General features: G+C 36.8%; 5 protein-coding genes across 12 annotated transcripts; 3 read left to right on the forward strand and 2 right to left on the reverse strand.

Moving 5' to 3' along the window:
- The first annotated feature begins 45,415 nt into the window (after positions 1-45,415).
- Positions 45,416-54,845, forward strand: LOC126976602 (tRNA-dihydrouridine(16/17) synthase [NAD(P)(+)]-like). Of its 6 annotated transcripts, XM_050825018.1 has the most exons (9): positions 45,771-45,826; positions 45,926-46,019; positions 46,235-46,507; positions 46,583-46,742; positions 47,117-47,312; positions 49,738-49,986; positions 51,576-51,837; positions 52,827-52,997; positions 54,592-54,845. In XM_050825018.1, exons 3-9 carry the CDS (start codon positions 46,292-46,294, stop codon positions 54,757-54,759), a joined length of 1,422 nt encoding a protein of 473 aa, XP_050680975.1. In that variant the 5' UTR covers positions 45,771-45,826; positions 45,926-46,019; positions 46,235-46,291; the 3' UTR covers positions 54,760-54,845. The 6 variants fall into 6 exon arrangements, with proteins under 6 accessions (XP_050680974.1, XP_050680973.1, XP_050680975.1 ...); XM_050825017.1 differs by lacking the exons at positions 45,771-45,826; positions 45,926-46,019 and adding an exon at positions 45,416-45,663; XM_050825016.1 differs by lacking the exon at positions 45,926-46,019 and having other exon boundaries at positions 45,695-45,826.
- A 1,905-nt stretch (positions 54,846-56,750) lies between these two features.
- Positions 56,751-58,516, forward strand: LOC126976631 (palmitoyltransferase ZDHHC1). The gene has a single exon (XM_050825111.1). The coding sequence runs from the start codon at positions 56,762-56,764 to the stop codon at positions 57,755-57,757; it is 996 nt and encodes a 331-aa protein (XP_050681068.1). The 5' UTR covers positions 56,751-56,761; the 3' UTR covers positions 57,758-58,516.
- Positions 58,517-59,192: 676 nt separating this feature from the next.
- Positions 59,193-62,612, reverse strand: LOC126976638 (probable Bax inhibitor 1). The gene is made up of 5 exons (XM_050825124.1): positions 62,332-62,612; positions 61,865-62,091; positions 60,824-61,050; positions 59,718-59,888; positions 59,193-59,364 (listed from the first exon to the last, which is right to left on the reverse strand). Exons 1-5 carry the CDS (start codon positions 62,376-62,378, stop codon positions 59,332-59,334), a joined length of 705 nt encoding a protein of 234 aa, XP_050681081.1. The 5' UTR covers positions 62,379-62,612; the 3' UTR covers positions 59,193-59,331.
- A 3,879-nt stretch (positions 62,613-66,491) lies between these two features.
- On the forward strand, positions 66,492-106,741 carry LOC126976588 (mitochondrial Rho GTPase). 2 transcript variants are annotated; one of them, XM_050824985.1, is made up of 11 exons: positions 66,492-66,884; positions 66,961-67,169; positions 69,151-69,303; positions 70,008-70,139; positions 88,348-88,544; positions 89,771-89,960; positions 91,929-92,064; positions 93,394-93,524; positions 94,964-95,191; positions 97,452-97,645; positions 100,818-100,893. In XM_050824985.1, exons 1-11 carry the CDS (start codon positions 66,692-66,694, stop codon positions 100,876-100,878), a joined length of 1,824 nt encoding a protein of 607 aa, XP_050680942.1. In that variant the 5' UTR covers positions 66,492-66,691; the 3' UTR covers positions 100,879-100,893. The 2 variants fall into 2 exon arrangements, with proteins under 2 accessions (XP_050680942.1, XP_050680941.1); XM_050824984.1 differs by lacking the exon at positions 100,818-100,893 and adding an exon at positions 106,445-106,741 and having other exon boundaries at positions 66,493-66,884.
- Positions 106,742-124,163: 17,422 nt separating this feature from the next.
- LOC126976605 (RNA-binding protein cabeza-like) lies at positions 124,164-131,088 on the reverse strand. 2 transcript variants are annotated; one of them, XM_050825024.1, is made up of 7 exons: positions 130,881-131,088; positions 130,620-130,787; positions 130,159-130,528; positions 128,143-128,174; positions 125,816-125,961; positions 124,802-125,421; positions 124,164-124,479 (listed from the first exon to the last, which is right to left on the reverse strand). In XM_050825024.1, exons 1-7 carry the CDS (start codon positions 130,888-130,890, stop codon positions 124,452-124,454), a joined length of 1,374 nt encoding a protein of 457 aa, XP_050680981.1. In that variant the 5' UTR covers positions 130,891-131,088; the 3' UTR covers positions 124,164-124,451. The 2 variants fall into 2 exon arrangements, with proteins under 2 accessions (XP_050680981.1, XP_050680982.1); XM_050825025.1 differs by lacking the exons at positions 128,143-128,174; positions 130,620-130,787; positions 130,881-131,088 and having other exon boundaries at positions 130,159-130,440.
- Positions 131,089-144,179: the final 13,091 nt, after the last annotated feature.

Below are 144,179 nucleotides of genomic sequence, written 5' to 3' on the forward strand. Positions count from 1 at the left end.
TGCACAGAACGTTTTTTTGATCATTTTTGAAATCCAAGATGGCCGCCGCTCAAAATTATGATAACTACATTATGATTATCGTATCCGAGGTTCTCGAGATGGCAGAGAACGATTTTGTGATCATTTTTCAAATCCAAGATGGCCGTGGCTCAAAAGTATGATAACTACATTATGGGTATCGTATTAGAGGTTCTCGAGGGTGCTGAGAACGATTTTGTGTTCATTTTTCAAATCCAAGATGGCCGCCACACAAAATTATGATTTCAGCAATATGGATATCGTGGCCTAGATTCTCGAGGGTGCAGAGAACGATTTGGTGATCATTTTTCAAATCCAAGATGGCCACCGCACAAAATTATGATTTTAGCAATATGGATATCGTGTCCGAGGTTCTCGAGGGTGCAGAGAACAATTCTGTAATCATTTTTGAAATCCAAGAGAACTGCCGCAAACAATAATAATTTCAGCAATATGGTTATCGTGTCCGAGGTTCTCGAGGGTGCAGAGAACAATTCTGTGATCATTTTTGAAATGCAAGATGGCTGCCACACACAATAATGTTTTTAGCAATTTGGATATCGTGTCCGAGGTTCTCGAGGGTGCAGAGAACAATTCTGTGATCATTTTTGAAATCCAAGATGACTGCCACACACAATTATGTTATGAGCAATATGGATATCGTGGCCTAGATTCTCGAGGGTGCAGAGAACGATTTGGTGATCATTTTTCAAATCCAAGATGGCCACCGCACAAAATTATGATTTTAGCAATATGGATATCGTGTCCGAGGTTCTCGAGGGTGCAGAGAACAATTCTGTAATCATTTTTGAAATCCAAGAGAACTGCCGCAAACAATAATAATTTCAGCAATATGGTTATCGTGTCCGAGGTTCTCGAGGGTGCAGAGAACAATTCTGTGATCATTTTTGAAATGCAAGATGGCTGCCACACACAATAATGTTTTTAGCAATATGGATATCGTGTCCGAGGTTCTCGATGGTGCAGAGAACGATTTTGGTATCATTGTTGTAAACTAAGTTGGCCACCGCACAAAATTGTGATAACAACATTATGGGTATCGTATCCGAGGTTCACGAGGGTGCAGAGAACGACTTTGTGATCATATTTGAAATCCAAGATGGCCGCCGCTTTAAATTATGATTTCAGCAATATGGATGTCGTACCCGAGGTTTGTGAGGGTGTAGAGAAAGATTTTGTGATCATTTTTCAAATCCAAGATGGCCGCCGCACAAAATTATGATTTCTGCAATATGGATATCGTGTCCGAGGTTCTCGAGGGTGCAGAGAACAATTCTGTGATAATTTTTGAATTCCAAGAGGGCTGCCGCAAACAATTATGATTTCAGCAATATGGAAATCGTGTCCGAGTTTCTCATGGGTGCAGAGAACGATTTTATGATCATATTTGATATCCAAGATGGCCGCCGCACAAAAATATGATTTCAGCAATAAGGATATCGTGTCCGAGGTTCTCGAGGGTGCAGAGAACGATTTTGTGATCATATTTGAAACCCAAGATGGCCGCCGCACAAAATTATGATTTCAGCAATATGGATATCGTGTCCAAGGTTCTCAAGGGTGCAGAGAACGATTTTGTGATCATATTTGATATCCAAGATGGCCGCCGCACAAAATTATGTTTTCAGCAATATGGATATCGTGTCCGAGGTTCTCGAGGGTGAAGAGACCAATTCTGTGATCATTTTTAAAATCCAAGAGGGCTGCCGCAAACAATTATGATTTTAGCAATATGGAAATCGTGTCCGAGGTTCTCATGGGTGCAGAGAACGATTTTGTGATCATATTTGATATCCAAGATGGCCGCCGCACAAAGTTATGCTTTCAGCAATATGGATATCGTGTCCAAGGTTCTCGAGGGTGCAGAGAACAATTCTGTGATCATTTTTGAAATCCAAGATCGCTGCCATACACAATTATGTTATGAGCAATATGGATATCGTGTCCGAGGTTCTCGAGTGTGCAGAGATCGATTTTGGGATCATTTTTGAAAACTAAGTTGGCCACCGCACAAAATTATGATAACAACATTATGTGTTTCGTATCCGAGGTTCTCGAGGGTGCAAAGAACGATTTTGTGATCATTTTTAGAATCCAAGATGGCCGCCGCACAAAATTATGATGACAACATTAAAGATATCGTACCCGAGGTTCTCGAGGGTGCAGAGAACGATTTGGTGAACATTTTTCAAACCCAAGCTGACCGCCGCACGAAATTATGATGACAACATTATGGATATCATGTCCGAGGTTCTCAAGGGTGCAGAGAAAAATTTAGTGATCATATTTGATATCCAAGATGGCCGCCGCACAAAATTATGATTTCAGCAATATGGATATCGTGTTCGAGGTTGTTGAGGGTGCAGAGATCAATTATGTGATCATTTTTGAAATCCAAGATGGCTGCCACACACAATTATGTTTTCAGCAATATGGAAATCGTGTCCGAGATTCTCATGGGTGCAGAGAACGATTTTGTGATCATATTTGATATCCAAGATGGCCGCCGCACAAAGTTATGCTTTCAGCAATATGGATATCGTGTCCAAGGTTCTCGAGGGTGCAGAGAACAATTCTGTGATCATTTTTGAAATCCAAGATCGCTGCCATACACAATTATGTTATGAGCAATATGGATATCGTGTCCGAGGTTCTCGAGTGTGCAGAGATCGATTTTGGGATCATTTTTGAAAACTAAGTTGGCCACCGCACAAAATTATGATAACAACATTATGGGTATCGTATCCGAGGTTCTCAAGAGTGCACAGAACGTTTTTTTGATCATTTTTGAAATCCAAGATGGCCGCCGCTCAAAATTATGATAACTACATTATGGGTATCTTATCCGAGGTTCTCATGGGTGCAGAGAACGATTTTGTGATCATATTTGATATCCAAGATGGCCGCCACACAAAGTTATGCTTTCAGCAATATGGATATCGTGTCCAAGGTTCTCGAGGGTGCAGAGAACAATTCTGTGATCATTTGTGAAATCCAAGATCGCTGCCACACACAATTATGTTTTCAGCAATATGTATATCGTGTCCGAGGTTCTCGAGGGTGCAGAGAACGATTTGGTGATCATTTTTCAAATCCAAGATGGCCACCGCACAAAATTATGATTTTAGCAATATGGATATCGTGTCCGAGGTTCTCGAGGGTGCAGAGAACAATTCTGTGATCATTTTTGAAATCCAAGAGAACCGCCGCAAACAATAATAATTTCAGCAATATGGATATCGTGTCCGAGGTTCTCGAGGGTGCAGAGAACAATTCTGTGATCATTTTTGAAATCCAAGATGGCTGCCACACACAATAATGTTTTTAGCAATTTGGATATCGTGTCCGAGGTTCTCGAGGGTGCAGAGAACAATTCTGTGATCACTTTTGAAATCCAAGATGACTGCCACACACAATTATGTTTTCAGCAATATGGATATCGTGTCCGAGGTTCTCGAGGGTGCAGAGAACGACTTTGTGATCATTTTTCAAATCCAAGATGGCCGCCGCACAAAATTATGATTTCAGCAATATGGATATCGTGTCCGAGGTTCTCGAGGGTGCAGAGAACGACTTTGTGATCATATTTGAAATCCAATATGGCCGCCGCGCAAAATTTTCATGACAACATTATGAGTATCGTATTCGATGTTCTAGAGGGTGCAGAGAACGATTTTGTGATCCAAGAGGCCGCCGCAAAAATAATGATTTCAGCAATATGGATATCGTGTCCGAGGTTCTCAAGGGTGCAAAGAAAGATTTTGTGATCATATTTGATATCCAAGATGGCCGCCGCACAAAATTATGATTTCAGCAATATGGATATCGTGTCCGAGGTTCTCGAGGGTGCAGAGAACAATTCTGTGATCATTTTTGAAATCCAAGACGGCTGTCGCAAACAATTATGATTTCAGCAATATGGAAATCATGTCCGAGTTTCTCATGGGTGCACAGAACGATTTTGTGATCATATTTGATATCCAAGATGGCCGCCGCACAAAATTGTGATTTCAGCAATAAGGATATCGTGTCCGAGGTTCTCGAGGGTGCAGAGAACAATTCTGTGATCATTTTTGAAATCCAAGACGGCTGCCGCAAACAATTATGATTTCAGCAATATGGAAATCATGTCCGAGTTTCTCATGGGTGCACAGAACGATTTTGTGATCATATTTGATATCCATGATGGCCGCCGCACAAAATTGTGATTTCAGCAATAAGGATATCGTGGCCGAGGTTCTCGAGGGTGCAGAGAACGATTTTGGTATAATTAGAAAAATAAGTTGGCCACCGCACAAATTTGTGATTATAACATTATGGGTATCGTATCCGAGGTTCTCGAGGGCATAGAGAAAGATTTGGTGATCATTTTTCAAATCAAAGATGGCCGCCGCACAAAATTATGATTTTAGCAATATGGATATCTTGTCCGAGATTCTCGAGGATGTAGAGAACAATTCTGTGATCATTTTTAAAATCCTAGAGGGCTGCCGCAAACAATTATGATTTCAGCAATATGGAAATCGTGTCCGAGGTTCTCATGGGTGCAGAGAACGATTTTGTGATCATATTTGATATCCTTGATGGCCGCCGCACTAAATTATGAATTCAGCAATATGGATATCGTGTCCGAGGTTCTCGAGGGTGCAGAGAACAATTCTGTGATCATTTTTGAAATCCAAGATCGCTGCCACGCACAATTATGTTATGAACAATATGGATATCGTGTCCGAGGTTCTCGAGTGTGCAGAGATCGATTTTGGGATCATTTTTGAAAACTAAGTTGGCCACCGCCAAAATTATGATAACAACATTATGTGTATCGTATCCGAGGTTCTCGAGGGTGCATAGAACGATTTTGTGATTTAGAAACCAAGATGGCCGCCGCACAAAATTATGATGACAACATTAAAGATATCGTACCCGAGGTTCTCGAGGGTGCAGAGAACGATTTGGTGAACATTTTTCAAACCCAAGCTGACTGCCGCACGAAATTATGATGACAACATTATGGATATCGTGTCCGAGGTTCTCAAGGGTGCAGAGAAAAATTTTGTGATCATATTTGATATCCAAGATGGCCGCCGCACAAAATTATGATTTCAGCATTATGGATATCGTGTCCGAGGTTGTCGAGGTTGCAGAGAACGATTTTGTGATCATATTTGATATCCAAGATGGCCGCCGCACAAAATTGTGATTTCAGCAATATGGATATCGTGTCCGAGGTTCTCGAGGGTGCAGAGAACAATTCTGTGATCATTTTTGAAATCAAAGACGGCTGCCGCAAACAATTATGATTTCAGCAATATGGAAATCATGTCCGAGTTTCTCATGGGTGCACAGAACGATTTTGTGATCATATTTGATATCCAAGATGGCCGCCGCACAAAATTGTGATTTCAGAAATAATGATATCGTATCCGAGGTTCTCGAGGGTGCAGAGAACAATTCTGTGATCATTTTTGAAATCCAAGACGGCTGCCGCAAACAATTATGATTTCAGCAATATGGAAATCATGTCCGAGTTTCTCATGGGTGCACAGAACGATTTTGTGATCATTTTTCATATTGAAGATGGCCGCCACTCAAAATTATGATAACAACATTATGGGTATCGTATCCGAGGTTCTCAAGAGTGCACAGAACGTTTTTTTGATCATTTTTGAAATCCAAGATGGCCGCCGCTCAAAATTATGATAACTACATTATGGGTATCGTATCCGAGGTTCTCGAGATGGCAGAGAACGATTTTGTGATCATTTTTCAAACCCAAGATGGCCGTGGCTCAAAAGTATGATTACTACATTATGGGTATCGTATCAGAGGTTCTCGAGGGTGCTGAGAACGATTTGGTGATCATTTTTCAAATCCAAGATGGCCACCGCACAAAATTATGATTTTAGCAATATGGATATCGTGTCCGAGGTTCTCGAGGGTGCAGAGAACAATTCTGTAATCATTTTTGAAATCCAAGAGAACTGCCGCAAACAATAATAATTTCAGCAATATGGTTATCGTGTCCGAGGTTCTCGAGGGTGCAGAGAACAATTCTGTGATCATTTTTGAAATGCAAGATGGCTGCCACACACAATAATGTTTTTAGCAATTTGGATATCGTGTCCGAGGTTCTCGAGGGTGCAGAGAACAATTCTGTGATCACTTTTGAAATCCAAGATGACTGCCACACACAATTATGTTATGAGCAATATGGATATCGTGGCCTAGATTCTCGAGGGTGCAGAGAACGATTTGGTGATCATTTTTCAAATCCAAGATGGCCACCGCACAAAATTATGATTTTAGCAATATGGATATCGTGTCCGATGTTCTCGAGGGTGCAGAGAACAATTCTGTAATCATTTTTGAAATCCAAGAGAACTGCCGCAAACAATAATAATTTCAGCAATATGGTTATCGTGTCCGAGGTTCTCGAGGGTGCAGAGAACAATTCTGTAATCATTTTTGAAATGCAAGATGGCTGCCACACACAATAATGTTTTTAGCAATATGGATATCGTGTCCGAAGTTCTCGAGGGTGCAGAGAACGATTTTGGTATCATTTTTGTAAACTAAGTTGGCCACCGCACAAAATTGTGATAACAACATTATGGGTATCGTATCCGAGGTTCTCGAGGGTGCAGAGAACGACTTTGTGATCATATTTGAAATCCAAGATGGCCGCCGCTTTAAATTATGATTTCAGCAATATGGATGCCGTACCCGAGGTTTTCGAGGGTGTAGAGAAAGATTTTGTGATCATTTTTCAAATCCAAGATGGCCGCCGCACAAAATTATGATTTCAGCAATATGGATATCGTGTCCGAGGTTCTCGAGGGTGCAGAGAACAATTCTGTGATCATTTTTGAAATCCAAGACGGCTGCCGCAAACAATTATGATTTCAGCAACATGGAGATCGTGTCCGAGTTTCTCATGGGTGCAGAGAACGATTTTATGATCATATTTGACATCCAAGATGGCCGCCGCACAAAATTATGATTTCAGCAATAAGGATATCGTGTCCGAGGTTCTCGAGGGTGCAGAGAACGATTTTGGGATAATTAGAAAAATAAGTTGGCCACCGCACAAATTTGTGATTATAACATTATGGGTATCGTATCCGAGGTTCTCGTGGGCGTAGAGAAAGATTTGGTGATCATTTTTCAAATCCAAGATGGCCGCTGCACAAAATTATGATTTTAGCAATATGGATATCTTGTCCGAGATTCTCGAGGGTGTAGAGAACAATTCTGTGATCATTTTTGAAATCCAATATGGCCGCCGCGCAAAATTATCTTGACAAGATTATAGGTATCGTATTCGATGTTCTCGAGGGTGCAGAGAACGATTTTGTGATCATATTTGATATCCAAGATGGCCGCCGCACAAAATTGTGATTTCAGCAATAAGGATATCGTGTCCGAGGTTCTCGAGGGTGCAGAGAACGATTTTGGGATAATTAGAAAAATAAGTTGGCCACCGCACAAATTTGTGATTATAACATTATGGGTATCGTATCCGAGGTTCTCGAGGGCGTAGAAAAAGATTTGGTGATCATTTTTCAAATCAAAGATGGCCGCCGCACAAAATTATGATTTTAGCAATATGGATATCGTGTCCGAGGTTCTCGAGGGTGCAGAGAACAATTCTGTAATCATTTTTGAAATCCAAGAGAACTGCCGCAAACAATAATAATTTCAGCAATATGGTTATCGTGTCCGAGGTTCTCGAGGGTGCAGAGAACAATTCTGTGATCATTTTTGAAATGCAAGATGGCTGCCACACACAATAATGTTTTTAGCAATTTGGATATCGTGTCCGAGGTTCTCGAGGGTGCAGAGAACAATTCTGTGATCATTTTTGAAATGCAAGATGGCTGCAACACACAATAATGTTTTTAGCAATTTGGATATCGTGTCCGAGGTTCTCGAGGGTGCAGAGAACAATTCTGTGATCACTTTTGAAATCCAAGATGACTGCCACACACAATTATGTTATGAGCAATATGGATATCGTGGCCTAGATTCTCGAGGGTGCAGAGAACGATTTGGTGATCATTTTTCAAATCCAAGATGGCCACCGCACAAAATTATGATTTAAGCAATATGGATATCGTGTCCGATGTTCTCGAGGGTGCAGAGAACAATTCTGTAATCATTTTTGAAATCCAAGAGAACTGCCGCAAACAATAATAATTTCAGCAATATGGTTATCGTGTCCGAGGTTCTCGAGGGTGCAGAGAACAATTCTGTAATCATTTTTGAAATGCAAGATGGCTGCCACACACAATAATGTTTTTAGCAATATGGATATCGTGTCCGAAGTTCTCGAGGGTGCAGAGAACGATTTTGGTATCATTTTTGTAAACTAAGTTGGCCACCGCACAAAATTGTGATAACAACATTATGGGTATCGTATCCGAGGTTCTCGAGGGTGCAGAGAACGACTTTGTGATCATATTTGAAATCCAAGATGGCCGCCGCTTAAAATTAAAATTTCAGCAATATGGATGCCGTACCCGAGGTTTTCGAGGGTGTAGAGAAAGATTTTGTGATCATTTTTCAAATCCAAGATGGCCGCCGCACAAAATTATGATTTCAGCAATATGGATATCGTGTCCGAGGTTCTCGAGGGTGCAGAGAACAATTCTGTGATCATTTTTGAAATCCAAGACGGCTGCCGCAAACAATTATGATTTCAGCAACATGGAGATCGTGTCCGAGTTTCTCATGGGTGCAGAGAACGATTTTATGATCATATTTGATATCCAAGATGGCCGCCGCACAAAATTATGATTTCAGCAATAAGGATATCGTGTCCGAGGTTCTCGAGGGTGCAGAGAACGATTTTGGGATAATTAGAAAAATAAGTTGGCCACCGCACAAATTTGTGATTATAACATTATGGGTATCGTATCCGAGGTTCTCGTGGGCGTAGAGAAAGATTTGGTGATCATTTTTCAAATCCAAGATGGCCGCTGCACAAAATTATGATTTTAGCAATATGGATATCTTGTCCGAGATTCTCGAGGGTGTAGAGAACAATTCTGTGATCATTTTTGAAATCCAATATGGCCGCCGCGCAAAATTATCTTGACAAGATTATAGGTATCGTATTCGATGTTCTCGAGGGTGCAGAGAACGATTTTGTGATCATATTTGATATCCAAGATGGCCGCCGCACAAAATTGTGATTTCAGCAATAAGGATATCGTGTCCGAGGTTCTCGAGGGTGCAGAGAACGATTTTGGGATAATTAGAAAAATAAGTTTGCCACCGCACAAATTTGTGATTATAACATTATGGGTATCGTATCCGAGGTTCTCGAGGGCGTAGAAAAAGATTTGGTGATCATTTTTCAAATCAAAGATGGCCGCCGCACAAAATTATGATTTTAGCAATATGGATATCTTGTCCGAGATTCTCGAGGATGTAGAGAACAATTCTGTGATCATTTTTAAAATCCTAGAGGGCTGCCGCAAACAATTATGATTTCAGCAATATGGAAATCGTGTCCGAGGTTCTCATGTGTGCAGAGAACGATTTTGTGATCATATTTGATATCCTAGATGGCCGCCGCACAAAATTATGAATTCAGCAATATGGATATCGTGTCCGAGGTTCTCGAGGGTGCAGAGAACAATTCTGTGATCATTTTTGAAATCCAAGATCGCTGCCACGCACAATTATGTTATGAGCAATATGGATATCGTGTCCGAGGTTCTCGAGTGTGCAGAGATCGATTTTGGGATCATTTTTGAAAACTAAGTTGGCCACCGCACAAAATTATGATAACAACATTATGTGTATCGTATCCGAGGTTCTCGAGTGTGCATAGAACGATTTTGTGATCATTTTTAGAAACCAAGATGGCCGCCGCACAAAATTATGATGACAACATTAAAGATATCGTACCCGAGGTTCTCGAGGGTGCAGAGAACGATTTGGTGAACATTTTTCAAACCCAAGCTGACTGCCGCACGAAATTATGATGACAACATTATGGATATCGTGTCCGAGGTTCTCAAGGGTGCAGAGAAAAATTTTGTGATCATATTTGATATCCAAGATGGCCGCCGCACAAAATTATGATTTCAGCAATATGGATATCGTGTCCGAGGTTCTCGAGGGTGCACAGAACGATTTTGTTATCATATTTGATATCCAAGATGGCCGCCGCACAAAATTGTGATTTCAGCAATATGGATATCGTGTCCGAGGTTCTCGAGGGTGCAGAGAACAATTCTGTGATCATTTTTGAAATCAAAGACGGCTGCCGCAAACAATTATGATTTCAGCAATATGGAAATCATGTCCGAGTTTCTCATGGGTGCACAGAACGATTTTGTGATCATATTTGATATCCAAGATGGCCGCCGCACAAAATTGTGATTTCAGCAATATGGATATCGTATCCGAGGTTCTCGAGGGTGCAGAGAACAATTCTGTGATCATTTTTGAAATCCAAGACGGCTGCCGAAAACAATTATGATTTCAGCAATATGGAAATCATGTCCGAGTTCCTCATGGGTGCACAGAACGATTTTGTGATCATATTTGATATCCAAGATGGCCGCCGCACAAAATTGTGATTTCAGCAATATGGATATCGTATCCGAGGTTCTCAAGAGTGCACAGAACGTTTTTTTGATCATTTTTGAAATCCAAGATGGCCGCCGCTCAAAATTATGATAACTACATTATGATTATCGTATCCGAGGTTCTCGAGATGGCAGAGAACGATTTTGTGATCATTTTTCAAATCCAAGATGGCCGTGGCTCAAAAGTATGATAACTACATTATGGGTATCGTATCAGAGGTTCTCGAGGGTGCTGAGAACGATTTTGTGTTCATTTTTCAAATCCAAGGTGGCCGCCGCACAAAATTATGATTTCAGCAATATGGATTTCGTGGCCTAGATTCTCGAGGGTGCAGAGAATGATTTGGTGATCATTTTTCAAATCCAAGATGGCCACCGCACAAAATTATGATTTTAGCAATATGGATATCGTGTCCGAGGTTCTCGAGGGTGCAGAGAACAATTCTGTAATCATTTTTGAAATCCAAGAGAACTGCCGCAAACAATAATAATTTCAGCAATATGGTTATCGTGTCCGAGGTTCTCGAGGGTGCAGAGAACAATTCTGTGATCATTTTTGAAATGCAAGATGGCTGCCACACACAATAATGTTTTTAGCAATTTGGATATCGTGTCCGAGGTTCTCGAGGGTGCAGAGACCAATTCTGTGATCACTTTTGAAATCCAAGATGACTGCCACACACAATTATGTTATGAGCAATATGGATATCGTGGCCTAGATTCTCGAGGGTGCAGAGAACGATTTGGTGATCATTTTTCAAATCCAAGATGGCCACCGCACAAAATTATTATTTTAGCAATATGGATATCGTGTCCGATGTTCTCGAGGGTGCAGAGAACAATTCTGTAATCATTTTTGAAATCCAAGAGAACTGCCGTATACAATAATAATTTCAGCAATATGGTTATCGTGTCCGAGGTTCTCGAGGGTGCAGAGAACAATTCTGTAATCATTTTTGAAATGCAAGATGGCTGCCATACACAATAATGTTTTTAGCAATATGGATATCGTGTCCGAAGTTCTCGAGGGTGCAGAGAACGATTTTGGTATCATTTTTGTAAACTAAGTTGGCCACCGCACAAAATTGTGATAACAACATTATGGGTATCGTATCCGAGGTTCTCGAGGGTGCAGAGAACGACTTTGTGATCATATTTGAAATCCAAGATGGCCGCCGCTTTAAATTATGATTTCAGCAATATGGATGTCGTACCCGAGGTTTTCGAGGGTGTAGAGAAAGATTTTGTGATCATTTTTCAAATCCAAGATGGCCGCCGCACAAAATTATGATTTCAGCAATATGGATATCGTGTCCGAGGTTCTCGAGGGTGCAGAGAACAATTCTGTGATAATTTTTGAATTCCAAGAGGGCTGCCGCAAACAATTATGATTTCAGCAACATGGAGATCGTGTCCGAGTTTCTCATGGGTGCAGAGAACGATTTTATGATCATATTTGATATCCAAGATGGCCGCCGCACAAAATTATGATTTCAGCAATAAGGATATCGTGTCCGAGGTTCTCGAGGGTGCAGAGAACGATTTTGGGATAATTAGAAAAATAAGTTGGCCACCGCACAAATTTGTGATTATAACATTATGGGTATCGTATCCGAGGTTCTCGTGGGCGTAGAGAAAGATTTGGTGATCATTTTTCAAATCCAAGATGGCCGCTGCACAAAATTATGATTTTAGCAATATGGATATCTTGTCCGAGATTCTCGAGGGTGTAGAGAACAATTCTGTGATCATTTTTGAAATCCAATATGGCCGCCGCGCAAAATTATCTTGACAAGATTATAGGTATCGTATTCGATGTTCTCGAGGGTGCAGAGAACGATTTTGTGATCATATTTGATATCCAAGATGGCCGCCGCACAAAATTGTGATTTCAGCAATAAGGATATCGTGTCCGAGGTTCTCGAGGGTGCAGAGAACGATTTTGGGATAATTAGAAAAATAAGTTGGCCACCGCACAAATTTGTGATTATAACATTATGGGTATCGTATCCGAGGTTCTCGAGGGCGTAGAAAAAGATTTGGTGATCATTTTTCAAATCAAAGATGGCCGCCGCACAAAATTATGATTTTAGCAATATGGATATCTTGTCCGAGATTCTCGAGGATGTAGAGAACAATTCTGTGATCATTTTTAAAATCCTAGAGGGCTGCCGCAAACAATTATGATTTCAGCAATATGGAAATCGTGTCCGAGGTTCTCATGGGTGCAGAGAACGATTTTGTGATCATATTTGATATCCTAGATGGCCGCCGCACAAAATTATGAATTCAGCAATATGGATATCGTGTCCGAGGTTCTCGAGGGTGCAGAGAACAATTCTGTGATCATTTTTGAAATCCAAGATCGCTGCCACGCACAATTATGTTATGAGCAATATGGATATCGTGTCCGAGGTTCTCGAGTGTGCAGAGATCGATTTTGGGATCATTTTTGAAAACTAAGTTGGCCACCGCACAAAATTATGATAACAACATTATGTGTATCGTATCCGAGGTTCTCGAGTGTGCATAGAACGATTTTGTGATCATTTTTAGAAACCAAGATGGCCGCCGCACAAAATTATGATGACAACATTAAAGATATCGTACCCGAGGTTCTCGAGGGTGCAGAGAACGATTTGGTGAACATTTTTCAAACCCAAGCTGACTGCCGCACGAAATTATGATGACAACATTATGGATATCGTGTCCGAGGTTCTCAAGGGTGCAGAGAAAAATTTTGTGATCATATTTGATATCCAAGATGGCCGCCGCACAAAATTATGATTTCAGCAATATGGATATCGTGTCCGAGGTTCTCGAGGGTGCACAGAACGATTTTGTTATCATATTTGATATCCAAGATGGCCGCCGCACAAAATTGTGATTTCAGCAATATGGATATCGTGTCCGAGGTTCTCGAGGGTGCAGAGAACAATTCTGTGATCATTTTTGAAATCAAAGACGGCTGCCGCAAACAATTATGATTTCAGCAATATGGAAATCATGTCCGAGTTTCTCATGGGTGCACAGAACGATTTTGTGATCATATTTGATATCCAAGATGGCCACCGCACAAAATTATGATTTTAGCAATATGGATATCGTGTCCGAGGTTCTCGAGGGTGCAGAGAACAATTCTGTGATCATTTTTGAAATCCAAGACGGCTGCCGAAAACAATTATGATTTCAGCAATATGGAAATCATGTCCGAGTTCCTCATGGGTGCACAGAACGATTTTGTGATCATATTTGATATCCAAGATGGCCGCCGCACAAAATTGTGATTTCAGCAATATGGATATCGTATCCGAGGTTCTCAAGAGTGCACAGAACGTTTTTTTGATCATTTTTGAAATCCAAGATGGCCGCCGCTCAAAATTATGATAACTACATTATGGGTATCGTATCAGAGGTTCTCGAGGGTGCTGAGAACGATTTTGTGTTCATTTTTCAAATCCAAGGTGGCCGCCGCACAAAATTATGATTTCAGCAATATGGATTTCGTGGCCTAGATTCTCGAGGGTGCAGAGAACGATTTGGTGATCATTTTTCAAATCCAAGATGGCCACCGCACAAAATTATGATTTTAGCAATATGGATATCGTGTCCGAGGTTCTCGAGGGTGCAGAGAACAATTCTGTAATCATTTTTGAAATCCAAGAGAACTGCCGCAAACAATAATAATTTCAGCAATATGGTTATCGTGTCCGAGGTTCTCGAGGGTGCAGAGAACAATTCTGTGATCATTTTTGAAATGCAAGATGGCTGCCACACACAATAATGTTTTTAGCAATATGGATATCGTGTCCGAGGTTCTCGAGGGTGCAGAGAACGATTTTGGTATCATTTTTGTAAACTAAGTTGGCCACCGCACAAAATTGTGATAACAACATTATGGGTATCGTATCCGAGGTTCACGAGGGTGCAGAGAACGACTTTGTGATCATATTTGAAATCCAAGATGGCCGCCGCTTTAAATTATCAGCAATATGGATGTCGTACCCGAGGTTTTCGAGGGTGTAGAGAAAGATTTTGTGATAATTTTTCAAATACAAGATGGCCGCCGCACAAAATTATGATTTCAGCAATATGGATATCGTGTCCGAGGTTCTCGAGGGTGCAGAGAACAATTCTGTGATAATTTTTGAATTCCAAGAGGGCTGCCGCAAACAATTATGATTTCAGCAATATGGAAATCGTGTCCGAGTTTCTCATGGGTGCAGAGAACGATTTTATGATCATATTTGATATCCAAGATGGCCGCCGCACAAAAATATGATTTCAGCAATAAGGATATCGTGTCCGAGGTTCTCGAGGGTGCAGAGAACGATTTTGGGATAATTAGAAAAATAAGTTGGCCACCGCCCAAATTTGTGATTATAACATTATGGGTATCGTATCCGAGGTTCTCGTGGGCGTAGAGAAAGATTTGGTGATCATTTTTCAAATCCAAGATGGCCGCCGCACAAAATTATGATTTTAGCAATATGGATATCTTGTCCGAGATTCTCGAGGGTGTAGAGAATAATTCTGTGATCATTTTTGAAATCCAATATAGCCGCCGCGCAAAATTATCTTGACAACATTATAGGTATCGTATTCGATGTTCTCGAGGGTGCAGAGAACGATTTTGTGATCATATTTGAAACCCAAGATGGCCGCCGCACAAAATTATGATTTCAGCAATATGGATATCGTGTCCGAGGTTCTCAAGGGTGCAGAGAACAATTTTGTGATCATATTTGATATCCAAGATGGCCGCCGCACAAAATTATGTTTTCAGCAATATGGATATCGTGTCCGAGGTTCTCGAGGGTGCAGAGACCAATTCTGTGATCATTTTTAAAATCCAAGAGGGCTGCCGCAAACAATTATGATTTCAGCAATATGGAAATCGTGTCCGAGGTTCTCATGGGTGCAGAGAACGATTTTGTGATCATATTTGATATCCAAGATGGCCGCCGCACAAAATTATGATTTTAGCAATATGTATATCATGTTCGAGGTTCTCGAGGGTGCAGAGAACAATTCTGAGATCATTTTTGAAATGCAAGATGGCTGCCACACACAATTATATTTTCAGCAATATGGATATCGTGACCGAGGTTCTCGAGGGTGCAGTGAACAATTCTGTGATCATATTTGAAATCCAAGATGGCCGCCGCATAAAATTATGATTTCAGCAATATGTATATCGTGTCCGAGGTTCTCAAGGGTGCAGAGAACGATTTTGTGATCATTTTTGAAATCCAATATGGCCGACGCACAAAATTATGATTTTAGCAATATGGATATCTTGGCCGAGATTCTCGAGGGTGTAGAGAACAATTCTGTAATCATTTTAAAAATCCTAGAGGGCTGCCGCAAACAATTATTATTTCAGCAATATGGAAATCGTGTCCGAGGTTCTCGTGGGTGCAGAGAACGATTTTGTGATCATATTTGATATCCTAGATGGCCGCCGCACAAAATTATGAATTCAGCAATATGGATATCGTGTCCGAGGTTCTCGAGGGTGCAGAGAACAATTCTGTGATCATTTTTGAAATCCAAGATCGCTGCCACGCACAATTATGTTATGAGCAATATGGATATCGTGTCCGAGGTTCTCGAGTGTGCAGAGATCGATTTTGGGATCATTTTTGAAAACTAATTTGGCCACCGCACAAAATTATGATAACATCATTATGTGTATCGTATCCGAGGTTCTCGAGGGTGCATAGAACGATTTTGTGATCATTTTTAGAATCCAAGATGGCCACCGCACAAAATTATGATGACAGCATTATAGATATCGTGTCCGAGGTTCTCAAAGTTGCAGAGAACGATTTTGTGATCATATTTGATATCCAAGATGGCCGCCGCACAAAATTATGATTTTAGCAATATGTATATCATGTTTGAGGTTCTCGAGGGTGCAGAGAACAATTCTGAGATCATTTTTGAAATGCAAGATGGCTGCCACACACAATTATGTTTTCAGCAATATGGATATCGTGACCGAGGTTCTCGAGGGTGCAGTGAACAATTCTGTGATCATATTTGAAATCCAAGATGGCCGCCGCATAAAATTATGATTTCAGCAATATGTATATCGTGTCCGAGGTTCTCAAGGGTGCAGAGAACGATTTTGTGATCATTTTTGAAATCCAATATGGCCGCCGCGCAAAATTATCATGACAACATTATGGGTATCGTATTCGATGTTCTCGAGGGTGCAGATAACGATTTTGTGATCATATTTGAAATCCAAGATGGCTGCCGCACAAAATTATGATTTCAGCTATATGGATATCGTGTCCGAGGTTTTGAAGGGTGCAGAGAACGATTTTGGGATAATTAGAAATATAAGTTGGCCACCGCACAAATTTGTGATTATAACATTATGGGTATCGTATCCGAGGTTCTCGAGGGTGTAGAGAAAGATTTGGTGATCATTTTTCAAATCCAAGATGGCCGCCACACAAAATTATGATTTTAGCAATATGGATATCTTGTCCGAGGTTCTCGAGGGTGTAGTGAACAATTCTGTGATCATTTTTGAAATCCAATATGGCCGCCGCGCAAAATTATCATGACAACATTATGGGTATCGTATTCGAGGTTCTCGAGGGTGCAGAGATCGATTTTGGGATCATTTTTGAAAACTAAGTTGGCCACCGCACAAAATTATGATAACATCATTATGTGTATCGTATCCGAGGTTCTCGAGGGTGCATAGAACGATTTTGTGATCATTTTTAGAATCCAAGATGGCCACCGCACAAAATTATGATGACAGCATTATAGATATCGTGTCCGAGGTTCTCAAGGTTGCAGAGAAGGATTTTGTGATCATATTTGATATCCAAGATGGCCGCCGCACAATATTATGATTTTAGCAATATGTATATCATGTTCGAGGTTCTCGAGGGTGCAGAGAACAATTCTGAGATCATTTTTGAAATGCAAGATGGCTGCCACACACAATTATGTTTTCAGCAATATGGATATCGTGACCGAGGTTCTCGAGGGTGCAGTGAACAATTCTGTGATCATATTTGAAATCCAAGATGGCCGCCGCATAAAATTATGATTTCAGCAATATGTATATCGTGTCCGAGGTTCTCAAGGGTGCAGAGAACGATTTTGTGATCATTTTTGAAATCCAATATGGCCGACGCACAAAATTATGATTTTAGCAATATGGATATCTTGGCCGAGATTCTCGAGGGTGTAGAGAACAATTCTGTAATCATTTTAAAAATCCTAGAGGGCTGCCGCAAACAATTATTATTTCAGCAATATGGAAATCGTGTCCGAGGTTCTCGTGGGTGCAGAGAACGATTTTGTGATCATATTTGATATCCTAGATGGCCGCCGCACAAAATTATGAATTCAGCAATATGGATATCGTGTCCGAGGTTCTCGAGGGTGCAGAGAACAATTCTGTGATCATTTTTGAAATCCAAGATCGCTGCCACGCACAATTATGTTATGAGCAATATGGATATCGTGTCCGAGGTTCTCGAGTGTGCAGAGATCGATTTTGGGATCATTTTTGAAAACTAATTTGGCCACCGCACAAAATTATGATAACATCATTATGTGTATCGTATCCGAGGTTCTCGAGGGTGCATAGAACGATTTTGTGATCATTTTTAGAATCCAAGATGGCCACCGCACAAAATTATGATGACAGCATTATAGATATCGTGTCCGAGGTTCTCAAAGTTGCAGAGAACGATTTTGTGATCATATTTGATATCCAAGATGGCCGCCGCAAAAAATTATGATTTTAGCAATATGTATATCATGTTTGAGGTTCTCGAGGGTGCAGAGAACAATTCTGAGATCATTTTTGAAATGCAAGAGGGCTGCCACACACAATTATGTTTTCAGCAATATGGATATCGTGACCGAGGTTCTCGAGGGTGCAGTGAACAATTCTGTGATCATATTTGAAATCCAAGATGGCCGCCGCATAAAATTATGATTTCAGCAATATGTATATCGTGTCCGAGGTTCTCAAGGGTGCAGAGAACGATTTTGTGATCATTTTTGAAATCCAATATGGCCGCCGCGCAAAATTATCATGACAACATTATGGGTATCGTATTCGATGTTCTCGAGGGTGCAGATAACGATTTTGTGATCATATTTGAAATCCAAGATGGCTGCCGCACAAAATTATGATTTCAGCTATATGGATATCGTGTCCGAGGTTTTGAAGGGTGCAGAGAACGATTTTGGGATAATTAGAAATATAAGTTGGCCACCGCACAAATTTGTGATTATAACATTATGGGTATCGTATCCGAGGTTCTCGAGGGTGTAGAGAAAGATTTGGTGATCATTTTTCAAATCCAAGATGGCCGCCACACAAAATTATGATTTAAGCAATATGGATATCTTGTCCGAGGTTCTCGAGGGTGTAGTGAACAATTCTGTGATCATTTTTGAAATCCAATATGGCCGCCGCGCAAAATTATCATGACAACATTATGGGTATCGTATTCGATGTTCTCGAGGGTGCAGAGAACGATTTTGTGATCATATTTGAAATCCAAGATGGCCGTGGCTCAAAAGTATGATAACTACATTATGGGTATCGTATCAGAGGTTCTCGAGGGTGCTGAGAACGATTTTGTGTTCATTTTTCAAATCCAAGATAGCCGCCGCACAAAATTATGATTTCAGCAATATGGATATCGTGGCCTAGATTCTCGAGGGTGCAGAGAACGATTTGGTGATCATTTTTCAAATCCTAGATGGCCACCGCACAAAATTATGATTTTAGCAATATGGATATCGTGTCCGAGGTTCTCGAGGGTGCAGAGAACAATTCTGTGATCATTTTTGAAATCCAAGAGAACTGCCGCAAACAATAATAATTTTAGCAATTTGGATGTCGTGTCCGAGGTTCTCGAGGGTGCAGAGAACAATTCTGTGATCATTTTTGAAATCCAAGATGGCTGCCACACACAATAATGTTTTTAGCAATTCGGATATCGTGTCCGAGGTTCTCGAGGGTGCAGAGAACAATTCTATGATCACTTTTGAAATCCAAGATGACTGCCACACACAATTATGTTTTCAGCAATATGGATATCATGTCCGAGGTTCTCGAGGGTGCAGAGAACAATTCTGTGATCATTTTTGAAATCCAAGATGGCTGCCACACACAATAATGTTTTTAGCAATTCGGATATCGTGTCCGAGGTTCTCGAGGGTGCAGAGAACAATTCTGTGATCACTTTTGAAATCCAAGATGACTGCCACACACAATTATGTTTTCAGCAATATGGATATCATGTCCGAGGTTCTCGAGGGTGCAGAGAACGATTTTGGTATCATTTTTGTAAACTAAGTTGGCCACCGCACAAAATTTTGATAACAACATTATGGGTATCGTATCCGAGGTTCTCGAGGGTGCAGAGAACGACTTTGTGATCATATTTGAAATCCAAGATGGCCGCCGCTTTAAATTATGATTTCAGCAATATGGATATCGTACCCGAGGTTTTCGAGGGTGTAGAGAAAGATTTTGTGATCATTTTTCAAATCGAAGATGGCCGCCGCAAACAATTATGATTTCAGCAATATGAAAATCGTGTCCGAGTTTCTCATGGGTGCAGAGAACGATTTTGTGATCATATTTGATATCCAAGATGGCCGCCGCACAAAATTATGATTTCAGCAATATGGAAATCGTGTCCGAGGTTCTCATGGGTGCAGAGAACGGTTTTGTGATCATATTTGATATCCAAGATGGCCGCCGCACAAAATTATGATTTTAGCAATATGTATATCATGTTCGAGGTTCTCGAGGGTGCAGAGAACAATTCTGAGATCATTTTTGAAATGCAAGATGGCTGCCACACACAATTATATTTTCAGCAATATGGATATCGTGACCGAGGTTCTCGAGGGTGCAGTGAACAATTCTGTGATCATATTTGAAATCCAAGATGGCCGCCGCATAAAATTATGATTTCAGCAATATGTATATCGTGTCCGAGGTTCTCAAGGGTGCAGAGAACGATTTTGTGATCATTTTTGAAATCCAATATGGCCGACGCACAAAATTATGATTTTAGCAATATGGATATCTTGGCCGAGATTCTCGAGGGTGTAGAGAACAATTCTGTAATCATTTTAAAAATCCTAGAGGGCTGCCGCAAACAATTATTATTTCAGCAATATGGAAATCGTGTCCGAGGTTCTCGTGGGTGCAGAGAACGATTTTGTGATCATATTTGATATCCTAGATGGCCGCCGCACAAAATTATGAATTCAGCAATATGGATATCGTGTCCGAGGTTCTCGAGCGTGCAGAGAACAATTCTGTGATCATTTTTGAAATCCAAGATCGCTGCCACGCACAATTATGTTATGAGCAATATGGATATCGTGTCCGAGGTTCTCGAGTGTGCAGAGATCGATTTTGGGATCATTTTTGAAAACTAATTTGGCCACCGCACAAAATTATGATAACATCATTATGTGTATCGTATCCGAGGTTCTCGAGGGTGCATAGAACGATTTTGTGATCATTTTTAGAATCCAAGATGGCCACCGCACAAAATTATGATGACAGCATTATAGATATCGTGTCCGAGGTTCTCAAAGTTGCAGAGAACGATTTTGTGATCATATTTGATATCCAAGATGGCCGCCGCACAAAATTATGATTTTAGCAATATGTATATCATGTTTGAGGTTCTCGAGGGTGCAGAGAACAATTCTGAGATCATTTTTGAAATGCAAGATGGCTGCCACACACAATTATGTTTTCAGCAATATGGATATCGTGACCGAGGTTCTCGAGGGTGCAGTGAACAATTCTGTGATCATATTTGAAATCCAAGATGGCCGCCGCATAAAATTATGATTTCAGCAATATGTATATCGTGTCCGAGGTTCTCAAGGGTGCAGAGAACGATTTTGTGATCATTTTTGAAATCCAATATGGCCGCCGCGCAAAATTATCATGACAACATTATGGGTATCGTATTCGATGTTCTCGAGGGTGCAGATAACGATTTTGTGATCATATTTGAAATCCAAGATGGCTGCCGCACAAAATTATGATTTCAGCTATATGGATATCGTGTCCGAGGTTTTGAAGGGTGCAGAGAACGATTTTGGGATAATTAGAAATATAAGTTGGCCACCGCACAAATTTGTGATTATAACATTATGGGTATCGTATCCGAGGTTCTCGAGGGTGTAGAGAAAGATTTGGTGATCATTTTTCAAATCCAAGATGGCCGCCACACAAAATTATGATTTTAGCAATATGGATATCTTGTCCGAGGTTCTCGAGGGTGTAGTGAACAATTCTGTGATCATTTTTGAAATCCAATATGGCCGCCGCGCAAAATTATCATGACAACATTATGGGTATCGTATTCGAGGTTCTCGAGGGTGCAGAGATCGATTTTGGGATCATTTTTGAAAACTAAGTTGGCCACCGCACAAAATTATGATAACATCATTATGTGTATCGTATCCGAGGTTCTCGAGGGTGCATAGAACGATTTTGTGATCATTTTTAGAATCCAAGATGGCCACCGCACAAAATTATGATGACAGCATTATAGATATCGTGTCCGAGGTTCTCAAGGTTGCAGAGAAGGATTTTGTTATCATATTTGATATCCAAGATGGCCGCCGCACAATATTATGATTTTAGCAATATGTATATCATGTTCGAGGTTCTCGAGGGTGCAGAGAACAATTCTGAGATCATTTTTGAAATGCAAGATGGCTGCCACACACAATTATGTTTTCAGCAATATGGATATCGTGACCGAGGTTCTCGAGGGTGCAGTGAACAATTCTGTGATCATATTTGAAATCCAAGATGGCCGCCGCATAAAATTATGATTTCAGCAATATGTATATCGTGTCCGAGGTTCTCAAGGGTGCAGAGAACGATTTTGTGATCATTTTTGAAATCCAATATGGCCGACGCACAAAATTATGATTTTAGCAATATGGATATCTTGGCCGAGATTCTCGAGGGTGTAGAGAACAATTCTGTAATCATTTTAAAAATCCTAGAGGGCTGCCGCAAACAATTATTATTTCAGCAATATGGAAATCGTGTCCGAGGTTCTCGTGGGTGCAGAGAACGATTTTGTGATCATATTTGATATCCTAGATGGCCGCCGCACAAAATTATGAATTCAGCAATATGGATATCGTGTCCGAGGTTCTCGAGGGTGCAGAGAACAATTCTGTGATCATTTTTGAAATCCAAGATCGCTGCCACGCACAATTATGTTATGAGCAATATGGATATCGTGTCCGAGGTTCTCGAGTGTGCAGAGATCGATTTTGGGATCATTTTTGAAAACTAATTTGGCCACCGCACAAAATTATGATAACATCATTATGTGTATCGTATCCGAGGTTCTCGAGGGTGCATAGAACGATTTTGTGATCATTTTTAGAATCCAAGATGGCCACCGCACAAAATTATGATGACAGCATTATAGATATCGTGTCCGAGGTTCTCAAAGTTGCAGAGAACGATTTTGTGATCATATTTGATATCCAAGATGGCCGCCGCACAAAATTATGATTTTAGCAATATGTATATCATGTTTGAGGTTCTCGAGGGTGCAGAGAACAATTCTGAGATCATTTTTGAAATGCAAGAGGGCTGCCACACACAATTATGTTTTCAGCAATATGGATATCGTGACCGAGGTTCTCGAGGGTGCAGTGAACAAATCTGTGATCATATTTGAAATCCAAGATGGCCGCCGCATAAAATTATGATTTCAGCAATATTTATATCGTGTCCGAGGTTCTCAAGGGTGCAGAGAACGATTTTGTGATCATTTTTGAAATCCAATATGGCCGCCGCGCAAAATTATCATGACAACATTATGGGTATCGTATTCGATGTTCTCGAGGGTGCAGATAACGATTTTGTGATCATATTTGAAATCCAAGATGGCTGCCGCACAAAATTATGATTTCAGCTATATGGATATCGTGTCCGAGGTTTTGAAGGGTGCAGAGAACGATTTTGGGATAATTAGAAATATAAGTTGGCCACCGCACAAATTTGTGATTATAACATTATGGGTATCGTATCCGAGGTTCTCGAGGGTGTAGAGAAAGATTTGGTGATCATTTTTCAAATCCAAGATGGCCGCCACACAAAATTATGATTTAAGCAATATGGATATCTTGTCCGAGGTTCTCGAGGGTGTAGTGAACAATTCTGTGATCATTTTTGAAATCCAATATGGCCGCCGCGCAAAATTATCATGACAACATTATGGGTATCGTATTCGATGTTCTCGAGGGTGCAGAGAACGATTTTGTGATCATATTTGAAATCCAAGATGGCCGTGGCTCAAAAGTATGATAACTACATTATGGGTATCGTATCAGAGGTTCTCGAGGGTGCTGAGAACGATTTTGTGTTCATTTTTCAAATCCAAGATAGCCGCCGCACAAAATTATGATTTCAGCAATATGGATATCGTGGCCTAGATTCTCGAGGGTGCAGAGAACGATTTGGTGATCATTTTTCAAATCCTAGATGGCCACCGCACAAAATTATGATTTTAGCAATATGGATATCGTGTCCGAGGTTCTCGAGGGTGCAGAGAACAATTCTGTGATCATTTTTGAAATCCAAGAGAACTGCCGCAAACAATAATAATTTTAGCAATTTGGATGTCGTGTCGAGGTTCTCGAGGGTGCAGAGAACAATTCTGTGATCATTTTTGAAATCCAAGATGGCTGCCACACACAATAATGTTTTTAGCAATTCGGATATCGTGTCCGAGGTTCTCGAGGGTGCAGAGAACAATTCTGTGATCACTTTTGAAATCCAAGATGACTGCCACACACAATTATGTTTTCAGCAATATGGATATCATGTCCGAGGTTCTCGAGGGTGCAGAGAACGATTTTGGTATCATTTTTGTAAACTAAGTTGGCCACCGCACAAAATTTTGATAACAACATTATGGGTATCGTATCCGAGGTTCTCGAGGGTGCAGAGAACGACTTTGTGATCATATTTGAAATCCAAGATGGCCGCCGCTTTAAATTATGATTTCAGCAATATGGATATCGTACCCGAGGTTTTCGAGGGTGTAGAGAAAGATTTTGTGATCATTTTTCAAATCGAAGATGGCCGCCGCAAACAATTATGATTTCAGCAATATGAAAATCGTGTCCGAGTTTCTCATGGGTGCAGAGAACGATTTTGTGATCATATTTGATATCCAAGATGGCCGCCGCACAAAATTATGCTTTCAGCAATATGGATATCGTGTCCGAGGTTCTCGAGGGTGCAGAGAACAATTCTGTGATCATTTTTGAAATCAAACATCGCTGCCACACACAATTATGTTTTCAGCAATATGGATATCTTGTCCGAGGTTCTCGAGGGTGCAGAGATCGATTTTGGGATCATTTTTGAAAACTAAGTTGGCCACTGCACAAAATTATGATAACATCATTATGTGTATCGTATCCGAGGTTCTCGAGGGTGCATAGAACGATTTTGTGATCATTTTTAGAATCCAAGATGGCCACCGCACAAAATTATGATGACAGCATTATAGATATCGTGTCCGAGGTTCTCAAGGTTGCAGAGAACGATTTTGTGATCATATTTGATATCCAAGATGGCCGCCGAACAAAATTATGATTTTAGCAATATGTATATCATGTTCGAGGTTCTCGAGGGTGCAGAGAACGACTTTGTGATCATATTTGAAATCCAAGATGGCCGCCGCTTTAAATTATGATTTCAGCAATATGGATATCGTACCCGAGGTTTTCGAGGGTGTAGAGAAAGATTTTGTGATCATTTTTCAAATGCAAGATGGCCGCCGCACAAAATTATGATTTCAGCAATATGGATATCGTGTCCGAGGTTCTCGAGGGTGCAGAGAACAATTCTGTGATAATTTTTGAAATCCAAGAGGGCTGCCGCAAACAATTATGATTTCAGCAATATGGAAATCGTGTCCGAGTTTCTCATGGGTGCAGAGAACGATTTTGTGATCATATTTGATATCCAAGATGGCCGCCGCACAAAATTATGATTTCAGCAATAAGGATATCGTGTCCGAGGTTCTCGAGGGTGCAGAGAACGATTTTGGGATAATTAGAAAAATAAGTTGGCCACCGCACAAATTTGTGATTATAACATTATGGGTATCGTATCCGAGGTTCTCGTGGGCGTAGAGAAAGATTTGGTGATCATTTTTCAAATTCAAGATGGCCGCCGCACAAAATTATGATTTTAGCAATATGGATATCTTGTCCGATATTCTCGAGGGTGTAGAGAACAATTCTGTGATCATTTTTGAAATCCAATATGGCCGCCGCGCAAAATTATCTTGACAACATTATAGGTATCGTATTCGATGTTCTCGAGGGTGCAGAGAACGATTTTGTGATCATATTTGATATCCAAGATGGCCGCCGCACAAAATAATGATTTCAGCAATATGGATATCGTGTCCGAGGTTCTCGAGGGTACAGAGACCAATTCTGTGATCATTTTTAAAATCCAAGAGGGCTGCCGCAAACAATTATGATTTCAGCAATATGGAAATCGTGTCCGAGGTTCTCATGGGTGCAGAGAACGATTTTGTGATCATATTTGATATCCAAGATGGCCGCCGCACAAAATTATGATGACAACATTAAAGATATCGTACCCGAGGTTCTCGAGGGTGCAGAGAACGATTTGGTGAACATTTTTCAAACCCAAGCTGACCGCCGCACGAAATTATGATGACAACATTATGGATATCGTGTCCGACGTTCTCAAGGGTGCAGAGAAAAATTTTGTGATCATATTTGATATCCAAGATGGCCGCCGCACAAAATTATGATTTCAGCAATATGGATATCGTGTTCGAGGTTGTTGAGTGTGCAGAGATCAATTATGTGATCATTTTTGAAATCCAAGATGGCTGCCACACACAATTATGTTTTCAGCAATATGGATATCGTGTCCGAGGTTCTCGAGGGTGCAGAGAACAATTCTGTGATCATATTTGATATCCAAGATGGCCGCCGCACAAAATTATGATTTCAGCAATATGGATATCATGTCCGAGGTTCTCGAGGGTGCAGAGAACAATTCTGTGATCATTTTTGAAATCCAAGATCGCTGCCACACACAATTATGTTTTCAGCAATATGGATATCGTGTCCGAGGTTCTCGAGGGTGCAGAGAACGATTTTGGGATCATTTTTGAAAACTTAGTTGGCCACCGCACAAAATTATGATAACAACATTATGGGTATCGTATCCGAGGTTCTCAAGAGTGCACAGAACGTTTTTTTGATCATTTTTGAAATCCAAGATGGCCGCCGCTCAAAATTATGATAACTACATTATGGGTATCGTATCCGAGGTTCTCGAGATGGCAGAGAACGATTTTTTGATCATTTTTCAAATCGAAGATGGCTGCCGCTCAAAATTATGATAACAACATTATGGGTATCGTATACGAGGTTCTCAAGAGTGCACAGAACGTTTTTTTGATCATTTTTGAAATCCAAGATGGCCGCCGCTCAAAATTATGATAACTACATTTTGGGTATCTTATCAGAGGTTCTCGAGGGTGCTGAGAACGATTTTGTGTTCGCTTTTCAAATCCAAGATGGCTGCCGCACAAAATTATGATTTCAGCAATATGGATATTGTGGCCTAGATTCTCGAGGGTGCAGAGAACGATTTGGTAATCATTTTTCAAATCCAAGATGGCCACCGCACAAAATTATGATTTAAGCAATATGGATATCGTGTCCGAGGTTCTCGAGGGTGCAGAGAACAATTCTGTGATCATTTTTGAAATCCAAGAGAACTGCCGCAAACAATAATAATTTCAGCAATATGGATATCGTGTCCGAGGTTCTCGAGGGTGCAGAGAACAATTCTGTGATGATTTTTGAAATCCAAGATGGCTGCCACACACAATAATGTTTTTAGCAATTTGGATATCGTGTCCGAGGTTCTCGAGGGTGCAGAGAACAATTCTGTGATCACTTTTAAAATCCAAGAGGGCTGCAGCAAACAATTTTGATTTCAGCAATATGGAAATCGTGTCCGAGGTTCTCATGGGTGCAGAGAACGATTTTGTGATCATATTTGATATCCAAGATGGCCGCCGCACAAAGTTATGCTTTCAGCAATATGGATATCGTGTCCGAGGTTCTCGAGTGTGCAGAGATCGATTTTGGGATCATTTTTGAAAACTAAGTTGGCCACCGCACAAAATTATGATAACAACATTATGTGTATCGTATCCGAGGTTCTCGAGGGTGCATAGAACGATTTTGTGATCATTTTTAGAATCCAAGATGGCTGCCGCACAAAATTATGATGACAACATTAAAGATATCGTACCCGAGGTTCTCGAGGGTGCAGAGAACGATTTGGTGAACATTTTTCAAACCCAAGCTGACCGCCGCACGAAATTATGATGACAACATTATGGATATCGTGTCCGAGGTTCTGAAGGGTGCAGAGAAAAATTTTGTGATCATATTTGATATCCAAGATGGCCGCCGCACAAAATTATGATTTCAGCAATATGGATATCGTGTCCGAGGTTCTCGAGGGTGCAGAGAACAATTCTGTGATCATTTTTGAAATCCAAGAGAACTGCCGCAAACAATAATAATTTCAGCAATATGGATATCGTGTCCGAGGTTCTCGAGGGTGCAGAGAACAATTCTGTGATGATTTTTGAAATCCAAGATGGCTGCCACACACAATAATGTTTTTAGCAATTTGGATATCGTGTCCGAGGTTCTCGAGGGTGCAGAGAACGATTTTGGGATAATTTTTGAAAACTTAGTTGGCCACCGCACAAAATTATGATAACAACATTATGGGTATCGTATCCGAGGTTCTCAAGAGTGCACAGAACGTTTTTTTGATCATCTTTGAAATCCAAGATGGCCGCCGCACAAAGTTATGCTTTCAGCAATATGGATATCGTGTCCGAGGTTCTCGAGTGTGCAGAGATCGATTTTGGGATCATTTTTGAAAACTTAGTTGGCCACCGCACAAAATTATGATAACAACATTATGGGTATCGTATCCGAGGTTCTCAAGAGTGCACAGAACGTTTTTTTGATCATCTTTGAAATCCAAGATGGCCGCCGCTCAAAATTATGATAACTACATTATGGGTATCGTATCCGAGGTTCTCGAGATGGCAGAGAACGATTTTTTGATCATTTTTCAAATCGAAGATGGCCGCCGCTCAAAATTATGATAACAACATTATGGGTATCGTATCCGAGGTTCTCAAGAGTGCACAGAACGTTTTTTTGATCATTTTTGAAATCCAAGATGGCCGCCGCTCAAAATTATGATAACTACATTATGGGTATCGTATCAGAGGTTCTCGAGGGTGCTGAGAACGATTTTGTGTTCCTTTTTCAAATTCAAGATGGCCGCCGCACAAAATTATGGTTTCAGCAATATGGATATCGTGGCCTAGATTCTCGAGGGTGCAGAGAACGATTTGGTGATCATTTTTCAAATCCAAGATGGCCACCGCACAAAATTATGATTTCAGCAATATGGATATCGTGTCCGAGGTTCTCGAGGGTGCAGAGAACAATTCTGTGATCATTTTTGAAATCCAAGAGAACTGCCGCAAACAATAATAATTTCAGCAATATGGATATCGTGTCCGAGGTTCTCGAGGGTGCAGAGAACAATTCTGTGATCATTTTTGAAATCCAAGATGGCTGCCACACACAATAATGTTTTTAGCAATTTGGATATCGTGTCCGAGGTTCTCGAGGGTGCAGAGAACAATTCTGTGATCACTTTTGAAATCCAAGATGACTGCCACACACAATTATGTTTTCAGCAATATGGATATCGTGTCCGAGGTTCTCGAGGGTGCAGAGAACGATTTTGGTATCATTTTTGTAAACTAAGTTGGCCACCGCACAAAATTGTGATAACAACATTATGGGTATCGTATCCGAGGTTCTCGAGGGTGCAGAGAACGACTTTGTGATCATATTTGAAATCCAAGATGGCCGCCGCTTTAAATTATGAGTTCAGCAATATGGATATCGTACCCGAGGTTTTCGAGGGTGTAAAGAAAGATTTTGTGATCATTTTTCAAATCCAAGATGGCCGCCGCACAAAATTATGATTTCAGCAATATGGATATCGTGTCCGAGGTTCTCGAGGGTGCAGAGAACAATTCTGTGATAATTTTTGAATTCCAAGAGGGCTGCCGCAAACAATTATGATTTCAGCAATATGGAAATCGTGTCCGAGTTTCTCATGGGTGCAGAGAACGATTTTGTGATCATATTTGATATCCAAGATGGCCGCCGCACAAAATTATGATTTCAGCAATAAGGATATCTTGACCGAGGTTCTCGAGGGTGCAGAGAACGATTTTGGGATAATTAGAAAAATAAGTTGGCCACTGCACAAATTTGTGATTATAACATTATGGGTATCGTATCCGAGGTTCTCGTGGGCGTAGAGAAAGATTTGGTGATCATTTTTCAAATCCAAGATGGCCGCCGCACAAAATTATGATTTTAGCAATATGGATATCTTGTCCGAGATTCTCGAGGGTTTAGAGAACAATTCTGTGATCATTTTTGAAATCCAATATGGCCGCCGCGCAAAATTATCTTGACAACATTATAGGTATCGTATTCGATGTTCTCGAGGGTGCAGAGAACGATTTTGTGATCATATTTGAAACCCAAGATGGCCGCCGCACAAAATTATGATTTCAGCAATATGGATATCGTGTCCGAGGTTCTCAAGGGTGCAGAGAACGATTTTGTGATCATATTTGATATCCAAGATGGCCGCCGCACAAAATTATGATTTCATTAATATGGATATCGTGTCCGAGGTTCTCGAAGGTGCAGAGACCAATTCTGTGATCATTTTTAAAACCCAAGAGGGCTGCCGCAAACAATTATGATTTCAGCAATATGGAAATCGTGTCCGAGGTTCTCATGGGTGCAGAGAACGATTTTGTGATCATATTTGATATCCAAGATGGCCGCCGCACAAAGTTATGCTTTCAGCAATATGGATATCGTGTCCAAGGTTCTCGAGGGTGCAGAGAACAATTCTGTGATCATTTGTGAAATCCAAGATCGCTGCCACACACAATTATGTTTTCAGCAATATGTATATCGTGTCCGAGGTTCTCGAGGGTGCAGAGATCGATTTTGGGATCATTTTTGAAAACTAAGTTGGCCACCGCACAAAATTATGATAACAACATTATGTGTATCGTATCCTAGGTTCTCGAGGGTGCATAGAACGATTTTCGACACGATTGGATACGAATCACAAGCATTAGATGACAGCCACGACAAAACCACCGTTGAATCAGTCCAGTGAAAGGAAGAAACAATTTTACATTTAAGAGCATTCATTACCTTGGCACTTAGGCGAGCTGGAAGTAATGCTCCACATAGCTCAAGACGTGGTATTGTTATGGGCTTTAAGGGAGCGACCTTCGTTTTGCCGCAGAGTAATTTGACCTGAATATCACCTGAGCTATTAATACATCGGAGATAAATAGCAGCAGCATATGGTACCTGCGAAGAATCTGAGAATGAGTGTAATTCAATTACAATGGGGTGACTTATCAAAGTAAACCTAGGAATTTCAATTTTTGATAATGTATATAAATTATTAACAAAGTTTTGCCATTCTGATTTAAGATTAGAATCTACAGGATCATCCCACTCTAGCTTAGACAACCATAATCTTTGTAATATTATTTTTGGCATTATAGTACATGGGCTAAGCAAACCCAAAGGGTCAAATAACTTAGCAGAGTTAGACAAGATTGTTCGTTTTGTGATATTATCATTAAATACAATATTTTCAACTGGAAATTGAAGAACATCGTTTGCGGGATTCCACCTTAATCCCAAAATATTAGACGCAGACGAAAAATTTAGGACTTCTGGTAATGAGGTGTTTGACTCGTGCTGGAATATAGATGGATTATTTGTGCGCCATTTCCTTAACGAAAGACATGCTGAACGTAAAATTTCATTGAAAGAATAAGCTATATGGCGTAAATCTTCAGTATTATCAGCGCCTGATAAAAAATCGTCGACGAAGAAGATTTCCCTAATCAGGTTTGACATTCTGTCATCCTTACAGTCTAATGCAAGCTGTAAAATACATCTAGTACTCAAAAACTATGCCGATGCCGTGCCGTAAGTAACCGTATTTAACCGAAATACCTTAATCGGTTGCGATGGATCATGGCGCCATAATATTAATTGAAGCAATCGTTGTTCGGGCTTAACTAAAATCCCGCGATACATTTTCTCAACGTCTGCTGAAACTACATATTTGTGCTGTCTGTACCTCAATAAAATTGAAAACAAGTCGTCCTGCACTACCGGTCCGACATGTTGGATATCATTAAATGATATTCCACTAGAAGTTTTTGCCGAGGCATCAAAAACAACACGCAATTTGGTTGTTTCACTTGTCTCTTTTAAAATAGCATGATGTGGAAGATAACAGCCAAATGCAGGTTTAGATATTTCAGCCATATGTCCCAAACGCTCATACTCATGAATAAAATTATGATAATCTTTCTTAAGAATAGGGTTGCGATTTAATTTTCTTCCAAGTTGTATTAATCTTTTTTCAGCAATGCTATATGACTCACCCAGAACGTCTAAACTCTCTTTAGGGGGAATTTGGAAGCAAAACCTACCATCATCTTTGCGATGAGTAGTCTCATTAAATAATTTCTCGCAATAGTTGTCGTTGAAGGTTTCTGTCCTAGACGGAATTTCCTCTAATTTCCAGAACTTAGCCAATTGCTTACTCATTTCCTTTGAGAAGTGACAATGTATTTTAGAATTAAAATTATTATAATAACCTCCCCTCATTCGGCCAGCTATCACCCACCCTAAGTGTGTTTCCTGTAAGATAGGCCTTTGAGGTCCTATGTTAAATTTATTTGGCTTAAGAAGGTCCCAAAAGATATCAGCACCTAATAATAAATCAATTTCAGAAGATTCATAAAACTTAGGGTCAGCAAGTTGGACATAGTTAGGAATGCCCGCACCGTAGCATGAGGCAAGTTATCCGTAATATTTGGTATGATAAGGCAATGTATACGCGTATTAAATTTGTTGTATAATGAATGTATATGTATGTCACAATGTTCTTTTATATTTAGTACCATGTTGCCTAAGCCAGACACATACTGATGGCAATTTTTTGATTTGTAGATTCCAATTCTGTTTTGAGCTTTATTACTTATAAAGCACGATTGGCTGCCACAGTCTAGCAAAGCCCTCAGAATAAATGTTTGATCATTGTTTGTCACCTTGACCAATGCCGTGGAAAGAAGGGCTTGATTGGTGGAGACAGCAGACATACCAACTGAAGTGGAGGGGCCAGATACCGTGGTGTCGACTAAAGGATTATTTGAGTTTGATTGTTTACCCATATTTAAATTATTGTTAATACTTGTTTCTATTTTTTCATTTGTATTTTGGTCTATCATGTGTTGTGAACTTGGGTGTTTTTGTAACAGAGTGTTATGTCGCTTGTGACATACCTTGCAACCACTTAGCCTGCACTGATAGGGCTGATGACCGCCGCGAAGGCAATTACTACATAATTTGAAAGAAGACACCTTTGCTATTCGGTCTTCTATAGGTAACGATTTAAACTTAGAACACTCATATAGTTTATGTTCTTGTTTGCAGATTAAACACCGTTTAATTGGTGAAACATCATGTGAGGACGCAACGAATGACTTATTATTAATTTTTGGAACACTATGGCGTTTATTAGTGGTTTAAAAAGATCTACCAGTGTTCATTGTTTCTAAAATTGTAGCGCGCTGGCAAAGAAAGGAATAAAACTCTTCCAATGTAGGCGAGTCTTTATTGCTCCTAAATTCTTCCCATTTCCTTGAGGTCACGGTGTCTAATTTTGACGATGCCATGTAGATAATAAGAGTGTCCCACTTGTCGGTGGGTTCACCCAGAGAATTCAAAGCACTTAAATTTTTTGTTAATGTATCAATAATATACCGGATACCTGTGTCTGTGTCCCTTTATTGTGATTCAATAGAAAATAGGCATTTTAAATGTTCATTTACTAGCAATCGTTTATTATCATATCACACAATAAATTCCAAGCAATTGGATAATTGTTTGCTGAGGGGGTCACAGAATTAAGTACACAAGAAGCTGTGCCCTCTAAGAACGACTTAAGGTAGTGAAACTTGCTAACATCATCAATGGTATCGTTGTTATGAATTAAAGATAAATATGTGTCTCTAAACGAGAGCCACTTGCTTTGTTCACCATTAAAGGGTGAAATTATTAATGGTGGCAACTGAAAATTGTTTTTGTTGCTTGATTTGCACAATGAATCAGTCTTTAATGAATTCTGAAAATATTCCAATATTGATTCAGCATGCGCAATTAATTTAAAATAATTATTTTCAGTTGACTCGCGTTCCTGCATTTGTTTATCAAGATCTTCGTCTAGTAATTCTATTTGGGACTGAATCTCTTCGAAACTACAAGACCAATCACGCATTTTATTTAACCTAATGCTTAGCTCATTTATAATTAAACTGCTTGTATTCTTGCAGTCCATTAGAGGTATTAGATATTTTTCAAACAGAGTTAATCGAGCTCTCAAATTCCCCCTTTGTCTGATTAGTTCCTTTAAAGTTAAGTTTTAAGTTACAAAATAAAAGCAAACAATGAATAAATAACTTACAGTTATTCCAGTGAGCACAATACTGGTGATTCCCGATAACGAACCGGTTTGGCGGCGACTCGACAACACGTGCTCGTATGCAAATCGGTTGATGGTGCTTCAGTTATTATTATTCTCAACAGCTTACTTCCACCGTTATACCCTGGAATTGGTCGGCACTTGTGCTTAAATACTTGTATTATTATTGTTTAATAAATAGGGAACACTAAAGAAACGTGGTTGAAGTTGGTCTTTACATACCTAAAATTTGTAACTTAATTATTATGAACTTTTATATGAGTACTAGATACGCTATATAATTAATGACCTTTGATTGATTTATATGAAATAACACTAAGTTTATATTTGATAAGAAATAGAATTAGAAGTGGGAGAGTCACGCAGCCGTCTTTTGACGTCAGCACAATCGGGCCAGACTCGTCCGGGTTAATTACCACACTCGCACAGAATAGCGGTGTGAAGTAGCGGCCTAGTGCCGCTATGTTTCGCATAGGTTAGTGTCGAGGACCGGAGGCCATTCCCCCCCCCCCCCCAACCCCAACAAAGATTATGAAAGCGGTCCCTTAAGAGATAGTACCCCAGGAGGGTACCGGCTCTACCAGAGTCGGAGAATCCCTCCCCGAGCACTCTAGCTCGGGCTGCCCTTCGTATTCTGGGGAGGGCACAGTACCGCGCATAACCAAGGACAAACGAGGCAGTAACACCACGGCACCCCGCTCCACACTCAACGTGGACTTTTGCAATATCAGGGGAATTCACTCCAACTTAAACGCCGTCCACCACCACCTTGAGACGGCGAAGCCGGCCTTGTGTTTCCTTACTGAGACGCAGATATCTCGACCTAGTGATACGTCATATTTAAAGTACCCCGGGTACAAAATTGAGCACAATTTTTTGCCTCATGCCGGGGTATGTGTGTACGTTAGGGAGGATATCTGCTGTCGCCGTCTCGGCAATTTTGAGGGTAGGGACCTGTCCACTCTCTGGCTCCGCGTAGATTTAGAGGACCGCGTCCGCATCTATGCGTGTGTCTACAGGTCCCATAGTGGTAACGCAGAAACCGATCATCTCATGGGCTGCGTTCAAGCGGCAATTGACGACGTGCTTGCACAGATCCCCTCCGCTGAAATCGTAGTCTTGGGTGATTTCAACGGGCACAATGCCGAATGGCTTGGATCACGTACCACAGACTACGCAGGGCGATCTGTGCATAATTTTGCATTGGCGTACGATCTGTCCAAATTGGTTGAGTCGCCAACGCGGCTCCCGGATGTGAATAGCCACATGCCGTCCTTATTAGATCTTCTGCTGACTACACATCCCGATGGTTACCAGGTCATTGTCGATGCTCCTCTCGGAACGTCCGACAATTGCCTGGTCAGGAGTGTAGTGCCTATACGACGCCTACGTCGCAGACCACCAGCTACCCGCCGCGTTTGGCACTACAAGTCAGCAGATTGGGATAGGATGCGTTCCTTTTTTGCATCCTAACCTTGGAGCAGGGTTTGTTTCCCTTCGGATGATCCTAGTGCCTGCGCCGTTGCAGTAGCTGATGTGATACTACAGGGCATGGATATTTTTATACCAAGCTCTGTAGTACCGATCGGTGGCAGATCACAGCCCTGGTTCGATGCGTCAGTTAAAGCAGCATCTGACTGCAAAAAACAGGCGTATCGAACTTGGGTTGCGGCGCTGGGCACAAAGGATCCGAACTGCATAGTTCTAAAGAGGAAATACAACCGTGCTTCCAGATTTTTTAAGCGGCAAATCGCCCGTGCAATGTCAAAACACGTCGTCAAAATCGGCGAGCAGCTTTCCAGTTACCCGACCGGAACACGCAAGTTCTGGTCGTTGTCGAAAGCTGCTCTTGGTAACTTCAGCCAGCCGTCCATGCCGCCGTTGCACATGAGGAATGACACCCTGGCCCATACGGCAAAAAAGAAAGCCGATCTCCTGTGCGCTCTTTTCGCCTTCAACTCGACTCTTGACGACAACGGAAAAACACCGCCGACCATCCCGCGGTGTCAGAGCTCTATGCCTGAAGTACAGTTCAGACAGAAAACTGTTAGGCGAGATCTGTTTTCGTTGGACGTCAGGAAGTCGAGCGGGCTGGATGGCATTTCTCCAATCGTGCTTAGAACGTGTGCCCCTGAGTTGACGCCGGTGCTAACGCGTTTATTCCGGCACTCTTATTCCAAAGGCGTAGTCCCTGACTCATGGAAGTCAGCCCTTGTCCATCCGATCCAAAAAAAAGGAGACAGTTCAGATCCGGCAAACTACAGGCCTATTGCTATTACCTCCCTGCTCTACAAAATCATGGAGAGCATAATTAGCCGTCAGCTCTTGGTATACCTAGAGGGTCACCAGTTGATCAACGACCGACAATACGGGTTTCGCCATGGTCGGTCGGCAGGTGATCTTCTGGTATACCTAACACATAGATGGGCTGCGGCTATTGAAAGCAAGGGGGAAGGCCTGGCAGTTAGCCTGGATATAGCGAAGGCCTTTGATCGTGTTTGGCATAAGGCGCTCCTCTCTAAACTTCCATCATTTGGGCTTCCCGAGAGCTTGTGCAAGTGGACCTCCAGCTTCCTCACTGGGCGCAGCATACAGGTCGTTGTCGACGGACATTGCTCGAACCCGAAGCCCGTGAATGCTGGAGTGCCCCAAGGCTGTGTGCTATCTCCTACGCTGTTTCTTCTGCATATCAATGATATGTTGGACACCTCCAACATTCATTGCTATGCAGATGACAGCACTGGTGATGCCGTATACACGGGCCATGCACGTCTCTCTCGGGAAATCGTCGACCAGTGCCGGGAGAAACTTGTGTCTTCTATCGAGTCCTCTCTTGAGAAGGTCGCGGAATGGGGTAAATTGAACCTTGTCCAATTTAACCCCCAGAAGACTCAAGTTTGCGCGTTTACCACTAAAAAAAACCCCATTTGTCGCATCACCGCTCTTCGACAACACTTCCCTAAAAGCCTCGCCTAGTATCGGAATACTGGGTCTCGAAATCTCGAGCGATTGCCAATTCCGTGGCCATCTGGAGGGCAAAGCTAAATTGGCTTCAAAGAAACTGGGCGTCATTAATAGAGCACGGCAATACTTCAAGCCGGCCCACATTCTAGCGCTGTACAAAGCGCAGGTCCGGCCACACATGGAGTATTGCTGTCATCTCTGGTCTGGCGCACCCCAGTATCAGCTCGATCCATTTGACCGCGTGCAACGCAGAGCAGCGCGAATTGTCGGGGACCCAGTACTCTGTGAACGGCTGGATCACTTGGCGTTGCGTAGAGACGTCGCTTCATTGTGTGTCTTCTGCCGCATTTATCACGGGGAGTGTTCCGAAGAGCTGTTTAACCTGATTCCTGCCGCCGAATTCCACCTTCGCACGACACGCCACAAGTTAGGATATCATCCTCACCATCTGGATGTGTGGCGGTCCTCCACAGTGCGGTTTACAAGGAGCTTTCTTCCACGTACTACAAAGCTGTGGAATGAACTTCCTTGTGCGGTGTTTCCGGGACGATACGACATGGGTACCTTCAAAAAAAGCGCGTACACCTTCCTTAAAGGCCGGCAACGCTCCTGTGATTCCTCTGGTGTAGCAAGAGAGTATGGGCGGCAGTGATCACTTAACAACAGGTGACCCGTACGCTCGTTTGTCCTCCTATTCCATAAAAAAAAAAGAATTTAAACACGTTATTCAATTTGAGTAATATTTAGTACGATTTAAGTTATAAGTAATGGGTGAACTTAAATTTTCACTAATGGAGGTTACAACAATATCGATGCAAATTAAACGCTTTTGAAGGAAAGAAAGAAGCGACCGAGGCCACCGGCGCCCGCGTCCGCGTCAACAGGCAACCAAGGCGGCAGCGCCTTTGCCTTCATGTTTGAGCTTTCAGAGCTGTTCGACATTGACGAAATCACAGCCCTGGCCAGCAGGCTCGAGGCTGTCCGGGACGACCCACCGTCGCTCCTGCAAGTTATGGCAGACAACGCCAAAATATTCCGTGCCCTCACCGATATAGGGCGAAAGTATAAAAACATTCGCGATGCCTAATTACGTAAGCGGACGGGTTAAACCACAAACGCTCCGTATAGCGTATTTTAACGCCCAAGGCCTTAAGCCACAACTAGACTTGGTGAAGGAGTTCGCTCACGAACATCAATTAGACCTATTCTTAGCGCAAGAGACATTTCTAAAACCACGTATACGCGATTCGCGTATCGCTAATTATAACTTAGTCAGGAATGATCGCACCACCCGTATGGGCGGTACCCTCATTTATTTTAAAAGGTCTCTACACTGCATACCTATAGATCCTCCGGTCCTCACTAATATCGAGGCCTCTGCCATCCGAGTCAGTATGGCGAATCACCAGCCGATCACTGTTATTTCAGCTTATCTTCCGCCTAACAAACAAGTATTAGACACAGATATAGAAGCATTACTCGGCCACGGGGCCGCAGTCATAGTGGGCGGCGATCTTAACGCCAAACACTCCAGCTGGAACAGTAGAGCCATAAATAGAAACGGAATCTTATAAGATTCGCTGACAGACACGCTGAACTTTTCAGTAATAGCACCCGACGAACCAACACGTTATCCGGATAACGTCGCGCACCGACCCGACATTCTAGACGTTGTGTTACTTAAAAACGTAACGCTCAATGTAAATTCAATCGAGGTTTTTCACGAATTAGAGTCAGACCACCGGCCCGTCGTCCTAAATCTAGGCCCACCGGTTAACTTTCAACCACCGACGAAAACAGTGATCGACTGGCAACGGCTGGAAAAGGATCTCGAGTCTATCAAGTCCGACGAATGTGGCAACGTTGGCAGCCGGAGGAGACCTCGCCCAGGCGCACTATCTGCTCAGGCCACCTGGGCTAGCTATTGTTATCGCGCACTATTGTTCGGGACTCTTTGAGTCTCGCACCTGTTACGTTCCTTCGCGGAACGTAGCTTAGTTATTATCAGTGTTAATTACCCGGTTTTACGATCGTGTTAGTTAGCACCTGTGCTGTGTTTCGCGATTCTGCACGCTAATCGTGTGTGTTTGTGAATTGCAGTTCGTGCCGTGTGTGTCTTCTCCGCAGGGGCCTGCACAGCGTGCATCAGGGTTCCGGCCCAGCCAGTCTACATCCAGCAAAGCTAAGTCTTAGTCTTTTATTATCATTAATTTCTTTTAATTTTTGCATATTTTATTATTATTAATATTATTAATTAATGTGCAAGTGTACAACTTAACTATAGTTGTCCACTTAATTATTATATTCCCCCTCTGCCTGACTCGGGCAGCGGGAGTTGTTGCCCGCTCAACCTAGTTAATAAATATGACAACCATGGCTTCACCAATGGTTGCCGACGAGGGCCTTCTAAGCGCCCTACTAGATAGGTTATTCACGGAGAAGATCGCTCCACTAATTAAGGAAACAATAGATCAGACAGTGGATCCGGCTTTTAGAGCGAAATCCAAAAAATATAACTCGTCATCTGACGTATCGGGTTCCGACGGGGAATCCGAAATGGAATTAGGTAATGACTCCGACGCAAGCTCCGTAGCTTCGGTCAAACCAAGGAAAGTGATCACCCGATCAGCCCGCCCGCCTGTCCTTCAGGCTTACTTTGACGCGCAGGCGACCCCTAAGGTCCTCGCGGTCACTCCTGACCGCACGGAAGCCCCTCAGGCTTCCAGTGCTTCACCGGCCCAGCCGGAAACCGCTCTACCGTCGAGAGCGGAGAGTGTCGCGTTGGACACGGACGGCCTCACCACCGTAAGCCGTAAAAAGAAGCGCGGTCGTGAATCGCCTTCTGTCGATGGCACGCCCGCCAAGAAAGCCGCGGCCACGACTATCTCCACTCCCGCGCCCGCGCCCGCTAAAGCCCGCGTACCGCCTCCGACCAAGCGCCCGCCCCCTATTTTTATAGGAGACCGAGGCCGCTGGTTGGTGATCGAAAATAGGATCCCAAAGACGCTCTCCTTCCAGGCGAGGGCGTACCAATCTCTTTCACCTTGACCTTATACCGGACGTCATCGACTCGGTCGACACGGCTCACAGTGCTATCTCTCATGTGACGTCACATATACAAAATAGGATCAAGGCCTGCTCCAGGCAGGTTCCGACGATGCAACCGCATCGCCTAAACCTGCCTCCAGAGGTCAGGAACTTACTCACACAGAAGCACAGAGCCACTAGACTTTACGATAGGTATCCGTCGGTCGAGAAAAGGCGCCACCTACAGCGGGTGGTACCGTAACCTTAAGCCATCACATGTGGCTTTCTGGAAGCTGCCTCGCGCGTTCAAACAGGAGCCGCCCACTGTCATGCCTCCTTTGGAAAGACCGGGACTGCAGCCGGCGCTCGATGACGATGAGAAGGCTGAATGCCTCGCCGATAGTCTCGAGAGTCAGTGCTCTCCAAATGCAGCAGCCGACCCGACACACGTTGACGAAGTTGATCGTGAAGTTGAACGTCGCTCCGCTCTGAGCCCTTCAGGCGATGTAATAAAACCCACCTCTTACGAATAGGTGAAGCTTATCATTAAGGAGCTTCACTCCAAGAAGGCCCCGGGGCCTGACACTATAAACAATAGGGTTCTTAAAATGCTACCCTCGACTCTTATTACTTTATTGGTTACCATTTTTAATATTCTATTTTCTAATAGCGCGTTCCCCGAACAATGGAAGGATTCCATTGTTATCGGTATCCCAAAACCCAATAAACCTAAAGCTAATCCGAGTAGATAGGCCTATTAGCTTAATTAACTCGATCGGGAAACTTTACGAAAGATTAATTCTCGCGCGTCTTAATCATTACATCGCGGAGCTTAACCTGATACCCGACATACAGTTCGGATTCAGAACCGCTCACTCGTGTCCCCAGCAGGCTCACCGACTCACCGAGCACATTCTCATACGGCGTCAATTTCACGCTACCACGGCAGCCGTGTTTTTCGATGTCGCGAAGGCCTTCGACAAGGTATGGCACAACGGCTTAGTATTCAAGCTGTATCAACTGGGAGTGCCAGACAGGCTCGTGCGCATCATTCGAGCCTACCTTACTGATCGCTCCTTCCGATATCGAGTAGAGGGCACCCTATCCTCACCCAGACCCATCAGTTCTGGCGTGCCACAGGGTTCGATCCTCTCTCCCACTCTTTTCTCGCTCTTCACGAGCGACATTCCCAAGTTTCCGAGTGTCCAGCTCGCTCAGTACGCTGACGACACGGCACTACGCCTACGCGACTGACGATACGAAAATAAATTTAAGTTGAAAATAGTGTAAAAAAAATATACTTCATTGTAAAAAAAGCGTGGGGTGCTTTTTAAGATATTATTAAAATAATAATTCTTCTACACCCCGCGCTTTTTTTTACAATAAAATATATTTTTTTACACTATTTTCAAATATTATTTATTTTATATTTTTTAGTTGAATTTTATATAAAGCGTGCTTTTTTGTTTTTTTTTAACTATTATTTATTATTCACTTTTTAGTTAAATTTTCTATAAAAGCGTATTTTTAAAACTATTAAGTACTTTAAAATCAATTCCTGTCTTATCGACTATAGATGAAAATTATATAAATTAACAAAAATCATATTTTGCAAATTGAAAAATTTAATAATTTTATCAAATTAGTGTAATGTCATCGGTCCTCGAAAATCTACAAAGTTTGAACGAAATCTAGCCGGTTTTTTTTTTTTTTGAGAGGAGGAAATACTGTTACGTATTTACGCCCCTGAGCGGGGCGTAATATGTCGGACTCGAGTGTCCGCGTAAGCGGACGCCCCATACCGACTAAAACCTATTCTGTGCTGTTAGCAGCCCTGGCTTTCACAGCGAAGTAGGACGTGGGCCGTGGAGGCCGCAAAGACTACGCAACAACAGTCGCGGGGCGTCTCCTAAGGAGACTCGAACCTCAGACCGGCTGTGTGCTTGTGGGAAGGAGAGAGAATGAAAATGAAAATGAAGATGAATTGAAGATGAAAAGATGAGAAGAACACACTCGCCGGCGAGTGTGGTGATGTTTAGTGTAATGTATGTAAGTGTGTGTGTATGTGTTTATGATTGTATGTATGTATGTATGTTTGTATGTGTGTAAGTAGTGTAAATGTTAGTGTGCATGTATGTTTGTGGAGTGTTTGTGGTTGTGTAAGTGGTGTATGTCAGTCCGTCAGTCAGTCCGTGTGTTAGTGAGTGTAGTGAAACGATTACAGGACGAGGACTAACGTCTCGTCGGGTATCAAAACAATGTGTGGTGTATCTAGGGTGCGGGCCGCTGGCCATCGTCAGAGTGACGAGTGCCAGTGGTTTGCGGTGGTTGACCGCGCCTACGCCTGCGAAGGCGGTGTGTGCGTGTCTGTGTCGGTGTTTGTGTGGGTGTCGCGTTCGCGATGGTGATGTCGTCATCCGGGTCTACCGTTACGTGTCTGGGACGTCTTATTGGGTTGAGACTATGGTGAAGGGGGGTGTACCCGCATGCCTTCCTAACCAAGATGTTGGGATGGTTAGGCGCCTTGTCAAAGAAGCGTCGCGAGATCTCTTTAAAGTGTTGAGCTATCGTCGGAAGCTCTAGGTCGCGGTGAAGGTCAACGTTTCGGATGAACCACGGGGCTCCGGTTGCCATGCGCGTGAATTTATTTTGAACTACTTGCAAACGACGTAAGTGACTCGGTCGGGTGTGCGCGAAAACGACGCTTGCGTATGACAGTATGGGCCGTACGATGGTTTTGTACAGCGTCACTTTGTGTTTGAGCGGAAGTTTGCTTCGCCCACACACAAGTGGATAAAGGCGACTGAGGACAAATCGGGCTCTATTGCATACCGTATCAATATGTTTCTTGAAGTTCATATTGCTGTTGAACGTGACTCCTAAGTATTTGTAATCCTTCACCCACGGTATGGGTGTTTCATACAATTTAATGACGTCGGTCGGTCGTTTTTAGCGCGGATGCTATTCGCGTTACCGAAGAGTACCGCTGCACTCTTGGTGGGGTTCACTTCAATCCGCCATTTTCTGAACCAGTTGCCTAGTTCATCGACGGCGGCTTGAAGCACTTTAATGTTCCTGCTCAAGGTTGAGCGGTTCAATAGAGCGGAGCCAAAGTAGAGTGCCGTATCGTCAGCGTACTGAGCGAGCTGGACATTCGGAAACTTGGGAATGTCGCTCGTGAAGAGCGAGAAAAGAGTGGGAGAGAGGACTGAACCCTGTGGCATGCCAGACCTGATGGGTCTGGGTGAGGATAGGGTGCCCTCTACTCGATATCGGAAGGAGCGATCAGTAAGGTAGGCTCGTATGATGCGCACGAGCCTGTCTGGCACTCCCAGTTGATACAGCTTGAATACTAAGCCGTTGTGCCATACCTTGTCGAATGCCTTCGCGACATCGAAAAACACGGCTGCCGTGGTAGCGTGAAGTTGACGCCGTACGAGAATGTACTCGGTGAGTCGGTGAGCCTGCTGGGGACACGAGTGAGCGGTTCTGAATCCGAACTGTATGTCGGGTATCAGGTTGAGCTCCGCGATGTAATGATTAAGACGCGCGAGAATTAATCTTTCGTAAAGTTTCCCGATCGAGTTAATTAAGCTAATAGGCCTATAGCTACTCGGATTAGCTTTAGGTTTATTGGGTTTTGGGATACCGATAACAATGGAATCTTTCCATTGTTCGGGGAACGCGCTATTAGACAATAGAATATTAAAAATGGTAACCAGTCCCGGTCTGTCCAAAGGAGGCATGACAGTGGGCGGCTCCTGTTTGAACGCGCGAGGCAGCTTCCAGAAAGCCACATGTGATGGCTTAAGGTTGCCGAGCAAGCGGTCCCAACGTTCGCCGCGAAGTTCCGCGATACGTTCTCGTACCACCCGCTGTAGGTAGCGGAGGTGGCGCCTATTCTCGACCGACGGATACCTGTCGTAAAGTCTAGTGGCTCTGTGCTTCTGTGTGAGTAAGTTCCTGACCTCTGGAGGCAGGTTTAGGCGATGCGGTTGCATCGTCGGAACCTGCCTGGAGCCGAAACCCCCGCTGCCCGAGTCAGGCAGAGGGGGAATATAATAATAAAGTGGACTACTATAGTTAAGTTGTACACTTGCACATTAATAAATAATATAAATAATAATAAAGAATGCAAAATTAAAAGAAATTAATAATAATAATTAAGCCTAAGACTTAGCTTTGCTGGATGTAGACTGGCTGGGCCGGAACCCCGATGCACGCTGTGCAGGCCCCCGCGGAGAAGACACACACGGCACGAACTGCAACTCACAAACACACACGATTAGCGTGCAGAATCGCGAAACACAGCACAGGTGCTAACTAACACGATCGTAAAACCGGGTAATTAGCACAGATAATAACTAAGCTACGTTCTGCGAAGGAACGTAACAGCTGCGAGACTCAAAGAGTCCCGAACAATAGCGCGCGATAACAATAGCTAGCCCAGGTGGCCTGAGCAGATAGTGCGATAACGCAGGTAATAAAAATATTCGAAGGAGGACAGATAACGCGGCACGTGTGCTCGCGTTGCCTGCCTGAATCGAACTGATCTAGCCGTTTAAAGTGGGTCAAAATCGCGCCCAAAGAAGTCGGTTACAAACATACAAACGAACATAGAGGTGAAGCTAATATAAAGCGTATAAAATAGAACTCTTTCGTCTTTTTATATTTCTAAGTTCTAACAAGTAGGCAATTTATTATCAATTGCAAATTGCAATTTGAAATCAGTTTGACGCCTATTGAGTATTGGCTAAAGCTTTTTCCTTGTCAATCAACAATGTCAAATTTTTCCCAACGACAACGAGCAGTTAACCTAAAGTTTACTATGCTAGGGTATAAACTTTTTCATCTTTTGTATAAATTATAGAATATTTTTCCTGAAACGAGTTGGTACTTCATCAAAACCTGTGTTCAAAACCCTGTATGAAGTTTCAAGTTAGAGCTATTTTGTTTATTAATAAAGTCTCGATTTGTTTAAGATATAATTATTGTTATCTACAGCCTCTACAGGTCGTTTTCTCGACAAGTCAACAATGGCCATAGCGTAACATAAAATAGAGAACATATATTGTTATAGTAAAAGTGTTCTGTGCAATAGACTTGTATCATGTGCCATTAAAATGTTCTAATAGATATGAAAATATTTGAAATTTAATATCTTTATAGTCTTTCTATGAAAATTAATATTGACTTTGAATTTCCAAAATACAAAGACCAAAATTACAACTTTCCAAGGTAATTTCCAGTTTCCTGCAGTTATTATCCTATCATTTTTAACTGACAAGAATTGACATCTGATAAGTGTTATCAATTATCATTCAGTATCCAATCATGAATTAATTTGTAGTTCCATTCCTGAATCCTGATGTTTGAATAATGAACTAGTTCTTATAAATAGGTAAATTTTTACATTATTAAATACATATTTAATTATTTTTATAATTACACAATATGAAAATAATGGAATAATAAGGTATTATTGTACACATTCCTTTAGGTTAGGAGTACAATTATTGTATTGTATGCAATTTTAATTTTAAGACGTGCAGTAGGATCATAACTTAGGAGTCAAGAATTTAAGATCATAAATGGTAAGCTCGCAATAAGAATACATATAATTCATATGATTTCAATAAAAATTGACCTATGCATACATTCCATACTTACAATAATATGCTAAATGTTACTTATTACCTACAATGGAAGTTACTAAATACATTACACAATAGATAAAGTTCTGTCATAAGTCTTGGTTTGTTTGGTTTGAATAAGAAAGACAAGCATTTACCAATTTTTGCGCCCTCAGGAAAAGATTTGAATAATATTTTTGTATCTCTGCTCTCTACAACATTGAAATATTGTTATGTTTGAAAATTGGCTAACAAACCCAGAGCAGCCACAGTATGTGGTTGCACCTATGGTGGATGCTAGTGAACTTGCTTGGAGACTGTTGTGTAGGAGACACGGTGCTACACTATGCTATACTCCAATGTTACACAGCACAGTCTTTGTAAAGGATCCAAAGTACAGGAAGGAATTCTTTACCACTTGCCCGAAAGATAGGCCATTAATTGTTCAGGTAAATTAATTAATTACTTAAAGTCTTTTTTTTAATTTTTAATATCAAATGTATAACTATTTTTCATAACTATAGTTTTGCGGTAATAATCCAGAAACTATGGCAGCAGCTGCCAAACTTGTTGAAAGGTCCTGTGATGCTATCGATATTAACCTTGGGTGTCCTCAGTCTATAGCGAAAAGGGGAAAATATGGTGCTTTTCTACAGGATGATTGGGAGCTTCTTAAAAAAATTGGTAAGCATAATGATGTATACAAATTTAAAATATTTTTATAACATTTAATTAACCTTAAACAAAAATAATGACAAGCAAAATATAATATGTAGTAATAGTTACCTATACAAATTAAAATACAGTTTTGATAATACATTTTAACTAAAAATACAAACCTTAAAGTGTTAATAGTGATGAAGATGTGGTGTTTGTTTATATTTCATCATTCAATTTCATCAATTATTGATTCAGCTTGTTATATTTTTAGCTTCGTGGCATACTGCCAATGCAATCAGGCATATAATTGTCCTTACTTATAACTTATTTGTGTACAGTTTTGTTAAATTTATAGTTAAACATTTTTAGTATCAGAAAGGCTTATCAAAATATTACAGTTTCAGCTATGTCTAAAGCCATATCCATACCAATCTCTTGTAAAATAAGGGTTTTTGAGGATATTGAGAAGTCAATAAAGTATGCTTTGATGCTACAAGAAGCAGGATGTAAGTTATTGACTGTCCATGGACGTACAAGAGAACAAAAAGGACCCCTTACAGGTATAGCTAGTTGGGATCATATAAAGATTATAAAGTAAGTTATATTATTTATACTTTTTTTGTGGAAGAGGAGGTCAAACCAGTGATGGGTCCTGATGTTAAGTGATCACCGTCATCCATGTTCCCACTACTCTAGAGGAATCATAGGACTGCTGGCCTGCTGTACTCGCTTATTTTGAAGGGACAGTAGATAATGTTGTATTGTCCTGGATACACTGTGCAAGGAACCAATATCCATAGTTTGGTTGTATGTGGAAGAAAGTTCTTTGGAAAGTGCACTGTAGGGAATGCCACACATCCAGGTGAGGATGATATAAAAATTAATTGTGTGTCATGCGAAGGTTGACTATGGCAAAGTGAATTATGTCAAAGAGCTATTCGGCACACTCCATAAATGTGGTAGAAGATACACAATGTAATGACATATCTATGCAATGCTAAGTGATCTAGCTAAATATTTTTATATCAGCCATCACAGATGACCAATCGGGTTAACTTACCGATAGGTAATCAACTCCACCCATTTCGAATCTGATGGAAAACATGTAATTGATACTTTACAATATTTACATTTATGTATTTTGCAACACAAAAAGCAGTTTCCCATAATATGTATGTAAATAAATAACAATTATTTCATGACTTAGTGTGAAATTAATTGCGATATTATTTTTATAACCACTTAGATATAATAATTATTTTGCTTGTCTTAGTAATGTTTGTTTTTCTTTGTATTCCAAGATCATTATTTACCTCATAATTACAGGCAAAATCTGTCTTAACAACATTGAACAGACTTTAGTTACAATTCATGGAAACAATCTATGTATATAATGAAAATGATCTTTGGCTCAATCACGCCTAAACCACTGATCGTATCGACATGAAACTACCACCATTCGATGCGAAATTTATCCTAGATGGTTTATGGCTACTTATTTTTAGAATTCCAACGTTCTTTTGTTAATTTATTTCCTTTTAAAATTCGCCCAGCGAAGCGGACGGGAACGGCTAGTATAAATATATTATTAATGTATAAGACTACATTCTTTCATTTCAAATCAAATGTATATTTAAAAAGAGCCCTGTAGAGTCGAGTATATCGTTTTAAGAAAATTTATTGAATTAGATGTTATTTTGCGGAAAATCTTCAATCAATTCGACACGTGTTTCTCCTCTACACTTCTACAGTCTTGTGCCATTTGGCAAGTCAACATCTCCTGAGGATGCCTCGTGTAGAGGTGAAACAAGTGTCGAATTGATTGAAGACAAATCTTAGCAGAATTTACACTCAAGAAGGCTCAAAACAATTGGATAAATCGTTAATTTCAATTCGATACCTCCACGCGTTCTGATATAATGGGTCTTGACAGATAGACAGGCGGACAACAAAGTGATCCTATACGGGCTCCGTTTTATTCTTTTGAGGCGTTCCGTAGAACCCTAAAATGGAATAATTTAGTTTTATCATTATCATTGTACTACTGTACTGTATTCATAACTACTACATAATTTGAGATATTCCTTTATTTTTTTCCTTGTTTGTACCATATTTTCTTGTTTTTTGTTACATTTTTGTGAAGTTTTCCTGTGGATACTGAGACCTTTATAGGATCTATTGTTTCCTTTGCCCATCTATGTTACAGCATCTTTCTGGTAGGTGTCCTTTAATTTGCAATGTGCAGAGATGACATCTGTGGGGTTTCGTATATGACCCATGGCTTAGTTTATGCAAAGCCATGCTCAAATTTGTAGCCTAGAGCCGCTTAGCTTGCCTAAGACCTAGTAACAAAAGCATTGGCTCTCATCATCTCATCACTCATTGGATTAGATACTTCGCGGATTTCCTGACTCTTCATGACTATAGAGTCTGGATTCTCCCACACCATAGAAGTGATCAGGTCCATTGAAGGTTGAAGAAGCTCGTTTCTCGCCTAGCTCATCGGCTATCTCGTTCCTTTTATATCTCTGTGCCAAGGTACCAACAGCGGAGTGATCTTGTTGTCACACAGATGCTCGCTCCATTTAGTGTGGAGCGCACTGCATTTGCTGTGTTCATGTTTCATCCTTTTCATAACATAATCTTAATCTATGAGACATACTGAGTCCCATGTGTGTAATAAATGCGAATAGCGGGTCAATTCCTTGGTTGGTCTCGCAAAAAAAGTGCTACTGTTGTCAGAAAAATATTGTGTAGTATACGCACAGCAGTTCACAGCACAAGTAAACTAAAGTCTACACTTAATAAACTAAATATGTATATACACATCTAGACAAAAACCGAAATATCCATAAACTCCTAATATGGAGGGAGTGAGACAGATGTGGGGTCGGGACTCGGGACTAATCCGTTTATCTCACTACAATTCTCTAAAAACCTAGCTTACCTAGCCGCCCAAGCGCTGTTGAATAATTTATAAAATTATGATAGTTAGTTTAAAATAAATGATATGTTATAGGAATGCTGTGTCCGTACCAATGTTTGCGAATGGAAATATCCAATGTCTAGAAGATGTGCACCGATGTATAGAGTATACAAAAGTTAATGGTGTAATGAGTGCTGAAGGCAACCTGACAAATCCTGCCATATTTGAAGGAATCAATCCAATTTCCTGGGAGATTGCGCTTGAATATCTTGATTTAGTGGAATCATATACATGTCCGACATCCTTTATTAGAGGTCATTTGTTTAAAATATTTCATAAAATGTAAGTAGTACCCAAACCTGTTCTATATTTTCTTCTATTTTTAAGCTTCACAATTTAGTCTGCTGGTGTGTGTGTTCTATGTCATACTTCCGGTCATATTGTGGCAGGCATAATGGCACACTATTTATTTAATTTGATTAAAATTAAGGTATGTTGAAAATGTAACATAAACAATAATAATTTGAAGAATTATCTGAAGCTAGTTTGGTAATGCAGTGGATGTATAATAATAGATTGACTGTAAACGTTGTTGAGAAGCTTTAATCTCTGACTACCCTCATGAGAGACAGATGTAACTACGTGTAGGTAGATGCAACAACAAAACGTGAGTTTATCATTGTTGGCATCCACATGTTTTGCTTTTTAGTAAGTGTTGTTTGATTGTGAAGTGTTAAAAGGAATATAACTAAGCATAGTTTATCACAGTTTTGGTTAACTTCCAATCTGTATTATAAACTTGAAAGATAGCTGAAAGCTGTTGAGTTAAAATTAAATAAATGTAATGTAAGGGGTGTCATCCATCCATTCAAAGTGGGAAAAGGCGTTAGACAGGAAGATCCCTTATCCCCAAAAATATTTTCAGCTGTTCTAGATTCAATTTTCAGACGAATCAATTGGGAAAATTTCGGGATCAATATAGACGGCGAGTCTTTAACACATTTGAGATTCGCTGATGACATAGTGCTATTTGCTAAAACATCTGAAGATATCAAAACTATGATAGAAGAACTTGCAACAGAAAGTGAAAAAACAGGGTTAAAACTCAATCCAGATAAAACTAGAGTGATGACAAATGGGAAAAAAGACATGATACAATTAGGAAATACTGAAATCAACTATACTGATGAATCATATATCTGGGACAGCTCATAACTCAAACAGAACCTATGCGCGAGGAAGTAAAGAGAAGAATTACGAACAGCTGGAGAAGATTTTGGAGTTTTAGAGAGGTTGTGAAAGACGAAAAACTTAATATTAATATCAAGAGCAAATTGTTTAACACCTGCATTTTACCCGTTCTTATGTATGGCTGCCAATCATGGACTTTTACTGATGAAATGATTACCAAACTCGCAACTTGCCAATATGCTATGGAGAGAAGTATTCTGAATGTGAAAAGTTTAGACAGAATAAAAAACCGCGTCATCAGCAGTAAAACAAACGTCATCGATGTCAAATCCAAAATTAGAAGACTCAAATGGAGATGGGCTAGGCACATGGTAAGAGGACATGACAAATGGAGTAAGAAAGTGACAAGATGGTATCCCAGGGAACGGAAAAGGAAAAGATGTAGATCCCAGAAAAGATGGGATGACGATATCAGGGAAGTGGCAGGAGTAACGTGGAACAGAGTGGCTCATGAAAGACACGAATGGAAACGGTTGGAGGAAGCCTTTGACGATTGGCAAACAGATCCACAAAAAATAAAAAAAATACAAATACTAGAATAAGATATTTTGTTTTTAATGTTTTATGTTAGTTTTTGAGTATTGTTTGTTATCTATGTTAATTAAGATCTGTGTAAAGGCTATATTATTATTCATGTAATGGGTAAATGCTGAAATTTCCTATGTTTTATTGTTTCCCAGATTCTCATGTCCCGATAACAACGATGAGAGGGAGCTCCTGGCAACAGGCCAAAATATTAATGATTTCAAAAAAGTTTGCATCATGCTGAGGGAAAAGTATTTGCCATATCACTTAGGCCTAAAACATTTTGAAGATGAAGGTAATTTTACGAGGCAAGGATTTGACTTAATTCTACCTCCTTGGATCTGTCAACCATACGTTAGAATGACACCGCAAGAGCACACTGAAAAAATGGATTTGATAAGAAAAAACCTGTTGGAGGTATTTATGGGTTTTAATATTTTACATTCCGCCATCTTCTCACTAAATTTTCATGATAACTTTTACTTTCATCTTGTAATAAAGTTTTTACTAAACCATTAAACGTAGAAATCGCTAGAATTCTACACTTCCCTCACAAGCCCGCGCCGCATCCTTCGTTTCCCCGCGCGTATGGTACCGACAGCATACTTGCGATGTTTTATTTATTATTACTATATCTGATTTGTATGTTAACGAAACACAGTAATGTGTAAACAGTACTGTGTTTCGGTCTGAATGGCGCTGTAGCTAGTGAAATAACTTAATGGGCAAATGAGACTTAACATCTTATGTCTCAAGGTGACGAGCGCAATTGCTCAGAATTTTTGAGTTTTTCAAGAACCCTGAGCGGGACTACATTGTAATGGGCAGGGCGTATCAATTACCATCAGCTAAACGTCATGCTCGTCTGGTCCCTTTTTTCATTAAAAAAAAGTATTGTAATTGTTGTAACGGACCAATCTATACAAAATATCTTGTGGGGTGACACTTCAGCTGTAATCCATCAGGCTTTTAACGCAATAGAATTCTAATATCTATATATTCACGATTAAAAAATTCAGTCATCCAACAGGCGTGAGCGGGTTACTGAGTTCTCATTGGTCAGATAACAATCTTTACCTGCTGTGAATATATCTGAAAGCTTTCGCCATTTATGCGGGCGTCTATGGGTTATAAGGTTATTACGCTAATGAATTTCTATTTTGATGAATGAAAAGGTGTGCTACCCTACTAGGTATTTGAGTTGTATTTTCCATAGTTTTTTTTATAAAGATGTAGACATCAAACTTTGTAATCACCACCGCAGCGTCGCACATTTTTCTTTGATATGACTTAGATGAGTAAGAAATTCTACGTTGTGAGGAGGTATGTATTGTTATTTCCGTTTAGATATAAATTCAGATACAAACATTAGTGAGAAACACACAACAATGTTATTTATATTATAGAATAATGACACTAGTGTTAAGAGAAATAACGACGATCCAGATGAAAATACAATATCAAAGAAGAAGTTGAAGAAACTGAAGAGGATAATGAGAAGACCGCTCAAACCTGACGCAAGTCAACACGGGAGACCTGGTGAAATATGTGTCAGTGACGTCTGTCCCAACCCTCTTGTAAGTGAATAACTAGTATGACCATAAATATTAACTTATATATAAATACGGCTTTACTCACGTTTTATCGGTGTGGGTACCGACTAGTTTCGGACAAAAGGGTGAGTGTAGTGGGTTCGCGATAACGTCCCGTCTCTTACTGCGGACTTGGGCTCATAGTGCGCGGCTGGACAGGGCGAGGGGCGCCGGTGGTGTTGACGAGCGATGGTATCACTGACACTGTATCACTATTGGTGTCCACGCGTGCACAAAATGTACTCACAATGTCCACTATGTGATAATCGGCACTATAGGTCTTATTGCGAGATGCTTTTTGTAACACTGGTTTCCAAGTAGGTGGCAGAGCCCGACCCATGTCTCTATTAAAATTAGGTCGACGGTCAATTTCTATGGCTTCCAGCAGCTTGCGAGACACAAAGTTATTATTGCGAGCCAATACTTTCACCCTATCGAACCTAATATAATATGACGTGTCGGAGTTTAGGGCTTGCTCTGCCACTGCCGATGTGTTGCTGTCTAACTTACGGAAAACACTGCGGACGTGCAGTCGTGTACTAGTCGGTACTCACACCGATTAAAAGTGAGTAAAGCTGTATTAATAAATAATTTAATAATGTCTCATGAAAGTTTAATAATTTAACTATAAATATTGTTACAACTTAAAACTTTTGCAAAAGTCGTTGGTGGTCATTACCACTCGCCCCCATTTTGAGACAAACTGGGACTCGTGAAGATACACTTTCCGGTCTTGTATGGAAATGTACTATTTACTATACTTTTTAGTTACAATGATAAACATACCATGAACATCAACCTCATACTCTTCGAAAAATTTATGTCAAGAAACAAATTTAATTTGTACCAAAATTTATGGAAGAAATCGAACCCGCGCCTCTCAGGTTCCGTCCGAGCGCTCTTACCAACTGAGCCAACAGTCCGAGTGACGCATCGATCGTAAGTGTGGGTATGCCTTGTTTAATTCTCACGTTGTGGCTGCACCTACTGGATCTACTTTACGGTTATAGATAACATGTCATGTCAAATTGATACTTGCAATTTATTTGCTATAACATTTTATTAATAGTTTTTTTGTGTTTTCCTCACTCGAGGGAAGTACGATTCTACAATCTACAAACCATTCGTGAAAAAAAATTCGATACACACAAATTTATAATTTGAATAGCTGTCGCTCCGTTCCCAATCTACCCCAGATTGGGAACGGAGCGACCATCTGGGGTAGATTGGGAACGACCATCATTAATAAAGTCATGTATGTTATAGAAGTAGGTAACCATATGCAACTATGTTTGAAGAACGCCGAAAAGCACTCCATGGCTCCATAATATAATTGAGAATAGTCTCTCGTTTCCCATTATTAATTACATATTTTCAAATAACTTTGGTGTAAACTGTAACACGGACAAAAAAGCCATACAGCGCATTTTTTTTTAAGTAGCACAGCTCTCAAGGGAATCTTCTCAATTTAACTAGTTACCATAACTGATAAATGACGGTGTATTCACGGCTTAAAATATTTTTTACCGGGCCAATAGTGCTTCAATATTGTCACCTATTAAAGATTTTGTCGTTACAGGGTGGGAAATGTGCCTTCAAGATGTGCAAAAAATGCTGTCGGAACAAGTGCTTCGAGGAAGATCTTGACTGTGCTGGACATAGAATACTTGTTCATACGAGACGACAAGTAGCGAGGAAGTTCAGTCTCGAACATGATAAAATTAAGTCTTTTGAAGATAAGACATGATTACAGATTACTTGTTTTGAAATTCTGCACATTGTTATAATATAGTTTGAATTGTTAATTCGTGTGAAATATAATATTTTATTATATATGTGTTGCACTTATTTAAAAACCTTTACGATGGCATTTAAGAAAGTGAAAGTCATCTAGACTTTAAAAAGTAATTTGCACTAAATTTGACCAAAACTTACGAGATAGATAATCGCTTATCTTTTCAATGGAAATTCCCAAAAATACTTTATTATGAATCACCTTAAAAATTGGCGGAGAAAAGGGATTCATGATAGTATTTTTATGCACCTAGGCAAATAATGAAGCCAATTGGTAAATAAGCCAAAGCGTCAGTGTCGCAATAGTTTGAACCGTTGACCGTCACCATGGAGCCTCCGGTTCAATCCTCGCCCGCCACGTACCTACCAGTGTGTTTTTGTTTTCGATATCATATATATCTACGTCTATTAGACGCTTTATAAGGTCGGCAATGCTCTTGTAATTCCTCTGGTGCTGTTACAAAAAAGTAAGTGTGGAATGGGCATCCCTGTGCGGGGTTTCCGGGACGATACGACATGGGTAACCTTAAAAAAACCGCGTTCGAGTGAGTCCCTTCCTAAAAGGTGGGCAACGCTCCTGTGATTCTTCTGGTGTTACAACAGAATGTGGGCGGCGGTGTTCACTTAAGGTGACCCATGCGCTACTTTTGCTCATTTTCCATAAAAAAATCAGGTAGCATCAAATTGGTTTGTCTGCAAGTAATAAGACTAAAAAGAAAGAATATACCCATAGTTATATATCCTATTGGTATGTTCCATTTATCGACAGACAGCCCTTTATGTAGAGTTCGCACGACACGCCACAAACTAGGATATCATACCGCACCATCTCGATGTGTGGCACTTCTCCACAGTGCGGTTTTCATGGGACTTTCTGCCACAAAAGTGTGCATGAGCTTCCATGTGCGGTGTTTCTAGGACAATACGACATGGGTTCCTTCAAAAAAACCGCGTCCACCTTCCTTAAAAGCCGGCAACGCCCCTGTGATGCAAGAGAATGTTGGCGGCGGTGATCACTTTACACCAGGTGACCTGTAAGCTAGTTTTTCCTCCTTTTCCATAAAAAAAGAGAATGCATCGAGGCAAATGACGCTACAGCACGGGCTTACGGAGTGCAGGACCGTGGCTGAACTATGGGCACAAATCCTCCACGGCTCCAATTTGCAACATCGGTCCCAGAAGCCTGTAGCAGTCTGAAAAAACTGCTAACTTCCTGGGATGACCGGAGACCTCTCTTGAAGCCGCTTGGCTACGTGCGGAAGTAGACCATTTTAAGTGACAGAACAGAACCAAGATTGTCCAAGAGATGTTGAGCAGAATCATATGCTCATAAGGCCATATTATCGGAGTTGTAACGCAATACAGAAGCAACAAAGGCGTAGCGTTATGCAATTCGAACCCGATTACTTCTACTTAAGATGAAATAGCTCATATGCGTACATTTATTATAGGGACGACGACCCCTATAGCCTATTGGTTAGTGACCCTGCCTACTGAGCTAGAGGTCCCGGGCTCGTATAGTGTAGTGGGCTGTAGGTGCAATCATTTATATGATGAATATGAATGTTTGTTTCCAAGTCATGGATGTTTATATAATTAAGTAAGTATATTGTATTAAATATATCGTTGTCTTGCACCCTCAGTACAGGCTATGCCTGATTTGGGGCTAATAAGATAATTTGTGTAAGAGTGTGTCAGTATTATTATTATTTAAGTACACCCTTCAAAATATGATGTGCTGGTACTACTGCCACTATTTAAACCAACATGAGTCAGTTGGGCTAAAGTACCTGCAAACGAATAACGTACCTACCTACGTGTCCATTCATTTGAAAATTCACACGTATGAACTTCTGCGCGCGCATCTATGACGTCAATACAAGTATTGATTTATTCACACCAATTTTATTACCTCCTTCATAAGATCAAAGTCCAAACGTTGTATTTATTTACAAATGGAAAGAGATCTGACATATTATAAAAAATACGGATCCAAAAGACGAGTAAACGGCCTACAGTTGCCTTTAAACGGTCAGCAAGTATTAGGATGGAGTGTTTTATTCGTCACAGGATTGCTGAATTTTTTAGTTTTGACTGAAATCCAATTTTATAAGTTAAAGCTTGCCTCAATGATCATATATGCTGTCTTTTATAGTTCGCATTTAATATTTCATAGCATTGCGTTGATTCTGGACCCCGGTGAGGCGGACTTACGACACAGTGGCACAAATGACGTACCAGAGTTCGATAGAAATATCCATGCACACGTTATTGAAAATGGAAGGTGTCATCTGTGCAATATAAATACCAGCGATAAGAGAACTAAGCATTGTGGATTATGCAATAAGTGTGTGTACAGATTCGATCATCACTGTAAGTGGTTAAACAGCTGTGTTGGAAAAAGAAACTATGCAGCTTTCATTGGATGTGTCACAACCGCTTTAATTATATCGCTTCTCACTTCTTCTCTGTGCCTAACGGATATTGTTATGTTTTTTAATAACAGCCAGAGTTTTGATGAAAAAACACTAAACTATATTAATTGTACAAACATAGAAAATCATAAGTACGATGTGAAATTTTGTATGAACTCCATTTGTTTTCTAGTATTTTTATTAATTTATTTATTCTGTGGTGTAGCAGTGACATGCGCATTGTTCCAATTATTGTGCTTCCATTTTTATATAAACATATTAGGCATATCAACGTATGAATATATTGTGAAAATCCAGCGATCACCGAATAAACACATTGAACAATCTTGTTCAAACAACACAAATTATAATACTAACAATAGGAATTGTAAATTAAATGCAAATCAGTCCCAGTTAATTAGAACACAAACAGGAATCGTCAGTTTGATGACGGTTCTGATTGCCCAAGAAATAGAGAAAGCGAGAACAGTTTTGAATTTAGATCGAAATAAGATTCATCCTTCAGTGACAAGATAGCATACCGCAATGATACGTTCATAGATGTTATTTTTATTTTTATCAATACATTTTTTACAACAATATTATGTTACTTTTAATACTCAACATTATTAATTACATTAGTCGACAATATTATGTAAGTACATTACCTTAAACTTCTTTACGCACCTTTGAATTGGGGAGTAAGCTGGTGAATGAGTGACAAGAGCGCGGCGTTACGCACGAACGCTAACGTTACGCGAACGGTGATGATTTTATTATTTCTTTTCGTTCTTGAACAAATTTTTATATTAATACTTTGTTTTACTTTAGTCATATGGTCTAAAGCAAACTCGGTTTCATAATGCATTTTTTGTAATAAAAAGTAACAGAAATGCAAGGCGTTGACGGTGGGAGGAACGGTGGGAGGGTGGGGACCTGAAGTTATACGCCCTGCCCTTTACAATACATTGCCGCTCAGGATTCTTATTGAACACAGAATCACAATAATTGCTCTCGTTACTTTGAGACATAATGATGGTAAGACTCAAGAGCCATGTTGGTAGATATTAGATCATATCACTAGCTTGCCCTTGAAACCGAAACAAAAATGCACATTACTGCCTCACGACAGAAAAAGGCGTCGATGTGAGTCCTTACGTTAAGAGTATATATTCTTAGTTCCTAATCCACCTAGCCGCAAAACAAATATTATTTGCCTGCAAATAAAAACAGATACGATATTAACTTAAATCGCTTAATTCGCGGATACGTAACCATGAAATATTATTCATTTTTGCCCAATTATGTTTTTCTATTGACGTGCAGTAAGTAGCAACACTAAAATGTTTGCCAGCACCACATCCTGTTGTGCGGTTATATTACAATAAGTTTGTTTATTCTTCAGTGATATACCTTTTTTGATTCAGTTATTATAAGTACTAATAAAAGTATGTAAGATTGGAACAAAGACTAATAATTTATTGTCGTTATCCTAAATTTTAGATTTCAGAAAAATTCTCCTGACCTTAATACATAAATAAGGTATCATTATTAGAAAAATCTGATTGACTAAACTGTGACTTGTTGATACCCCTAATGCAGCGATAAGCACAATATGTATATCATAGCGTTATTGAGCGATGTATCTCTATGTAGAACACGATAAAGTAATGAGGGGTTAGATAACAGTAGATTAATCTCAAGTCAGACAGCTGCATATTTTCACTGGAAGAGCTACAAAGGTCTAATATAGGTATCTGTGTGTTGTCAATCAATAAAAAACTTAATTTGCCAAGGTCACCAGCTTTTTGAATTTTTGAGTTATCACATGCAACTAAACTACAGAATGAAATTGTTTTGATGATGAATATAGTTAACACAAAACTAGGTATCCCCCTATTTTTCGAATTCCTGCGAGCTTTATAAAGCCCCAGTAAAATGACACACACAAAAAACAAAAATTAAACACATGTTTATTATTTTTAAACCACCTTTATTCTCAAAAATTAGTTACTTATAAATTTTAAATAGATATACACAATAAAAGTAAAATACACCTAACATCATTATACAAGATAGGGAAAAATAAAGCTGTTTCATTAAATGCTTATTTAATCACGTTTACGGCGGCGATTCTGCTCTTCCTGAAATCAAAATAATATTATTTACAACTCTTATAATTTCAAAATATTTTAAAGGTTGTTATTGTATGAATAGCTTATTCAAGTTTTATCCTTAATAACTGATAAATTTATCATAAGGTCTTCTATTCAAAAGTTATGAACTGAGTCATCAGGCTTTAAACCATTAATGGAGTGATTAATTCCATCTCGCTCACACTTATAGTGCTTAATAATGATGTGCGTAACAGCAGGTAATATGTACATTTATAGATTATAATTGTATTACAAATAGTTTTTACATCCAAGTCATCTCTGTAACTATGGCATTATCTTTTGTAGAAGAAGCATAATTTATATCTCAAAATACTACTCACCTTCTGGGTCAGGATAATAACAAGACGCCGGAACATGCCAATGAAATCAATAAACAGTTCCAATGCATGCTGCACAAAGTCCTTGCTGCCCATACGACGCTTCTCAATGATCAGTTGTGTATCAAACAAAACAAATCCACACATAAGCATTAAACCAAGGTAGAGATGAGCCTGAGGAAAATTAAATTATATTATAGATAAAAATAATTTCACTAAATTTTGTAGCAGTCATCAGGATAATTGAGAATTCTAATCATAGTAATTAAATCATATTTTTAATTTATGTAGTAACAACATTAAATTTGTTGTTACTAAATATATAATATACAGTGTCACACTAAAATGGCAGCTTCAAATAAACACACAGGTAGAACTACTTAATCATAATCACAAAAAAAATATTCATTAATACAATACATAATTCACATAGATACATCAGTTTTCCATAATATCATTGGGGAACAACCTATATGAAATCTAATAGCTAGCAAAGGCACTGACACCTACTTCATGCCGTCTTATGCAACCCCACATAAGGCAGAAAAAAGGCATTTATTGTCTCAAAATTGATTTTAAAGAACTTTTTGATGTCACTTCTAACACTACCACCACTACGGAATTTTGATATTTGAAAATTCAATTATGTACTTTAAATTAAAAAAAAAAACAAATTATGTTAAGGTAAGTTGCTGTACCCATGTGTTCATTAAATGCAGCCCTTATAGCACAACACTGTTTAAAATTCTCCAAAATGGCTGAACCAATGTGTATGAAATTTTGTGTGCATATCAGGTAGGTCTGAGAATTGCCCAAAATCAAAAAAAAATTGGCAAAGTTCATACCCAAATTATTTTTATTCATTTATATGGCAAGACAACTCTTGCTGGATCAGCAAGTCTAACATATAAAATTCTTGTGTCACAGTGGTTGTTACCACACTCCTCCAAAACGGCTGAACCGTTTTGTATGAAATTTTGTGTACATAACGGGTTGGTCTGAGAATTGGCCTACATCTATTTTTTATACCCAAAATTCTTTTTATATAATTTTTTTTTAACATTTTTTATATGGTGGCTAATTATTTTGTAAAAATTAATTATACTTACTTGATACAACAGGTGTGACTGCATGAAAATGTTGACTAAAGTCATTAGAGTCATGGAAGTAAGCAAGGTCATCAAAGTTCCACCCAAGAATAACCAACTCCCACGTTCAGCCAACATTGCAGCAATTGAGAAGCAGACAAAGACAATTGTTGTACCCAACAATGCTGTGATAATAATTGAAGGATCCACAAGGCTTACATAGTCCAGCAATGGTCCCAGGCTCATACCTGTAGCAAAGTAACAGATTAGCATTTCATATAAGGCTAAATGATGATGGCTCTGATGTTTATGTGTCTAGCTAATGAAGCATGCTATTAGATATCTTGACTTAATTAATTGTAATATATATTCTCAAAGTGATTAAAAATTAACACATTTATGTAATCAAGTTTAACAATATTTTTTTATGGAAAACAAGCATAAGGGTCAACTTATTGTGAGGTTATCACCTAAATTCTCTTACAACACCAGGTGGATCACATTAGTGCTGGTGTAAATTATCTTAGGTAATTTATATGTCTAGATAGAGTATCTTGCTGTTACACAACCGATAAGAACAGGCCAGGCTTAATACTTTAGTGTGTGTTCTGTAACCCCATAATCTCTTATTTATTTATAGACTTTATATATAATCAATTTACATTACAGCTTGCTTGATATCTACTCATTTAATGTCAGGACAGAAAATGCAAACACATAGGATCATAAGTCATGGGAATACAAGGGGAAATGTCCTTAAACTTTCTTAGTATGAGAACCAATGTTACCAAATTAAATACTTTACTTGCAAAAGATAGCAAACTATGATATGATTGGCTACAAATTATAAATGCAATTTTGGCAAAAAGATTTTTTTAATTGTTGTTCTATGTTAAGTCTACAACTCATGAATTTAGTCTATTAATTTAAATGTCATAATCTATATATTTTCCCTCTAACAATATAATTTGAATTCTAAGCAACAACTACTAAACGAGTCAGCTCAAAAGGGGCACAGCCAAAAACATAGGAATTTTATAAAAAAGAAAATGCGAGTCAAACCTGATGTCAGACCAAATCCAACAAGATATCCTAGACGCAATTTGGTGTTTTTGCCATCATCAGGAGTTGCAATCAACATTAACATTAGAACTGCTCCTGCAATAGCAGACAGGAAACCCGCCTGAAATCGTGTGAACATATCGATGTATACGCCAGCGGACGCAGCCGTACAAGTCATCATTAATGTACCGTAAACATTCTTCAAATGTTGTCTCACAGGTGGTTCCCTGAAAATTACAAATCATTTTAAACTATATTATTACGACGAAAATCATCTAATAACAAAGCATTTTGTAATTGTAGGTAATGATTACATGTCCTTGCACTACGCAATAATGTTCTAGAATAAATATAAATGGCGGAATTAAGTGATCAAAATCTTACGAAATCGTGCCTCAAACATATTATTTCATAATTTTACACTACAACTGAAATTAAAACCTTTATAAATTAGTAAATATACGTACAAGCGATTTTGAAAACTATTTATAAATGTTTGCAGATTTGGAGTCATCTTGGATTTTTGTTCTAAATGTACACGCAATAGTGTGTAAACAGAGAAGAACACTTAGCTGGATAAATATTTTCCGGAATATTAAGAATTCTTGAAATAAAAAGTCTATAACACTGATTATTACTTTGTTTTCACTTTTGTATCAAACAATACAATCAACGACAACCACTTTGCACTTTACAATTGCGAAATATGAGAAAACGATTCGAGAAAATTTTCAACTTGGACTTTGATTTCGATTTTTTTTTATGACCAATGATGAATGAATACTGAATAGGGCTACCAGAATTGAAAAATTCTACCAATCTAAAAACTACTATAAATAATGGGAAGACTTCTTTATTTTTCTCATAAACACTTTACACACCTTCAAATTAGTATTTTTCAATCTAATTTATATTTAAATTTGGAAATGTCTACTTCAAATTTTTTAATTATATTACGTATAATAATAAATAAAGTATGGTATGGTATAATTGGGCTAATTTCCGCCTTAAATCCTAAGCAACCTCCTCTCCTTCCTGAAGACTTCCGGGAGTGTGTCATGTGCTGCGAAGATGTAAAGTATATGCGCAGCCGTTTCTTCTACCACTATGCAGGCCTTGCGTCTTCCGTGCTGATCTACTGTCCTCTAGTGTTAACCATAGATTTTGTAATAAAGTCTTGTTGGTTTTAGTGCCAGCCAGAAGGTAGCGGCTACTACATGGCATGGCAATAATATTTGAGCCCCTACTTGCTAACTCATCTGCCGCATCATTCGCATGATTTGTTCGGTACAGTTACACACAATATGATTGAAGGTACTTATTATGACATTCAAAGATCATACCTGAAGTTTGAAGTTGCTATTAAGTGCCTGTAGTCCGGATAAACTGTCTGATAATATGCTGATGGTCTTTGACATTCCGCGTCGTGATTGTTCGAACTACCTCAAGGATACCTAGACATTCAGCCTGAAACACCGTGTTATAGGTATCTATGGAGATTCTTATGTTTGGATCATAGGAGAAAATGCCACAACCTGTTTTCAATTTGGTTTTGGAGCAGTCAATGAAAATTCTTAGGTTCCTTATATTACTTTGACTTTATTATATTAAGTTAAGTTGCCATAGCTGATCATAGGTGTAATGACTGGTGTGTAGAGCCATAGGGTTATTTTAAGGCTTAGTTCACATTTCTTCCCTAATATTTACCGGAATTGCCAGAAATCTAGTACTATGGCTTCTGCAAACATGGCCGACGCGCTACAGTACCGAGACAACTTCATCAGGATACGCATTCATTGTATTGTACTCTGATATTGGTGATGGCACGCCTGGTGTACTTCGCCCAAAGTACGACACGTATAGAAGTTATTCATCGACCACAAACTCATATCACATTTTTTATTTTGATTAAACACATTACTTTAAAATTGTTCAACTTTTATTGTGAGTTAAGTTAAGTATAAATACTTAAAAGTGTGCAAATAAATCACACCGGTTAAGCTTTTTTAGTAAATTCCCGGGGCAGAGCTTGTCATGCTCACTTCACAGCACTGCTCGTGGCGTCGTCGTGAGGTGAGTGGTTACTTTCCCTGAGATATGTGCAGACGAATCGATTGACCATGCTCGTGAACGGGCGCCGCTTATGCATGTATGTTGTAATCATATTTCTACAAAATTATTATTCTAGTTGTTGCCTTTCATATACCGGGAGCACCAAGTCAAATTACTCGGCTCGTATATTCGACTATGTGAAACTCCATGTCTATAGTGGTTGTACTGAACGGACAGCAGAAGTCGAATGATGTTTGATTAATGTTTCCTCTATAGCTACCGACATGATGATGATGTTTGTGTAGGAGATAAAAAGATTAAATAAAAGTATCAATATATTCATGCATACATGCTCGTAAGTATTATTTCTTTAATCTATTGATAAATCTGATTTGAAAACTTAATTTTCATATTTGAAGGAAAGCATCCAGGCCTATGGCGGGTATCAATTTATTTATATTTGTCTTTAAGTATAGATATCATCATCATAACTGTTGTCCAGTCCAAGGAACTTCTCTTTCAGTTTCTGTAAATCGCAAAGGTTTCCAAATGGTTGACCCCGAGCTTTAAATCTAGCTCCAAATGCACCCCGTGAATAAAGAATCTCAACACTGGAAAATAATACGGTAGACAGATTTTAAATAAAATAACCTAATTAGACATTTCAAAACAGAAGTTAGAGAAAGAAAGATATGGAAATTAATAGTGAAAGAAGCTAGTTCGTACCATTAGTACCCATAAAATATTGTTTTTACTTCTGAACGAACAAAGAAGTAAGTTTTGTTAAATAAGTACCAAATTGGTAGAAACTGTTCAAAAACATTACTCATAAAACCTAATCTTATATCATCATTGTAATTTCACCACGTATGAATATTCTTGTGAATTTTAAATCGTATGATCTCTTAGCGTAGAATGATTGGTAAATGACATCAATTGGTGAACTGTGATTGGCTAAATTGAAATTATGCCAAAATTGAAATGTTTCTGTTTTAGTTGCCAAAGTACTGACTAACAACAATAATTAATCAACAAAAATCTTCATAATAAATTAAAAAAAATATTTTTATGGAAGCCCCGGCGAGGCTACAAGTGTTTGTACCTGCTATGTGACATGTGTAGTTTAAACGCATGCTTAGAAAGATAATGACGGTCTAATACGACTCACATAGAAACGCATAATTGGTAAATTTCCATTTAGGGTTTTCGGAATTTCATCCGCGTGCATACCACCCGCATCCTATTATTTTATGTTTTATTTAGTTATTATTTAACATGTGTTTCCTATCACGCGTGCTGCTCGCCCGCCAAATGCGGATTGCTTGCAGGTGGGATATTCTAGACCTATTCCTTTTAAGAAGCGTAGGATCCTCAGAGGGTCCAGGCAGAGCACATCCTTTGCTTTGAGTGAGGGTATTTTGATTCTGGCAATGGCCTCGCATTCCAGAAGGATGTGTATGGGGTCTTCATCAGCTTCGCAGCAGAATCTGCACAGGTTTGATTCACTGAGACCCATTCTGACTAGGTTCCCGTTCAGCTTGCAGTGGTCCAAGAGGAACACCGTGAGGGCTCTCAGTTGTCTCCTGTCCAAGCCTATGCATTGTTTGGCATGGTTACGTTGATAGTTGCCTAGGTGCAGCTTAGCCTGCCGATGGCCTGGTAGCGAGGACCACTGGCTGCTTCCAGTATTTCTTGATTCCATAGGGCAATGCGGATAAGAGATTCACCGGCTCCACAAAATGGTTCTGGGCCTATGAAGGGAGATGAGACTCTATCCTTAGCTAGCCGGTCAGCTATCTCATTACCTATTATGTCTTTGTGCCCCGGTATCCAGGCCATGGTAACTTTGTTGCTCTGGCTAAGGATGTCCAGTTTTCTTCTGGACGGAGCTGCTTGGATGTCAGACATTATAGCAATGTTATTTGACGGGTTATTCCTGTCAAGGTTCCTTTGAAGGCACCTGTCCAGTACATATACTTCTACCTGGTATATAGTTGCTGCTTTACTAAGGCTTCATGGTAATTTGTTGCTAGGCCGTAAGCTCCAGCACCAGTAGGTACTGGCTTCAGTCCTGGGAGACATCCGTGTACTACGTAATGATATGACTATCAAGGCTTGCGGAGTTGCTTGTGCGGAGCTCCGCACGCGGACAGGAACAGGAAAACCAGCCTTAGGTAAAATTTAAGATAGGTTGCCATTTTCTCTCAAAAAAATCTTTCGAAATATAATGATATACATATTTTCCCCTACTAAGAACTTTTGCAAGTTCCTCATAATCTACCGAAAAAGAAAAAGTCTACTAATTTTGGTTCGAAGGAACTCTATAGACAGTCTGATGATGCATTAGAGTAAATAATATATTCTTTGGTGTGCATACAGTTCTTTCGCCCGTAGGTTTAGGTCGTTAGGTATATTTTCGAGCCAAAAGTGTGGAGTGACACACGTGACACGTCTACTCTTGCTCTAGTATGTGCATAGAACACTATTTGTCGTTAGAGTAATAGTGTTCTGTGCTGCTGTGTGAGTCTGTGGCCTGTGCATCTGAGTTCTTGACATTTTCTACAGTCAAATTTGAAATTTCATATCAAATTATGTACACGGTACTAGTAGTTTGTACACAAAGTAAAGCCTTTTCTTTCACTTCCTTTTAATTTGCAAATTATATTTTTCTAGTAACACATAAAGAAAGTTCAGTTTTATTTTTGAATACCTTTCAAAGATGCGTTATAGTTGAAGTTATAAACATGCTATATTCCAATTAGCCATCCCACAAAAATGGTTTATGAAGCAATTCCTAGGACAGTTCGTATTATTTTATTAGGGGAATCTGGGGTCGGCAAAACATCACTAATTCTGTCATTAGTTACGGAAGAGTTTACTGACCATGTACCGCCCAAAGCAGAAGAGATTACAATTCCCGCAGATGTTACACCTGAACAAGTACCGACTAATATTGTAGATATATGCTGTGAGTTACATCTATGACCTTTTGTATTTGAATTTCGCTATCAAAACATTTACTTGAAATTTGTATATTGTTTTAGTAACCGAACAAACGATTGAACAAGTAGCTGAAGAAATAGAAAAAGCTCATGTTATTTGTATTGTATTCTCTGTTGATAAACAGGACACTCTTGACAAAATTTCTTCTTATTGGTTACCATTTGTAAGAGAACACTGTCCAGAAGATTACAGAAAGCCTGTTATCTTAGTTGGAAACAAAATTGATTTAATTGATTACTCAATAATTGATGTAAGTATTTGAGTTTTTTGTTATTATGTAAGCCTAATATATCAATACTGGAAAATCAACACCAGATACTTACTATTGTTAACAGTGTTTAGTGTTTATAACTATTTCAAAATAGTAATTTGCTATCTGTGAGGTCCTTTAATTGACTTTTTGTTGACTGATTTAAAATAATTGCACTCTGTTGGTCATTCTATATGAATTAAATAAATGATACTACTTCACATTGACCTAGATCATTCACTACTGACATCACATGAAATGGAAATATTTATTATTAAGTTTATTTAAATTTGGAACCAAGCATTTTAAAATCTGAAAACAAAAATTACAGTTTATTTTACATTACTCTTTTTTAAATATAAGTATTTATAGTGCTTTTAAATTATGATAAAGATTCAATTCAGTAAAATTCATAAATTAAGTAAAATAGCTCACTATACCTGGCTGACACGTAATATTGGCATGCTTGATGGTAACAAACAATAGATCATAGATCACAATTATTAACAAGTAGAAAGGATTTATTGAAAATTGACATTTATTGCTGCTGACCGGTCTCTTTTTGTAAATCATTTAATTTATTATAACCTTGGTTGTAGTGACCATTAAGCTATTCACTTGAATTTAAAGCTTTAAGCTGCTTATATTCATATGAATTATTTACTAAAGTTACTACACTTTAGTAAATAATTCATATGGATATAACAACTTTTGATGTCAAGCCAAATTAGGGTATAGAAATTGATTTTATTGAATCATTTGTTAGAAATTCCTATAAATCCCATGCAGATATTGCAATGGGAGTCGGCCACCAAAGACACAAAGAGCTTTCCTATGTTTTGTTTACGATCACATAGATGGTCAGCAAATGTGGAGAGAAATGTTAAAGTTAATTAAATTTATGGTTTGGTTACAAAGTGATTTTCTGTGTAGCAACTGTGTTCAGTAAACTTTTGAATAAGTATAGCTTCTAGATGCACATTCTCTGTTAAAGAAAATACGGAAATCAATAAAATCAAAAAGTGCTGAAAACCATGCTGATTTGTGCCAATAATACAAAGTTTCAATTTCAACAATATCTACAAATGAAAAAACTGTAATGGAACACCTTTTACCTTTGCCTGTAATAATGCCCAGATATAACAATAAAAAAAACATTGAGTGCGTACAAAGTACATGTCAGAAGTGAAACCTGTGTGGTGCATGAACTTCTATACTGCATATGAATTCCTGGTATGTGTTGCTAGGATGACACATGACTTCAACCGCTATGAAAGACATTCCTACCACCACTAATATAATAATATGTTCTCCTGGTGTCTATGTAGTAATATGTTGTGTGCTTGGAGTCTTGGAGAATATATTAAGGTATACTCGTGCCATACTTAAGACAATCTCTTCTTTAACTATGATCGCCTGGTACCAAAACATTGTATTATGCTTCCTCTCTCATTATCTCCAATGTTAAATATTATGAATTGATGTGACTGGTCTTTTTACTGTTGCTTTTTTGTTACATCAACTTTAAAATCACAATGATGATAAAGAAGTTTTCACTTCAATAGTATGCATATTTCTGTCTCATTCTTTGCGAGCTTCATCCTACACATTTTTGTATTTGTGTCTCTAACCTGTCGCTTTTTCCGTTCCATTCGGTTTGAAATCACAATGATTCTAAAGAAGTTTCACTTCAAAAAATTTTTAACAAAAAACAACCGACTTCAAAAACGCTATTCCAAAACAGTAGATATAATATGCACTAAAAAGTATAAAAATAATTGCTAATTTCTATATAATCTAAGTAATTAATTAATCTAATTCTAGTTACGATTATTGTTATTTTTGGAATCGGTGCCCTTCCTCCGCGATCCACCTATAACTGTGTATGTAGTTACAAATCTTGGATGACACAGACTTTAAAGACTTTCAATTTATGTTAACCATAATGTTCTAATAAATGTCGTGTTAATAAATATTTTAGAACATTTGGGACATAGCAGAAGAATACCCTGAGGTTGACAGATGTATAGAGTGTTCAGCAAAAACACTTACAAATGTATCAGAAATGTTCTACAATGCACAAAAAGCGGTTTTGCACCCCATCCACCCAATATATTCAATTGAGGAACAGGAGGTAAGCATATTGAATATAATATATGATCACACTACAGTCTGGGTTTGCTTTATAATATTGTGTGAAAGTATTTTTGGAATTGAGCGGATGGCTTGATTTGATTGAATTGATAGAAACTATTCACTTTAATGTATGAAATTTAATTTATCTTTTGATTGCAAGTGAGTTTAAACATATTATTACTTGCTTCTCTGTCTAATTATGTAATAAAATTAGGTACTATAAATTAATGAAGTGTGGATACATAACCGCAATGCGCGTCTCTATCGTTAGTTGAGCGCAGGCGCCGGCAGGTCTGTGTTTCCTCCTTCCTACTTCTGCTCCCCGAGACTAGCGTTAAATACATGCTTCCGCGCAGTGAAGTGTTGCGATACATGTGTTGAGTAATTAACTAACGAACTTCTGCTTAAGTTTTCTAAGTGGTTATGTTATTTTTTCTTCATATATGATCGCTGTACACCAGTCACATACACATAACTAAACTTAGTCTCACTGAATCCCCACACTACTCAGAAACTTTCAGTGGATAAAGCTATGATTACTAATGAACATTTTAACTTGAAAGTTATTATATTTATAGTATTCAATGGCTAATTTTGTTTGTTACTTATCTACTTCTACCATACTTTATCCAGGAAAGTATAGAATAACTAACACTTGATACAAAATTGGGGTTTAAACATAAATACAATTTTATTTTTCAGTTATCAGAAAGATGTAAGAAGGCTTTATCAAGAATATTTAAAGTATGTGACTTAGATGGAGATGGATTATTGGATGACTATGAAATATCAATATTTCAAAAGAAATGTTTTGATACACCACTACAACTACAGGTATAATATTATATATTATAATACAGCTAAAGTGCCCCTTTAATACAGAGCTGTTCCGCGTTATAGCAAGTAATGGAGCCCTGCCGGCCTTTAAGGAAGGAGTACGCGCTTTTTTACTTCCCACTGCCTCACTGGCCATCTGTTTGTTGAACTATAATAATATAATATTGACACACTTTTTACACAAATTATCTTGCACCAAATTAGACATATAAGTAGTAGGGATTCGCCGGTTCTGGCTCACAGTAGTAGGGATTCGCCGATTCTGGCTCACTTGCTCGTGATGCCTACTAAAAAAAAAAAAAAAAAAGAAGTTTGGTGTCAAACTGGGGGTTTTGATGTATTTCCGAGCGATTGCGCTGATTCGTTTTTCGATATCTCTTATAGTTTCAAAGTTAGCTTTTTAAATTAAACAGATCCATAATCATTAATAATCACTGGTCATTTAGCTAATGATTGGTGAGCGACTCACTGTCTAAATTTCCATGAACGTGATACAGGTAATTTACTAATTACCTCTATCACATTCGTTACTACGATTAAAAAGACAGTTTCTGTATTTATTATTTATTTTTAAAACATGATTTAAATAAAGTATATAATAAAACATCATTGCAGATTGTATCATTTTCAAAATATTTGATGAAATCATTCAAACTCTTCTTATTAAACTTAAAGTATAGATACATTATGCAGTACTCGCCACACACTGCGGTATATTCATTCAAACTCTTCTTATTAAACTTAAAGTATAGATACATTATGCAGTACTCGCCACACACTGCGGTATATTCATTCAAACTCTTCTTATTAAACTTAAAGTATAGATACATTATGCAGTACTCGCCACACACTGCGGTATATTCATTCAAACTCTTCTTATTAAACTTAAAGTATAGATACATTATGCAGTACTCGCCACACACTGCGGTATATTCATTCTGTACTCTTGCAGTATTGTAGTTATACATTCTGCAATTCCTTTGTAAAAACATCAGCTGGAATCCCTGAGGTGGACGACCATATGAATCGAAGTATTGTCCAATACCCTGCTCATCAATGTGTATTGCAACCCAGTGAGTGCCTGGCTTATTATCACTATCTAAATTGCTGACAATATAAAAGGGCGTTACAACATATATCGGCAATTGGTTTGCAGCGTAAACATTATTTTTAATACTGGTATCAATTTTGTTCAAATAATTCTGTATCTCGATTGTATTCATATTAGTTGAGAACAAGGTCTTGTCAGTTGCGAGGATTGATTAGTTATGTGGATCATAATAACATAAGCACTCAATAAATAAGGCTTTAATGTATCTTATTCATGTATTTAAAACTTATATGGTTACAATAAAACAAAATATCATTACAAGCGATTCAAATATAAGTCTATGAACATTTGATGAAATTATATTTTATAAATTTTATTATAATATAAAAGCTGATTGAAAACGAACTTTGTACCTACATACTTACGTAGTCATTAGTACAATCTGGAAATGTTGACTCCATTAAACTATCAATAATTGAACTTATCATTTAAGTGCCATTATGTTTCACCATAATAAAACAAAATATCATTTTATATACATATTTTTATTATATAAATTTATAAGGTAATCTAGTATTTAATCAACATAAAAAATACACAAGGATACAAACGATTCAAACATTAATTATTATATTCTAACTGCTGTAATCTACAGAAATATTACGATTTTTATCAATTTCAATAACATTATCGAATTCCGCATAAACAATACAGTTAATTGTTTGCGTAAGAGCTGATTCAAAACGAACTTCTAATCTTACACTACCATGTTTTATAAGATTCCAATGACTTGAAGAATTTGCTGATAAATCGGGTGTTAAGTCGAATGCTAGCAAGCAAAACCCTTTGGCATATTGCTCTCTTGATACTCCATTGCCTTCATTTAGGAAATGTATACCTGTTCCTGAGAATAACGTATGATAGACCGTAGTAAAAATATTATTGTCAAACGATGGCTGTAAGGCTTTTGAAGGTATCTGTTGTCCATCTATGTATAAACAAAATGTATTAATATCATAATTTTTGAAATTGAATGGGTTTTTTGTGAGACTACCATTAAAGGATGCATTATTCACAAAACCGACTATACACCGATTTTGGGTATTTGACCAAGGAATATGTTACCAAGGGTTTTCCCCTGAATGCCTGATGGTATAGTTAAAACTTTGACTTCTGCTCGCGTGATTGGATATTTTGCTGTGGTAGATGATAAAACTTTTTGATGTGCAAGTAGCACAGTTGGGTTGATTCGTGCTCTTCGAATAATAAGAGTTGCATCTGTAATAGACACCTTAAATTTATGGTCAGTTGATGAAGCCATGAGATTAAAATTTTCTCTAGAACGAACTAACTTTACGCACATGTCAACGCCATTAATCAAAAATTTTTCTTGGTTGAATAAATCTCCATGTAAATGTCCTATCATTTCTATTTCTTTGCTTTCACTAGCCAATTCTTGACTTTTAATAAATCCTTTATTTTGTTCATCAGTTGCATCCATTTTTCCAGCTGTATCTTCATACCATAGACCACAAGTGAGATGAGATTCTTTTGCAGCAGGTGCATAATTCAATAGAGTTTCAATATAAGCTCGATATGCATATGTATTATTCGGTGGCGATACAAGTTTTTGATTTAAATATACATCAAGTTGACTGAAAAGTGTATGTAACCAATTATTAACTGGGGCCACAACTGTCGGTACTGTCAGTTTTGTATAATCTTGATTCAAAACTTTAGCTTTTATATGGAGTAAAGTATGGGATAAATCCACATAGTCATCACCTGCCCCAGGTACTTGAAATTCTATTGGTCCATCATCAGCAAGTGATGAAATGGGCTTATACACACACACACACACATACTCACGCCTTGTTCCCGTCGGGGTAGGCAGAGACAATAGAATGCCATTTGCTTCTATCCTTACACACCTCACGCGCTTCCTCTACATTCATTACTCTTTTCATACATGCTCGCCGGTTGCGGGTGCTTCGGACCTCTCCTTTTCTCAAAACGTCCCCAATTTGATCGACGAATGTTCTACGAGGTCTCCCGCGACCGGCTTGCCCACACACACTTGCCTTATATATTTGATGCGTCATTCTTTCTTCACTCATTCGCTCCACATGTCCAAACCATTTAAGCATTCCTTTTTCAGTCCTTGTCACAACATCCTCTTTCAAACCACAGCGCGCTCGTATTACCGCATTCGGAATTCTATCAGTCAGTCTTACCCCACACATACTACGCAGTGATCGCATCTCAACTGCGTTAATTCTGCTTTTATGCTTCTTCTGCCATACCCAACTCTCACTTCCATACATTAACGTGGCGACAAGCACTCCATTATGTACAGCCATTCGCGCTTCTATTGGCACAGTCTTACCGTTTATAAAGGCATGCAGCGCTCCACTCACACAATTTCCCGCAGTCACTCTCCTTTCAATATCACCTTCAAATCTTCCGTCTCTTGTAAACATGTTACCCAAATATACGAATTCTGTAACTTGTTCTACCCTTTCATTTTCAATCGTGATAGTACACTCAGTCAACCTTTCATCCTTCTCAAATACCATCACTTTCGTCTTTCTTGCATTTACTTTCAAACCTCTCTCTTTAAAGCTCCCGTTCAAACAGTCAATCATTTGTTGCAACTCAATTACCGATGATGAAAAAATGACTTGATCATCGGCGTACAAGAGGCACTTAACACACAACCCTTCCATATTGATTCCACATTGCATTTCTCTCACATCATTCATGCATCTATCCATGAATAGGTTGAACAACCAAGGCGACGCTACACAACCCTGTCTGACACCTTTGGAGATATCAAACCAGCCCGTATAGGCACCATTAATACGAACACAGGCTTGAGAATCCCTGTACAGAGATTTCAGAGCCCTTATCAGAAAATTGTCCACCCCATACATAGATAAGACCTTCCATAATTCCTTTCTATTCACCCTATCATATGCCTTTTCCAAGTCTATGAACGCGCAATATACTTTCTGGTTTTTTTCCAGACATTTTTCAGTGATGCAGCGTAAGGAAAAGACTTGATCCGTACATCCCATTCCCTTCCGAAATCCCGCTTGCACATCCCATACCTTGTCATTAGTCACATTCATTACTCTTTCAATCAATATTCTGGCATACACTTTTCCAACAACACTAAGAAGGCTGATCCCGCGATAATTTTGACATTCCTGCTGCGAGCCTTTGCCTTTATAAATTGGGACAATCACTGCCTTCGTCCAATCGTCTGGAACTTGGCCCTGTTTCCAACATAAATTAAAAAGGCGATGCAGCAGGCTCACTATTAGTCCATCGCCAGCCTTCAACATTTCAGTCGTCACTCGATCATACCCAGCAGACTTTCCCGACCTCATACCTCTTAACGCTTTCATAATTTCATCCAAACCTATTTCATCACTCGGGTCCACAAACATATCTATTATCTCTTCTTGCTCTTTTTCACTTACATCTTTCTCGTATAAGCTCTCAAAATAATTCTTCCAGCACTCTAGTATCATACTTTCTTCATGTATGACCTCACCTTGTTCATTCCTAATCAGTTTCATAGATGAATTTGTATTTGTTCCCCGCGCTTCTTTCACGAGTTTCCAAAACAGTTTTATATTATCTCGGAAACTTGCGCCGAATTGTTCCTTATATTTCACCTTTTTCTCATTCCTTTTCTTCTCTATACATTCTTTAACTTTCGCTTTCACGCATCTATATTTGTCCTTGATTTCTTTAACATTATCTTCATTCATACCGCCACTCGCTCTATTTGTTGCTTCTATTGCCAAGACATCCAGCCATGCTTTTTTCTTTTCCTCAACCATTCTTCTAGTTTCATCATCCCACCAGTCGGCATTTTGGCATTTCTTGCGCCTTCTTTTACTCACACCGCATACATCATCAGCACATTTAATAATGTTGGTTTTAAATACCGACCATACATCATTCACACTTTCCTCATTAACATCACTCCAGCTTTTTTCTAGCCGTTCACTCAATTGCTTTTTATACATCTCTTTTACTTGCTGATCTTTCAATCTTTCCACTTTTATACGTTCTAATTCAGTAGTTGACCCTTTTGATCTGTGCCGCCAGCGCTTAAACAAACCACTTATTCTGCTAATTACCAAATAGTGATCTGTGCCGACATCTGGTCCACGATAGGCTCTAGTATCCACTAGTTTCATTTTTATTCTTTCATCGACTATCACAAGATCTATCATACTCCTTAACACAACATTGCCTTCCTTCTTTTGCCACGTGTACATATGTATCATCTTATGCTGAAACCACGTATTCATCACAGACAGACCCATCTCCACACATATATCTAACAAGTATACGCCGTTGTCATTCACACTCTTATCCCCAAACGTCCCAAGCACATTTTCATACCCATCACGCTTCACTCCAACCCTTGCATTGAAATCTCCAAGCATGACAATACGTTCATTCAACTTACGCAATAACAAAACTTCTCTCGTTTGTTCCCAAAATTCTTCTCTTACCGCCTTACTATGGGAAGAGTCCGGAGCGTATACACCTACCAAAAATAGAGGTGTCAGACCTACTTTCAGTCGGACCCAGATAAGGCGGGGACTTACGCACTCATACTCTCGCATGCATTCTGCCATTCGCTCTGAAAGAAGTATACCGACGCCTTTACTGCCATGTTCTTCATCTGGAACTCCCGACCATATTTCTGTGAACGGGCCGCGCGTCAGTATCTCTTTCCCTTTACGTTTTGTCTCATTCACACACAGCACATCTAATTTTCTTTCATTCATTAACTCGTAAATTTCATCCAGTTTCTCATTCATTCCTCCTCTAACATTCAAAGTCGCAAAACGGCATTCCGATGCCCACTTTCCGCCCCGGCGAGAACAATTTGGACTTAGGTTTTGGCGTGACGTATGGCGAATATCGTCGCCGCCTACAGCTGTTAGGTTGCTCCCCCCAGAATACGAGGAGCAGCCTCGTCCTGCAGATACAGGAGGAGGAGGGGATTCTCCGGCTCTGCCGGTACCCCCCTGGGGTACAGTTACAGTATTTTTTCCTACAGCCATGTTCCCGACGGTAATTGTTTGTTAGGCTGTATGATGTCTTTGGGGTTTGACAGCCAGCCCCTAAGCGGCGGGACAGAATACCGGGTTTATTTCAAGTTTTCCTTCTCTAAGATCGGAGACGTCAAAAGCTTGATGATATTACGGACGTCAAAATACCTTAGTCGGCTTTTACGACGCCTCGGTAAGAGTGAGGGAGGTCTATTCTACTCTGCCGGATACCCCACGGCAAATGATGAAATGGGCTTATAATGAATCCATAGTCCACTTTCAATGCTAGTTTGAGTTGATGGTAATGCAAATAAATCCAATTCGGACTTAATGCATTCACAAGACTGACTATGTAAAAATGACATATTTAATCAGTAAATATATCTTTGATTTGTTTTTGATTCAATTTTAATTTCTTAATAGCTTTCGCTTTCGCAGTCAATGATGGAATGATCGCAGAACGACGTTTTCGTTTTGTTATATACCCAGATCCAAACATGTTGATATTATCTATTTTAGCATCAGCTTTTCGTTTCAAATTTGAGCTGACTTCTTTTAGACGAGTTTTTATTGAATCTTCCATGGGGCGTGCATTAACCATATCTGATAATATACCTACACCGGTACTTAATGCTTCTTTACCAATAGTTCGAACACCACTAGATAGTAGTGGTAAAATAGATCTAAACAGCCCCCCAAGAAAACTTCCGATTCCATGACCTCTTTGATACGGTGCTCCTTTATAAATAACTCCGATACCCGATCCGGCCTGGTGAGTATAATAGTGTTCATATGGACATGAAATATTATCACGTTTGCCGTACATTATAATTTTTGAAAGTGGAGTTTAATGCACACTGTTCCAAATTGGAATGGTATCTTTTGACCGGTGCTTGTTCTTATATCTATTTCAATTGTATCAAATTCTGTACGCATCACAGGTAGGTAATGGGGAGGAGAGAAAACGTGCATTTTGTACGCTCCATATATGTATTTTGAGTTTATATATTATATATTATCCAATGGTATTATTCGTAAAAGGGGTGTCATAACATCTCCAACGATTTGAGGCTCCACTATGTCACAATAAACAAATAATTGAGACGGTAAACCCAAATGCAAATTAGCTGGACACTTTCCAAATTTTTTTTCAACGAGGTTCCTGTTTGGTTCGAACCCTAGTTGAAGACATAATTTAGGTGATAGAGTTACAGATTTTATGGATTCATCCGTTATCGTAGCAACTACAATCCTTGAAACCTCATCGCACTTAAATTTAATTTTTTCTCGAGTGTTATTCAGTGCCATCAAAATATGATTTATGTTATCGTAATTTGTGGCTGGAATATGTGTCTTGTAATAAACATATGACGGTTTACTTTCATTGGGTACTTGCATCAACTTTGTTATATAAATAATGTTTTCATGTTCTTGAACGGTGAACATAGTGCATGGGTACTAAAATTCTACTACTCCAACCCTCCATTCACCTTCTAGTATTGTTGGTTTTGGCAGTTTCGTAGAAAATAATGTTGTTGTATTATCAGGAAAATAATCCATAGAACTATTGCTTAGTAATGTTAAATAAAAACTATCTTTATTCATATTTTTTTCAAAGTAGAAGCTAATATCCAGCTATTAAATTTATTTGGATAACCTCTCCACTTCACCAACAATTCTTTTCTGTTACCGGTATATCGAGAGCGTATTATTTTATCTATTTTGTATTTAGTAGTGGGGTCGAATATGATTTTTTGTAACTCTTTTTCATAAAAAGTACCAACTATCTCTTCGCCTTCTAAATCCTTTAAAGTAAATACTACAAACGGAGATCGGTGTATTATGGTAGACACGATGAATATTTCGTCACTCCAATTTGATTCATATCCTTTTTGGAAAATATGTTTATGTTTTGTTATTCTAACATAATCTCCAACGTGAATTCTTGGATTCACCATACTAATTGATGTTTTTATCTTACTTTCTCTATCATATAAATTTTGCCATACACTCATTATATTTGTATTATTAACATCACATGGACACATTTTTATACTAGAATGAAAACTATGATTATATGAATGCACTAGATCTTGTAAAACATCAATGTATTTATGAGTATTTTTGTGTGTAAAATAGCGCCACATTTTCATTTTAAGAGTTCTCTGAAATCTTTCGACAATACTTGCTTTAATATCTGGATTATTGGTTGTATAATAATTTATGTTTTTTAATTTAAAATATTTTTGTACATATTTGGAAACAAATTCAGTTCCTTTGTCAGACTGTATATGTGTAGGTGTAGTATTAGCTTCAGCAAAAATACTTTCAAAGCATTCCTTAACTGTTTCAGAGTTTTTCTTTTTCATTGCTCGAACATACGCATATTTACTAAAGACATCAATAACACAAAGTATGTATTTGAAACCATCATTATATTCAGAATAAGATCTCATATCACATAAATCGGCCTGCCATAACTCATTAATATTAGACAAAATATATCTGTTACGAGGAAATTTTCTTTGAACAGGTTTATGTAATGTATATGTTTCTTGTGATTGTAACCACTTTAAGACACTATTTCTGTCCATTTTACCCTTCATTGCTTTTGACAATTTATCAATAGTGCTGTAGCCAGCAGGATGTGATGCATCATAATAAATTTTATTTATTTCTAATATGGGGTCCATTTTTCCCAGTCCGATCTTTTTTTTAGTTTCCCTGTGTACTTATTACTTGTTGGTGTAGAAAATTCTTCGTCAGGTACTGATTTAGCTTCAACCTATTTTAATTGCAAATGGTTTATAAAATTCACTCGCTTTGGGTTCCCGATATAAGTGAGTGGTACTTTTATTTCCTTTAAAGTTGTTGCGAATTTTTCCCAACCTATAGGTTCACTTTTCTGAAGAGCTCTCAAGGAATCACTCACCAAGTCCACAATATTACTCCCAGGTATTTTTTCATTATCTATAATCACGGTACCAGATTCATCCCAGCTTATTTTATTTTTATTCAAGGAAATCAAATTTAGTAAAAGTTCACCTTTTTTAGCATATGTTTTCGGTATTAGTTTCAGTATTTCAGAGCTCGTGTATATTTCTCTAATATTTTTGTTAACCTCCACTGATGTTTGAGAAGGAACTACATTTATTTTATTCACATCATGATTTATATAATCAGTATCGATTTCATTATGACTTTGATTAAAACCAATATATGAATCATTATCATTTATAAGTGGTATGTGGTATGGTTGTCGATCCTCTTTGACGAAGTTTAGATAGCTTTGAAGGGTTTGCAAATATAAAATACATTTCTTTCGATCTTCTATGTCACTGCTTAAGATATTTTGCATATCAGTATCTAATCGAGATCTTGGCGTATCATTTTCTTTGGGTTGTTTTAACTTCTCCAATAATGATGGTTCAATAAGTAACATTTTTTTAGCATTATCCATTTTCTTAAATAAATGAATTAATCAACCCACTTAGAATAGAACCCAATATTATCGGTAGAAATGAACCTCCTTTTTGTACAATTATATTTTTTCTAATTTTATTCGTACCTTTTCTTACCAATTTTCGAAGAATATTTTTATATTTCTTTAATTTAGATTTTTCTTTCTCGGCCAATTCAATGTTACCCCGCAGTACGTTATGAATACATTCACAAATGTAATTTATTTCTGTTTTGTTACATGATTTTAATAAAGCTTTTTGATATTTTGGCTTCAGTTTATGTAGAGCAATTAACAAATCTTTATGCGTCTTTAACGTCTATGCATCATTTATAAATGATCGAAATTTCTTGATTCTTACCATATTTAAACCCTTTTGTGGGTACATAAACAGTGCAATATCCATCGGATGGAAATATCTTTGTCTTAACGCGACACAATTCATTTGTTTCTTGTTTCAAATCAATCATTAAATAACCATGAGCTTCATTGGTAGCATCTCTGTAAGAATCTTCCAAATATTTCGGATTTTCAGGGAATACTTGACGAGATAAGTATCGAATTTGGGTTTTATCTCGAGGATTTTTGAAATATATTATATAACTTGAGTTGAGTGATATATCTCTTTGTCCTTTACCTTGATGAAACAAATTTTGAGATAAATAAAACACACTTAAGTTTCTATGATGACTTCCTTTCGTGAATATATCAACAATACGACCATCTGATTCCCTCATCAGGTCATCAATTATTACAAGTTGAGGATTTTTTCCGTCAAACATAGATAAATCAGGTAAACCTTGAAGATAATGAATGTGGTTGAGATTATATAAAGGCTGCATTTCATCAAAGCACCAGGTGATTTGGGTAAAATTTGTATCACAGATATCATTCAAAAATTTTATAAAATTATTTACGAAAACTGATTTTCCACATCCACTTGGACCAGCAACTATTGCAGTGAATGGATGATTGAAATGATGCATTATCTACTACGTCTATGTGTGTTAAGGTTTAGTATAGTAATGAAACAATCTGTTACTAAACCACCATTTATTTAAACAGAAAAATCTATAATTGAAACAATATACAGTACATCATGTTTTACTCCGCAACTTATACATCTAAATACAATAATCTCTCATTTGGTTTTTTAAAACTATAATAATTTATTCTTAAAATTTAATATAATATTTATTCTATTTTATGATGACCCCAAGCTAATGTATCAATATTATTTGGTAAAATGTACCGTTTGGTATCATTAAATGACAGACTAGATTTATTTATTCTTTGAGTAAAAATATTATGCTTTATTGACTTAAATCTAAGCATTGAACAATATTCGTTCTTATTTTCAAATAAGCAAGTCTTATAATTTTCCATTTTCATATTCTTAGTAACACTTTTATTAACCCCCTTAGCTTTAGCTGTGAATTTTCCCTCAACATCTAATGCATACATTTTAGATCTAAGTCCTACAAATTCATTAAATATGTTACCATTGTTTTCATCTTTAAAGTAGCCTAACTTCTTTTTATTGAGTTTTGGATAACCAAATATATTTTTTTCTGTATAGTCAGAGGTATCGAAACGCAAATGTAAATCAGGTTTTATATCTCTGTAAAAATCATCTGTAAAAATTTGATATATTAAACTATCAGTATCTGTGTACAATAATTTTAATTTGTTTTGAAACTTTTTAAACATATAGTTATAGTGAAAGTCGTACATTAGAGTTTTAGAAATATCCAATATACAAAATCCCAAATAAATAGGTTTATTATGGAACAATTTCGTCATTCGTAATTGAACTGCAACCAAATTTTCATTAAAAATAGATAAACTATGGAATTCTGGCTTAGCAATTAAATCTTGTGCGCCTAGAATTTTACCCTGATTTTCCCAATGACTCAATAATTTTACATTTACTCTTTTTTCGATATTTTCCATTGTTTTTCCAAACACTGAGTTATTCATTAATTTATAAAAATCTTTTTCGAAATCAGATGTGGCTAGTTTACGCATGTTTGTATTTAAATCTATATAATATTGTAACCATGCGCATTGTTTGAATTTTAAAATTCTATGAATTTTTTGTAATTTTAAACCCATTGTCAGACATTGCTTTAAAATTTCTGTAGTGAATCACATATTTAATTTTATTACGAAGGTTTGGAACTAATTTTGTGTCTTTTGTATTACCAATACATATATTCTCGGGACATAAGGGTAGGTCAGAATGTAAATCATGCAGTTCAATAGGATATTCTAGATCTACTTCCAAAATAAAACCATATTCATAATCATCAGGAACATCAAAATTAGTTGTGACATCTACCCACACAAAACCTCCTGTAGGAAGGAATTGAGACATGGCCCATCCGTAAAGGTTATTAGCATCAAGATAAGTTAAAAATGAGTTTGGTGTGTCTTTATCATATTCTCGCATATATTTGTTATTTGCTTTGGCATAACGATTGCTACATTGAGATACACCTCCTCGAATGCCCGATCTAATAAAAGCTATTTGTTCAAAGTCTTGAAGTAATTCTAATTTAATTTTTGTGCATTTTAACATAGCATCCCACCTTAACCCAGGTGCTGTATAATAATGAGCTGGATCTAGACCATATGTTTGCAAACATAAGGCTCGGAAATTTTCAAACACATCTGTTAAAAGTAAAACATCGGTTTTAAGATATAAATCAGAATAATCTGACATATTTTGACAATGAAAGTGTTGCCAAACATCCTTGGCATGTTCATAATCTTCATCGGAAATATGTGTGTCGGTTAATGTATTGTAAAATTTATCGCGACTAGGGAGTGCTGAAAGTTTTAAGGAATCATGTGATGACATAAATTCATATGGATAAATTCCTTTTTTTCTAAGACGTAAAAAATCATTATTATTTGGAAAATTATATTTTAATGTTTGAAATTGTTCCTCCTTCAAATTTTGAACAAGTTTGTCTAAACTACAAGGCAAAAATTTAAACGAATCAACGAATCTCAATTGAATTTTATGATTATTAAATTTTATCGTTTTTGTGAAAGAAATGTACTTTTCTTTCGTTTGTGGAATAATATCAATTTCCCCTTCAATAGAATTTAATGCATGAACAATAAAATGAGAGTCATATTGACTAAGATTGTGTAAAAAAACTGGGATGTGATAGGGGATTCTAAACTTTGTCTTACATACTTCGTGTGCAACTCCTCTAAAATGTCCTGTATGCGAGTCAAAGTATAATGCACATTCACCATTTAAATTAAATTGACATATAAAGCAGTCTTTACATTGCGAAATAATTTCATTATCATTGGAAGTCAAAGGCTTTGGACTTATGACAAAAGAATTCTTTGTGCAAATCACTTCTAAATCTTTATACAACTGATTCATAAAGACATGAGTACAATGAGGACCACTATATGTTTCATATTTTGATAAACTATCATCATATGAACATTTAATATAGTACCCAAAACTATAAACTTCGTGTTTGTGAACATTAGTTGTATAAGGTTTTGATGGATCGTTAAAGCATGTCTGAATTGGATTAAGGAAAGCTTCAAAATCCGCGTATATAACAAAGGGTATTTGTAACATCTTATTAAATTTATCAAATTTTAAGACATTGTTTGAAATTGGTTGTCCAAACCAATCTTTTAAAGTTTTTTCTGTACTAGGCAATTCCACTTTAATATGACAACAATCATTCAATTGATGGGCTGATAACTTATCATTTGTTGAGAAGTGTAAAAGACAACCGTCACAGATGTAGATTGCATGTTCATGGTTTGAAATTTGACCACTTACTAAACGCGATAGGTTTTTAATGTAGCAAAAATGATTAATTGTTCCGTGCGAAATAAATAATAAATTGATATGAACAATTTTCCGTGATTTTGTTAAATACAATGGACCAACTAATTCATGTACTTTCTTTTTACAATTGTATTCAAGACCAAAAACATTTACACTTAAATTATTTAACCTTTCTACTTTTTGTATATCTGTCATTTTAACAGGAAACGTAACTCCGTCAAAATTTAATTTATTTGAATATTTACTGTAAGATGAAACTCTCTGAGAGTTCTTAGTAACTGGATATAATGCAGAAAGCAAAGCCCATTTAAAGCATAAATCATCCGAGTTTTGTACATTTATAACACTTTTTTTTAATTTGATTTCTTTAGGTAATTCAATGTATGATTTTCCACGTAATGGATTGAATTTGTTTATATTCATGTCTAATGCATTTATTTTCTTAAGACTCCAACCACTATCTTTTTTCTCAAATGTGCTAATTTTAGTCATCAACATATCACATAAGGACGAAAAGAAAAAATTTAAATCCTCACCCTGCATTATAGTATAACTACATGTTTGAAATTCAAATTCATTAGAAATATTTTTTGTTTCTTGAACAAAATTAGCGTGCAGAATAAAATTAACTTTAAAAATTGTAAGCAATCGAACAGATTCCTCAAATAGTGAAATAATTTCATTTTTAATAGAATTCAAAAACATTTCTAGTGTTTCGAATGTTTGTAATTGGTTGGATTTACTCTTTATTTTATATGAGATTATTCTATTACCAAAAGCCGATTCGTGTACTGTGACATTTTTTAAAGTACTATGTAATTGCATTACGTTATTCTTATGGAGGTTACTTCTAAGATGATTTGCATAATATCTTTTCCGTATTAAGATTTGACATAAAGAACAGTTCACCATTTCATCGTTCACACTGGTGAGCCCCGATGATGTGGATGGTTCCCCTTGTCTTCCTCTCTTTGTACTTGTATCATTGTCTTCACTGTCTTGTAATACTGCACTTCTTCTCTTAAAACCTCCTCCACTTTGTAGAACAGGTTGACTACAACATAAGTGAATGATATTAGCCACATTTCATCAATAATATAATACTAAATAATTTACAAAGAAAATAACTCACTTGATCATTTTTTCAACCTCATTACATACAAAGCAGAGTTCCATATCGTTATGTTTAATTTTCCAAATGATGAGAATATAATAATATTATTTGTATAAGAGAATAAATAAACTAATAACTAAACTGAACTAATATTTATGTATTTCTTCATAGCTACCTACTTATTGTTTAAATTATATTTCTTATAATTTTCTGTTTCTAAAATTTTCTTCGTAACATTGTATAAAATCTTTTTTATGTCCTTATAACTTTCATTATTGTCGATTGTATAATATTTTAATCTATAATCAGCGTATTTCCATTGTTCTTGTGCAGGCGTGTTTTTTATTTTATTGAGATCATAGATTTCTATTTTAACCAAATGTGATGCATTTCTTCCGTCATCTGCATTAGTTGTAATGTAAATACTTCCATTCTCCTGTGCTCTGGATATTGATAATGATATTTTCTTTTGTTTTGTTTTTTTCACTTCGAATAATGCATCTATATTTTCATTTGAGCTGGCCCTCTTCAAGGATTTAAGTTGAGGAACTTTTAATGAATCCTGACTATCTTCAGACAAGGGATAGTAAAATGTTTTATATGTATTTTCTTCCATTGTTGGGTTGAATGCATTCTACAACAACAATAAGACTGCTTTAGAATAGTATTATACATACATATCTTAATATAACAAATGATATTACTTTTTAATTTCAAAGTGAATAATAGATAAAACTTACCTCCATTGCAGCAAATCACTCAACAATTACACAAGACACAAAATATATAATAATTTGACTGAATACGCCACTTCAATGATTATTTTTCTGAACAGTTCTAGCATTTTATACTAAAATATCGTAAAAGTAAATTTGTTTATGATTAGTACAGGTTTTTAAATATTGTGATGAAACATAATGGCACTTAAATGATAAGTTCAATTATTGATAGTTTAATGGAGTCAACATTTCCAGATTGTACTAATGACTACGTAAGTATGTAGGTACAAAGTTCGTTTTCAATCAGCTTTTATATTATAATAAAATTTATAAAATATAATTTCATCAAATGTTCATAGACTTATATTTGAATCGCTTGTAATGATATTTTGTTTTATTGTAACCATATAAGTTTTAAATACATGAATAAGATACATTAAAGCCTTATTTATTGAGTGCTTATGTTATTATGATCCACATAACTAATCAATCCTCGCAACTGACAAGACCTTGTTCTCAACTAATATGAATACAATCGAGATACAGAATTATTTGAACAAAATTGATACCAGTATTAAAAATAATGTTTACGCTGCAAACCAATTGCCGATATATGTTGTAACGCCCTGTTATATTGTCAGCAATTTAGATAGTGATAATAAGCCAGGCACTCACTGGGTTGCAATACACATTGATGAGCAGGGTATTGGACAATACTTCGATTCATATGGTCGTCCACGTCAGGGATTCCAGCTGATGTTTTTACAAAGGAATTGCAGAATGTATAACTACAATACTGCAAGAGTACAGAATGAATATACCGCAGTGTGTGGCGAGTACTGCATAATGTATCTATACTTTAAGTTTAATAAGAAGAGTTTGAATGATTTCATCAAATATTTTGAAAATGATACAATCTGCAATGATGTTTTATTATATACTTTATTTAAATCATGTTTTAAAAATAAATAATAAATACAGAGACTGTCTTTTTAATCGTAGTAACGAATGTGATAGAGGTAATTAGTAAATTACCTGTATCACGTTCATGGAAATTTAGACATTGAGTCGCTCACCAATCATTAGCTAAATGACCAGTGATTATTAATGATTATGGATCTGTTTAATTTAAAAAGCTAACTTTGAAACTATAAGAGATATCGAAAAACGGATCAGCGCAATCGCTCGGAAATACATCAAAACCCCCAGTTTGACACCAAACTTCTTTTTTTTTTTTTTTAGTAGGCATCACGAGCAAGTGAGCCAGAATCGAGGAGCCAGAATCGGCGAATCCCTACTACTGTGAGCCAGAACCGGCGAATCCCTACTACTCATATAGCCTGTGTTATGGGTTGTAAGACAACAATATATAGCCCGATAGACTATGTGCCCTGCACACTGCCACTTTAGTTTCGAAATCATTTGGGATATGTCAATGACTTTGGTTGGTTTATTTAAAAAATGATAACTAAATATTTTGAGTCCATAAATCTTAGATAATTTATATGTCTACATAGAGCCTCTTGCTACTAGACAACCAATGAAAACAGACCAGGTTTTGTTGTAATATTATTACACAAATAAAATTTGAAAAACAAAATTTTATGAACAATGCGGGGTTCGAACCCACGACCTCCAGCGTTCCGTGCCGGTGCTCTAACCAACTGAGCTAACCGTTCGAGTACCGCCTCGTTATAAAATTCTGTTTGCTTTGTTCAACTCTCAGGTTGTGGCCTCATCTACAGGATCTACTTTACAGTTGATAACCTGCTCAACTCCAATATTTGCATATTTGGAAATTGACTTGAGATGTCGCTCTTGTAAATCTAAACAATATGTTATGTTTTTTAAGTGATAACCCTCACTTCTAGGATTAATACACAAATAAAAATATTTAAAATTTAGAAGTGAGGGTTATCACTTTAAAAACATAACATACTGTGTAATATTATTGTTTGTGGCAAGCTACGTCTTAGATTCGCGATTTGTATGTCACTTTGTGTTGAATTTAATTAAATTTTTATGATATTGCTGCACCAGTCGGGAGCAAATTATTTCGCCAATGTCAAGTGGAATTGAAGAGACATGTTATGAATGGAAATTTTGTATGAATTTTAAATCTTTTTCATTTGGATAATTTATAAGTGGCAGTTATTTTGAGTATTTCGTTATTTTATATGGTTAGTTTCTAGCCTGGAACAATACAATATTATACAAAATACACACTATATTACATATTTGCTTCAAACAGAGGTTAACTGTCAACCTCAACATTTTTCGACGTTTTCACAGCTTTTAAATGCTGTTAATATATTATAGACTGTGAAAATCATCTAGTCTTATTAATGATCTAGGCCAAATCTGAATTAAATTGTAAATAAAATGAATAATTGGCTAGTTTAGAATTCACTATCTCGGTGTTAACTATTTGTTGATCTATTGGCAATAGTACATACAATTGAATATACATAGAATAGTATAGTGAAACCCATTTAATCCAATTTCTTTGGTTCTGAATAATTTAGATACAGAACCATAAAATATATTTATTGTTTACTAGCTGACCCCACAAACATTGTTTTACCCATATAAATTATTTTTAGAGTTATACTGTTTCTTGGACATTACAACATTACTTTATTTTTCTAATATAAAAGAATTTTTCTGAAATAAACGTAGCCTAAGTTACTCCTTATTAAATAAGCTACCTGCCAATAAAAGTCCCGTCAAAATCGGTCCAGCTATTTCAGAGATTAGCCGGAACAAACAGGCAGAAAGACAGACAAAACTTGTAAAATATGATATTTTGGTATATACCACAATATCATTTTTACGGTACATATGTACCGTATATATTCATTTACATGTAGTAAAAAACGGTTATTTCAATATTACAAACAGACACTCCAATTTTATTTATATGTATAGATTATTGGTTCTATTTTTAGGTCTTAGATGAAGTCAAATCTGTCATTGCACAAAATATTGCTGGTGGAATAGAAAATGAATGTATTACAATGAAAGGGTTCATATTTTTACATTGTTTGTTTATACAACGGGGGCGGAATGAAACAACATGGACGGTGTTAAGGAAGTTTGGTTACGACGAGAGCTTAGAACTAACACAAACTTATTTGTACCCTAAGTATGTATTCTGTTTTCATTTTCTCATAGTACGTTATATACATACTTAGATTAAGGATTGGTCTCCGCTGCGCTTCAACTGGATACCGCACTAACTAACAACTTGACAATCAATGGCATCTATCAAATTTTGTAATATAAGCTTCGTGTTATTTTACATTGATATAATATAATGTAAAATATTTACTGATGATATGTGATCCCAGTGTCTTTCTTATTTCTTTTAGTATATTATTTTTACAAAGTTTTACTACGCAAGTCGGCTTTTTAGTTTAAATTTTTAGCAAAGTTTAACAGAACATGTGGCACGTCAACATCACACATTGTTCCAGACTGGCTCGAGTACGCCCACTTGGCGACTACGGCTGCGGTATCTAGTGGGTGCGCAGCGGAGACCAATCCTTAATCTTATCATAATCATACACTATGCTTTCGATTATAAACCGACCTCTGAAGGGTCTCAGATATAAAATGCTATATTGCTATTATTGCATTAGTGTAAACTTTTATGAAGAAATATCTGTGAGGAAACTTACGCACATCACCACCCGGAAGACGTCCATTGCTGGAAGGCCTCAAGGAGTGATAATGTGAACAGTCAGGACAGCACATATTATTCAAGCGATAATGATGACACACGTAACACACACGTGCCGCTCACTATGGGCCTTGTGACGAACCTCAGATTGTCCCTGCGAGATCGAATCAGAAATAAGAACATCCGTAGGTGAACCAAGGTAACAGACATAGCCCTGATAGTAGAGAAACTGAAGTGGCAGTGGGCAGGGCACATAGCTCGACAGACAGATGGCCGTTGGGGCAGTAAATCCTTGAATGGAGACCACGTACCGAAAGACGAAGTGTTGATAGGCACCCCACAAGATGGACCGACGCTCTGGTCAAGATCGGCGGAATAGGTTGGATGAGGGCAGCGCAGGACCGATCGTCGTGGCGATCTTTGGGGGAGACCTTTGTCCAGCAGTGGACGTCTTCTGGCTGAAATGATGATGATGATCACTATTGTTATTGGTGATGAGTATTTTACTGGCTGCCATGACGTGTCATAAATTATTTACGGAGTTTTACACCAGACTCATCCTGATACCTAACATTAGTACTGAATAATTATATGTTATATGTTAAGAAAGTAATTTACTGTTTTGAAATGAAATATAGGCTGGGAATTTATATATTTTCATGTTTATGTTACTCTGGTAACCTTTAAAGCATAAAAGTACCTGCCGGCTGCTCTTCCGAATTGTCATACAAAGGTCAACAGTTTCTAACTCAAGTGTTTGAGAAGTATGACAGGGATAAAGATGGAATGCTGAACCCGACGGAGCTGAAGAATGTGTTCTCTTGTTGTCCGAGAGTACCGTGGCACAACCTAAGATATACTGTGCCAACCAATGAAAAGGTATCCATAGTGTATTATTAATAAATCTATAATTATTATGTGTAATTAGTTCTCCAGGCCTGATTTTAATTCCGTTTGCAGATTTTAGTGCGTGTTTTTTATTTATAGTTTAACAGAGGATAAGGCTTCAAAAGCCAAACCCGATTACGCAAAATACGATATGTATTCTTCGAATATTCCAAAATATAAATAAAATAATAACGCCCTATTTTATTAGCGCATAACCAGTACATCAGACGAAGTATCTGCCGTTCTATTGGCGTCTAATTGCAGTGTCTCCACAGAAGTGTTTGAGATTTACACAGGCTTATGTTTTCGTAGAATATGGCGAAATAGCAGTTAATAAAGACGTAATAATATAAAGATAGCTTCCAAGTTTGTCGGGTGGCAGATAACAATTTTGAAATCCAAAATGACCACCGCGAAACACTTATTACCATAATGATAATATTAACACACATTTACACAAACGTGGCATAGCCTGTACTATTGGTGCAATACAACGATATTATATTTAATAATATATAAATACTTAACCATACATATTATAATCATCCATGACTCCGACACAAACATCCATATTCATCATAGAATAGTTTGCACCTTACGGGATTCGAACCCGTTATATGGGTATTAATGCACTCTCAAAGATAGTGCGTTGGTTTGAGACGAATAATCTGCACTTAAACAGTAAAAAAACAAAGTGTTTACGGTTCATTACAACAAACACAGCGGAGGTACAAACCAACGTACTTATAAATGACCAGAGATTGGAACTTGTGGACACTACGGTCTTCTTGGGTATCACGTTAGATAAAAAGCTTCAGTGGGGTCCACATATTACCCATCTAGCAGATAGACTCAGCTCTGCGGCATATGCAGTTAGAAAGATTAGAGAGTACACGAATGTTGCGACCGCTAGATTAGTGTACTTTAGTTATTTTCACAGCATCATGACGTACGGTATATTACTATGGGGTCATGCTGCTGACATTGATATAGTGTTTGCTCTGCAAAAGAGAGCTGTTCGTGCTATATATCAGCTTGGTTATAGACAGTCTCTCAAAGAAAAATTTAAAGAAATAAATATTATGACTGTTTATTGTCAGTACATTTATGAAAATTTAATATATGTTCACAAAAATCGTCACCTTTTTGCTCTTAATAGTGATTCTCATTATTATAACACTAGAAATAAGGGATTGCTTGTAAATAATTCTAGTAGGCTTCATAAGATACATAATAGCTTTAAGGGTAAATGTATACACTTCTACCATAAAGTCCCAGCCACTGTTCAGGCATTATCTATAAATAAATTTAAATGTTTTATAAAAAAAATGGCTCTGTCGTAAATCCTATTACTCCACTGCTGAATATCTAAATGATCGGACAGCCTGGGACTAGATTGTGATTATATTATAGCGACTGTACAATATTGCATATTTTTATTGAAAAGAGCGCAAAAAAAAGAATGCTGGGAGAGTTTCTTGCGCCTCTTCTTCTCTCTCAGAGCGCCATTTGTTTCCGAAGCGGTAGTAGTATCTAGTAGTATAAGAAATGACATCAAAAAGAATTGTAAAGGAATCAATTTTGAGAAAATAAATGCCTTTTATGCCTTTTTAATATCGTAATATGGAAATCGTTTCCGAGATTAAAATTACCACTGCTATAAATTGGCCAAATTCAATTTCAGTTGCATAATATATGGCTATGCACATAATATATTCCTATTCACTGAAGGGTGATCATTTCTGTCCGCCTTTTTAATTATTTACTTCTTTTATATTCATTTTGTTTTATTTTCATAAAAAAATATATACCTACAAACTGAACTTATTTACATCTGCAATTCATTCTTGAAGATTTCCCGAGGGAGCGATACGCATTTAACGCAGACGAAATCTAAACCTAGGTTGATAATACTACATTAGGATGGTTAAGGATAATATGTTAATTTGTCCATTTCAGGGATATTTGACTCTGCAAGGTTGGATGTGTCGGTGGACATTGATGGCACTCATGGACTTGCAGAGCACAAGCGCCTATTTAGCTTACCTGGGCTATAATTTTCTTGAAAATGATACTCAAAAATCTGCATTTCACAGTAAGTAAGGTTTTTCAGGCATAATTAATTTTTAAGTTGGTTTGAAAACAAAATTTTATGAACGATGCGGGACTCTAACCCGTGACCTCTCGCGTTCCGTGCGAGCGCCCTTTCCAACTGAGCCAACCGTTCGAGTGACGTATCGTTGATTAAATCTTGTATGCTTTTTTATGTTGGTTGTTAAATTCAATAATTCAAGAAGAGATTATGTTTTAAAAGAACACAAAATGAAGGTTGAGGCTTCCAATATTTGTTAAATTTCAAAGTTGATACGCAGTATTTATTGTTTACTTCTAGTAGACCGCGTCCGTCTGTCCTTCTGTTTGTCTCTAAGATGACATCTCTGTCAACTACTGCGGTGATAGAACTTTGCTAAAACGCCATCCGTATTTATTAAAAAGATTACTTGACGACATCCGACTAGAAACCAGTAAGAAACCTTAAAATTATATTTTTTACTATATTGTTATCAATATTTGCTGATTACACTCGTATAAAATCAATGTTAATATAAGCAACAATATATTATTACAAGAGACTTAATACTGCAGAGAAACTGTGGAAACAGTTTTGCGGGACTACGTAAGCTTAAGATTATTTCTGTAAATATGTATGAAATAATAATATGTATATTCTGTAAATGTGTAGTGCTATAAATAAATAAATAGACAAAATGTCAACAAAATAACGAAACCATGATGGAGATTTCGAAAATGGGCGCCAGATTTGATAAGAAAATACGTTAATTTGACAAAAGTATTTATAAGTAAATAAATATATGTTACGGAATGTGTGCCACTATAGAGACAGAAGAAGGTACTAGAATTAATAGTGACTATTAGATTAATACTTACTTGTAGACAAATAGTAGTAGAGTAGTGATTAACGGCTGTTACTACCATCTACTGTCAGTAAGTAGCTGTCCCAATATACCCGATAAGCCATACTTATCGCCTTATATTGGGACGCGTGAATTGCAATTTCCATACAAACTTTATATCGCTGGTAAGCTATACGTCGTCCCATTGACAGACAGCGTGTACGGATAAGGTGAGTTACCGTCAATAATTTTGTTGGGACAGAAAAGTCAACGATAGTTACAATTTTTATCCCAAGTAGGCCACAATCGGAGGTACACTAAGTATTGGGAATACCCGTAAGTATATTGTCGGACGTGAAATAACTGAATATGGTGTATTTCAGTATATCTAACTGCTGCGGAAACTGGTCCAGGTCATGTAATCCATAAATCAATATGCAATAGTCTTATATGTAAGTAATTCTTTATTGTAGAGTTGCCAGAGTTAAATTTAAATATTTAATTTCCAGTAACACGTGACAAGAAAGTGGATTTAGCTAAGAAGCAGTCCAGTCGCAATGTGTACCAGTGTCATATTATCGGGCCGAGAGCTTGTGGGAAAACGTCCATTTGTAGAAGTTTCCTGGGAATAGCGCACAAGGTAATAAACCTAATTGAATATTTAATAATTAATATGAGTCATGAAATTAAAAATATTTGTGTTCGTGGTAAAGGTTATTATAACATAAATGACTTTCTTAATACCACCTCGGGAATTGGGTGAACACTCTCAGGCTGTTTATTTAACAAAATTGTTTGTAACAAAATTTTATTTATAAATAACGAAATCTTGCGCCCGTTCCTCTCAAGTTGAGGGACCTATTTTCGAATGGGTGGTAGTTTTTGACTTTCAATAAATCCTTTAAAACCTCTATTTTTAATGTGTTAATTAATGAAGAAATCTAATAAATAAATTCTATACATTAAAAAAAAAAGCTGAAAGAAATACAACACACGCTTCGAAAAAAGTGACTTTATTGACCTAATGCTACCACAGATTGAGAATGGAGCACCCTCAGGCTATAAAATAGTTTTACTGTTCGATATTCCATTGTACCTAACCATATTTTATGAAAAAATAAAATAGCCTGCTGAGTTTCTTGAGCCCGTTCTTCTGAGGCATACTCTTTCGAATGGGTGGTAGTTTTTGGCTTTCAAGAAGTGATATCATATCCTATTTTGAATAAAAATATTTGAATTTGAAAGAAAAAATTAAATAGCGAAGGGAAATTGTTCTCTCAGTTTATCACAGTAGTTTATAACTGTTGATACTTACTAGATTTAAGGACTCATTCCCATGATTTTATAAGTCCTCATAGTCAAACCTTAGAAACCTATTATAGTTCGTAGACTAAGCAAGTGTCCTTAAGGACTTTTAATATTAATACCATCTTTTAAGGACTCACGATAGTCCTAGTCTTTGGAAGGCTTAACATTCTCCAGTTGTCAGTCTTTTTATAAAATCTCTACTCTTAATAGTTCGACGGTATCACCTTATAAAGCATGTGAGCGTACGTGTGCATTCTAAAATGGAAAACACATTAGCACGTGGGGGTGAGGATTCATCACCATCAATTCAGTTGAAAGACATCCCCGAAAGATGTCCACGACGATCAGTGCTGCGTTGCCCTCATTCTACCTATTCGAACTAGGAATAATAGTTCCCAATTCCAAGAACTCTTACCCTTTTTTAAGGATTCATAATAATCTTTAACCTTCTTATATTTGATAGCCCCTAAAGAATTCTCGATAGTCCCTAGTCCAATAATGTACAGACTCTTACAAATAAACTTGGTATAAAGTTGAAACTGAGAATAAATCAAGAATATCTGAATAAGACTGCTTATTCTTATGCTTACGTTTCCCACGTTTATTTGCAAGGCTGCTTGACATTCGGAAAACTTCAGAATTATCATTGTATTGACAGTGTTGTCAAATATATAGTCAACATTTTGCATATTCTTAATTTTAACTTATGGAAGGCCGCTATCCCTTCCACGGTATATTATTCAGTGTGATAGACTCTTTACATCGTGGCAGAGGTTAAAGGCGCACACACACGAACGGAGCGACGGGAGCGGGTCGGACAGCAGCTGCATCAGCACGGTGCTGGTGTACGGGCAGGAGAAGTACCTGGTGCTGCGGGAGATCGGGATCTCGCGCGTGTCCGACCCACTGCGGCCGCACGAGGTCAACTGTGACGTGGCCTGCCTGGTGTACGACGCGGCCGCCAGCCGCTCCTTCGAGTACATCGCGAGGATATACATTGTGAGTGCTCTGCGAACGACTGGATAGGGATCTCTTGGCGTCGCATAGGGCCGTGTTACCAACACCTGTTTCACCTGATTTCTGCCACCGAATTCCAACTCGCCCAACACGCCACAAATTAGCATATCCCCATTATCTGGATGTGACGTTCCTCCACAGTGCGGTTTTCATGGAAGTTTCTCTGGCGTACGACTTAGCTGTTGAGTGAGCTTCCTCGTGCGGTGTTTCCAGGTCTATACGACATGGGTAACTTCAAAAAATGCGCGTACACTTTTTTAAAGCGCCGGCAACGCTCTTGTGATTCCTCTGTTATTGCAGGAGAATGTGAGCGGCGGTGATCACTTAACATAAGGTGACCCGTGCGCTCGTTTATCCTCTCTTCTATAAAAAAGGGCCCAATGGCAAGTCGATCACCTTTTGGGCAATGCATATAGCATTGCTGGATAAGGATTATAAAGGACCAAAAATGGTTGCAGCACTGTAATTGCAAGTTCGTTTGTAACTAGATGTTAAGATACAGCTAGTAATTTCAACAAATACTAATTTGCACTAACTTTGCATAGTATAGATAAAAAAAACCGACTTCAAAAACTGAAAAGTATAAAATAACTAAAAATTTAATTTAATACGACTCTCATGCAAACCTTCATCTTTAATATTAATAAAAAACTGTTATTTATATGTGCTACTAAACGTAGACAAAAATTTTCATAATATGAAAACTACGGGGTCGAACTATGTAATTTTTTATGGGACCAAATGGCATCTACCCCGCATCGAACTAAAAATTGCGTAAATCGGATCATAAATCTCAGCATAATAAGTGTACATACTTAAAAAGAATACCGATCTAATTGAGAAATTCCTCCTTTTTGAAGTCGGTTAAAAATACATACTCTCTTCACTAGTTAGTATCCAAATTACTTTGTTATCCTTGCATGTCTGCGGTCTGGAATAGTTTATATAAACCTTAGACTATACTAGCATATGGACGACCTAACAAACCGATTATGTGTCACCAATATTGATTTATCAATGTGTGTGTTAGCTGTTAATATTCAAAGTACTAAGGGTGTAATGTTAATCGTCACTGACTGTTTTCGACTTGTCAATCAAAATCGGTTACAGTGACAATAGATTCGCTTTGCTTTTCTATCTTGCTGTATCTATTATATTCTCTATCTATTTCTTGCCACGCACAGCCACTTTGTAGAATCAAGTTCCAGCTGCTGTTTTCCCAAACCGATAGGACTAAGGAAGCTTCAAGAAAAGAGCATACACCCACCTTAAAGGCCGGTAACGCATCTCTTGATACCTGTTGTTCAGAATGTGCGGGCGGTTGCGACTCCCCATCCCGTGAGCCTCTTGTCCGTTTGCCTCCTCTTATATAAAAAAATCTTCTTTACAGATGTTCTTCTTTCTCACGAGTTGTGTTTGTCTATACGCTTGTATATTGTAAGTCTATGGTGTGAACAAACGCCATCCTAGTCTTAGATAAACATTTATTCACGCGAAATATGTTTGCGGCAGCCAAAGTTTCGAAAAAAAAAACAATTTGTTTGTTTTCTTAATACTCTAATTAAATTGAAATTACTATTAAATATATTAAAACTAAAATAATCTATCGGTTATCCTGTTCGAATTTTAATATATAATGAATTCTTAATTATTTTAAAATGACACGAGCCGTCGAATTGGGGTCAGCTATCAGCTATGCGACTTTTCTATGATAAACGGGGATTATTGCAACATCGCCGATCCTCCTACGGCTACCATACGTGATTCGCGTCTAGGCTCTGACAAAATATAATCTGTTTAAATTTATTCTTCTTATTTTTAAAGTGAAACTTTTATTACATCGTCTCAAACTTTTTCGTCTGTGTGTTGCATGTCGCGTGACGGTCGGGCGGCGCCTATAGTTCGCAGCAGCTGACCGTGTAGTATATAGACTATTACTCATTTGTACCAGTGCTCCACGCTATTTTGTTTGGTTTTTAACCAGGGCTAAGACACAGAGTTCAATAAAAATATTACTTGGAGACTTAGTCTACTTTTTTTATTTCCCATTATCATTCCAATATTCCAAGTATAAAATTAAGATTGATAAAGCGATTTTTATACCCAAAATTTTTTGTTAAATGTCTATAATGTGAAAAAAAGTTTCACATTTACCGTGGTTTCATAAAACCACACAATCATTTTTTTGTTTCTTTATGCAAGTCAAGCTTGAGATATAAATGAATGACTGATTTGTTTTTAGAAATATTTCGCCGAAAGCCACATCCCAGTACTCATAGTTGGCACAAAGGGGGACGCGTTGGTCACGCGCCAGGAGTACATTCTGCAGCCGGAGGTGTTCTGCAGCAAGTACCAGCTGCTCGCGCCGCAGCTACTGAACATCCGGGAGAACAAACACGACGTGTTCATCAAACTAGCGACAATGGCTGCCTTTCCGTAAGTAAACAACTTCTAGAATAGTCCGGCTATGGCCACCTTTCATAATTTATATGTCTAGATAGACTGTGACAGCTGTGAAATATGTAAGTTTGTAAGAAAACACCCAAATCTATACACAAAAATCATAGACGTGCCCCGGCACAACACACCTCGCTATAAAAATAATCTTATGCAAACTAACTCTAAATTAACATTACACAGTTCCGGTCCCTACCCAATGTCAGTTAAAATTTATAATAAGTTACCAGAACACTTAAAAGCCGAAACCAATATTAAAAAATTCATAAGCTCTTTGAAAAAGTTACTTTTGGAAAAATGTTACTATTCTATTAATGAATACCGAGAGGAAAAATATATTAGAATGTCTGCCCCTCTGTCGTTCATTGCTATGCCTTATTACGAGGTGCATGTGATAATTATTTAGTACTACAATTTTATTTAGTAACTAAGTCGCATGTAACGCAATTTAATTAAATAAACAAATACAAACATCGAAAAAAAAAATGGAGTTTGAGGGTTAACCTCTATTTTCAAAGTCAAAGTTCTTTATTTGCCAGAAACATTCACAAGTAAAGTTGCTACAAATTCAAGAGCAGACTCATGTTTCGTCTTGACAGACATGCAAATATTTCAATCACACACAATCAATAATTACGGCTATATTTAATTTGACCAATGTAAAGCCATACCTAAATGACCCTACAATACACAATTACAATAAATGAAATAGTGAAATGCTAAGAGATAACGTAGTAAAAATAATCACAAAAAATATAACATTATTGGTAAAATTAATTTGAACAATGCACTCCCTCACAGAAAGTGACATACAAATCGCGAGTGTAAGACGTAGCTTGTCACGCACACTAAATTAATAAACTTGGTCGGTTTTCAACCGATGAAAAATCTAGCGGCACGACTCTATCGAGACATAAATTATTAAAGATTGCCACTTATTTCGCCCTGTTCATCAGTTTGAGGAATTTGAGCTTCTCCAGATTCAGTATTTGTGCAATATAGGGCAAGTTATAGGCTTAATAAATCATTAGCCCCCTGATCATAACGGGATGACGACATTTGGTTTGATATGATATGACCACACCAGCAGTTTACCACTTTGAGATTTCGATAGAGTAGAAGCACAGAAGGTTCACTTACTTGAGAAACCTTATAAAGAAAGATGTGTTTTATCCGCGCGCTTATAATGATAAATTAGATAACGCCCACAGCAATGTACTCGTACGTACTTCTTGCGTACCTATTCAGGATTGTCACGCCCGACAAAGTTAACAGGCGCCATTAGTAACACGAATTTATGATTTTTGACCCCTCTCCCGACCTTCTCACAGCCGGTGCATTGCGAATATTAAACACAGACCTCACTATGAGTCAGCTGTATGTGAACACCAGAACGTCCAAACCACTACATCCGCTTCGACAAACCACAAGTGTTGGCAAAGTAGAATAGATTTCTCCCAAGACTGGAACGTGATCGCCATTGAAATTAAAAAACACCCAAATTTCAATAGAGAAGACGGGCTAAAATTATCTAGCACCTGGGATCCAATTATCTCTCATTTAAAACCCAAAACTACACATACCAGAAAAGAAGAGGACACTGTCAGTTAATTTTGCTAAAAACCATCTGTATACAGCAAATATCACCTCCGAGGCAATAAATGACTAAGCTTCATATTATGACAAATACTATCTTGACTCATTTCAACCCAGTCCCCCTAAAAACATGCTCTGGAAAGGTTACGAAACGTCGAGTTACAGTTACAATTAAACGTGTTTTAATCCTTTAAAATGTATTGTATGTAAATGTGTAACACTCGCGTTAATCAAAGAAAATACTATGTTATAATACAATATTGCATAATTATTATTTTAAAAGAGCGCAAACAGAATACTGGTATAGTCTTTTGCGCCATTTCTTCTCTCTCAGATGGTAATTTGTTTCCAAAGCTGTGTTAGTGATTTAATTTATAAAAAAGTTTTCGAAAGGAATCAATTTTGAGAACATAATTGCCTTTTACTCCGATAATTATATTTCACCTAAATCGCAAACTGATTTAGTTCGTACATTCATTAGTACCATGAGGTAATATTTCAACTTAAACTGGATAGCTATGACACATGTCAAAGTGAGCGATTCGAAAAAAGTTGCTACTTCCTTAGAGGAAGGTGAATCGTGTTGTTAATAACTTTTAAAAAATAGTGAAAACATACAGAAAAGGAAAATTTTATTGATGAAAGATGAAATGAGAATACTTTATTGGACTTTATTGTAAAACAAAATACTGAAAATAAATACCTAAAATGACAATACTAAAGACGAGGCAGTAAGGGCCCGGACTATAGCCTGTTCGCAAGAATGAATTAAAATAAATGTACGCACCTTTCAAATCAAACATCAATGGAGGTGCGTTCATAACTCGTTATTTTTACGAAAACACCTAAGAAAACATTTAATTTGTTATTCAAAGAACTATATATATTTATATTACTATTATTTAATAAGTATAAAAAAGGGCTTAATTGTTTATAATTTGACACTATAAAGCGCAATTTTAAAATGTATTTTAAGTATTTTCTAAGCAAAAAAACCGCTTAAATCATATTATTTTAGGTTTCGAAACGCAACGCATATGGTTCGAGTAAGAGAGACAAACTTATGCAACGACTGTAGAGCGTCATATCTTTATCACACTGCGGACCACAGACAAATTTATTTAATTCATTCTTCATAAGCGATCCAAACGGCATTCAGTAAAAGGCACTTCATGGTACGAATGTTAGTGATGCAGTTTAGGTACCTAAACTGAACTCCATCGGAATCGCATCGCTTTTTAAAAGTTGATGGTAGGCCCTCTGAGCACCAAGCAAATAAAGGAGTCAGCAACAACATATTTTTTTAAATAAAAATTTAAGATAAACTAACCTAGCCATAAATTACAAATTCATCAAAACATGGCTAAAATAATAAACAGCTATCTAGTGAAATTTGCCTTAAACAACTAAGCCAGCTATATACATTTTCCGCCATTTCATTAAATGGTATGATGCATTTAATGAACGGGCGAGCCTTTGATGATTTTACTAGATGGCTGCGACAAAATAACAATATTCACTTAGAAATTTTTATTAATCATGTTATCTTGACCAGTCAATTTCAAGCCGCTTGGATTTTGTTCAGTAAACACAGGTTAGTAATGTTGTTATCGTAGAAATCTTAATAAGAAGGTACTACAAGTGATATAGCCGCGTTAACCATGTCTTCTCACTGATGACTTATATATAGACCACTTTCGAGTTAGTAGTGATTTAGTATTAATCGGAACGTCGGTCTCGAAATAATTCGTTTATATCATGTTTTTCATTAGATCTAACTATGGAAACTCTTCCACAACCTGCAACTATACCAATCAAAATATTATAAAATTTTAGGTATCTTCTTAAATGAAATTTATGGCGACCTTTTTTTACGAGTTTATTATTTCATTTTGCACACCCTTGTTGCATAAGTCCATTAAAATACGCAGCGTTGCAAGCCTACGAAGCAAATTAAATGTTAGTATCTACTGTGAATGACTGTCAGTAGTAGGGATTCGCCGGTTCTGGCTCACAGTAGTGGGGATTCGCCGGTTCTGCCTCCCCGGTTCTGGCTCACTTGCCTACGACGCCTACTAAAAAAAAAAAAGTTTGGTGTCAAACTGGGGGTTTTGATGTATTTCCGAGCGATTGCGCTGATCCGTTTTTCGATATCACTTATAGTTTCAAAGTTAGCTTTTTAAGTTAAACAGATCCATACTCATTACTAATCAGTGGTAATTAACCTAATGATTGGTGAGCGCCTCAATGTTAATTCTATGAATGTGATAGATGTAATTAGTAAATTACCTCTCATATTCGTTACTACGATTAAAACGACAGTTTTGTGCTGTGTGTCTTATTTATGTTAAAAGATTATAAAAATAAAGTATATAATAAAACATCGTTCCAGATTGTATCATTTTCAAAATATTTTATGAAATCATTCAAAATCTTCAAATAAATTCTTTACTCTTGTAGTATTGTAGATATACATTCTGCAATTGCTTTGTAAAAACCTCGGCTGGAATCCCTAAGCTGGACGATCATATGAATCGAAGTATTGTCCCATATCATGCTCATCAATGTGTATTGTAACAACCCAGTGAGAGCCTGGCTTATTTTCACTATCTATATCAAGTCAAGTGAAAAAAATCTTTATTCACTGTAAAACTTTATAAGTTATTTAGTGCAAGTCAGGTTGAAGTACAAAAGTTACAATAGCATACAACAATATTCATTAACAAAATTTAGAAGATTAATTCCAACTATCTTTATCATTCAAATAATCTTTCACATTATAATAGGCCTTGGATGTTAATTTATTTTTTACGATACATTTAAATTTTTAATAGGTAAGATTTTACTATCATTTGGGAGTTCATTATAAAATATAACACAATCCACTTTAAAATATTAAGATATTTAATTTTACGGAGCCTAGTAGATGGAATTGCGAGTTTATGTTTGTTTCGAGTATTGACATTATGTACATCACTGTTCTTTTTGAATTGGCTAATAGGTTCATGAGCGTATAGGAAGTTCTCGTATATGTACTGGCAGTGTACTGTCATAATATTAATTTAACTAAACTTTTCTCTCAATGAATCCCTTGAACGCATTTTATATATTGCTGACAATATAACAGGGCGTAACAACGTATATCGACTATCGGTTTGCTGCGTAAATATTATTTTGAATACTGAGATCAAATTTCTTCAAATAATTCTGTATCTCGATTGTATTCATATTAGTTTAGAATAAGGTCTTGTCAGTTGAAGGATTGAATATTTATGTGGTTCATGTAATTAAAAGTTATTGGGTTACAACTTACAATAAAACAAAACATCATTTTATGTACATATATTAATTCAAAATTATAAGGCAATATAGTAGTAAGTTTAACCAAAAATAATACACAGCCTTACAAACGACCAAACATAAACATAACTGCGGTAATCTATGGAAATATTGTGATTTTTATCAATTTTATTGTATAAGAGCTTATTCAAAACGAACTTTGGTTTTTGAAATATGTAACTTGAGTTAAGTGATATAGCTCTGTGTCATTATCTTGATGTAACAAATTTTGAGATAAATAAAATAAACTTTGGTTTCTGTGATTACTTCCTTTCGTGAATATATCAACAATCCGACCATCAGAGTTCCTCATCAGGTCATCAATTATTATGAGGATTAGTTTAAGATTTTTTCCGTCAAACATATTATAGAGATCAGGCAGTTATATCTTGAAAGTAATTAACAAAGATGAAAACAAAGTTAACATATTTAATGAATTCCTAGTACTTAGATGTAAACGCATGTATTAGTTATTGTTGGACAAATCACATTCAAATTTAATAAAAGTGTTACTAATATATTATACTAGTATATGAAAATGGAAAATTATAAGATATGCCTATTTGAAAATAAGAATGAATATTGTTCAATGCATAGATTTAAGTCATTAAGCATAATATTTTCACTCAACGAATAAATAAATATAGTTTGTCATACCAAACGGTATATCTAAGCAAATTATATTGATACATTAGCTTGGAGTCATCATAAAATAAAATAAATATTATATAAGTTTTAAGGTTGAATTAATTTTTTTGAAAAGAATAGATTAGATACATAACTTGTGGAGTAAGTTACGATATAGGTACTATATATTTGGTTTACTTATAAATTATTATATTTAAATATAATCAATAAATGGTTGTTTAACAATAAATCGTCTCATTATATTATTTGAAACCTTTTTTGTAGTAGAAGTTGCATTGTGTGTGGGTGTGGATAGTCAGTTTTCGCAAATAATTTTATAAAATTTTTGAATGATGTCATTGACACAAATTTTATCTAAATCACTTGATGCTTTGATGATATATAGCAACCTTTATAAAATCTCAACCATGTTAATTACTTTCAAGATATAACTGCCTGATCTCTATAATATGTTTGACGGAAAAAATCTTAAACTAATCCTCATAATAATTGATGACCTGATGAGGAACTCTGATGGTCGGATTGTTGATATATTCACGAAAGGAAGTAATCACAGAAACCAAAGTTTATTTTATTTATCTCAAAATTTGTTACATCAAGATAATGACACAGAGCTATATCACTTAACTCAAGTTACATATTTCAAAAACCAAAGTTCGTTTTGAATAAGCTCTTATACAATAAAATTGATAAAAATCACAATATTTCCATAGATTACCGCAGTTATGTTTATGTTTGGTCGTTTGTAAGGCTGTGTATTATTTTTGGTTAAACTTACTACTATATTGCCTTATAATTTTGAATTAATATATGTACATAAAATGATGTTTTGTTTTATTGTAAGTTGTAACCCAATAACTTTTAATTACATGAACCACATAAATATTCAATCCTTCAACTGACAAGACCTTATTCTAAACTAATATGAATACAATCGAGATACAGAATTATTTGAAGAAATTTGATCTCAGTATTCAAAATAATATTTACGCAGCAAACCGATAGTCGATATACGTTGTTACGCCCTGTTATATTGTCAGCAATATATAAAATGCGTTCAAGGGATTCATTGAGAGAAAAGTTTAGTTAAATTAATATTATGACAGTACACTGCCAGTACATATACGAGAACTTCCTATACGCTCATGAACCTATTAGCCAATTCAAAAAGAACAGTGATGTACATAATGTCAATACTCGAAACAAACATAAACTCGCAATTCCATCTACTAGGCTCCGTAAAATTAAATATCTTAATATTTTAAAGTGGATTGTGTTATATTTTATAATGAACTCCCAAATGATAGTAAAATCTTACCTATTAAAAATTTAAATGTATCGTAAAAAATAAATTAACATCCAAGGCCTATTATAATGTGAAAGATTATTTGAATGATAAAGATAGTTGGAATTAATCTTCTAAATTTTGTTAATGAATATTGTTGTATGCTATTGTAACTTTTGTACTTCAACCTGACTTGCACTAAATAACTTATAAAGTTTTACAGTGAATAAAGATTTTTTTCACTTGACTTGATATAGATAGTGAAAATAAGCCAGGCTCTCACTGGGTTGTTACAATACACATTGATGAGCATGATATGGGACAATACTTCGATTCATATGATCGTCCAGCTTAGGGATTCCAGCCGAGGTTTTTACAAAGCAATTGCAGAATGTATATCTACAATACTACAAGAGTAAAGAATTTATTTGAAGATTTTGAATGATTTCATAAAATATTTTGAAAATGATACAATCTGGAACGATGTTTTATTATATACTTTATTTTTATAATCTTTTAACATAAATAAGACACACAGCACAAAACTGTCGTTTTAATCGTAGTAACGAATATGAGAGGTAATTTACTAATTACATCTATCACATTCATAGAATTAACATTGAGGCGCTCACCAATCATTAGGTTAATTACCACTGATTAGTAATGAGTATGGATCTGTTTAACTTAAAAAGCTAACTTTGAAACTATAAGTGATATCGTAAAACGGATCAGCGCAATCGCTCGGAAATACATCAAAACCCCCAGTTTGACACCAAACTTTTTTTTTTTTAGTAGGCGTCGTAGGCAAGTGAGCCAGAACCGGGGAGGCAGAACCGGCGAATCCCTACTACTACTGTCGCTTATTAATTTTATCTAGATAGTCATTCCGCAAGCAATAATTAGTACCTACTTATAACATTTATAATACCTTCTTATTTAGATTTCTGTCATTAATATAATGTTAGTATGAGTATAACATGTAAGTAGTTGAATCCAAGATGGTGTTCTAATAAGTGTTTTCCCCTAGTAATCACTTGCTTTTCTTGGAGTTTTTGACCCCATAAACGCAGGCCGCCGAACTATCGAGGACCTAATTAAATAATTAATATGGGAGTGTTGGAGTAGGCCAGGGGACAGAGGACATCTCCCTTCCCCTCTGACCCCCCTCCACCAGCGACACGATACTAAATTCTTACCAAATTATGTCCAAGTCTAACCAAATAAACCTTATAAATACCAAAGAAAATACTTTTTGTTATTTCACGGAAGCAACTGTGGCATTTGATCAAATCACTTGATTTGTGTCGAGAAATGATAAAACCGTGTTGTTATTTTAACATCCTCCGACATTTGACCAAATCACTGATTTTATCATATCCCTGCGACATAATATGTATTCCTATCTTGATTTGCTTTTCATTACCTGCGGTGCAATTGTCGTGAATATGCATTATGATATTCCTAGAATTATTCATTCTTGAGGTCGACGGGAGGGTATACCTCCAGGATTACCACGCATCCGTTCTCTCTGGAATGTTTCCAATTCCGTAAGATCTATTGCACCCAGCTGGACCAGTAGGTGTCCAGAGTACATCTCCATCGCGACCGCTCTGAGCACCTTTCTTAATTTTAATTAATGTCGTAGCTTTCGCATGGTCAGCACGTATTCTTTGGACGTCCGCACTTAAATTTCCGTTAGGGTTCATAAATATGCTGGTTTGGCCGCATATGTTTGGAATCCTTTCGTAGTGTGTGGCGCCTCGTCCTATGATGCAGCTATATTTGCGGCGTTTAGATCTGCCGGTCTATTGCGACTTATATATCTAAAAATTTTTTTTGCTTATTGTAATCCCAAAACCATAAAAGAGAAATTGAAAACTTAACCTACCGAAAAACATGTTTATTTACAGACATCTAAAACACTTCGCAAGCTTTGCTGGTGAAAACTCGTCGTGGTGGAAGGCGGGCATCGGAGTCGCTGCTGCAACCATCATGGGCCTGGTCCTCATCAGGATTCTAAATTTAAATAGGCAATAGTTGGAAGTACAAAATCACTGCCAGTAGACATAACATATTAAGTGCATGCAATAATTTATAATATTTATTTTGAACAAGTGTCAAGTATGAGTTATGAACAAAGATCACCAAAGAGTAGAAAACACTGAATAGAGTGCTTGTTGAGTTGTAAATAAAAATGTTTGACTCTTTCTAAATGTTTTATTTAACGATTCTTCAGATGTTAATGTTACTAATAATAATATTTCTCTCTCTGCGGCCGTTCCCTCATGTCTGACGATCATGGTCATCGCCGGCCGAGGATGCTGGTGCTGTCCTTTGTATCTCTGACAACCGAACTGAACTTAGTCGAGGGTGGTTCACCTGACCGCTCTATCTGGCAGGGGTCCGTCCGCGGCTCGTTTGCCTTCAGTGTTTCCAAACTGATCAGCTTTTCAAGGCTCTCAACTGACCTCCTCATAATATGAGTAGGTATAATAGGTTAAGACTTCTCTGCTGACAGATTGTAGAGAGGCGGGTTCAGACATGATCCATGCATTGGTGAGCTTGGCTGTCCAAGGTATCCGTTACATACGCCTCAAGCACCAAATTTGAAATGCTTATATCATTTTCCTTTCTCGAGCTTGTGTCGTCCACGTTTCCACCCCATATAGGAAAATTGGGAATATTAAAGCGCGTATTAACCAGGTTTCCCTGCGAAATTGAATAGGAGAACCAAAGTCACCGACATAGCCCAAATGATTGCGAAACTGAAGTCATACTGGATAGGGAAGAAAGTTCAACGGACAGATGGCCGGTGGAGCAGTAAATCCTTGAATGGCGACCACGTACCGAAAGACATACGGCCTTACAAATAAAATTGGCATAAAGTTATAACTTAGCATAAACAAAGAATATGTGAAATGTTTAAAAATAGACATTTTGCTTACAAATGGTTTGTTCGGACGTATAACGTTTCCCGCGTTTATTTGCAAGGCTGCTTGTCATTCGGAAAACTTCAGAATTATCATTGTATTGACAGTGTTGTCAACGATATTGTAAACATTTTGCATTTTCTTTGTTTATCATCAGTTATAACTTTATACCAATTTGTAAGGCCGGCAGTGTTTGTAGGCCCCCCACAAGATGGACCGACGATCTGGTCAAGATCGCCGGAATACGTTGGATGAGGGCAGCGCAGGACCGAGGGGAGGCCTGTGGTTAGCAGTGGACGTCTTGCAGTTGATGATGTTATTTAACCGAGTTTTTGTGGCATTGGTAATTCCCCACCTCTTACAGATGTTATTGAGCCAAATACCTATACGCCTCTTATCTTAGGTGCGCAACTACCATCGCACTACTACTAATTAGATATAAGTTAATTGCTACCAAAATCGATGATCAGCTTATTAAAAATATAGTAAGTACAGATTCATAATTGCCTTAAATCTCGAAAGAATTTAGTATGAGCTAATTTGCTAGAAACTTATATAATCATTATGTCCACAACCAAGAAGCAAATACACAGAAATCAATTGTAACAAACATAATATATAATAAATATTTAGTTAGTGAGCTTTCGAAACATGTAACTTGAACCAAAATACAAAACCCTTAACAAAATAAGAAATCGTTAAAAACTTACTATTCACGATTTTTGTCACATGGCACGTAGATCTCAACCGAGCGACATACGCAATGACGTTCTGTACATATGGACATATCATTCGCAGTCTGATAACGGAACGGCAAAAGTGTGCTTAAAGACATTGTAAGCACACTTCCCATTAGTCGTGTGTCAATCAACAAGCCTAATTGTGCTATAAAAAGTGCTTAAATAATACATTAACGACTCAAAAAAAAATATAGTGTGACTTATCATCGGTAAGGTAATTTTATTTATTTATCATTGATATGCAAAAAGCGAAAGTAATTAAATAAAACGAATATTTTTTCATTAAATATGGTAGGGGAAGGTGTTGTAAGACGGGGAAGCGAGGTAAGATGGGGACCCTACCAAAATAGCTAATGCAGTATCACAAGCAAATTTATTTTAACGCTATTCGATGGTGTTTAGCATTAGTTGTCAGTGTCGCAAAAAGTTTTGTCGGAGGAGTGCACGTTTATTATTTATTTTAAATGCTTAATTTGTTCCGGTTTGCTTTGATTTATAACCTCAAAAAATTTAATACATCTTATAAGTACAGTTTGGGAAAGATGCGGGCAAAACGGGGTTGGTACCCCATCTAATCCGCTGATTTTTTATATTTTTTGGATGTAAATTTAATTCTAAATATCGTTTATTTCATTTAAATATTTTTTTATAGATTATGGTTCGAAATTATAAAAGAAAAACTGGTAGAGGAGGGTGGAGTGAAGAACAAATTAAATTAGCCAATCAAGAAGTTTTGAAAGGAAAAAAAGGTTATAATGGGCCAGCAAGGCTTTTAATATCCCTCAAACAACACTCGAGCGTAAAGTTTTTCGGGAAGCAACAATGTCAACTGCAATTAATGCACCTTATAATGCACAGATTTTTACTGAAGATGACTTCAATGCTGCCGAGGCCACCGAAATTGTATTGAATGTTGCAAAGGAACCTGAAGCTGATACAACTTCGACACCATCGATAGCAGAAATCTCACAACGAACACTGACAGTTCCACCAACAGTTACATCGTCAACTCCTGATACTCAAACTGCTGCCTTTAATTCTTCAGCACACACTCTTTCTCTACCAACTGCTCTAACCTCACATCTAAAGTACCCGTCACGAGAAGCTATAAATTATGTAAACAAACATCTTTTACTAAGTAAACATACTGCGAGATAATAATAAATTGACCATATTCAATCGACATGAAATATAGACGGGTTATATGAAAGTAACAACCTATTTAATTTAGTCGGATCATATTTTAACTACGCAAAGCGCTATCGTTTGTGTTTCTTGGTACCGGAACGCGTCCGTCGCAGGGATTGTAAACTATCGGGACGCCATTTTGAAATAAACGCGTCATTCTAGTTTCGAATGCGTACGAGTTTGTTGCTTTGCATATATCGCGGATCTGGTTGTTATTGTTAATTTTGTTATTGTTTCGTTATCACTTTTTTATTGTTGTTACTTTAACTGTTGCGTTAATTTTATTTGTTATTACGTATAATGGAGCCAGTAGCCAGTACATCTAAGGAAATAAATTCGCCACGAAAAAAACGTCAAAAGGTGCGTAATACAATTTTTCTAAAATATATAATAAGTAAAAAGAAAGAGTTGTTTGTTCAAACGCGCTAATCTTTGGAAACTTAAGGTTAATATTAGAAGTAGGTTTTAAATTGTGAAGTAATTGGTTAGGTTAATTGGTATACCTGGAGATATAGCTTGAGCTTCGTGTGACAAGTGACTACAGGTGATTTTTACAGGTGACGAGCTTTACGGCTAATGAGAAAAATATGGTGATCAACGTAATGTGGTGATAAGGACGTGAAAGAAAATTGGCCATCGAATGAATATCCCTACAAAACCGAAATAAATAAAAAAACAGCATCGATTTTGGGAATTGGCATAGCATCTGTGTATAATATATTAAAAGAATATAAATCAGAAGAGGGAATAAAATCACCTATCAAGTCTAAAGACAGGCCTAAATTTTATCAGAAAGTAGACGATTTTGATAAATCTGTAATTAGGAAAAAAATTCACAGTTTCTTTTTAAATGGCCAATTACCAACAATTCCCAAGATTCTTCAGGCAGTCAATGACGATGAAGATTTGCCAAATTTTAGCGAAACAACTCTCAGGCGGCTAATAAAGCATTTAACGGCAGACTACCATACGGTTCGCCTGATTGTAACCAAATACCGTCGCCTTTACCGTGAAGTGATGTGTATGATACTGCAAATATATTTGCAAAATATAAACCACGCGCCGCCGACCTTGAGACATTAGTTCTTAAGGGCTATCACAAGTGTGTATTAATAATAATATACTTCAACTCTTTTACTGCGTAAGACGCTAATTAACAAATGTTTAATTGTTTTTACAGGACATACCGTAAATAAAACTTGGGTAGACAAACAAGTTAAAAGTAAGAAGCAGGCTTTCCTAGAAGGACTTAGCATTGGTGCACGTAACCCAACGTCAAAAGGTAAACGATTAATAATTACCCATATCGGCAATAAGAACGGTTTTGTAGAGGGCGGTGAAAATATATTTGAATGCAAGAAGACGGGAGATTACCATGAATCAATGGATTGAGACTCCCGCCATATCATTGTGAGCTTAATCCAATTGAGCTAATTTGGGCCAACGTAAAAGGATATGTTGCTCGCAAAAATACAAATTTTAAATTTGACGAGGTAAAGCATGGTGGAGCATGTTATCAAGGAAGAAGATAATTTTTATTCCAAAATCGATGAGATGATTGATAAAACTGTAGACAGCTTCGAGATGTTTCCATTTCTGTTTCAGAAATATATGTTAATTAATATTTGTTACTTAATAATTTATTAAATCTTAAACAAATTCGTTTTTTTTTGTTGGTCCAAATGTTGTGAACTCCTTTACACTTGTTTACAAAATTTATAGCTTCTCATGACGGTTACTTTAGTACAGCAAGCAACAGTAAATGATTCTTTGGATAATGGAGCATTCCATCTGGTTAGCCCGAAACAGTTTTGCCTTGCCTTATCCACGAAGCGCCGAAAAATGTCTTAAACAAGTTCGAAGAAGAGGAAAAGCAGCTATTATCACTGCTTCTCCATATAAAACAGAATTAGAAATTATTATTTCGAATTAGATATTGTTATTTCTCATAAGAATTTTACAAATTCACTTTTAGAGAAAACAATTTGATAACTTAATTATAAAAGTAAATTCCGGTAAGCTTAGTTTAACTAAAGTTAGTAAAATTATAAATCTAAATATTATCACAATATTTATCTAACTTTAAAGCATACCTATCTTATAATAAGAACTATATAAAATTAATAATAAATAAAATTAATAATAATAGATAAAGCAAATAGTTATATAGATAAAGCAAAGTTATAAACAAATATTCATAATTAAATACATAAAGTTATATTAATTTTGAGTTAATAATTTTCTCGGTTTCATCATAGCTGAATTGTAAAAGCCACTCTCGTACTGTAGATCTTACTTTGTAAGAAGAGTGGTCCACAATTTTTATTTTATTATTTACTTGGAATGGATTATTGAAGGTCCTAGATAGTTAGCATGATTTCGACACATGACAAGATTGAACTTCGGAACACTGTAAATATTTTTGAATCTAAGAGAAGGTATAGCCAAATTTTCTTTAAGGCGACCGGGCTTTTTGTGCTGGTTGATTATTAAGCAGTGTAGAAATAATTGTCGAACGGTAAGGACTCTAGTTTATTTGTAGAGAATATGAGAAGGGTACATGAAAGGTTTATATGCTATTATTTTTAGAAGCATGCGTTGGACTCTTTCAAGACGTATTAAATGGGTTTCCTCAATATGTTCTTGATAATGTAATGTATGTCCATAGGCACATAAGTGAATTTGCCAGAAACTGTTATAACCATAATGTTAACACCAGGAACAGACATAAACTGATGATGCCTACTACTCGGCTAAGTCGAGTTAGTAAGTCTTTTGTGGGGCGATGTATATTCTTTTACAACAAGATCCCAGAAAATGTTCAAAACAAAAGTATTACGTTATTCAAAAGAATTGTTAAAAAACGTTTGTGTGGTAAAGGTTACTATAACATAAATGACTTTCTTAATGATACCACAGATTGGGAATGGAGCGACCGCCCTCAGCCTATTAAATAATAAGTTTAATTGTACAATGTTACTTTGTAAATGTTACTTTAATTGTAAAACATATTTTTGATGAAAAAAAAAAAGCCCGCTGAGTTTGTTGCGCCCATTCTTCTCAGGCCTGAGGCATTCACTTTGGAATGGGTGGTAGTTTTTTTTGACTTTCAATAAGTGATTTCACATCCTATTTTGAATAAAAATATTTGAATTTGAATTTATTTGCTCCTCCCCAGGATATTACACAATACCTCAAAACAGAACCGACTAAGGCATTGTAAATTTTTAAACAAAATTCTAGATCACCTAGATGTCTTATAGTTTTGAAAACCTTTCCAAGTTTTCGGATTCTCCCTGAAAGTGTTTTAATATGTTCATCCCATCTTAGATATTTGTCTATGACAACCCCCAGATATTTAATTTGATGAACACCTTCGAGTTTTATACAACTGCATTGGTCTAAAGATGAGCAACAATGCACTTTAACTGAGAAGTTTTTATTTGGTTGTGATTTGACACTTGCAGAGAATGTTATAAATTTTGACTTTTATAGATTCAAGGTAAGAAGGTTCGGGCCATAGAGTGACATTTTTAAGTCCTAGTTCAGCGAGTTCCTGGACAGCATCCTAAGTTCTACCTAGAGCAGAACTGTATCATCGGCATATGATATTATTTTACAATTTGGAATATTCAGGGAGCAAAGGTCGTTAATATAAATTAGAAATAAGGTTGGACCTAAGATACTGCCTTGAGGTACACCAAATTCAACTTGCTTCATGTTACTGTACATGCTATCTATTTTAACAGTTTGCTTTCGATTTTTAAGATAGCTGTGAAAGAAAAGAAGTGCATTGTCTCGAATTCCTAGCCGTTCAAGTTTTGATAACAGTATTGGTACAGAAACAGTATCAAATGCGCTCGCCAAATCCAGGAATAATCCAGCACATTTATGTCCATTATCAGTATTTAAGACAATAAAGTCAGTCAGTGCATCGACTGCATCAAAAGTAGAGATCTTACTTCGAAAACCAAATTGGTTACATGAAATAATTTTATTTGAGTTTAAGTCATTAACTAAACGAATATTTACCAAACTTCTAATATTTTTGATAGTATAGGTAAGATGGCTATCGGTCTATAATTGCTGACTACGTTTCTATCACCTGCCTTGTAAATCGGTCGAATTATAGCATGCTTAAATATATCCGGGAAGACGCCAGCATCTAAGCAAAGGTTAAAAATGTATGATAGAAGTTGTTTTAAGATGTCCACATTATCTTTAATTATTTTTCCCGATATATCATCTAACCCTATCGCACATTCCGCCTTTAATTTCATTATAATATTAACCACTTCGTTAGTCAGTATGTAACATGACGAAAGAATCAATTTTATTTTCCCTAAGAGTACAATCTTTGGCTAACTGAGATTCAGATGAGTTTGTTCTTATCAAGATATCTCGCGCTAATGTATTGCTTATGCTTGTGAAGTTATTCATTTACTGAGTTAAGAGCCTCCAGGTGATGGGGTGACGCTGTTAATAGTTCTATAGGTTCTTTTTTATCCTTTTCTAAGTAACTAAATTTCTTAATAAGCTTCCAAAGTTCTTTTGGGTTTTTAGAGTGTTTCTCTATTTCCACTCGCTCATATGCACGTTTAATAGTTTTTAGTCTATTATTACATATATTCCTATACTTTTTATAATTAGCAAGCAAGGTTTTCCTGTATACTTTTTACATTTTTTATGTAGTAGATCTCTGCGTTGAATACATTTAAGAAGACCAGGAGTGATCCATGCTTTTAAAGTTATTTTGGAGTGTGGTAAAGTACGAACACTGGTGTTATTTTTCTCCGACAGTCTGAAGTAACAATGAAACCGTCTCGGTGGGTTTAGTAAAGCTTGTGATTTGTGACCATTCATAATTAGATAGATCCCTTGAAATATTTTTGTAGGAAATGATTTTGTTTAATTTTATTTGTTTCTTTAATATTTCAGGAATCTGGAAAAGAACTGGGTAGTGGTCAGTGACTGTTGTTTCCAAAAAACAGCTGCTTCTACGAAGGCCTTGGATTTAACCATAACATGATCAAGGCAGCTTTTTTCTCTAGTGGGGTAATTATGGGCAGGGTATAAGCCAAAATATGCACACAGATTTAAGTAACTTTCAGCTCTTCGATCGCTACTCTGATCCGCAATATTTATATTTATGTCTCCTACGATTACCATGTTTGAAAAGGAAGTTAAAGAATTCAAAATATTACCAGCGAGACTTAATAGAAAAGGTTCAATATTATTAAAACAGGGTGGTCGATAAATACCTAAGATGACCGTATTTTGAATTATTATTTGTATACAAGTACCGTTTGTTAAATTGCGTTCGATAGTAGATATATTTTTGATACATGAATTATAGTAAACAATAACTCCATCGTTTTGATTATAATTGAATAAAGTATTCGAATAATTATATCCATTTAAAGTAGGATAGTTCACACAATGCGATAACCAACCCTCTGTAAGAATTATTATGTCCAAATCAAAGCTAATCCGTCGCAGTAGCGTAAGTAAGTTATCAAAATTACATATATTACGGATGTTCTGCAATAAAATAGTCAACGCCTTATGTTGTCCGAGTTGTAATAGTTATTTATGCAACTGTTGTGTAATAAGGCGTATTAAAACACGAATGTGGGTTTATCACACGAGGCGGAGCCGAGTAATAGTATCACATGAGTGTTTTAATACCTAATTATCAACAGTTGCATACAAGACTTTATCTACACCCAGAATATGAATCCTTTAAAAGATTCTGAAACAGTTAGCTTACTGCTAACATTAAAACAGCCAGTCCTAGTAGTAACTTAATATCATCCATTACTGATTTTATACAAATAAACTAAGTGTTAATGAAATAGTTAATTATTTATTTTAGTAGTAGGTAATTTACATTTTGTATTGTGTGAATATTATGTTCTTTTGCAGCGTTTAAAATATCCGGCGGTGTGCTGTTAAAACTTCAATCGCTCATTTTTTCAAGAAAAATGGCGGGGTTTCGAATAACCTACTTTTTTTTACGGCGCGCCACGTTCTGGTAGTGTGGAACGCGCGTAAACGAAAATGTTCTTTTTTTGATATTCATACAGATACCACACATCGAGCAATAAGAATGTGGCGGTTTGTTGATACTCTTTGCGCATGAAGGGATCGTAAAAAAAAACCATGTTGTTGTTCATGTTGTTATGAAATTCAGTACAACATTACAACACTCGTTTTGATGATGTAATTGTTATTACGAAATTGGGTGTTTTAATGTTGGTAATAAGCTAACTGTTTCAGAATCTTTAATAGAGGATTTAAAGCATGGGTGTAGATAAATGATGTTTAACGCTTTCTGGAGATCAGAAGTAAGGTTTCGATATATGTGTGTCATCTAGATCAGTTATTAAATTGTTTAAATCGAATGAAAAATCTACATACCTCTGCGCTGGGATTATAACCAGAACTTTTTACACATTCACTTGTTTGATAATCAGCTTGTTCGTAATATTTACTATATTGTACAATAAATATTCTTCTACTTCCATACAATACCAAGTAATAATTATTTTTAATGACGGTGGGTTGAAATTTGCACATAGTGTAGGCGACGCAACAGATCATTCGTTTCACTTGTACAATTAGATTATGAAATATGCTATGATGAAAGAGATATTTATTTAGAGTTTCTTTGAATAAGTCTATAAATAATACAAAATTATGTGTATAAATTATTAAAAATAAGTAAGTATATAATATGAGTATTAAACTATAGATTGCAAATATATAAAGAAATATATTAATACTTATAAAAATGAAATAATGTTTTTTTTATTCCGGACTATAATTATCAATTTGAGAATCGCTATGTATGCGGACTCCCATCTGTTTTTCGGATGTACACACGATTATTAGAGACCCAACAGTATTTGTAATTAATTTTCTTGCACATATGACGGCTGAGAAAAAATAATCTTTTTGTTTTGTCTGGGTATCACTCTGATTATAAATATTAACATTTGGACTGACCACACCAAGCATTAAGAAATTCAAAGGTGCATCTTGGTTTTTGATATTATAACTTTTCACAGCTTTAATTAGTTGAGTTTTCACAGTGTATGTTTTCTTCATATCTTTCACTTCATTTTTCAGAGCACGGACATCTTGAGCTAGTTTGTCAAGTATTTCATCCTTCCATTTTTGTAACATTCCACTTAGTCTTATCTTTAAAGCACTTGAACATGTTTTTAACTTCCTCAGATGTTTGTGTTTTTGTCCTGTAAGTGATGTTATTGTCAGGATTTTTGGGTGTACTGTTGTCTTCTTTCGTTGATGGTTTTGAACGGTTCATTTTCGTGCAAAATTTTATATGAACTTGAAAGTATCTATGGGTAAACTACTCTGTGCCTTAATTTGGGTAGAGCTAACGACCGTTCGACTCGAGCGTGGCAAACGGAAAATTTATATTACATTATATTCCTAGGTATCTATTGAAAAATCCTTTAAAATATGTTTTTTTAACAGATTCTTAAATATATTTGAAGATATTACTTCTTTGATGTCTTTTGGCAATTTATTGTATAGCTTAGCCCCTTCGAACATTATATTTCTTTTTACATAGTTTGTTCTTGGTGCTCTTAAGCAGATGCTATTAAGCCTGTCTTGTCATGATTTTTTGAACGTGGATTTTTTTTGTAAATATTATTTGTGTATCCTTAGTAAGCATTTTTCTAATTAAAATACAAGTATTATATTTATAAGATTGAGTTATATTCATGACTTGAGTTTGTTCATAAATTTTCTAATTAATTTTCTAATATAATGAAATAGTGTTTTAATTAATTTATTTTGTACTGTTTGTAACGGTTTTAAATTTGTTTTAGTTGCTGTTCCCCAAATCTCGATCAAATAATCTATATGAGATTTAACCATACAATTATAAATCATAAACTTCACTTGTTTTGGGAAGCATCGGGCTATGCCACGTACTTTTATATGTACCAAGCTTTTTGTTCTTAGCAGCAAAAATAATATAATTGGTTTTAGACGTATTTATATTAAGTAAATTTGATTGTAACCAAATGTGTAGGAGATTCAAATCATGTTGTGCGTCTTGTATCATCGGCATAAAGTGTTATTTTCCCTGTTAGACCAATCTCATGTATACTGTTTACATAAATCAAAAATAGTAACGGGCCAAGGATTGATCCTTGAGGGACACCGTAAGATATTTTTTGAGGCGCACCCTGGGCTTCACCAAATTTTACAATTTGGTGTCGGTTGCTAAGGTAAGATTTGAAAATATCATAAGCAGTATTTGAAAAACCTATATTTTTTAGCTTCATCAAAAGTAAATCATGACAAACTGACTGTCAAACTGACAGTATCAAAAGCTTTTTTTAAATCAATAAATATGCCTAAATTTACTTTCTTTTGATCAATGTTGATTTTGATTGATGTAACCAAGTCTATTGTAGCTGCTAGTGTATTTGACCTCGTTGTTAACCGTATTGTTTTTGAGAAAGAAACTTTATGTTGGCTAAGTATTCACTAAGCCGAGTGTGTAGAATTTTTTCAAAGATCTTTGACATTATTGGTAGCACCGATATTGGCCGATAGTTACCAGGGTCCATTTTATTACCTGATTTTAAAATCGGGGTTACTTTAGCAAGTTTCAGACAATCCGGAAAATGTCCTTCGTTTAGACATGAATTTATGCATTCTGTTAAATGGGGAATGATGAGATCTTTGAGACATTTTACTATTTTTGTGCATATACCGTCGATACCTGAACTCGTGTTTATATCCAAATTTTCAATAATTTTAGCCACGTCTTACACTGTAGCCGGTTTTAATTTAACTTATTCAATTTCATTAGGTTTTATGTTTGAAGCTAGTGTGTGTTTCAAATTGTTGTTGTGATGTATTGGATTTTTACTTGCAAGTTCAGATCCTATAATTGAAAAGAAATAATTGAAGTATTCGCATATATCTTTGGCATTTAAAAGCGGGCCTGTCGGACCAGTAATTTTTGATGGGATGTGAGTCTTATTTATCTTATTATTGGTCAAATTGTTGACAAGTTGCCACATTTTTAAAGGATTTTTCTTACATGTTTTAAAAGCATTAAGGTAATATTGACGTTTTGAATTTTGTATGTCTAGTTACGTAGTAGTAGTATTACAGAGTTTCTTTGTTGTCGAAACTCTTCTTTGAGCTTGTCGTTAGCTGGTGTTTGTTTCATTTTATGCCATAACGTGTTCCTTTTATTTATTGATTCAATCAAGTTCTTTTTTATCCAGTCTGATCTCTATCATATTTAACCGCTTCGTAAGCAATTCGATTCGGTCGATCTGGATGAATTTTATCTACTTCAAAGTATATTTGCTTATGATCTGACATTGCGCTGTCAGTTATTATCCCGTAGATAAGAGGCAACGTGATCCAGTATAGTTTCTGAGGTATCTGACTCTCGTGTGCAGTTTTTTTTGTGAATTTTATTTAAGATCTTAAATCCATATTCTTTTAATAAATGCTTATATTCTGTCATTAATTTGTCTTCTTTGAGTAAATTTATATTAAAGTCTCCAAAAATTATAGCTCTCTTCCTATTCTGTAACTGTCTATCATAGCTTTCTAAAGAATTTTTTGTGTGTGATGTAGGTTGCTTGTAAATGGCTCCAATATCTAAAGAAAACTTATCCAGATGTACCCACAGGTAGTGGTTACCGTCGTCACAAAGTTCATCGATAAATTCATGTTTCAGAGTATCGTGTATGTAGATTGACGCACCACCACCTCTTGTGGATTTCCTGTAGTTGTAGTACTGTGTATAGTTTGGCAATGTCAATCTCTGGGCTTCGGATTCGTCTTTTATCCATGTTTCCGTAAAAATAATGACATGTATAGTTGTTTGAAATGTTTTCACTATACACTTCACCTCATCAACTTTCCCAGGCTTTACTATGCTGCGAACATTAGCATATAAAAAACTTATTGTCTTGGGTGTAGTTGTTATATCTTTATAATTGGTAACAAATTCAATGAAACATTATTTTGTTTATCTGTGGTACGATCGGAGCTTTTCTTGGTAATTAGTTTTTTGATGGCTGTGTTACGATTTTTGGTATTCCCTGTATGTATTTTATTGTAAGGTTTGATTCTCCTTTCTCTTGGAGCTCTTTTAATTCTTTTTAATATTAAACAGATATTTTTGTTGGTATGGTGTCAGAATATATTCGGACTGAGTTGTCTTTAAGGCTGGATTTATTGCGTATTATATTTTTGGCTGTTTCGTGAGAACTTCTTTACGCTCTAAAGGGATTTGGATTTAATAAGTTAAGGTAACCTTTAATTAAAGAGAAACTTATACTCTAATATAATATTTTTTTTACATAAAATTATTAGTTAAACTGGTTATTTAAATGTTAAGTTCCTTAAATTAAATTAAATTTGTCTTTTAGACTTACATATCTTTTCCAGGGTATCATTTTCGTATATGTAGTGTAAGCGGACATCAACATATATTTGTATGACAGCTTTTGTCAAATTTTAAATGTGGTTAGATCCAAAAAAACTAAAATCCTTTGGTGGTGAAATATAAATATGCTTATTTGGTTTGTAAATTACTCCACATCTCTCTCTTGCTACCAACTGGCGCCAATTCTCTTTCATTATCTCGTGTACGAGAAAGCTGAAAAATAGTAGTAGCTTTTACATATTTGCGATGTAAATAAGTATCAATTATCAGTACGTAACGATACTTCCATGATAACGTGTAAATAGCACTATAATTGTTCACGTATTGTAAGCAGTTCATACAATATTGCTAATCATTGTTCACTAGCCCTTTAAAAAAATTTTAACAAAAAAACAACCGCCTTCAAAAACACTAGATATAATGTGCACTAAAAAGTATAAAAATAATTGCGTATTTTCATACAATCTAATTAATTAATCTTATTCTAGTTACGATTATTGTAATTTTTGGAGTAGTAGTAGACATAGTTATAGGTGAGATGTGCTTGAGACGCGAGAGCGGGTTGCAGCGGAAGGACACCGATTCCAAAAATAACAATAATCGTAACTAGAATTAGATTGTATAAAAATACGCAATTATTTTTATACTTTTTAGTGCACATTATATCTATTGTTTCGGAATAGTGTTTTTAAAGGCGGTTGTTTTTTTTTGTTATTAGCGCCATAGATACAGATCAACAATCGTGACATAGAGTGGAGACATGTATATAGATAACAAAATTAGAGTGAATTGTGCTTTTTGTGCTGCCTGCTCAAAAAATATCATTTATTTTTAGTGTATATAAGATTCATGAGCGTATTGTAAATGCATGCATGAATTTTACAAAAATCTTAGAAAAGTGTTTTTATACAACTTTTGTTTTGACTCAAAAGAGAATATTGAAATGAATAAGTGAGCGTAGAACCTTTCAATGACACCTTTGTATGGGGACAGGGAACCTGTTAACTTTTATGGTTTTCCCATAGTTACTATTGTCAGATCTGGACCATGAATGGAACTGAACTGAATTGTTATGGCACCACACGGGAAGCACCAGCATTCAAATAAAAAAAGAATTATCAAAATCGGTTCACCCAGTCGAAAGTGCTGAGGTAACAAACATAAAAGACATACCGACGAATTGAGAACCTCCTCCTTTTTGAAGTCGGTAAAATAGAGTGACTCTATTGTTTTCATTTCTGACTGTGTCCTTTCATCTATCCCATTCTGACAAGCGGGTCTTGTCTGGGGACCTGTCAATAATATTGTAGGGGAAGGTCGGGTAAGACGGGGACCTTAAGGTATTTCATGAATAAAACCCCATGTTTGTAATTGCACAATGTAAGAACTTTTATTAAGAAAATAATCAGCTTTTCTACCTTTAACTGATAGCCTGATCGGTAAGCACAGTGAGTAGACGTGTCGCAAAATATTTAAAAAAATATTAAAATCTAGTCTATTGTGAACATAATAGCAAGCAATTGATAGTTCAATTTCCTGTGCGTGGTGAGTATACACTTCCTACGTTTATACACCTGTAACTAGAGCAAATGGAAAATGTAAAGACAATGAGCCAGAACGTCACAAAATCCATAACATAAAAACTGGAAGATATAAAACTCACGCAGGAATTCTTAATGGAAGAGAACAAAAATCTTAAGTCGCAAGTTACCTAACTGCTACTCCACTGATGTCACTGTACAAATCGGGTTCTAAATTCAAAATACGCATCTGAAACTGAAATAGTGTTAACTTTGCTGCCTATTGACCAATGATAATTTAAACAACTGGAATAAACGCAGAAATGTATAGACATAGCAGTCGAAGGTTATTATACTGCGCGAATCAGAAAGGCTATAGCCTTTCCTTCAATGCTACGTTATATATATTAGTCATATGCGATAGTATTGTAATGTTTAAATTTGAATAAATAAATAAAAAAGCCCGTACTAAATAATAATATTATTTTTCAATTTCTTTTCTTAGGGAACAAACTTTTTGAAAAGACCGCCATTTTTAGGCGGAGCCGTTGTTTGTAAACAAATTAAGGTAACCTACCTACGGACTTAAACATTATCGAAGCGTAGGTACATACCATTCTTCTTATTTGTATCCTGCGTAGCTTTTAAACACTCCTTGAGTTTCACAATAAAAAGAAAACACCACATCACGTCATGTTGATTATGTTTTAGGTAGTTAGGTACCTAGTTATTTCATCACTAGTACGTTCAAAACAGTCTAGGTACATCAGGCACCCCCACACAATATAGTTTATTTCATTACGAGTGCGGAAAGCCTGTCATTGTAAAGATTTCCGACATATGTCTACCCGAGCCGAGGCGCAGCCGAAGGTGAGGGTTGACAGTCGGAACAAGTTGCAATGACGGTTCCGCACGTGTAGTGAACAACTATTTTTAATACAGTTTCGAAAAAATGAAGCAACTAATCATGGAAAATGGCGCCAACTGTAAAAGAATATAAGCACAGATAATTTTTTTGTTTTCTGCACCCATTCTGGGTAGACAAAGGGACCTATACATACAACCAAGTCTTCAGTAGTTTTTTTTTATTGATATGAAATTAAATGAAACCGAACCATTATAACTCATTAAATCTGATATTGAAACAAATTAGCTTCTTTTTAGAAATATTTGCATGGATCATAAAAACTTCTATACATTTTTTTTTGTAAAAACTTCGTGTTTGCTTTTTTCTTTTTAATAGACATTATTTTGACAGTTGGGAAAGAGAACACGAGTTCGGAAAAATGTAAAGAAAAAGCTCTAGTGTGTAATAGCCCACATCCCGAATGCTGTATGTCCCTGCAATACGCCACTTTTTGAGCAACTGTATTAAAAATATCATGTCGTAATATTCATTGTTCCCATAATCTGCCATAATTATCACATGAAATCACTGCAATCCAAAGACCAACGCGACGATGCGATCTAACAAATACGACTGTCGGAACAAAATTAAAGTATAACATTATTAAATAAAATATCCATTGAATTTGGGATTATGATTAAGGTGTATGCACGCACACTAGACGAAACCACACATGAGCACGTTCCTTGTGTTTATTTATTTCACATACAATTACAATAACTTACTTCCTGTTTTTGCGTAACAGATTAACAAGATAAGAAATTACATAACGTTACAGTCTCACGCCTGTATTACTGAAGGGTTAGGTAGAAGTGTATTTTTTCACCCGTTTCACTATAATTAATTCCTATATAATAGTGGGCGAGCCTAGACATTTCTAAACTCCGGGCTGCTACTGAGCAATTGCTACGAAAAACCCAATGCTTTTTGCACGGCCCGGGAAGGAAATACCTACCTATTTATTAATAATACGAGGATGGTCAGTCATCTATTTTTGACTGAAGTTATCCGTTTTCAATGTCAGCTGAAGAAAATTTCCTAATAATCTTACATTGAAGTGCTTAGGTAATAACATCAAAAATGTGAACTCATTTAATTCCCAATATAACAAAAATATCTTTAATTAAAAATGGTGCAGTGTGAATACGCCTATAGTAGCGGTTTAGTTTATGACGGCATCTTTTGAGGAATATTGATTGGATAATGTCTTTCTCACATTCTCTAATCACAGAGCATTATGATTCAGAGTATTTATTACGCAGACAGGCCGATCTTTTTAACCTAAATGTATGCATTACATAGCTTCAAACTATCTTTATTGGATAATTACATAGGTAAATAAAGTAAATACAAATTTAGAATGATTTTTGTCAGGTAAAGTAAATGCACATACAAAATAACTAGGTCTTCATGGCAAAATGAGCACATAAATTGCCTCAGAGCTGCAATGAATAGTATCTGATATTGTCGCATCTACGTTGTTCATTTGTTTTAGGTCAAAGAGAGTTCAGAAAACAGCTTATAAGGGTTGCGGGATGCAGTTTTTGCGAAAACTAGCACTTTAAATATTGTATTAAAATATAATGCTAATTCATTTCTAACTTCACATAGAGACATTAGAGATGACTTAAGGAATGTCTGGTTCAAAAGCATAGTACATCCATAAAGTTTCACCGTGAATGATACAGCAGGATAGACTCCCGCTATTCGTTCACGATGGCGTGCGCTCAGATGTGTACAATGTACTGTTACTGTAGTAAATAACCTCTTTTAGTATGTAGGCACCTAGTACCTACGTAATAATATCGTACAGCGTCAGTAACTCCCATATGAAAAGTAGAGCAAAATTTCAGCTAGCTCTAGATTATAATAATAAAAGACACGATTTAAATACGACGTTTATTTCGATACGAAAGTCATACTTACAGCTAAAAGACATAAAATTTTTCATAGCTGTATATGAAATTTTTACTCTCAAGTAAAATGTTAGAAAATAAAACAATTTCTATGTAAGTCTTAATTATGCTTTTTGTGGGCACTTATAATTACAATTAGTGTTGAAAAGAACCGCACTAAATAATAATTACAGTCAACACTATTTAATTAACACTACTTAATGATTTATAATGACTTATTTTAATTAGAATGTAGTTTATAAGACATATGTAACTCCTCAATATGGTCGCTGTCTGTCTCTGCCTCTGTAAAAGACACAAACAAGTTAAATATCTTTCAATATTAGATTATAATAAATGTTAGTTTTAATTCAAAGGGGACTTCAGAATACGAATAGATTCGTGGTTGTTTTTTTAAGAATAAACATATTTTAAACTGTCATATTTAATACTTGATAGGTGATATATCATCTTATTTTATCAAGAATTGTCATTAGTAATTAAATTTAATTAATTAATTTAGTGTAGTAATTAAATCTGACTTCAAAGTAAATGTTTTAAGGTGTGTTTTCTACAGTACACATATCAGTTCAAACATCAGTTATCAGCAGTACAAGTGTTAGTTTACCCTCCGTCGCCCCTCATGGCGCCCCCGCTGGAGCCCCGGTCGCCGGGCCCGCGCCGGTCTCCGCCGCGCTCGGGCCGGTCCGAGCCGCGCTCGGGTCGGCCGCCCCAGCCGCCGCCGCCCCCCCGGCCGCCGCCTCCCCCCCGACCGCCGCCGCGCCCGCCGCGTCCTCCGCCGCCGCCGCCACCCGACGACGAACCGTCGTCGCTACCGCCCGGCTTATCTTCATTGCATCTGTTACAGTTCTTTCTCCACGAGAAGTTCGTGTTGCCGCAGCTCGGGTTGGGACACCTCCAGTCCCCTTCCCGGTTGCCGGAGGGCGGCCCCTGCCTCCCGCCGCCGCCCCCGCGGGGTCCTCCGCCCCCGCCGCCTCCTCCTCCTGCGCCGCGTCCGCCCCGGAAGCCGCCGCCTCCCCCGGCTCCTTTTCCCCCGGCCCAAGTATTCTGTCTCTGGGCCAGAGACACTTTAATTGTTGCCCCGTTGAAATCTTTTCCATCAAACCATTGGATAGCCGAGGAAGCGGCATTTGAATCTTCATATGTGACAGTAGCCTCCCCTTTCGGCTGACCGGTGGCCTTGTCTTTGTACATCCATACTTTAGGGCGCTGAGTCTTCTTATCAGTCTTAAAGACAAAAACTAGATCATTATAACCTTACTCATAGTCTCATTATTACCATAGAAGTTGAATGTAACTAGTAATTTTTAGTTTTTGTGAGTGAAAACTGTAAACACCAAGGTTATTACAGTTTAAAATTAAGAGGACCCATAAGCTGATTTACGCCTTTTTCAGATTTACGACAAACTAATACAGCTCCGAATAAAAATCATGAGTTTAAATTCAAAAATCAGTGTTTCAGTTTTTACTAAATAAAAAATATCTCCTCCAATCATACTAAAATTTTGAAAATTTAATGGGATAGAAATATACTCTCGAACTCATTTTCCCTACTTATCATAAATTGTAGTTTGTTTTGCAAACATTGCATTATAATTTTTTAAATAATAGTCTTGTGTACCTTAATTATACCAATAGCGCCAAAGTGTTGACATAATTCATCTTCAGTTGTATCCGGATTCATGCCTTGAATGAAGACAGTATCTTCTTGAGTTACCATGTCACCTCCACCCCGGTCCCCTCCATAGCCACCTCCGCCTCCAGGTCCTATAAGTTACAAAGATTGAATGTCTTATCCTGTACACAACATTACCAAATTGCTTCATTAACTACCCCTCAATATTTTATAAACGCATAACAGTTTCGTTGCACAATACATAACAACGACAGAACTTAACATGTATGGATTTTAATTAACATTTACCACATACACATACAATAGTTTAAAAAAGGAATTTAATTATGGGCCGAATATGGTTTGAACTTGGTATTTTGTAGCATATAATCCAGTCTCTAATTATTAGCAATCAAAAAGGTGCAGATATTTTGTTTAGTATTTTCTTAGACCGAATATCCCAAACCAAACCGAATGTATAACGAAGTTCGGCCCATCCCTAAATGAAATTGCATCTGCTATGCGTTTAAAATCTCAAAGCAATAGCAAGTAGTCTGTTGTTAAAATCTATAAATACCAATTGATGTAGAAATTGATTTTTAACTATGAACCCTTGATACCTTTACACAATTTGTAGTGAACCAACAATTGATACCAATCATTAAAGACAATATTCAAATAATGACAGGGCTGCCAAAATAACACATAAACCACATTACTTCTGTTTTTAAATACATAAAACTAATACCATTGCGTAAAAATGTGTCGTACATAATTCTCAAACATCTCTTCTTGTTTTTGGTATATCTTGTTCAGTACACACGACACACAGATACTCAACACATTTAAGTTAACTTTACTGACCCGCTAGAAAATTACTACCTCCTATTAAATTTTCCGCAAAATAAAATAACACTAAGGATACATTATATTGCTGTTTTACTTTTGAAAATTTATTTTCAAAACTGCAATAACACATCCTACTTAAAATATAATGCATAATACCTTTTTTACGTTACAGTGTGGATTGACTATACTCAATAGCTCTTGCAATTCTTTTTTTACATTTAATTACACTAATTTTTAACAGATGAAGTCACATTTGAATATTTTTATTGCATCACTTTACAAAGATTGCAGTTAAAGTAATGACACTATAAATGTGTTGTAATGTTTCTTGCCTAAATTAAATTGCGATTAAAGTTCTCTTCTCTGAAGTGGTGGTAAATGGTAAAATGTATAACTATTGACATTCAAAAGTGTCAATTATTTGATCATAAATACAGTGAAATTGATTTTAATATTTTGAACTATTGTTATTGCTGAAGATATGTCCTCTATTCTGAGAGTCCGCAGTAGCATGGACTCCGGGAGTACACTATTATCCATAAATTTAACACACACAACTCTTCTTGATATCAGTTAACACTCCAATACTGCTTCATGAAGTTAGTTCCACACTATCATTACTTGGTAAACTACACACCAGCAGACATTTAACACACATAAAATAAATTATGTACTTGTCTTCTTGATAAATATTAAAAAGAGTGCATAATTTATTAATGAATTAGTAAATATGGTTTTATCTTTTGCTCCAATACCAGTAATAGGAAAGTACAGTGTAAACTCCATGTAACATCACTCGATTTAATGACAACCTCAATAAAACGTCAAAATCAATTGGCTTTGGTTGGTTTTTGTCATCCATACAATAAGTTCTACATAGCATTACACCCACTCTCAATAACGACAACAATTGAGTAATAAAAAGTACCTTTTAAGTTGCTAAAATTAGTAAAAACTTTACAGCTGTGTAAGCTCTAAAAGCAGCTGAATTATTGGAAAATTACTTCATAACCAAGATGATATAGTAAGATATGAATAAAATGAGTAAAAAAATACAACAAAATTACTGGTGCAGCAAATGACGCCAGACAAAAATAACTGACTATACGAAATAGTGTTCAACTAGGATTATTTTTTATGTACATAACCACTAACACTAGCCTGAAATAAACTTTTTCTTTTTCTAATTCTGATTTTTCTTCTCTCCATTTAAAATATCTTTCTATGACGCCAAAAAATCCACAACCCTTCGGTGTGGTTATATAGAGTTTACACTGTACTTATTTTTAAATTATGTATTCTTAGAACCACTGCAATTTGACAAAATTCAACCAATTGAACATAAATATGCTATGATTTGTGACTATAATTATAAAGTAAATTCAGGACACTTTTCAACATTACTATAATATTTGGCAGCCCTTCAGAAGTTACGGTAAAAAATATGACAATAGCACCACTCGTAAATTCACGAGGAGCTTTACCTTTATTATAACCACCCCCCCTGCCGCCGCCACTAAAACAATAAAAACATCGTTTAGTTCACACAGGCAGGTTGGGGGCACACTGAACGTAGCACGCTGATTGACACCTAACATCCATTTATGTGACTTTTCCATTTGATCCTTTTCTGAACCGTTTTGCAAAACCTTGATACCTTGAACATCTTAGAATATTTTGTTTTGCAATAAATGTTCACATTATGGGTAAATATCACAATATGATGTCATGCAGATTTTCTTGAAAAAGTGTTTAGGAAAGTTCTTGTTGGCAAAGATATGAGAATTAATGAAAAATTTTCTTAAATTTCTTTATATTCAAATTATATAAAAAATTGTCAAGCATCAACACTTTTTCAATACCATTTTACACAATATAGTAGAAAATAATAATATAAAACCACTAACTGTAAGCAGTTCTAATACCTATAAGAAAACAACCCTGTATGAATACTATTTGACCAAGGTACATTACCACCATTATTGTTCACCATAATTATATATATTAATGTTTTCCTTAAACAACCGTTTCTATAATCAGTATTGAAATGGTGTTCTAAATGACAACCTGAAGTTGTCTCATAGATGAGAGAACTATACCTATGTTTCTAAAATCTTCATTCAAAACAATATCTGCTTACGAAACAACAGTATTGTACCAAAAAAAATTTGTATACAACTTGATTCTTGCACAGTTCAAGAGTCCCTGCAAAACATACAATGTTTTTGTAGAGACTCTTGAACCTTAAAATAACTCTCAATTGACTCTTAAGTATGAAAAACATATTTATTCCATCCACGGATGTAATTAATATTCATATCATCAAATAGTACAAAATAATACAATTTTCAAGTCAATAGGAACAAAATTGGCTATTAGGAGACAGCCAATATGGTTTGTGTCTTATTTTTTTGTATTTTGGTTAACTGAAAATTTTAGCTAACTATAAAAAATACCTACCCGTTCCTACATTACATAATATTTTTCGGAATAAGTAAGAAAATAATAATTTTAACAACAATCAGTTTAAGTCTTAAAATTAAACAGCATGGGATAAAACAGTGTGATAGCTAAAATAGCTTTATGAAGTGGTTCATGTTGTTTAGTAACACCCTTATTCATAATGGTCCGTTAACTTTAAACAGCCGCTAAGGAGTGTTTTTTCTCATTCTGACTTAGGTCAATGCTTTAAGTTAGCAGACTATTATGAATAAGGGGGTGTTTAAGAATAATAAAAATTAAATGATAAGACTAATTAAATATTTATATTAGTGTTCTATTACTATTTATGTTTTTTTTAAATACAACCATTATTGTATGGATTAATTTTTAAAAACTCAAGTGCTATCAAAATAAATACTACTCTATGAAAGTGATTACAATGTCACAATGTTGTGGAACCCAACTTTTGTCAGCATTCAGTATTTATCACTATCTGAGATGACAAATTTATTCCCCCATTGAATTGTTAAAATTGATAATTTATAAGTCTTAATAATTGGCAAAGGACCTCATCTAAACCCTCAACCAATAACAACAACAAGCCAATGACCATCAAAAAAGAGGATATTGAGAAAGGAGAGGAGAAAGAGGTTGCATTTATAAAACCCTAAAAAAATACCCAGTAATCTTGGAGTTGTTTTAATATACAACATATTTGAGCTGTATTTCACTATTTGTAGAGCCTTACTGAATGTGTATTTTTTTTTATCTTATAGATAAGTGGCAATGAGATAAATGAAGAATAACAGTCTCATCTATGTTAAGTATCAACCAACATATTCATTTTAGGACTATTACTTAGTTCATATGTAAATTTATAATAAGTTTTGTCCTCTTATATTTTTACTAGGTATTGAGTGAGATTTTGATTTTATAGAGATATTATTTCTTTCAATATGTAATATATTTCTGGAACTGTACATACAAGCTGATATCATGATAATATCTCAGTGATATACTAATTAATGTAATATAAAAATAAATAAACCAATCCTTACCCAAAGTTTCCATCTCTATTTCCTCCATCTCGGTTGTAACTGGGACGGTCTCCACCACCATATCCACTCCTGTCACCACCAGAGAAGTTGCTTCCTCTATCACCCCCATAGCTTGAGCCCCCACTGCGATCGTTTCCGCCTCCATATCCTCCGCCTCGCCTTTCACTATTTCCGTAATTGCCTCCACCACTTCTATCGTTGTTGCCAAAATTACCGCCACGGTCATTGTTGCTGGAGTAATTGTTACCTCCACTACGTTCACTATTGGCATTGTAATTACTGCCATTGCGGTCAAAGTTTCCACCACTGTTGTAAGATGAGCCATAATTTTGTCCATAGCTATCTTGGGTGTTATATCCTGCACTACCGCCTAGAAAAGCAACAAGAAAGACATGATAGAATACGTGATCATTAGGGTTATGTGTATTCACAATATAAAATTGAGAGAGATAAGTCATTACCTCCACCAGAACTTTGTTGATTCCAGCTTTCACTGGCATTTTGACCTCCATAACCAGCTTGATTATAGCCAGCAGCCTGTGGGGCGTTGTATGTGCCGTCTGCTGAACCAGATCCAAGAGATGGCGGAGGCATCGAAAATTGCCCAGTGTATGAGCTATTGCCGTATTCTGCAGGCAAAAGAGCAATAGGAAAAGAAATATTATAATTAGAGGGCGATAAAGTTAACTAAAGATATTTATGAAAATCTATATAATACTTACGATCACCCATTGCTTACTTCCTTTGTAGATCACAGATATATAATTTAAAGTTCAATATATATTTTTAACTACACAACATGGCATTAATTAGTTTGTGTTAATTTATATATTTAAGGACATAATAATTAATTAGTTAATAAAACCGGCCTTTACCAAACGACGCTTAACCGGACACGAAACTACTTTCAAAATGGCGGATTGCGGGACCGCGCGGGACCAATCCCCAAATAACTTGACGGCTGACGCATGCAGATCCGGACCACAGAACACAATGGTAGTTTTCCAATTACAGAGTATAATGCGACTCAGTTGCGCACAATGCCGAATTGTGCTGATGCTTATTTGGAATATGAATAAAATTTAAAATGCACCAGTAGATTGCGTGTACTAAGTTCAGTGTTGAAAAAAAATATTCATAGAGTTAGCAATCTAATAAGATGTTGTCTTCTTCATTTTGATAAATATGTTCCTTTCCACGAAAACGTTTTATGATGTCTGCTTCATTAAATGAGACGATCAAGCCATTGCAATGTTGACAAAAGTATATTTCTGTTCAATAAATTTTTGTATACTTAAGAATTCTAAAATTAAATTGTATTCACATTTTAAATATGGTATATAAAACTGAATAGTCAAAGTTTATACCTTCATTAGTTTTAGTTTTATTAATTTAGAGTATTGGTAACAAGACCATCAGCTCCAACCAAAATACAATAAACGAAGAATATTTAAATCATTTTTCGGTAAATTTGTACCTTTATCCATACTTACATTTTTTTAACACAGTCTGAATTTATTTATTTTAAGGAATATCAACAGCTATTTACACAAAATAAAAATACAATAGAAACTTAGAGCTAATTACAGATATTCACTAATAGACAATAGAAGTAGTAAGAAGCAAAATTATAAAGAGTAAACATGTTAAATTATAATCTAATAATAAGCACACTTGATATTCACAGGTTAGGATTCAAAAAACGTCTTCATGATACATTGTTTCATTGCTTTGACAGATGTATTAAAATATCCAAATTAATTATTTCACTGCTTAGTTTATTACAGGTGGTGCTAGCTCGCAAGATATAACTATTGCTCCGGTAGTTAGTAGATGATTGAGGTATATACAATAAACGGCTATAGCGTAGTGCAGTTGACGAAGTTCTCAATGAAATTGTCGAAAGAAGATCTGGACAATCAACCTTATTTTGAGCTATTTTCAAGAAGAAAGCAATGTCAGAGATCATACGTCGTTTCTCAAGCGGTAGTAAATGTTGCTTTTTACAATGCTGTTCGTAAGACTTTGAATTGTATCTGTCGTTAGTACGGTAGCATAGAAAGCGTAAGAAGTTTTTTTGAATATTTACTATTCGAGAAATATATGTAGAATTCAAAGGATTCCAGATTTGAGAGGCATATTCTAAGTGACCACGAACGAAGGTGCAGTACAATATCTTCAGTGTCTTGACTTGATCACGCGAGCTTCTTATAATAAATCCAAGGGCTTTCATAGCTTTAGATATAGTTAAATTTATATGTTGATCAAATAATAGTTTCGAATCAAGTAAAACACTAAGGTCTCGTATTGTACTACTTCTCTGCACATTTTCACATTTCAACTGGTAATTGAAAATTATAGGATGCCGATTTCGCGTGCATGTCATTACGCTACATTTTGATGGGTTTAGCTCTAGGCTATGATCGTCACAATAATTTGCCAATCGGTGTAGGTCTTCTTGTAGAGCTATTGCATCATCTAGTGACGATACCTTGTTGTAAATTAAAGTTTTATTATTTCTATAAAACTACGACGAAAAGAAAACTTTCAAATTTTTTTCAACAATAAACAATATTACTACCGATAGTAAATAAATTTTGGATCAATGCCAACTTATTAAAAAAACACACGTTAATTTTCTGCCACTGAGTTGGTATCTATTCTACGCATCACGCGAAAGCAGTACTTTTGGGAATACTCAATTGTGCGAAGCGTTACTTACGAGTAGATTCGCTAAAAAATATACATTTTTTTTTATATATTTATTAATAAAAAAACAAATTTTACATTGCGGTTTCAAAGCAATAAAAACCACTGAGGTTTGTACAATTGCTAAATTAAGTCTACACCAACAGAGTTAAATTAATAAAAGAAAAAATAGGTCGCAATCGTTTGAAACTTAGCTATACATTATAATTATACAAATAAAAGTAAAATTACTTGATACAATTAATAGTTAAGCACGATAAGTTGATCGGTGGTCAGTCAAGTCTTAAAAAGTATTTTTTTTAAATTCTGTTTTAAATTAGTCTCAGTCAACGAGTCGGTCAAGTCACGTGGCAGTTTATTAATCAGTCTAGGTACTATGTAAGCTGTTGTTCTTTCACCGAACGCATTGGATGCCCGAGGCATGTGCAGCCGGCTTAGACTAACAGCGCGCGTATACACGGGGTGATCTATGGCTGTTTTTAATTTATTATTAAAATAATTTTCTTTTAGTATTGAATATTCAATTTGCTTAAATATTGACAACACTTGACAATGCTTAAATAGCCCGCTTTCGTTACCCTGAAATTAACGTTTAATTTGATTTAATACTATTTTTTTAAGAATTTGAATTTGAATTTTATTAATTTTGTCAAGGTACGACTTGTAAGTACAACCGTAACTGCTCAGTCCATACTGTACGTACGATTCGGCTAAGGCGTTATAGAGCATTATTTTGACTTTATAGGGTATTCGATTTTTAAGAATTGAGATACTTGCAAGGAATTGTCTAAGTTTGTTGCATACATAGTCCACATGATTACTCCATTTAAATTTATCATCTATTATTAACCCAAGATATGTGTGAGATCTAACTATTTCCAAGGGTGTGCATTTACATGAGTGATAGTTTTTATGTAGGCAGATATGTTCGTGAGCTATTATGTTTTTGATTGGTAATTTTTTAATAAACGGTGATTTTATCAATAAGAGCTTAGTTTTATTTGGATTAAGAACAAGGCCTACATCATGACACCACCGGGTAAGGTTATTGAGGTCCTGCATAAAATCACAAGCCTTCATTGGATCTTTGTCCGCGATTTCGAGACAAGTGTCGTCCGCAAACTGGAAACAAGTGCAGTATTTTATACAATCTTTGATGTTATTGACGTATGAAAGAAAGTGAAGCGGCCCTAATACTGAAACTTGAGCGGTGCCCTTTCTCACCATGACTGGCTTACTCAACGTTTTGTCTATTTTCACTTTGTATATCCGATTTTTAGATAGTCACTGCACCATTCCAGTAATGGACCACGGACTCCACAAAAGTCTAACTCCTGAATAAGTTGATTATGCGACAAAGTATCGAAGACGCGAGAGAAGTCTATAAATAATACTAAAACGTGTTTTTTAAGATTTAAGTGACTATTCACTTCGTCAGTAAATTTTGATAAAAGGTTTGAAGTACCTACTCTTCCCAGCCTGGAATCCAAATTGATTTTGTTGTAGTACTTCATGTTTCCTGTAAAAACCATGTATTTGTTCGCATATAAACTTTTCAACAATTTTATCAATCGATGATAGTATTGTTATGGGTCGATAGTTATCATAATCACTATGTTTACCTTTTTTAAATATAGGCCTCACACAGCCTTCTTTTTATTCATTTGGATTATGACTTTTGCTTACACTGCAATTTATTAAGTTTGCAATAGCCGTGGAGACATCTCTTCCAATTAATTTAATATCTGATACCTTGATACCATCCAGACCAGGTGCCTTACGTGAATTTAAGTTTTTTATAATTTTATAGATCGAATCGCTTGAAGCTTTTTTTTAAAAAAGATACTGGAATCATTTGGTTGGTGGCAATTATTTTGTTTATAAGGTTTTATGTTGCATGTTGGACTAATATCATTCACTGCATTATCAAAGCTTTTCGCAAAGTTATCTGCAATGATTTCAGTATGCAACCCTTGCGCATTGAATGCCTTAAGAATTGCTGAATCAATAGATGATGACACACGACCTAACATTTGGTTTATTATTTAGTACATTTTTTTTGTATTTCTAAAGTTATTACTAATTTCTTTTAGGTAATATGAATTTTTTTAGCTTCTAAAACCTTGTGTATGTTGTTACGAACTTTATTATATTCTAATCTTAATTTAGGATCGTAATCATTATTTTTCCATTTCCGAAAGAGTTTCTCACGCTTTTTACAAAGTTCATTGATATTATTATCGATCCAAGGCAGCTTAAATTTATTTTTACCATAATCTAAACCGATCCTTTTTTTATAGTACTTGTAGCCGCATTGTTAGCATTATGGAAGGATCGACAAATAAAATTATAAATATCATTTGGGGATTTCATGTCGTTTGTCAGAGACCATTTTACGTTTTTTAGTTCCCGAAAAAGAATGTCATAGTTAATTTTTTGTTCGATATCACCCCGTGTACGCTCGGGCCGTTCATCACCAATGCAAGCGAAGACAAGGCCTCGATGGTCCGCCAGTACAATATCTAACGCCGCCGAGTACGGATTTAATGTGGGGAAGCGTGCAAAAATGTGGTCGATACAAGACTTGGTTACATAGTTTTGTTTCATTTCAATTCTCGTATAATCGGATATACCACACATTAATCCATGCTCGCTGAGTGTTGCTAGATATGAATCTTTATATGTCGTTGAAGATTTTAGGTCAATGTTTATGTCACCAATCATTAGTAAGTTTAGTTTTGACTCAAATATAGAAGGATAGGTACCTAGTTCTTTTATAAAATTATTCTTGTTTGTTGATGGTGGGCGATAAATTGCACAAACAACTACATCTTGGCAATTATTTATTTTAAACGACCCTATTAGACTTTCAAAAGTGCTTGTTTTATGATTGAATTTTGTAAATTTAAGTGATTTCGTATGTATATCATAATGCCGCCTCCCTTTTTATTTTTTCGTAGTTTGGAGTACATGTTAAAGCCAGGAAGGTTAAACAAATGGCAAATTTTATTCGAGATACCACATTCGGTCAACACTATTAAATCAATTGGAAAAGTACATTTATGAATAGTTTGTTTTAATTTACTGAAATATTTAATTAAAGACCTGATATAAAAATGTAGACATGATAGTAAGTATTTTTAGGCGGTATATGTTGTAAAAATTATTGTGTTACAATCTCGTATTTCTTTTATATGTGTATCCATATTATATATTTATATAAATTCAAACTTATACAGGTGAGAATTTAATAAACTTTTTTATCAACTGTAAGGAAAAAAGAAACAAAAACTGTACCTAATAGCTTATTGAGGGGTAGATCCTTTCAATTTCTTTTCAAAATTAGATGAGGTCGAACACTGCTTTTCAAGGAGGTTTATGTCTTGCACTGAACTATCACTACACATTCTAACACACACTTTACCATCTTTGCACCATATATACTGAAAGGATTCTTTAAGCTGGGTTTTCGCTTTGAATAACAGTGACTTAAGGTGCTTAGTTAGCGCATCCCGTACATAGACACGATTTTCAACGCTTTCTTTCGGGACGCCCTGTACTATGTGTCCAACAGTGAGTAATTTCTCCCTTCCAGAATCAATCCAATTTTTCCGGCATACATTCCACTTTAACTCCAGCAGGATAACTCCTGGTCTAGTCTTTGAACCCGGTAGACGTTGTGAAGACTGGACATCAGCTGGGTCAACGTTCAATTTAGAAGCCACAGTTTCCACCACTTTTCTTATGCTGCTCGGAGGAATTTCGGGAAGTCCAGCTATTTCCAAAGATGATGAAAGAGATTTTTGTTCAAAATCCTTAATCTCTTGCTCCAGTACCGATATTTTGAATTGGATATTTTTGTTGGAATTTTGAAGGTCAAGGTTTTTGTTTTGTAGGTCTTTGATAAGTGTATCTTGCTTTTTCATAGATTGCTGCATTGCGCTCATTTGTTCACTTAGGTACTCCAGTGACGACTCAAGATTAACAAGTTCTTCTCGAAATGCTTTTTTCACCTCGCGACCAATGTCCTGTATTAATTTTTTCGTATTAATAGTTTGAACATTCACGATTCATTCCGAATCAGATTCATCGTCATCACCGCTGTTATCTGGAATAATGAAAGACGACCGGCGAGAAATTTGTTTTAAATAATCTTCACAGCAACATTCAGTTCCAGGGGAATGACGAAGGGTTTTCATTTGCTTGTTGGAAAGCTTGGAACTCGGTATCAGCATGTACAATCTTGTCACATCTACTGCATTCCAGGCCTGGCACTTTTTTGGTGATATTTTTTTTGCATTTTAAGCACTTCTTAACAACCATTTCTCGTAGAAATGTTTTTCATGAGTTAAATTCTTATATACGCTTTTATGTACTGAAGTAACTGTAAAAAACAATGTATCTGGAAGTAACTAGTATTAAAATACCTACCAGCCTAGTTTAATGCTAGTGACAACTAAAATAATATAAAATATTTTAACTAACTATTAGAAACACTACTTATGTTAAACTATAATTACTTTTGTCTTACGCTTATTTCTTGTGATAACATTCATATAACGTCTTCACAGCTATAATATTGTTTTATTTTTATCTTTGTATTTTTCAGCTGTCGTATTAAATTTGCAAAAAATTTGTATTGTTAAAATATAGAATTATAGGTTAATGATTAGTATAAGATTAATAGTGGGTAGTTTTAAATAAACGTAAACAACCGATCACACACTTACAACTGACCATACGCCATCGCGTTACGCTGCTGACTGACATATCTTCTGAGGTTACATGCATTAACTTAAACATCTTCTCTCAATGTGAAGACCAATAAAATTTACAAGCCTGCGAAGCCTAGATCTGGGTTAGTGAGGAGATCCGCTAATTGAAGCTCGCTGGTTACCTTCTTTACTAACAGTTCTCTATTAGTCACAAGTTCTCTTACAAAGTGACGGGTGCGGATGTGTTTGGTACGTCGGTGAAACTCTGGATTCTGAGCTGACTTTATAGCTGCTTCGTTATCCACTTGTAAGGTAGGCAGACTTTTAAGTCTTATGAGACTTCCGATAAATCGAGTCAACCAAACACATTCTCTCGCAGCTTCACTAGCAGCAACTACTTCAGCTTCTGCTGTCAAAATTGCAACGCTTTGCTGCCTCTGACTTATCCAGTAGACTGGCCCGCCGGCATACATGCAAAGTATTCCAGAGGTTGACCTAGCAGTACCAATATCGCCTGCATGGTCAGCATCACTGTATGACTCTATAATTCCCTTTTTATAGTCCTTTTTATACATAAAGCCGAGGTCAGGTGTGTATTGTAGGTACCTCATTATACGTTTTACTCTGACACAATCCGCTTGAGTTGTTTTCTCCAGACTCCTTGATACAACGCTGACGGCAAATGCAATATCAGGCCTAATTCCAACCATTAAATAGACAAGCGACCCAACTACTTGTTTGTAGTTAGTTATTCAGAATGAACTCATCATTCTCGTTTTGTGACACTACCTCTTCCTTGCTATAGGTGTAGTCACAGGTTTACAGTTCTGCATTCCAAACCTGTTCAAGACTTTCTTAACATACGATGTTTGATGTATTACTACTTCATCACCTTTACTGGTTGAAATCTCTATTCCAAGGAAATAGGAAGCTGGTTTCGTTATTTTAAATCTCCCCTTCAGTTCTTCAAGAAACTCGTCAACCAGTTCTTGATCTGTTCCAGCTACAAGGCCATCATCTACATAGAGAACCACAATCAGTTTCCGGTGGTCTTTCTCTCTTACAAACAGACAGGTATCTGCTTTACTGATTTTAAAACCAACTTCTTTAAAGAAATTTAGAATTGTTTGGTTCCAACATCTGGGCGACGGCTTTAGCCTATACAGATACATTTTATTCAATAAACAAACCCTTCACAGAAGGACTTAAGGGAATCACTATAGCCTTCAGGTCGCTTTAAGAAAATTTCTTCTTCCAAAAATGATCCATAAAAAAAAGCTGAAGATACATCAAACTGATACATCTTCATGCCTTCGCTTGCTGCTATGCTGATTACAGTACGGACAGTTGTCATTTTCGCAACAGGACTGAAAGTTTGATCATAGTCCTCTCCTTTCTTTTGGCGAAAACTCTTATCAACCAGTCTTGCTTTGTATTTGTCATATATACATGGATTCTAAATGCCTTTCTATTTTTCGGCAATTTTTCTAAAACCCATGTTCCCCATTCATTCATTTTGCTTCAGGGAGTTTATTTTACTTTCCATAGCTTTCTTGCAAAGCTCCCTTTCATTGCAGAATACTGCATCTTTGTAACATGTCGGTTCGAAAAATCCATTTGTGATCATGACATTATCATTGAACCTAGCTGGACGATTGATTAATGATCGATTTCGCAGTACTCTATCACTCTGTGCATTAATCAATTGTTCAAGACTATCTTCCTCTTCATCATCATTTTCAACCAACTTTTCAAAATAACTATTGTCATTTCTATTCTCTCCCCTTGGTTCGATTGGTTCTTCATGATTCGACACCGCATCTTCAAAGTTGTCTTCCTCGATAGCATGAGTATAACTCTCCAATTGAATTTCTGACTCATTATCGTCCATTACTTTATTTTTAATTGAAGTCGTTGTCACTTCTTCGTTGCATTCCTTTCGTACTAGAAGACGAACTTCCACTTCTGTGATTTCTTCGTCTGGCTCTTGGAATTTTGTTTCTAATAGCTTTTCATCAAAAATTATGTCTCTTGATCTGACAGTGTCATTTGAGTCTTCGTTCCATAGTCTATAGGCATCATCATTGTCGTATCCAATGAACACGCATCTTTTCGCTTTCCTATGCAATTTCTTTCTTTTCTGTTTAGGAACATGCGCATAACAACACACAGAGCCGATAATTCTCAGGTGTTTTATTCTCGGTTTCTTCCCAAATCACAGCTCGGAGTCTTGTGTTCCACGCAAGTTGGTCCTGTTCTGTTTAAAATATCGGAACCTCGAGATTGAAGGCCGAAAAGGACCACAAACATCCGAATGTATTCGTTCTCCAGGCATTTTAGCTTTTTCTATGATGCCCAACTTCTGTATGTGTGCTTTTCCGAAAATACATCATTCGCAAAATATACCATTATCCTTTGCCTTAATATTGAGCTCTCTCTCTATAAGACCTTTTACATGTCTTTTATCCTGATGGCCCATACGTTCATGGTAAAGCTGCAAGGTATCTACTGAATTGACCGATGTGGCTTTGGTTTCATTGCTACACAGTTAAGTTTAAATAAGCCATCATACCTTTTCCTGGTGCCTGTCACGGCGATAGTGATAGATAGGACAAACGAGCGTACGGGCCACCTGTTGTTAAGTGATCACCGCCACCCTCAATCTCTTGCAACACCAGAGGAATCACAGGAGCGTTGCCGGCCTTTAAGGAAGGTGTACGCGCTTTTTTTGAAGGTACCCATGTCGTATCGGAAACACCGCACAAGGAAGCTCATTCCACAGCTTTGTAGTACGTGGAAGAAAGTTCCTTGAAAACCGCACTGTGGAGGACCGCCACACATCAAGGTGGTGAGGATGATATCCTAACTTGTGGCGTGTCGTGCGAAGGTGAAATTCGGCGGCAGGAATCAGGTTAAACAGCTCTTCGGAACACTGTCCGTGATAAATGCGGTAGAAGACACACAATGAAGCGACGTCTCTACGCAACGCCAAGTGATCTAGCCGTTCACAGAGCACTGGGTCTCCGACAATTCGAGCTGCTCTGCGTTGCACGCGGTCAAATGGATCAAGCTGATACTGGGGTGCGCCAGACCAGAGATGACAGCAATACTACATGTGTGGGCGGACCTGTGCTTTGTAGAGCGCTAGTATGTGGGCCGGCTTGAAGTATTGCCGTGCTCTATTAATGACGCCCAGTTTCTTTGAAGCCAATTTGACTTTGCCTTCCAGATGACCACGAAATTGGCAATCGCTCGAGATTTCGAGACCCAGTATTCCGATACTAGGCGAGGCTTTGAGGGACGTGTTGTCGAAGAGCGGTGATACGACAAATGGGGTTTTTTTAGTGGTAAACGCGCAAACTTGAGTCTTCTGGGGGTTAAATTGGACAAGGTTCAATTTTCCCCATTCCGCGACCTTCTCAAGAGAGGACTCGATAGAAGACACAAGTTTCTCCCGGCACTGGTCGACGATTTCCCGAGAGAGACCTGCATGGCCCGTGTATACGGCATCACCAGTGCTGTCATCTGCATAGCAATGAATGTTGGAGGTGTCCAACATATCATTGATATGCAGAAGAAACAGCGTGGGAGACAGCACACAGCCTTTGGCCACTCCAGCATTCACCGGCTTCGGGTTCGAGCAATATCCGTCGACAACGACCTGTATGCTGCGCCCAGTGAGGAAGCTGGAGGTCCACTTGCACAAGCTCTCGGGAAGCCCAAATAATGGAAGTTTGGAGAGGAGCGCCTTGTGCCATACACGATCAAAGGCCTTCGCAATATCCAGGCTAACTGCCAGGCCTTCCCCTTGCTTTCAATAGCCGCAGCCCAACTATGTGTTAGGTATACCAGAAGATCACCTGCCGACCGACCATGGCGAAACCCGTATTATCGGTCGTTGATCAACTGGTGACCCTCTAGGTATACCAGGAGCTGACGACCGTAGTAACAGTGTGAGGTTGGCTGAAGTGCTCAGAATTCTCAAATAAATCTTTTCTCATCGTAACATGATGTGTAGCTCCGTTATCTACAAACCACCCTTCACGATCTTCACTGCATTCAGTCATATTCAGTAGTACCATCATATTGCTGCTTCTACTTCAGTTCCCTCTATCTTGCTTATTCTTTGGACAATCTTTCCTAAAGCAACCAACCATTTTACAAACATGGCATCTGAACTTAGTAACTTTTTTATTCCCTGGTGTCTGTTCCTTCGTTTATTCAACAAACTTTTTACTTGTCTTTGTGAGAAGTGCTTCACTAGACATGCCTTCTTTGCTTCCTGTCATTGCTCTTTCATGCGCACAAAGTTGGCTGGTAATATTATCGACAGTTCTATCTTTCTTCGACATCAACATCCAACGCAAACTGATCTGTCACAGACGATGACAAATCTCAAAAGTGTATGCGTGAGGCTATTTATTTAAACGTTTACCAGCTTGTTTTGGTGCCTCACTGTTATGTAAGGTGACACGGAGTCCTTATTTTTTTAATCGTCCGTGGTGGCACATTGTATCTCTAAAAAGTATACATTTCTTCTGAGGTTACATACAGTAACTTTAACAGCGATGCTGTTGGAACACTCGCCGTTGAGCATTATGCCGCATAATGCGATCTAGTGCTGTAATTGGAAAACAGTCTATTACTGTACACCCGGACACTCGAATGTTTACGGAAACCAAGGCTTATATTTATTACACACCAAAACTAATTGAATAATCAACTTGAAACTATAAACCTTTTATGTTACGGGCTGTCTAATTGTTCAAAATCGCTCTTTTTCCGCGCGCACGTATCTATACGTGTTATTTTACGTGTAGCAAAAGAATGCTTATAGTTGCGATGATTTCAGTGAATTTATCTGAAAGCTAGTGAAACAATATATAATAATAAGTGTAAATTATTTGATTTGTAGCTTTATTTTATTTAACATAGACCTTTCTTTCGACAATAGTTGAAAAACAGATATATTTTGGAATAAACGAGGATTTTCATGGAAAACAATTGGTTTTGTTTGTAAGTGTCTATGGTTTTTTAGAGACTGAGCGTTTGGCTATTAAATAAAACAACTGCTTGACTGTGAGGAATATGTGGAAGATATGATTTATTAAAATGTTACATGATATATTATATAAAATCCTTAAAACTAGTTATCCAATTACAATCGTTACTTAAAAAATATTTACAAGTTCAGAAAATACACACCAATACTACTGCTTACATTTTAACCAATAGTAAAACGTTTCATTCAATAAGAATTGAGAATAATATTGTGTTCTATCTCGCTCTAAAACTAATGTTATCGCAGTTTGTGTAAACTCGCGTCGAACCTCGATCATACGATGTCAATGAGCATTCAGCACCTACGCTGTTGCTCATTGATTAAAATTGCATGAATAGCGATCGACCCCCGAGTCCCGACGCTTCACTCGTGACTCGTCAGTCGAGTCCGCTCGGCCTTGCTGTGCGGTTGTGTAACGCGGAGCATATGACTGATCACGTGAGTATATCTGCGATCGTCGAGAGAACGTGACGATGCTCGTACATTGATGAGATTATTACTGGTGATCTGTATGATTCTATGAGTTGATGTACAGCATTATGAAATGGTTCTTATCAGAGCTAATATTACGTTATATAAAATAAAATGTTCTTTTCAGAACGAATCATTCGGCAGCTACTACAGTTACGCTTATTACAGTTATTATGCACGATTACTATTTCTACGATCTATAATGCTACGTTACAAGTTAGATATTAGACATTTGTGTTAATTGATATTATTGGTTGTAGATACAGCTACCAGGAGTCCCCTTCAAGTGAAACGCACCGGCAACTTGATATGTCGGCCTGTCCTTGACATTTTGATAGGCTGGGACGTCAAGTTGTTCGTAGGGTCTGGTAATGTGGTATTTCGGGTATTGGTGGTATGTTTTTCAGATATGGTATCGGAAAGGTTTTGGGTAACTTGTACAGGTAAAGGTAATGAATATAATGTATTGTTTTGTTCAGTTTCATTTAATAAATATGCAGGTTTTAAATGGCCGATCGATATGTTTGTTTGTCGACCTGGTAACTGAATGGTATAAACTTTACCGCTTCGTTTGATAACACGGTACGGTCCTTCATATGGTGTTTGTAATGGTGGTTTTACTGAATCTAATAAACACATGACTGCATGTATGTAAGTCTTGATGAACAAATATGTGTTTGTTATTACGATGTGAAGTAGGTGAGTGTGGTTTATTAGCTGCGATATGGGTACGTTATTTATCAACGTAGGTATGATCCAATGAGGTAGATGATGTTTGTGTGTTTATATCGAAAATAATTGTCAACCACTCGGTTACTTCTCAAAGAAATTCTCAGAGGCGGAGAAGAAATACTCAGCGTATGACAGAGAACTCATTCAATTTTTTAATCAACTTTACTTTTTCTTTCTTTTCACCAAACTGAAATTTACATGCTACACAGTAATACTTTGAGATATTTCTGCAGAACGACACCCACGAAATTGAAGATGAACAGAGATTGCACACGTTATTGACCGTACATTCATAACCCTTTTGTGAATAGATGTGCAGTATCTATACTTTA

This window comes from Leptidea sinapis, chromosome 41 (assembly GCF_905404315.1).
Source record: "Leptidea sinapis chromosome 41, ilLepSina1.1, whole genome shotgun sequence".
Lineage (NCBI taxonomy): Eukaryota > Metazoa > Arthropoda > Insecta > Lepidoptera > Pieridae > Leptidea > Leptidea sinapis.

Excerpts from the sequence above, each read along its gene's own strand:
- LOC126976602 (XM_050825017.1), top strand. The coding sequence starts at position 46,292 with ATGTTTGAAAATTGGCTAACAAACCCAGAGCAGCCACAGTATGTGGTT. Across the intron at positions 46,508-46,582 it reads ATAGGCCATTAATTGTTCAG|TTTTGCGGTAATAATCCAGA; the intron begins GTAAATTAATTA and ends TCATAACTATAG. Across the intron at positions 52,998-54,591 it reads ACGTCTGTCCCAACCCTCTT|GGTGGGAAATGTGCCTTCAA; the intron begins GTAAGTGAATAA and ends TTGTCGTTACAG.
- LOC126976631 (XM_050825111.1), top strand. The coding sequence starts at position 56,762 with ATGGAAAGAGATCTGACATATTATAAAAAATACGGATCCAAAAGACGA.
- LOC126976638 (XM_050825124.1), bottom strand. The coding sequence starts at position 62,378 with ATGACTCCAAATCTGCAAACATTTATAAATAGTTTTCAAAATCGCTT. Across the intron at positions 62,092-62,331 it reads AATAGTTTTCAAAATCGCTT|GGAACCACCTGTGAGACAAC; the intron begins GTACGTATATTT and ends TGTAATTTTCAG. Across the intron at positions 59,365-59,717 it reads TTATTATCCTGACCCAGAAG|GAAGAGCAGAATCGCCGCCG; the intron begins GTGAGTAGTATT and ends TTTTGATTTCAG.
- LOC126976588 (XM_050824984.1), top strand. The coding sequence starts at position 66,692 with ATGGTTTATGAAGCAATTCCTAGGACAGTTCGTATTATTTTATTAGGG. Across the intron at positions 89,961-91,928 it reads CTGTGCCAACCAATGAAAAG|GGATATTTGACTCTGCAAGG; the intron begins GTATCCATAGTG and ends TGTCCATTTCAG. Across the intron at positions 97,646-106,444 it reads GCGACAATGGCTGCCTTTCC|ACATCTAAAACACTTCGCAA; the intron begins GTAAGTAAACAA and ends GTTTATTTACAG.
- LOC126976605 (XM_050825024.1), bottom strand. Across the intron at positions 128,175-130,158 it reads AATAGAGATGGAAACTTTGG|TGGCGGCGGCAGGGGGGGTG; the intron begins GTAAGGATTGGT and ends TTATTGTTTTAG. Across the intron at positions 124,480-124,801 it reads GCCATGAGGGGCGACGGAGG|AGGCAGAGACAGACAGCGAC; the intron begins GTAAACTAACAC and ends TGTCTTTTACAG.